The sequence below is a fragment of the Anomalospiza imberbis genome, chromosome 9 (assembly GCF_031753505.1).
Source record: "Anomalospiza imberbis isolate Cuckoo-Finch-1a 21T00152 chromosome 9, ASM3175350v1, whole genome shotgun sequence".
Classification (NCBI taxonomy): Eukaryota; Metazoa; Chordata; class Aves; order Passeriformes; family Viduidae; genus Anomalospiza; species Anomalospiza imberbis.
Genome location: NC_089689.1, coordinates 17,108,150 through 17,224,838, shown reverse-complemented (window position 1 = coordinate 17,224,838; position 116,689 = coordinate 17,108,150). Strand labels below are relative to the sequence as shown.

At 41.3% G+C, this 116,689-nt stretch overlaps 4 protein-coding genes and 3 long non-coding RNA genes across 10 annotated transcripts in view; 2 read left to right on the top strand and 5 right to left on the bottom strand.

Moving 5' to 3' along the window:
* Window positions 1-8,208: 8,208 nt before the first annotated feature.
* On the bottom strand, window positions 8,209-29,052 carry MCOLN2 (mucolipin TRP cation channel 2). 2 transcript variants are annotated; one of them, XM_068199908.1, is made up of 14 exons: window positions 28,919-29,052; window positions 25,381-25,540; window positions 23,563-23,736; window positions 19,900-20,044; window positions 19,264-19,351; window positions 19,038-19,134; window positions 18,491-18,590; window positions 16,875-16,990; window positions 15,585-15,734; window positions 14,169-14,270; window positions 13,910-14,032; window positions 11,231-11,437; window positions 9,957-10,072; window positions 8,209-8,695 (listed from the first exon to the last, which is right to left on the bottom strand). In XM_068199908.1, the coding sequence occupies exons 1-14, from the start codon at window positions 28,966-28,968 to the stop codon at window positions 8,659-8,661; spliced, it is 1,665 nt and encodes a 554-aa protein (XP_068056009.1). In that variant the 5' UTR covers window positions 28,969-29,052; the 3' UTR covers window positions 8,209-8,658. The 2 variants fall into 2 exon arrangements, with proteins under 2 accessions (XP_068056009.1, XP_068056010.1); XM_068199909.1 differs by lacking the exons at window positions 25,381-25,540; window positions 28,919-29,052 and having other exon boundaries at window positions 19,900-20,039; window positions 23,563-23,703.
* Window positions 29,053-32,252: 3,200 nt separating this feature from the next.
* On the bottom strand, window positions 32,253-52,324 carry MCOLN3 (mucolipin TRP cation channel 3). 3 transcript variants are annotated; one of them, XM_068199904.1, is made up of 14 exons: window positions 52,257-52,324; window positions 44,395-44,624; window positions 42,494-42,661; window positions 41,823-41,976; window positions 41,279-41,363; window positions 41,102-41,198; window positions 40,385-40,484; window positions 38,415-38,527; window positions 38,188-38,337; window positions 36,139-36,240; window positions 35,905-36,027; window positions 35,184-35,390; window positions 34,692-34,821; window positions 32,253-33,511 (listed from the first exon to the last, which is right to left on the bottom strand). In XM_068199904.1, exons 2-14 carry the CDS (start codon window positions 44,620-44,622, stop codon window positions 33,492-33,494), a joined length of 1,677 nt encoding a protein of 558 aa, XP_068056005.1. In that variant the 5' UTR covers window positions 44,623-44,624; window positions 52,257-52,324; the 3' UTR covers window positions 32,253-33,491. The 3 variants fall into 3 exon arrangements, 2 of the variants coding, with proteins under 2 accessions (XP_068056005.1, XP_068056007.1); XM_068199906.1 differs by lacking the exon at window positions 52,257-52,324 and adding an exon at window positions 47,489-47,734; XR_011002265.1 differs by having other exon boundaries at window positions 33,479-33,511; window positions 36,108-36,240; window positions 52,257-52,308.
* Window positions 47,715-74,913, top strand: DNAI3 (dynein axonemal intermediate chain 3). Its single transcript, XM_068199907.1, has 22 exons — window positions 47,715-48,024; window positions 53,317-53,400; window positions 53,650-53,688; window positions 57,003-57,184; window positions 57,723-57,827; window positions 58,659-58,796; window positions 60,293-60,492; window positions 60,746-60,862; window positions 61,539-61,723; window positions 62,634-62,758; window positions 62,860-62,949; window positions 63,388-63,501; window positions 64,850-64,978; window positions 66,928-67,001; window positions 68,388-68,529; window positions 69,278-69,365; window positions 70,045-70,175; window positions 71,522-71,585; window positions 71,947-72,077; window positions 72,739-72,943; window positions 73,348-73,439; window positions 74,713-74,913. Exons 1-22 carry the CDS (start codon window positions 47,730-47,732, stop codon window positions 74,896-74,898), a joined length of 2,916 nt encoding a protein of 971 aa, XP_068056008.1. The 5' UTR covers window positions 47,715-47,729; the 3' UTR covers window positions 74,899-74,913.
* Window positions 48,273-49,258, top strand: LOC137479455 (uncharacterized). Its single transcript, XR_011002266.1, has 2 exons — window positions 48,273-48,618; window positions 49,004-49,258. It is a non-coding gene; the product is annotated as an uncharacterized lncRNA (long non-coding RNA).
* Window positions 67,032-78,667, bottom strand: LOC137479456 (uncharacterized). Its single transcript, XR_011002267.1, has 4 exons — window positions 78,261-78,667; window positions 77,274-77,382; window positions 75,981-76,854; window positions 67,032-67,851 (listed from the first exon to the last, which is right to left on the bottom strand). It is a non-coding gene; the product is annotated as an uncharacterized lncRNA (long non-coding RNA).
* Window positions 78,668-79,297: 630 nt separating this feature from the next.
* SYDE2 (synapse defective Rho GTPase homolog 2) lies at window positions 79,298-108,549 on the bottom strand. The gene is made up of 7 exons (XM_068199902.1): window positions 108,262-108,549; window positions 104,189-104,902; window positions 94,505-95,604; window positions 90,439-90,565; window positions 84,991-85,172; window positions 83,900-84,131; window positions 79,298-81,738 (listed from the first exon to the last, which is right to left on the bottom strand). The coding sequence occupies exons 1-7, from the start codon at window positions 108,368-108,370 to the stop codon at window positions 81,236-81,238; spliced, it is 2,967 nt and encodes a 988-aa protein (XP_068056003.1). The 5' UTR covers window positions 108,371-108,549; the 3' UTR covers window positions 79,298-81,235.
* Window positions 108,550-113,459: 4,910 nt separating this feature from the next.
* The window catches only part of LOC137479449 (uncharacterized), a 6,777-nt gene continuing 3,547 nt past the window's right edge, over window positions 113,460-116,689 (bottom strand). The window contains exons 1-2 of the long non-coding RNA XR_011002262.1: window positions 114,044-116,689; window positions 113,460-113,952 (exon numbers count right to left, since the gene is read on the bottom strand). The exon at window positions 114,044-116,689 is cut by the window's right edge and continues 3,547 nt beyond it. This is a non-coding gene — a long non-coding RNA (uncharacterized lncRNA). The remainder of the gene's footprint in view (window positions 113,953-114,043) is intronic.

Genomic DNA, 116,689 nt, shown 5'->3' with positions numbered 1-116,689 from the left:
GATTTAACAGTTGCTATTCAATTGGAATCTTGTTTGCTTCAATAAATTCACTGAAAATCCATATATTTATAATGATATTTAATATCAGTTATTTAAGTCAAGGATTTTGCTGATTGAAACTGCGATTAAAATTAGCTTTAAGTAATTTTGATTTAAAATTAAATCTTGCCTGTAAATCAGCTCTGAGTTACTCATTATTAATGCAAACATTTCTGAAGGAAAACACAAATAGTATTTTAATGATAAAGTCATCATAAAATTTACCCTGCAAGCCATAATGTGATTCAAGGCACACCCCCATGGTTTCCTGCCTCTTCCCTGTCCATTAAAAACCAAGATGCTTCAGTATGTTGGCTACAACTTTATTGAAGGGCTGGCATCAGTTTGGAGGACTTTGATGGCTTCTGCCCAGTTTCTGTATAAATGCAAGAGGGAGGGAGCAGACAGGCCTGGGGTGGCACAGAAAACTATAGTGAGAGGATTCAAGCCAGCTTTAGAGATGGACCAAAAGGCCCTGAGAGCAAAGCTGAGCCTACAAGGAGGACAATAGTTGTGAAGCCCTTCAGCAGGGCAGCAAGCCATCTTAGGGGAGAGGGAGGGGTGTGTGCCCAGGCAGAACACCAGCCCGGTTTACTGAGCTGGCACAGGAATTCCTGTGCAGAATTTCAGGGTAGTTCAACACCCAAAGTGATCCACAGTGAACAGGAGAGATCACAGAGCCAGTACAGTCCGGGCAGGTCTGCGAGATGGCGCAGAGGAGCAAGCTGTGCCCAGGCTCAGCCTGCAAGGCAGGCAGGCTGCCAGCCCTGCCTGAGCACTTTGCCTCCTGGCTCCCCTTCTCCATTAGCAAAGACCAGGTATTAAATACAGATCTCTAAGAGATTTTGAAATTTATTACAAAAGTTGCTCTGCAGAAAGCTGAGTTTATCACAATGACTGATCACAGGCACAGGTGGCACACTGTGAAATACTCTCTTCACATTCAGACTGTCACTGCAGAGAAATAGCAGCAGCAATTGCCTACTTGCACATATTCCTTTGGCTTTTTAAATCTACCCTGCAAGCAGCAGACAGCTCTTGTAGAGCACCACAAAAGGAGTGTCTGGAGGTTTGCAGCCTGTGCAGCCCCTGCCAGGGCTCCCCACAGCACGACATTTGCCTGCCCGCTCCCTGTGCCACAGGCAGACACAGACACCCTCTGTCCCGTTCTCTTCTTCAGGATAAACCACCACTGCTGCTTTTGTTTTTGTCATTATTGAAAAACTCTCTCTCACCTTATTTCCCAGAGGAAGGCACAGGCAGAAGGAAGCCAGGGTGCTGGGCAGCCAGAGTATACACAGCAGCAGTACCAGTGCAGAATGGGAATTGGTTCCTTGTTCCCCTCCACACCCTGCTACATGTATGGCCACGGAGGAAAACACAACCAAATGATTGCACAGTAACCCAAGAAACCCATCCAGGTTACCTCAGTTTAGAAAGAAATACCAGTGCAGAAAAGGGTGTGTAACACAGCAGAAGCCAAAAATGTTAATATATAACTGTAAGGAAGAGTTTTGTGAGGTAAGTGCTCTGGTTCACTTTCAATTGTCTTTAATAGGTTATTGATATTATATCCAAAATCAATTTAGATAAACAAACTGAAAGGAAGCACATAAAGAACACAAAATTATGCATACAAGTGTATCTAAACTAAAGGGGTTTTTTAATCTGGTACTACTAGAGGAATAATTGAAGCCAACATTCATTTAACAGGTTTTACAAATTATCTCAGAAATGCAACTGTTTCACATTTTGTTTATTACAGAAATTGTGCAGGCACTGCCTGTACTTGAAACAGCATGGTACATGGTACACTTCAAGGACCTGAGAATGTAATTTTTCAAAAACAATTTTTAAATGCAGCTTTACAAATTGAAAAAAAAAGTTATGACTAAAAAACGTGAAGCCACATGAATAAGTTTTTCAACAAGAGAACTTGCTTATTAGTAAGGGAATCTACTTGTGGTTTTGTTTGGTTCTATTTTTTTTTTAACTGTAGTAATCTACAAGTTCAGATAACTTGCTGAACTCAAATCAATCACCCCCAAGCAGCATTATCCCACTACCTTGGTCTTCAATATCTTTTAGACTTAGGAGAGCGAAGTGCCACATCCATTTTCTCTCCAAGCCTGTTTCACCTACATAATGTTAACTTAAAGAAAGTACAGCAGCACTCATACTTCCACCATGGTTCTGGATATTTCCAGTAACAGTCAATTTCTGTGGTGTCATCTTTTGGACTGGGAAGGGAGTGGAGCAAAAGGAATGAAGATGATTCTTTGGCAACTCTTAAGTATCTGTGGTGGAAACATTTAAGGTTTTTATTTATCATATATCCTGCATAAAAGACCAATGCCATATGGTACAAATAGAAAGCCTCAAGAAAAGTATTAAACCTACCAAAAATGTAGAACCTCAAGACCAAATATTTAAAGTTGCAGAGAGAGGAAGTAGTACCACCAGACACGAACCGCAGTGCTCTGTACACACAGTCTGATAAGAGGCTTAAAAATCACAGTCAGGGCACACAAGTGTCACCCTGTGCATGTAAGTGACAGTGCTGCTCCTCTGCAAACGGCTGCAGGCTGACACTGACAGCTGAACTGTGAAACAGAGATACAGGGGCACCTCTACCAAGGTATTACAAAGCTCAGGCTCCAGCTCCTGAAATCCCTTTTGTACAAAGCTGCTCTAATGCACTAAATTGTCTGAAAGCTCTGATACATTGCAGCAATTTGTTAGGGACAGATAGCAAGTAACTCACTAGTTACCACAAGTTTAGACTTCAGACTTTGGTAATTTAAGACTTTCTGAAATTATGGTTTACTAGATCTATATATGGAGTTCAAACTAAAATCTTTGCTGCAAAGCCTGCATTTAGTCTCCTTTAAGTGTGGTTCTGGAAGGAGCTGGCAGGTCATCCTATAATGCGGAAACAGACACAGCATTTAAAGTATTTAAAAGTCATTCAAACAGCCTATACATTGTGAAACATGCCTACAAGAAAATACCTGTTCTGCTTCTAAAGTAAGTTTCCCATTTCTGCGGAACTTCCAGGTCCTCTCACTAATCACTACCAGCTCCATTTTAGCAATCAACAAATCAGCTTTCTTTTGCAAAACCTACAGAATGTAGATACAGACTATTTTAGCACAGTCCCAAACAACGTCTACTGTTTATTTTCAGGACATACTAATGATGACCTAAATCACACCACTTCTGATTAAAACAAGTCACCTGACTGCATCTGATCTGTTTAGGGATTCAGAGCCTGGGTTCACAGGCAAATGTGTCAGTGGAACTGTTAGAAATAGCACACTCCAAGACATATTTGCTCAAGACATAGAAGTTGGTCTAATGGCATAATAGTAGAATTCAGATATGTCAGTCTTTAATACCCAAGATAAATATGTTCCCTACAGTGTCAAATCATATATTTCAGAAATTTTATTTCATTATCTGATAGCATAAAGCCTATGCTGGAAGACATTCCTAAAAGGAGGATAAGGACACAGCCAATCTAACTTATCTGAAACTTTCACCCAGCATTCTGAAAAAAAGCTAAATACATCTCTCAGCTTTGCATGGTGGTAAGAACTGCTGCTTATTTACTGATTATGCAGATTTGGTTTCTGGGGTTGTTTGATTTGTTTGCTCTTAGTTTAATTTTCAGTACAGAGATAAGCCTAGTGAAATCAGATTTTTCATCATATAACTGGATTTGAGTTGTGCTTTCTACTGCACCTTTTAGAAGACCATAAGAACATGCAAGAAATCACACGCTGCATAGCTTAAAGAACAAAGCTACCGCAATACAGCTTACCAGTCTACAACAAGAAATGCCTTTTTCTAGACTCATATCACAGATAGGAGAGCAGACCTAAGTACGTGGTCTCTGGAAACACAAGGGTACAAAACTGCTTCGTCTCCCTGTCCCCCGGCCCCGACTTTGTTTCCTTAAGGGAAAGAACGTATCATGCAAAATAATGCATCTTATTTTTTCGGTGCATTGCATAGATTAAGATAACACCGTATTAAAAATCCACTTAACACAAGACCCTTTGCCGGCGCCCGCAGTGCGTACCAGCTGCCCGCGCCTCAGCAGGGCAGGACCCCCGCGCACCCAGGGGTGTGCAAATGGAGTCTCAAATGCGTGGAAACTCACGTGTGTGTTTCTGAACGCGCGCGTCCGTGTCCGCACACACCGCGACGTCTCTCCGGGACAGAGCGGCAGCACCGACGCTGCCCCGCCGGGCTCGGGCTGCCTCCGGGCGCTGCCCCGCCGGGCTCGGGCTGCGCTCCGGGCGCTGCCCCGCCGGGCTCGGGCTGCGCTCCGGGCGCTGCCCCGCCGGGCTCGGGCTGCGCTCCGGGCGCTGCCCCGCCGGGCTCGGGCCGCGCTCCGGGCGCTGCCCGCTCCGCTCACCGGCACGGCCCGGAGTGCGCCCGGGGCTCCGCTACCATCGCAGAGAGTTTTACAGAACTGAAGAAGTTTTGCCAGCCCGACTCCCGGAGCTCGTCCAGCCCGCAGTAAGAGTGTTCCTTCCCACCGCTGCCCCCTTCACCGAGCCGCCGCCCCGGGACGCTCCCGCCCCGCCGTCGGTGGCAGGGGCTGAGCCTGCCCGCCCCGGCCCCACTCACCGGCAGCCCCGGCGCGGAGCGGAGCGGAGCAGCGCCAGCGCCGCCGCCAGAGCGGGCTCGCCCGCCCCGCTCCGCTCCGCGCCGCGCCCCGTCCCGCCCCGCCGGCCTTAACCCGTCCGGCCCCGCCCGCCCCGCACCTGCCCCCGGCCCGCGCCCAGCGAACGGGAGAGCTCGCCCAGGCCTTTGTTTCCTCCCCGGGGCGAAAGTTTGGTTCTCCCCCGGTACGGGCGGCTGTGGAGAACGCTAGCGAGACCCCCCGAGCCGCACAAGTCTAAAGGGCTGTTCGGCCCGAAAAGCCCGTCAGAAGGTCTATCATCACACATTAGGAAACAAATGCAAAACCCAGATCAAACTGCAATAACTTTTTGCGAATAGATCCGGACGGTAAGGACAGGTAGAGCACTACACGTAGCTGTTCTTTGAAACACAGTGTAAAAAGCAAACAGGAACCATTTCACACCTAACAGTGTGATAGAGAAACTTGGCGGCTCATGCCACCTCCAAGGGGCAGGACTGAGCACACACAGCTTTGCAATCAAAGTCAGACTCAAAAGTAGATGGTAGTACAAAATCAAATTTATCTGAAGCCTGCGATCAAAGGGATCTGACCCATTGCTACCTACCTCAATCACTTGCTGAGGCCAGGCATATGTCCACATAGTGCAGACCTAAGCACAGGTCTGCTCAGAGCTCAAGAACTGACGAAACCAAATCTCAGTGGAAGATCTCTGTCCCACTTCTTAGAAATCCTGGTAACAATTACAGCATGAAATTTAAGTGTTAAAGCCTAGGTACCGCCTTGCACGTAAACATTATATATGAAATTCAAACAGACTCCATTCCATTTTTTTTTGTTTTGTTTAAAAAAAAAAAAAAAAAAAAACAACAACAAAAAACACTCAGAATAAGAGCCCAAAATCTTATTGACCCTGTTGCCCTCACTTGAAAGCTCACCTTGAAGATGGCTCAGGAAATTTTCTTCTCTTCCTTTCTGTCCATGTCTAAAACAAGCATCTCATTGTCTCATCCATTTCTATCCTCCTTTTGTTAAGTCCTATAAGCAATTAGCAAAAGCTTCCTATTCCCAGAGAACAAGGCTATGAAAGGCAACATTGCTTTTTCAGAGCACTTTGCAGAAGTTTATGTTCCAGTTCTGCTTCCATTACTGTGCATCACCTCCTTAGCAGCTGGAGTGGGACCACCTATCAGGCAGCAACTGTTCAAATCTGTATTAATGTGCAGAATTCAGAGTCAACATATGCCAGATTTCCTGTTAAGTTTCACCTCTGTGGAACAGAGAGCCAGTAATAGCCTCCAGCAAGTGTGTCTTATCTTCTTTTTCAAGAGGAAAAAAAACCCAGAACACCAGATGGTGAAGATAAAAGTGGTTTCTACAGCACATTAGTGACTTGCTCTAATATGGTAGGGCTGAAGCAGCAGTCTACCTAGCAAGCATTTCATATGATTCAAACAATAAAAAAAATCAATACTGGACAAGAAAGCCTTATAATTCCATTACAGAAATTAAGTCTTGAAATCAGTTAAGAAATATTAAGTATTCTCTGCATTTCTTTTGTTGATAATGCTTTCCGTCATTCCCTGAGAAGTTCTCTTGTGGTAAGCACACCAGCATCTACAACATTCTCTCACAAACAAGTATTTATCTGAGCAATGGCTCGGGCAGGTCACATTAAGAAAGAGTTGGAGCTTGAGTGAGGAGCCACAGCTCCTGCACCATGGCTCCATGTCAGGGGTATGGGAGGCACCTCACCTGCTTTAGGGGAGAGAGGCACCAGGCCTCTGGAGGTGGTGAGCCTGTTACACTGCCCACACATTACACCACTAATTATCCACACACATGCTTTACTATCTGCTTTTGCTAGGTTCCAGTCTCTAACCCAAGATTTCTGTAAGTACTGGCAGACGGCAGAGCAGTAAGGGAACCTCAGTTCATTTTCAGACTTGATGGAACTGTTTGATTTAGAAAGAGGCACTCCAGAAAGCTAACCAATAAAATAGCAGCAAATTCAGAAAACATCAGCATCTTGTACGCAACCAAGTCGATTGCACATTTTAAGGGACAGGGAACCTTGGCAGTCAGTTAATGCCGATCCTTCTGCAGCCTGCAGAAGAGTTTTTGGGTTATGCAGGGCCCCAGAGCACACACCCAAAGACTAACATTGCCCCAAACAAGTTCTGCAAATAAACACAGGAGAAAAGTGGACTCTTCTGTCAAAAGTAGAAGACAGTAGTGTTCTGTGTGAGATCACACAATTGCAGAAAAGACAGTTTCAGAAAATCTTTGCTAAGAGCACAGTGTCTTGGTTAGTGGTAGCAATTTCAGTTAGATACAAGCTGCAGTGAGATTAGGCCACAGCAACACATTGCACAGACTAGGATGGGAAGAAAATTCACTGTCCCAAATACATTTCATCAATAGAAGCATTAAAATGTGCAGAACCTGGATGCATCAAAATCCTGACACCAAAAAATCTGTTCTAGACACCTAGCTGCAGCCAAAGCAAGGCAAAATGGCATTCACTTTCAACACCAACAACAAAAGTTTAATTGTTATGAAGGTAAACATTAGGCAGGAGATTAAAATAAACAAAAAAAGGGGGGGAAAAAAGCTGCCACTTATCTCATTCATATCAGGGCAGCATTTTGAATTGCCTTTGCCATTTGAAACACTAACAAGCCAGAACCTGCAGAGAACACCGTTAGTTAAGAACACACAGCAAGACCGAGTCCTAGCCAGCTCACTGACATCATCTACTAAAGAGTGTTTTTTTAAGACAGCAAATAGTGCAGGGACAAAAGTGGAACATCTAATATAATAGTACACTCACCCCAGGAACTGTCAGCACTCCTGGAAGTTTCCAGAAATACCTGGTTAACATTCATGCATTGCAATCCTGGAAGTGCTTTTAAGTTCCCCAAAGTCCTCTGTTCTCATTGAATAAAGTTTATAAAGAGGCAAGAGGAAAGTACAGTCTTTCTAGTTGACCATCCCAAAGACAGCTAGAAAGTCACCTGAAAAAACCAACTGCAAGGCTCAGTTGCTACATATTTTCTTCTAATTAACATATGCTTGAAATAGAAGTAAAATTCCATGGCATTGGTTATGCCTGAATTTGTCCTCTGAATTATAACAATACAACAATATTATACTACCCAAAAAAAAAAAAAAAATTAAAAAAAAAAATTCCAGGAGCCTTCAGACAGTGCTTACCATGAAAGTTTTCAACCCTGTAAAGAAGTATTTAACTACAGCTAAAGGAGTAAGTTTAATCTGGACACAGTATAAATCAATATTGTGGGTATAATAGAAAAGACAGCAAAAAAAGAGAAAAGGATAACAAAGTGCTTTTTAGTAAATCTGTTAAAGAAAAGACTGTGCCCTATAAGTGGTTTGTGTTAAAATGATATACAAGAGGGAAAACAACAAATACTTTTGTGCAGCTTTTTAGTTTACATAAATTTAATTCAACTAAATGTACCAAGTAGAAATGACAGGCTGAATGCATCAAGTTATGTGATAAACTCCTCCCTTCTTGACTTCTTTTTATTTAATACTTTTAAACACAGGATTATTTTTTTAAATTATTTTCATGTAATTCTTTTTCTTATTAACAACAACAGTTGATTCAAGGCCATTTTCCTTCCTCCTCAATGTCATTAGCAAACAGAGCTTCCACAGACAATGCTCAAGGATCAGTCTTCTCTAACATGACAGAACTTGAGGCCAGAATACAGAATTCTTCACAGCTCTTCTCCAGACACAGCTTCTGGGTCTCCTGTTGGTCAGCCAGCTGCTGTCACATGAATAGCTTTTTTCCCCCAAAACCTAAATTAGCTAAGACAAGTCTGTTCATGAGGCAGATCCAGATGGCAGGTTTCACTGCAATTTGGAGAATCATCCTTCTCCATACCACTATGCTTTCTTTGCATATATCAGTAGTGAATTTCAATGTGCAGCCATCAATTAATAAGTATCAAGTTGTCATCACTCTGTTGTCTGCAAAGAAAAAATTCACAATTCTCCAATCAGCAAGAAATGCAATAGGAAGCATCTACCCATATGAGCTCAGTTTTGATCCTCCTGTTCTCTGCTCTCTCATTTCCACATACAACTCTAACTCCTGCACTGGACAATGATGCAAAACCTGCTACAGTAGCAAAAGCTCTAGATTTGCACTCCAACCACCAGGCTTGTGCCCTCAGTACTGCATAGTACATTATGGTGCATATTCATTATGATCAGGCACACAATTCTCTTATTCTGCACAGTGACTTGCAGGTGAAACCTGAATCTGGGCCTGGCTAGAATTCTTGCTAACAGTTGGTTTTCATGTGCCCTCAGCAGCCACTGGGATACCTGCCCATGATCATCTCTCATGTTTCTTTTTTTGGCAGTGGGGTCCCCTTCTGCCAGGGTACACCAAAAGTATAAAAATGCATTTCACAAAAGCATCAGTATGTAAGTGGACAACTATCCTGCTGCTAAAAGGGGATTTGTTATGCCAGTTGTGATCAAGTGTTCACATTTTGGTCCTTCTCCCATAGCCTGGCTTCCTTGCACAGTGCCCACAACCATTCTGTGCACATGAATGGATTATCCTGGACTGTCTAGGGACAGTGACAAGGTCCCTCCTGTCTCTAGCAGGGCTCCAGAGGTGTGTTATGTTGCCTCAGAAACAGAATTCAAAGCATAAGCTTTCAGACCAGATGAGACATTCGTCTCTCACCACCTCCTAAAAAAAGACCACTGTCACAATGCCTACAAGAAGACATTTACCAGTCTGTTCCCAATATTCTGGCATTATTCTGGTACCAATATTCTGGTATTCAAACAGTTTGCCTCAAACACTGCAAAGTTTTGGGATTAAGCACCAGCCTCTGGCTGAAACACCCTCTCACTTTCTGCTACTACTCCAAGCTTAGTAGCAAAGCTTTTTAGAAACAGACAACTTGAAGCAAAGATTTGTTTTGCTCCAGAACCCTTGGTAGTTTCATGCTGTACTTCACAGTCCTCTCATGAGCTTCTGCATAGCAGTTTTCATAAGAGTATAACAGCTAAAACATGTTTAAGCTCAGAACTGCTGCGTTTGCATCATCAGCTGACTAAAGATTTAACATGAAGTAAAAGAGGAGCAACAGCATCCAAATATTAACAGGCTGAATTCTGGATACTCCAGCATTCATGAAACAGCATTTTGCAGTGAGAAGCCAACTGTTGTACTTCTCAGGAAAACACTCATTAAAAACACCCTACTGACCTCCTGCAGCAGCAGATGAATGGAAAAGAAGTTCCGTCTTTTCTGTAGTCAGCACTGCTATGGTCTTTTAGAAATTCATGTAAATCTGTTGCTGGAAAACCACTTTGTTGGTATTTCTGAAAGAAAAAGCATTTCATTTACAACACATGAGAAGTTACTGGGCATGAAACATTCTAAAATTTCCTCTAGAGTGTGACAGTTAAACCAGATTATTCGGTTCAATAATTCAATATTGCTGTAGGAAGGAAAGAACTCATTCCCATCCTAGAAACACTACATAGCTTGCTTTGCTCCTCCAACAATGTACGTCACAGAAAATCCACACTGTTCACAGATTCTCTCATGTTTTGTTTGCTGCCCACAAGACTAAGCAAGTGATCTCAGGCCATAATGGTATTGATTCTCCCTTGTTCAGAGTGAGCTGCTGTGGTCACTGCAAGTGTCCTGGGCTCCTTTTGCCTAAAACCTCTAGTTCTGGACTTGAAGGCTTCCAATGTGTCTATTCAATATTGCCATGCTGAAGAAATGCTATTAAAAAAAAAAAAAAAAAAAAAAAAAAAAACCACCAAGTTCAGCGTACTGAAACAGCTCCCCATTGATCTGTGTAAAATGCTCAGAGGGAAGAGTCAGTAAAACACCATTTTGCAGATCAGACCATCCAGTAAACTAAGAAACACAGACAAGTTATGTTTTGAGGTGCTTCAAAAGTGAAGCTCTTGCTTGGTCTGGAAGTTGTAGTTCATGTCAGACCAGCCTTATTTTGCTGGCCTGTATCTGACACCAAGACAAGAAAGAGATGTGAGCTGAAGGGTGTGATCCACATTGCCTTCCCACTGGCCACTGAGGCTACCAGGAGCACAAAGGGCAGAGAGCACTTGAGGTCAAGAACAGAAGGCAATTACTGAAAACTGAGGTTCACTTTCAGACAGTCCATACTGGAAATGGATGGCACAATTTTAACTTAAATGAGAAGCAGTGCACCTCTCAGAAGACATTTACTTTTAACCACACGTTTCTAAGCAGCACATTAAGGAGGTCTGGACACACAAATGATTTTAGAGTTATCTGCTTGAACCTTTCCAAACTCCTGCCAAAGGCACATCTCTGAGTTGTCAGCAAACCCAGCCACCCTTCCAATTTTGCCACAGACTAAATGAAAATATTTTAATAATCTCATCACACATCAGAAGCAATAGTAGATGGTATGGTGTTGAGCAATTGACAAGAATGAATGCAAAACTGAATAGAAGTGTAACAGAAAACAAATGCTTTACCTTTATGGTGTCATAGGAGTCAGTAATGAGTGCAATAAAAAGGCTGAGGATCATGTATATAAACAGACTAATGAAGGAGTACAGATATAATCGGCTGAACATCCACACCAGGGAACTCTTCTGTTGGATTTGAGCAAATGTTGCAAACATATCATCACCATTGACCAAAGAAAAAAGACATTCAGCCACTGTGTTCAGATCTTCAAACTAGAAAATGAGTACAAATTATTAGCAGAATGTGAAGATCAATCAAGACTCAAAGATTGAGTTTTACTCAAAGCAGACAAAAAAGCCAGCTCAGGCAATTAAATGCTACCACACTTTCCCGTACATTCAGGCCAAAATATACATCAGTAATACAAACATGTAGAAATATCATCTTGACTAAGCATGATGTATTGAGATCAGTCATAAGAATATTTATTATCAAGAAATAAAACTTGTGATGTTCAACAGGCAGAACAGTCAATAACTGACCACCACAGAAAGCTACTGAATTTTAAGCAATTGTGGACCTGCAGAAAAGTATCATTCCGTTTCCCAAAGCACAGCTGAAGTGATTTCACAGAATCTATACAGTAAATTAGTGGTAGTATGCTGGAAGCACAATCCAAATTCTCTGGCTTCCCCACTCTGCTGCATTACTGGAGTATGGGTCAAAAATCAATACTGTGTTAAGGGGCTAGAGTCAGCACATAGCCTTCAGAACTCAAATGCTCTAAACTGAATTAACAGTCTGTCACTCAGAAAGCCCTCTATGAGCTGTAAGTATAAGCTACAGCTTTATTATGAAGCTACTGGAGCACACCCTGTACAAAAATCATGGTTTAATTTCAAGGATAGTCTCTTAAATGCCAAACTCCATTTCCCCAAACTGGAATGTGTGCTGAGGCTAAAACTTTTTTTTTATCTAAGCCCACTTCCCATTTTGCTCTGCCCTTCCAAATAACTGGATTTCTTAAATATAATTTATTGGACAATGGGAATTAATAGCCACATTAAAACATTGTGCATTATCAATGAACTAACACAATTGTGGGCCCATAATGAAAACAAGATATTAAGAGGTATATGCTTGTAAGGAGAATATATTAGTGCACAGAAACAGCAGGTCTGGTTTACATCTATGGCTTATTTTACTATTATTTTTTGAATTGAATTTTAAAGCCATTGTGAAACTCAGCAGTACATTATCCCAAGAAGAAAGGAGGCATGGCACAGGTAGTTTTTGAGCAACTCAAGTTTTGATACACTGACACAGAGAGAGATCTGCTAAGGACTGCTCACCTGGAAGCCCCTGGACTGACATAGCACAAAATTCAGGATACCCACTCCCTCTCTCTGCCTATAGAGGAGGGTGTATTTCTGTATTTTTGAGCATAAGGAGCTCTCCAGTGTTTGTGCACATCGGGGAGGACTCGTCCCGTCTCTGTCTCTTACCAGCATGGCTCGGTGGCTGGAGAGCCCCGGGAAGCCAGCCCTGGGCTGGCCTGCCTTGCACAGTGCCACATTGCCTTCCTGTGGGACACTGGGGAACTGGCAGAAACAGGGATCCTCCACAGCTCCAGCTGCTTTCCTTGACATTGATACATGATATTTAGGCAAGAGGTAACATTTTCATAGATAAGCATGTTGTTGACTGTCCTTCCTTTGGGTCAGATAATGTAATTGTTGCAGGGAAGTTACAACAGTAATTATGCTGTGCCTTATAATGTTATAAACAACTGAGCCTCTAATGTGGCAAAAGATCTCACTGCATCCAGCGTCCCCAGAGAAATGGATTGTCATCAACTGGGAACGTGCAGACTGAAGACCTGCATTGCTCAAAGGAGAGAATTACTGTGAGTTAGAGCAATGCAGGCTCTGGGGGCAGAGGAAGCTGAATCAAGCTCTGCAGCCTGTCTCTGTTACAGACACACTGTGTGCACCCAGAGATGAAGAATGAGAACTCAGACATTTGTTAGTCATTACGGACATTTAGAATTTGCCACGACAGGAGTCTGCCTCTGTTCAAACTGTCACATAGAGCCAAGAGGAAAAGCAAGCAAGCTTTAGGGTTGTTTTGGCTTGTGTTCTAGAATACACAAAGCACCTAGAATTACTCCTGCACCCAGGTTTCAGGCAAGACATACCAGGCACACACTGATACTAACCTTAAGAAATCAAACAAACCCACAACACACCCCCACACAGGAAGCAACAAATAAGACAAGCATTCATCCATCCCTTTATGAGTCACAATTTAGGAGCTGAAGTTACATGGCACGGGAAAGATGTGGGAAAACAAGGCCAGAGCCAAAGAATTAAAAAAAAAAAAAAAAAGTTACAGGGAACTATTCAGTGCCTCTTTAACCCAGCTGAAGTGAGATTGCCAGAAGAGGGCAGAAGAGGCAGACCAATGCACGTGGCCTGGGCAAACCATCCCCTAAGCACAAACAGCCTGGTGCTGGAGATCACGCTGACTTCGAGCACATAGTAAAAGCAAGAATAGTTCTTTTGTTTAAAGGAGCAGGTAGAAGGAGGTACAAACGGAATGAGAAACACTCCCATGTTCACATTACAGCTTTTAAACAGACATTTTAATTTAAGACACATTTCTGTTGGTTGGCTAGGAGCTATACACACACACACAGATATTCCCATCATTACACCACAAAAGGAGGGATACTGCTGATGTACCTTCTCATGATAAGGTCCCAGGACAATCCAACCACAGAAAGTATAGCCAAGATAGATCATCCCAGCACAACAACAAAACCTTAGCACTTTCGGCAACGATGCCTGCATAGTTAAGATGAGCACCTACAAGTCAAAGTGCAGCAAAGAAGAAAGGGGGAAAAGCAACAAAATTAGAGTGAGACCTGGAAAAAAAAGTGACGTGTATATATATATATTTATATATATGCTTTAATTGTTAGACATGTGATTCTCTCCTTACATTGTAGGTTTGAAAATATCCCAGGTATCGGATGACTCCAACCCAGACAAACAAAGTTGATGTTCCAAGTAAAATGCTGCAGACATCATAACTTGTGAGGTTCTGAGGGATCCAAACAGAGCAGGTGGTCAAGTTACAAAGCAGTAGCTATGTCAGCTTGACAGCTATTCAAGTTCCAGCAGTTCAAACAAACAAAGCAGGGCAGTCTAATACTGAAAGCCTATTGCTACATCACAAAAATCAGATCAATGTGAACTGCAGTTATTTACTGAGATCATTCAAACACAACAGTGCTGCAAATGGAAGTACACCTATGCTGATATTCTTGAAATTTTGCATGAAGTGCAAAGTCTGGAAGAAAAAAAGCCCTTTGTTTGGCTGCAACACAGTTTCAAAATTAGATTGAATAATTCAAAATTTTTGTTTAAAAAGGTTACTAATTGCTATTAGGCAAAGAAGCTCTTGTTCACTATTTAAAAAACATGAGCCATCATTTGCATGAAAAGTGACCCTTGGGACTTCAGCCCTTTCTGTGCATTTACATCTCTGAACAGGTTCTCTGCCAGCAGTTCAGAACCTGAGCATTGTTTTTACTACAACAAAATCTACTTGCACTTTACTTTAGAAGGCTAGAACTGGCTGCAGTAAGCACAAGAGAACCATCTAGCTCAAGTTTTCCTACCCTCAACCCCCACCTCAACCTACAGCCAGCGATTCCCAAGTGCTTCCTCTGAAGGCCACTCTGGGATCTGCCCTTTGAGCCTCAGTACACATGAAGCAGGAGCAGCACACTACCTACTCTGTTTTTCCCAGAATACAAAGTTTTGTGAACACATGAATTGTTGACACACATCTATTGAAGATAAAATAAAAAAAAAAAGAAAAAACTAACCCCAAAAGCCTCCTGAAGGGCTGCCAGCTGGACAAAGCACATTGATTTCAGCAAGCCCAGGCAGAGAGGTCAGGGATGAGCGGGTCACACTGTCTGTGCCTATGCTTGCCAGGAAAGCAAGCTGTGACAGCTGTGTTTCCAGTCCCACAAGCCACTGAGACCCCTGTTTCATTCAAGGGGAGGATTTGTGGTTTCCCAGTCCTGTACGTGCTACTTCTTACAGAAGGAACCACTCAAATTGTTGGGTCTTTCTGTTAGGAACTGTCTGCCCACAGGTCCCATACCAGGGATTAGGGGTCTTAATACTCTGGGAATAAGATGTTTATATAGCTTACATGGTCTTACTGAAAGACTCTGGGGAAGAGTGACAGAAAGTAGTTATTAGATAAACTAGGAAATGGACTAAAACAAGCAAACAGATGACTATTGACTATTATAGCTCACTTCCACCTGTCCCCAAAATAAAGCACATTACACATGGTTGTAGCAAGATTAGTATTTTAGCTGAAGTAGGAAATTCTTACCTTGGCTTTTATTTCCATTTTTAGGATTGACCCAATGATTGTCATCACATCACTGATAATTACCAGGACATACCACCCATTCAGGAACTCCAGGCGATCAGCATAACAGACACAGCGCTCGTATTTCTCCAAGAAGAAATTCACAAATCTCTATTGACAAACATTTAGATGTTTAGTTACAGGTCCCCTCGGATGAAAAACGTGGCAATGTTCAAGTTTAACACAACCCCTTTTCCTATAGTATTCACTGGAATAATAGTTTAAAGCTAATTCTCAATAGCAACAGAAATAAATAGGAAAAACATTAAGATGGCTTTAGGCCAGTGAAAATGAACTTTCCACAGAAAATTTGGTTTCATAACCTAACCATAGCCTGTTATCCCCTTTACCATAGGTTCTATCCACCTCTAACAGAGCAAGGCCACCCAACTAAAGAAGTGAAAAAGAACTCAAATGCAACTACAGGGCAAGAGCTCTCATTTCCAATAGAGCAAACAATATCACCTCTACGCCCAGCACAGCTCATCTGCTTTCACTTGCTTTTTTTGCTCAGGAGTAAATGTGAAGTGCCTATTCCTGAGAGCAGTTTGACAATGCCTCTGTTGAATCATGTACTCTTGACTCTTGGTCTTGTTTCCAAGCTACAAAAAAGATATATTGAACTAGATAAACAAGTGACAAGTGTTTGTGTTTTCATGTCCTACCTACTCTGGACTCTTCTTCTAACTCTCATGAGCCACATGTTTACAAAATAAAACTAAACAAAACAAAACAAACAAAAAAAACCAAAACAAAACAAAAAAAAAAACCAGCCAGAATTAGGCTATGTGATGTGCTTTACATTTTCTCCAGTTAGAGATGGGTTTCAGGAATGTTCATTAAGGCATTAATTTATGACTAGACCTCTATGGGAATTCTATTCTGAAGCCAGGGAAGAAAGATTTGTGATTTGGAGGTGCAGGACCCCTGCTTGCAGCACAAACACTCAGAAGTCATTTTGCCTAAAATCCTGGGGGGGTGGGGGGCAGAAGTCTCCTTCTTTTGCCCATTGAGAGATACAACAAAATATTTCAAATTACAGCAGTACCCAAACAGAAATAAAATCCATTCACAGTTAGCAATTGTCCACCAAGATACCTACACATCCTTTCTAGATAACAGTAAGAGAGACATCTTGCAACAGATTTACTCACTTTAACACTCCACGTTTCAAAAGGTAACCCTTCACAAGACCAGCAGCAAGGACAGCAGACACCAAATAAGCATTAAGGTCATGAGCACTGTTCTTACCTTTTGTAGTCTCCAGGCAAGAACAATGGATCGTGTGCAGAGGATGAGAGAAGCCAAGCAACTTAATATGACAAATCCATCAAAGACTAGAATATACTGAGTGTTTTTCTGGAGAACTGTAAAGAGCCAAGGAAATATAATTAGGTTAGTTTTTCCACATCTCTTTTAATGCAAGTTATGTGACATTTTGTAACAATTCATGCTCAAATACTCTCAACCCATAAGCAGATGGGTTACAAGCTGTATTCTTTCGGCAAGCATATCTCGAACACAGCTCAGCAGAGAATTACATCAAGACAGTCATGGGGACTGGGCCACAAGAATGAAAAAAAATGTTCAAGTTCTTCAAAATAAACCCAAAAATGGGTACGTTAATATGGGTATTCTCTTTTTTACCTGTCCATCTGTGCTTCCACAGTGTTACAACTACATGAGGCAAAAGAAATGGAGATTTGGTCTGTATCAACACCATGAAATTAAAAAAAAAATCCTATCTTAGTCTGCAGTAAGTAACTTGTTGGACTTTCTGTACTGTTTTCTTTTCATCCACAAATTTAAAAGCCATCATGTGAACACAAATTAGGTGTCTTCCTTTGCTTCCTCTTATCAATAGTCCCGATCTTTTCCATAGCATACATTTTTAACTATATGAAAGAGGCCAACACTCATTTTTAATTGTTGCAATAGCCCTTCAGCTCACCTTTATTACTGAATTATGCATGCTCCCTCAGCTGGTAATTAGACGCAAAATAAACTACTCAGGAACAGGTAGTTGAAAGACAACCACAAGAAATTACTGGACAGAGATGCAAGCCAAGGCACTTTGAGGTTATTCAGAATATTCTATAAATTACCACTTTAATATCGGTACAACACAGCATTATCACAGAAAACCTGGCTTTGTGAGGCAAAAGGCAGGCCACTCGACATATTTATTAATCAAGATACTATATAGCACACCAAAAAATATTGTTCCATCACAGTCCTTTACAACAAGTCAACACATGGGAGGAGCAGTTGCATAGTCTGTCACAGCTGCTGTTTCTTTAAGGGCCCTTTAGTGCACATTCCTGAGCTGTCAGACCAAGCCTTAACACTAAAAATACATGGTAGATGCCAGCCTTTGTTCATACACATAATTTCATCTACCAGCAGTGGCAAAAAAAAAAAAAATAAAGTCAATACAAAAAACAAGCTTACAGAAATAGTATGCTTCAATCAGTTAGAAGGAAACAAAATTGAAAGCTGTAGGAGGCTTCAGTTGGAAATTTATTCAGTGTTAGTGGATTAAATTGAGTTATCTCAGAGCAGCACAACAATTAAGCATCTATGGAAGAAACATTCATTCTCCTTGCTCACTTGAGGTAGAGCTCACTGCTACCACACACTGGTATGCAGAGATGACCATGTCATCTCACAACACCCTCACAAAAGGAATTATTTCCCAGCTCTTGATTAGCAAGAGGCAACGAATTGCATTAGGCAAGTTGCATTGTTTTACAGGCAGGGCGATGAACAGGCTGGGGAATGTCTTGCTGGACTGACTGCTACAGACCAGGGAAAGCAAAGGCAGACCCACAACTGCTGTTCTGCAGACACACATGCACCATACTTACCTGAGTTAAATATGTGCCAGTCTTTGCATTCCTGAATGTCAGTGTCACTATCAAAATAGACTTTGATTTTTCCACTGTGGGCTCTATTATTGAAAGTTATCTGGAAATACAGAGCTACATCAGAAACAGGAGTAGCAAGTTCGCATTCCAGAAAAATAAATCCTGCTAAGAGCCTTGGACACAACATGTATTAATACTGTTGATCAGATAGGTTTTAAGAAAGTTGTCACCATAAATGATGGTGTAGATGACATGTATTGCCTTATGAGCGGTATTCCAAGAGGCCAAACTTCACACTTAGTCTTTAGATGAAGAACAATTCCTTATCCCTTTCTCAGGTTACAAAGTTACCAACTGGAATACCTTACAAAGCAACACTGTCCCATGGCAACACCATTTCAGCAGCCTTTGGGAAGGAGGGGTGAGGGCCAGGACATGCCCAGCTGTGCTTCTCCTGCAGGCCAGATATGAGGATGACACCTACACCTTAACCTAAGCTCTCATTGCATAGACAGGGTTGGAAGTGCCACAGCCCATTTTCACTTACAGTATTTTGAAATGCATAGCAGTCAGGTAATTCACGGGCATGGATGGTCTGAAGAGCAATGCCTTTCAGCTTGAAGGAGATTTCAACCTGTATAAGCCTGGATATTTGAAAAAATGTACAAATATATTTAAATATCACAGAAATATACACAAACCGCACAAATCAGAATCCACCATATTAATATGAAAGAACAATTGGAATAATTTTTAAAAACCCATCATTTTACCTGTAAAATTCAAGATTGAAAAAAGAAGAATTCAGCTTCAGTTCTGCCTTCTTACCAGTCAGTTCCTTTGGCTTTAAAAGGATACATTCTGGAAAGACAAGAGGAAAATATGTTATCATAAAAACTTCACATTGAAAGTACCATTAAACTGAGATGATCAGTGTGTATAGCAAGTCCTAATCAGGCAAAACATTAATTTTGAGCAAACCTATTCATCAGCCCAGCTAGTGGGGTGGCAAGCAGGTTTGTGTACCAACTCATGAGCAGCTAGCAGCCAGGGCTCGGCTCAGAGGCAGTAAGGACACCCACCTATGGAAGGCACAGACTGACCAGCATCCAGAATTCCCTATATGAACCTCCTGCACAGAGCGGGAAGAGATGTGGTTAAGAAAAAGAACAACAAAACACCACCTCACCATCCAGTACAAAGATTTGTAGGTGTTGAAGAGAACCTCTTATAATCACAGCTGTCTTACCTAGACAGGTGCTAAAAACCAAGAGGGAAATAGGCAAGAAGCATGGTAATGTTCCTGTGATTGTTCCTGTGATTGCCACACAAAAAGCTATTGGTTTTAAGCTTTAGAACTAGAATTCAAGTACTCCACACAAGACATTTTACGTACAACAGTACTGTACCTGTTTCAATAGAAACATCTATGTTCAGTGTATCATTGGAAGGAAGCATTGTGCCTCTCTTGTACTGTTGTTTACAGATTTTTAAGCCTGATTCTTCATGTTCATAACCAAGTGTTCCCAGGGATATGTTCTTTAAGTGCCTGTACTAGTTTAAAAACAAACACAGAAGTTAGAGAAAGCAATCTTTTTTTGCATTAGATAGCAAACTGAAACCTCAAAGTTATATGTATCAATACAGTTTTTTTTAAATTAAATTTAAAAAAATCTTTACTTTCACATAAAAGTTTCCCAGTCAATTTAGAGGCAAGAGGGCTGCTGGCCACTAATTAGTAGTGATCAGCATCCTGGTGACACAGTGACCGGGAGCCCTGTGCCTACTGGGCTGCCTGCAGATGATCGCCCACGTGTCAGACAGTTGTTCATTAGATGCCTGGCAGAGACTTCAGGGCAGCATTGCTGCTAACCACACACCCCCCAGGGATACCTTCACCCCATGAAAGTGACAGTTTTCACACCACCTGAAACTCCATCGTTGGACACATGATCCAAGTCACAGTTCTTATCAAATCCACACCAAGGTCAAGCCCAAAGCAGCTCCCCGTGTGACTACAGAAGAGGGAAGCCATGCCTTCACTGTAAAACCAGCAGCCAGGGAACACACAGAGCTCAGAGCAGCCTCCAAAAGTAACTTAACCTGCCTGCTTTACACAAGCACAGAAGCAGCTGAAAACATGCCTGTGAGAGGGCACTTTCCTTTTCCACTTACTCCAAAATACAGCACAAGGCACCTTCTTCATTTGCAAGATACACTTGAAAACAAGGACTAAAAGTGGGAGCAAATAAAGCTGTGCTAAACCAAGCATTGTCCAAACATTGTCCCTGAGCAACACCAAGAACTACATTCCAGCCCAGTCCCCTCCAGATTTGCTTTCCAGCCTTGGTGTCTACTGGAAGCAAGAAACACCCTCTGATCCCTGGAGTCACACCTTCCATTCCTGCACAAGTGAGGCAAGCCCCCAAGGCACAGCTCTTCTGGTGGTCCTTGGCTCCCCAACAGCTGATCAGTGGACTAAGCATGAAGGACAGGAGATCAATGACTAACCATGAAGGCTGCTGCCTGCCAGCTCAGTTTCCCAAGAGCTAACACTGTCCAAGAGAAGCCAGACAGACCCACGGCCTTTTGGGGAAGAAGGCACGAAGACATAGCAATTCCTTCGTTTTTGTCATTACCTGACCTAGCAAAAGAGCTCAGGGCAGCGTACCGCAGTGGTCTGCTCTCAAGAAAGCATTTAGCTTTCTTGGAGCCCTGAAGTAAATAAACATGGAAAATCAGGCAAGGTTTCCTAATTACTTAAAAATTTGTTCAACTGGCTTTGATAAAGATTAGTCCCTTTTCCTGTTTAACCTGGATTTCTTTATTATGCATCATTCATTGTCATCCCATTTCCCCCTTCCTATGGGCATTGTGCCCACTAGCCCATCTTGTGAGGTACAACATCCCACCAGTCATTGACAACCACACTCTCCATGTCCAGAACTGGAACTGCACCAGAAACTACCACACTTCTACACAAAGCTCTGCCTTGCAGTGCCACTTTGAGTACACAGTTCTGACAGCCCAGGAGTAAAGCATGGCCTCCTCACCCTGCCAGTCTGTGAGCTCAGAGCAAGCCACACCTGACTAAGGCAGGCCAAGTGAGTGGAAACAGCAGTTAGTCACGGCTCCTCATCCCACCGAGGACATCTCCAGATCCGTGTGTGCAGCAGCTGCTGCCCCAGCCACGTGTGCTCTCAGGCTCTGCCCTCCTGACAGCACAGCACGAGGTGCTGGGCTACCCACATGCCACTTGCAAACAACACTATGAAACAACAAAAGCAAAATTCCTGCTTATAAATTTCCAAACAGCCTCAGAGCCGGCAGCAGAATATCCTGGTCTTACAGCCTCTGCCACAGGGCAGAGCACAAGAGTAACAACTTCACACAGCTGCTTCATAATAGCAACTTCAGCTTGAAGCCAGCAGAGAAGCAAGGGAAGCCTGTGCACTCTTCCAAGTGTAAATGTATGTTTGGGCTTTTATGTTGGTGGTCTGTTTGGGATTTTTTTCCCCCAAAGTGCTAAAAATATCCCCAGTGGTATATTACACAGAGGCTAAAATTTGGTTTTTACAACTCCAGCTTTGCTGTGCACAATTACTGTTTTCTGTAGTGTCATATCCTTCTGCTTCACCCACCCAACCATGCATTTCAAAAACACAAGAACACAACCAGAACACCAAAGCCCGTGTCTTCTAGTTGCCCATCTCAAAATTTAAAAAAAAATGCTTTGCTTTTAGCTTGGGAGTCATCTAGATTGGCTCTTCCCACAAGGCACTCTCTAAAGTCAGACAAAAAAAAGGCAACAGTAGTCAGTGTTCACCTGAAAGCATGCTTTTTGAATTCTTACATGTGATACAAAAGTCTCAGAAATGCCACAGGACAATAAAGAAGCCAGATTTCACAGTTTAACTCTCCTTAAAGGATATGAGTACATTTATACCGCACAAACATTTTATGAAGAGACCTTTTTCTGATGCCTGGCTCATTCTTGAGGATATAAAGCTATTATTTCTCTACTGTCTTGTATCTGGAATTCACCTCAGCCTTAGTGCCTACAAAAGAAGGAAAGTGAAACAAAGCAAGCAAGGAAGAAAAAAAAATAAATAAAGTGTGGCTTATTGCAGAAACAGTGGTAATATGGAGAGTTCAAAGAAAGACTGAGAAAACTACTTCACCATTCATTTCAAATGCCAGGAATGAGCGTCTTAGGTCTTGTCCAGCACATTTGATCTGCTGGTGGCTCTGCTGTAGCTTACAGGAGAGGCCAGGAGAGCAGCAAGCCCCACGAGTGGATGGATGAGTGAGAGAGGTTTGGCCCATCACAGCCCCGCAGCTCTCAGATGCTGCTGGGCACAGCTGAAGTGGCAACACTGCTTTAATCCAGGGGCCAGAGCTCATGTGCCAAGGCCAGTGAAAATGGAAGGTGATTTAAAGCCACTTTTTATTCATCCAGTGTTAGTAATTTCTGGGTTTATCATCATTCCCAACACAAGAGACATTTCATATTCCAGAGACTTTCAACTTCTGACTTCCAAATGTATTACTGTTAAATACAAAAACATTTACAGAATTTTCATCCTAGATTTCTTCACTTTTCTCTGACAATTGTAAAGGGGGTCTTCTTTAAAATAGCATCCCTTACCAGGGTGAATGCCTCTATGCTCCTAAGTACCATAATCCCCATTTTGAGGCCTCAAGCCCTCACTACAAAGCTACAATTCAGGACAGTTGTTAAGGACATACTTTTTAAAAGCAGCATAGGTATATTGAGGCCCGTAGGCCTCCAACATAAGACCTAAACCAAGGTTCCAGTTCATGAAGATGACCAATTTTCAAATTTTCTGGATTTTGGTATTAAGAACAACCTGAGTAAAATTCTGATTTGAATTCATCTCCAGGAGACAAAAACTCAGCTACAACACAAACTTGAAGACACTCCATTTACACTGATTAAGTGAAATACCAAAATTAAATCCAAGAATGGAAATAGAAAATCAGAAACTTAGCAGAAGTTTATAGCTGTAGCTTCAGCTTTACCACAGTTATAAACACACACTCACACCTACCTGATTAATAACATAAAAAATGCTATCATAAGCATCCTGCTGTGTATATATACTGCAGCTGTAGTCATCTTCATCAGTTCCAGAATAGCCTTTCAGGAACAGGTGTTTAAAAGCAACAGTGTTTTCCTCCTTGAATGAGACCACCAGCTGATTACTCAAACCAAAAAAAACAAGCTGACAAGAGGGAAAAAAAAAAGAAATTTATTTGAATTTTGAACAGTGTTCAAGCAGCAGCATTTTGGAGACAGCTTTAAATTACAATAAATACAAACCAGACAGGTGCCTGTTGCTGTAACTTTGGCGGGAGCAGAGAACCCATTAACCAATGGCATAAGATTCCCAAAGCCAAGGTTATCACATGCAGGGGAAGTGAAAACAGAATCTAACTGCAGCAACTGAGCAGACAGCTACATCACTTGCAGCTTTTACATATGATGGACCAACAACTCCAACTGGGATTTGCAAAAACTTCCTTGGAGGATGCAAATGGCAGACAAGCTAGCTTAACAGCACACCCTGCTACCCCTGAAATGTTCTGCTTTGCTATGGACAAATTCCTGCACCTTTCCTACCTCTGGCATGGCACAGGATTAGAGCAATAAAAAGCCTCACCTGCCCAACCCAGGTGCTGCTTAAGGAGGCTATAACAAGCAGGAACAGCAAACAGCAGAGTTACTACTGAAGACTTGTGTTCCCTGCCATTTGGATGGTCTCATTTCCACCACCATCACCAAGAAAAACATAAACAGAGCCTAGAAACTGCTTGGTTTTCCACAAGAGCTTCTTCATAGGCACAGTAGCAGGAGGATATCCCCAAGCCCTGGCCATGTGCCTGACATCTGAGCAAAACCAAGGGGTGAAAATAAAAGTCTCAAGGAGCAGTCCAGAAAATCTTGTGGCCTTTGAAGACCAAGCAGCAGAGCCCACCTTCTGCCCACAAAGGACAGTGGGAGACTGGGGCAGCAGACAGAAAAATTACATGTTCAATGATACCCCCAGAAATGGAAGTCAGTAGGTTAGGACAGATGGCAGTACTGAACCTATGTAGGGACATGTGAAGTTGTACTTTGTGTCATCATTCACATGCAAAGTCTACTGTCCTGTCTTTAAAGGAAGAGGAACAACCCAGCACGTTATTTAGCTGTTCTTGCAAACTGTCAGATGTCTGTCTTGCACTTCAAAGGTAATTTCTACCTGTGTGTGCGTCCCATTTCGCTTCCCTCTACATGCAGTCACTGTTAGAGGACTGTAAAATAACCAACTGCACTGTGATACCAGTACAGTTTACAAACACCCTTTTCTTTGCCTCCACGTAGTATCTCAAACAGTACACGACTTTTCAAATGCATTATTTGATGATAGAAGAAAGAGGCACATCCAATTCCTGCAGCCCAGCCATCCCATCATCATCAGACACCACTGCATCTTCACAATGAACTTTAATTTTCTGATTAGATATCAGGAAATATCACTTTTGAAATAGTCTGGTGAAACTGTAATCTAAAAATTTACCAAAAAGCAGTACTGTGACAACAAGCCTGAAGACAGTGCTGAATTTAGTGGGAAGAGTAATTTGTTTTAAAGTATGACAAAAATGGCAACATGTCTGGTCAAATACTGCTCTAAAAATCTCCAGGAGGCTTTTATAATTTATGTTATTCTTCCCCCTTGAAACACTTTTCAGAGTATTTTTCCTTTATGGACTGAAGTGGGAGGTTCAAGCCAGTTACAAGTACCCAGGGGTGGTAGAGGCCCAGAAGCACAGACCTGCTTCTCTTGCACATCATTGCTACTCTAAGAGCAAAACCAGACGATTACCTGTGTCGTAACCATAAGTATCTTCAATATCTGCAAAGCCAATTTCCATGGTATCTGACGTCTTGCTTTGTATTTTTCACATGGGTTCATGAAGTAAAAGTTCAAATCCTCTTTCAAAGCAGTCTCTTTTAGATCTAAATCTGACTGAGTCATCATATTTCTGCTTCAGAAAACATATTAATTAGAAAACAACAGAATATTTTGGCAGATAATTTCCTCATTGCAGTATCACCTCAGATTACCACATGACATAAACGGTCCGAAATAGTTTTTGGGTTATCTTATTGAAATGCAAAAATAGTTTCCTGTGATCACATCATTAAAATAATTCAAACGCATCTGGTCATTAAAACACACCATTTAGACAAATAATTAATAGGCATTAAATAAGGGGGTCTGTAATAGAAAGAAAAGTAGACTTGCTATTACTCTCTTAAAAATCCACTTGAAATAAAGAGGTACCACTGTTAACATATTTGTCTGAATAACCCAAATTCTAGCTGAAGAAAAAGGTGTCTTAAAGATTAAACCAGAGCAGGTTTTGCACACACTGCTGTTACGAATGTGCAGCTTCAAGGGCTAAATGTATAGGCATTTATTTATTTAAATACCTGGGCAGGTAAAAATCAGAGGACTGGTACAGAGGACAGTTGTGTTTTAAATCACCTTAAGTTTCTCCTCTTCAACTGAATGGGACACTGAAAAAACTTTCCCCATCTCCCAATCATTTTAACCCCGGGCTATGTTCAGTGTATCATTGGAAGGAAGCATTGTGCCTCTCTTGTGCTGTTTTCCAGTGTCAAATTTTCTGAACTTTCCCACTTCACACACAGATCAGAACACAACGTGTAATTTTTTTCCCCCTTTACATGTTAAGAGTATCATATCTGACACCAGCTGATTATCAGTCCCATTTACCACTGAGAATGTTGTTTCCAATATTCTGAATTTTATAAAGGATAACATTTTGTCTGAGGCTCAAAACCGAAAGCATCGATTCCAAGTTTTCAGATACTTGGAATACTTTTTCATTTTTACTTTTTGTGTCCTCACCTGTCTGAAGTGCACAGATATTTAAGCTCAAACTGTAGATCACAAAGCACATTTGATTTCCTAGAACCAGCTGTCCCACAAGAAGAGAAATTTCAGTTAAAAAAGGACAGTAAGCCAACACTGTGGTGTTTCCTCAGAAGAGGAAGTGAAAACAAGAATTCTATTTTAATATTAAAAGCTCAAAAGTTATCTTTCCTACACAGCCTTAAATCAATCTTTCATGAAGATGATGAGAGGCAGGATGATTTTGGTTTTTGAAGCAGGAAAAACATGGGAAGTTTCCAAGAAAGAGAAACTGTGGGCAGCATCCCTATTTAAACTTATAATAAAAACATACTGGACTAGCTTCAGCAACATCTAAGATACAAAAACTTTCAAAGACACAAACACACCTGACAGAAGAGCTGTGATAATTACAGCTGTGAGCATTGATTAAGCAAACAGGCACATTCATGCTTGAGTCCTGCACTGACACCCAAAGACACCACTGTCCCTGTACCAGCCTCTCTCCAACAGGCAGAAGATGTGTGGGTACACAGTGAACAAGAGCTAACCCAGAGTGAAAGTGACAGGAGGAGGTGGGAAAGAAAGAGGAAACAGAACAGGGTTAAGCCAAATCTAGTCACAATCTAAACCTTGAAGGTATGACACAAGAACCACTCTTAAGACTTCAGCAAAATCCTTCCCTAAGCTTCCAGTAAAGGCATATCAGAAGTGACAAATCTTTAAAAATAAAAAAACAACCAAACAAAAACAGGCCAAAACTCCCACAAATCAAACAGCAAACATTATAATAAACTTTTTTTAATATTCAAATACATAGCATGAAAAACATAATTGTTTACTCCAAAGATGTGTGTCAAGACCTTACAGCTATTCCAAAAACTTTATATTGATTACTAACAGCACTTTCCCCTTTACACAACTATCATTTGTGGCTAGAGATTATTTTCATTGATGTCTTTAGCTCCTTTTATTAATTAACTGTAGAAATTTTGAGCAGGAAATTTATCAAAGAAAGCAGCACATTTTTTTGGCTTAAGAGAGAGATCAAAAATTCAAGCCTGTATCACTGTTGGACTGTGTCTTCCAATTAAAAAAACAGGAATTCTTTGGTGCAGTATTTAAGAAAGAATTCATTTTTAAACAGGTGAAACAGGTAACAGGGCAGCAGTTGAAATAGATCAACTGGTTTTGAATTAATTCATTTCTAGGATAGATTAAAAATTACATCCAAATAGACCACATCAAAACAGCAGAACTAGAACCTTCAACCAAAGCACTGAAGAAGTTCAAAAGCTCCAAGAGATTACCAGTGACTTACCATATTTAAAACAAACCATCTAATTCTACCACATGGTCATTAGCCTAATAATCTAAACCTAATTGAAACAAAGTACACAGCTCAAGACAGAGTAATGAAGCAATTAAATTCTGACACATTAATGTAATTAACACCACTCAATGGGTTTCCATAGTGTGTTTTGGGAAGCACTGACACAATTAAATTTTTTGTTAATGAAGACTAACTGTATAATGCATGCTTAGGTGCACATCCAGGTGTCATGTGTCTCATATATTATATATCCTAACTGTTACTCAATTCTAACAGCTGCATTGCTGTAACCAACACTTCTTTGCTGTAGCTGGTAGGACAGTCTTGTTCAGCTGTTTTGTAGTGAGGCATTTTAGAGCTCAACATTCCACTCAAGAAAGAGGTTTCAATAGTAAGGACTACAATTTACAGCTACTGACTCATGAAATACACTTGTCGTAAGTAGTTAGGTCTTCACCCAGCAGAAAAAGCACCATTGACTCAAGTGTCTAAAGTGCGCTTAGTAAATGAGCACAGTCACTTTCTTTAATGAGTAACTCACTAGTACAGCGACACTAACAGTGTCCAGCAGAGCTCCGGATCAGCAACATTTATCTACTTGAGCTCTGTATCTTGGACAGGTATTAACGAGAGCCCTGGGGTCCTAAGGGGGCAAGAAGGAATAAAAAAAAAAACGAAAAAAAAAAAAGCCATCATTGAGTTGAGATCTACACGTCAGTCTGGGGAACCCCAGCTTCACCGTCCCGATCTCTGCTAAGCTCAGCACTCTGCCAGAGGACGGCGCCGCTTCCCTCTCAGAAACGGGGGTGAAAGCGCTCCCGCAGGGCTCACACCGTCCCCAGCCGCCCGGCTGCCGCGGGAGGAGCGGCCGCCGCCGGGCGCGCACGGAGCGCTCCGGGGCCGGCCAGCCTCCCGGCGCGGGCAGCACCTACCTTGTGCGGCAGCCCGAGACACGAGCGCTCCGCCACACCTGCGCCCTCCCACGGCTCCCCCGTGCCCGCGGCGCTGTCGCGGCCCCGGCCGGCGGGACGGCCCGGCCCGCGCCCCGCTCCCGCAGCCGCTGGCGAAGGAGCGCCCTGGCCCCGCTGCCCGCCGGGCGGGCTGAGCCGAGGGCTCGGCACCGCGCCCACCCCGGCCCGCTTCCCTCACCCGCTGGCGGCGGCCCGCCCGCCGGGGAGGGACTTGAGGGGGATCTCCATGGGCCGCGGGGTTCGGCCGCCGCCGGGCAGGACAGGACTCCGGCGGAGCAGCCCGGGCCCCGCAGCCTGCCCCGCCGCCTTTATGGGCCCGGCGGAGGAGGGCGCCCGCCGCCCACGTGCCCTGCAGCTCCCGCTGCCCCTGCCCCTGCCCCGAGCGGGCTCTGCCCACGAGAGTAAGGCTCGCCGCTCTCCGGCACACGGTGCGGCTCTTGGGGATGTCCTGTGCAGGGCTGAGGGTTGGACTGGATCATCCTGGTGGGTCCCTTCCAACTCAGGATCATCGCTGATTCTGTCATAACAGTGGTTGCCGTACTGCCAGCTAGTAGTTGTAGATACGGCGACAACATGCAGGGAAGACTGCAGGTGAGATTAGCTACTACAGAGTTGGTTTTCTTGCAGGTCAAGAGGTATTTAGCTCCTCAGAGGATGTGGTTTAATGCAGTTACTCCAAACTAGGACGTTCAAAACAGAATGTAGACTCATAAGAGGCATCATTGCAGCAACTGAGCTTCTCTACCTGCCCACACAGTGGGCATGGGCAGCACAGGATTCTTACATAATGCTCTCAGATGATGCTGTATTTGGTTGTGTCACACTGTAAGGGAGAAGAAGGAACAAAAGCCCAGAAAAACATCCATATGCAGTTTCTCAACATTAGCTGCAAGGGCATTGTGTCAGCTCATGCATGAAAGTTTTCTCAAGGCTTCCTCTGGCATTAGTTACTGCTTGAGGCAGGAAGATGCTCCTCACAGGTGCAGCCACAGGTTTTGTTTTTTACAGCAGTGTCTGTGTGTTTTCCAACTTTTGTTTCCGTTCCTGTCCCCCCATCTGCCAGATAAATTATGCCTTTACACATTTTAATACTGGATAGGTATGAGCACATCTGAATTTAATTTCTTACTCTTTTGCATACACACTGTTTACCTTCTCTTGAGAGTGTGCTTCAATCCAACATGGAAACTGGTACTTAGAAACAAGTAAGCCTGCCACCTCTTCCTCTCAGTGTAACTTCATTATGTTAAAAGATCTGGGCTCTGCTGAAAACAAGAAGTTCTCCCTAACTGTATATGCAAAACATTGGCTTTGAAATAAGCCTTGATAGGAAAACAGCTGCTGCCCAATACAGCACTCTGTGACTTATTTTCATGAGGAAGTACTGACTATTGGTATTTTCAGGTGACTTTCCAGAGCCCAGTGAGAATCAGAACAAAGAAAATCTCTTACCCTCCACATCATCTCAGTCAGGGCTGAAAGCTCTGTTTCCCTTAGGAGGGGATATTTAAGCATGAGTTTATCAGATTCTTTATCTGCTTTCTTGTTCTCCCCAGCTGCATTTTACTGTTCTATCTGTGCCTGCTTGATTGTATCAGCATGAAGATACCGATGTCTCCAGGATGCAGCTTTGCTTGTGCTACCAGCATTGCTAATGCTGAGATCACTGATACTCTGAAGTCACAAGGGTTTTTTTTAGAATAAGATCATTGTCACATATCTTGGCTCTGCAAGGCCATAACCAGCACATCATATGTTGATAAGATTTAAGAGCCTCACCACACACACAACAGCAGCAGCCACAGATCTGACAGAGCTGTACCTCATCTCAAATGCAGCCAGCAGGCTCGAAAATACAGCATTGACTGGCTTCTTAGGTAAGCAAAATAGGCAGATGAAGATCTTAAACACCAAGGATCACACAGGTCAGAAACCTGGACAACCAAGCACTTAGACTGCCAGCAGTAGCACAAAGGTGAATAATACGAGTTTGAGTGTCAGCTTTTTTCTTAAAAAAAAAAAAACCAGAACGCAAGTATGAGATATATAATACAAACAGCATTTATTTTCCCAGTCAGAACTGGACATTTTGAGCAGTTGTAAGCCAGTAACCTTTCAGGGTACTGTTCTTCCCCAGTGTAACAGCCTGCACCCATAGCCAGAAATACATGATTGCTGCCCTGCTAAATTTATAAGCAGTCCCTTTTTTTCCCCTCACCCCATCCTACCCTTTGCTTTAAACATCCTTCTCCTTCTTTTAGATAGCCCTCCCCTCTGGCTTCACAGTCTGCCCCTGCCCATTACTGTCTGAAGGCAACTTGTAATTCTTCAACTCTTTCCTCCCCAAACCCACATAACTCCCAGCGATGCTAAATTAAAAGTTGTGGAATCCAGCAGAAGTAACAAGGATCATGGTTTTCCAAATAATTTCTGCATCTCAACTGATTGACTTTTTAGCTGTAGCACAAGCACATGTCATCACTTAAAGACTCTACCAGGGATTTCACTGCTTCACTTCAGGCAGTAGAAACCAATCTTCAGTGGAAGACTTCGCCACTTGTATTAGGAATAGAAAGACTCCGTATACTCTATATATTTTCCTGCTTTTGGTTATCTGTTGTAGATTTCCATGCCTTATGCTCATAGTGCAGGCTTCTATTAACCGGCTTTCTCGCTGCTATTCTAAAACTCTGTAAGAATTTGATATTTTGGAGCTCTGTCAAATTTTGTTGAAACTTGCTGCCAATTTCATAAGTTAATGGTGACAAAGCACATGTTCTACCCCATTTCTAAATTAAATCAGACCATTTATTGCCTTATAACTGGATTGGCAAACAAAGTATTCTGTAGCTCTTTACAAAATATACCTGTATTTTAAGTGAATTATTAGCTTTCTCTTAACTCTGTAAGAAAAAGCCATGTAAGTCTGCCTTCTGCATTTCATTGATCTTAAAGTGCTTGCCACCCTTGCCAGAGTTTCTTACATAAATTACTGTACACAATAGTGATGTGCACATTATATCTTGTGTGTTGTCAAAGATCCATAAGGAGTTAATTGTGTCAAGAGAAAACATGATCACTTAATATTTGCTTTTTGAGGCAAGACTGCCTTGTGTCTTCTTGAAAAGTTTCAAAAGTCTTCAGTCTTAGGTGAGTGTTGAAAGAGAAGGACCTCAGTACACAAAACTTTCAGATACTGTGAATAATCTGTTCTGCCTATGCCTTGTATTTGGTTTGCCTTTGCTGAATTTGAGGAGTGTTTTTAGTGTAAGGTTAAACACTTGAATATTTGTTTCTATGGCAAAATCTGAAATGCTGTTAAACATCAGCTGGAAGCAGGTCCTCAGCAGGGTCCACAGGAACTAGCATGACTACAGGAAATCCAATTCACACACTCCACACTGTTTCATGCCAGAAATTGCATAGCATTATTAAAAAACAAAGCTCCTATATTAACCTGGCAACATATTTACTCTAAAGATGAATACTGACACACCCAATACTTACTGCAGCTGTAAGTGTTTATTGTAGCACATTTACAGTGTGTAAGCATTCAGACAGAACATGTTTCGTGTCCTCTACAGCATTATACATTGTCACACACAGCTACAGCAATGTTGCTCACAAATGCAAGTTCTCTAAAATATGCTTCCCTTTAGCTTTCTATTCTGCTCCCAGAGTGAATAGACTATAGAAAATAAGGCATCCATTAAATAGTATCACAATCAACAAAGAATATAAACTAAGTTGTCAAAACTGAACTTTTATAAGAGCTAATGTTTCATCCAGCCACTGATAGTAGCAGGTCATTAGGTTGCTAGGAAACCTTCAGTTTCTAAAGAGTGGAGATTAGACTCTCAGAGACGTATCTCCTGTGTCTTTAACTCAGTTTAGACTTCAGGTTTACAGACTTATATACCAGAGGAAGATTTCAGATTTTTAAAAAATAGGTATTTTGAAAGGGTTTTTTTCTGGCTTTTCCTTTAAAAATGTAAGATCCAAACACTGTTAAGCTGAAGACTGTAACTGACTCTGCCCAGTGCTTGATACATGAGAACATTTCTCCACTCAGCTCATCCCTGAAACTTCAGTTCAGCCTGGCATATCCCAGCTTCTCTGAGAATAGATTGCCACTTACATCCAGTGGTACTTGTGTTTAAAGAAATATTTATTTTATGCTTTCAGCTATATTTGAGTGGTTTGTGTATCAACTCAGTGTAATGACTCCAGAAACAAATTATACCAAATTTCATAGTATTTTTTTTTTAATTTGAGTGCAAATAAACAAAAATTGCTGAGGGCTTTAGTGAGCTTTCATTCCTTCAGTAACAGGTCAGCCACAGACAGATAATGCCTACAGTACTGAGGGCTAGGTTGGTGTTCAAAGCTGAAGTTGTCCAGCACTAGTTCTACTTATAGTTGAAAGTTACTACATTTACATTCTACTCTTATGATCTAGCCAAGTCTCTGAACACAGAGACAGGTTCTTATGCCCTTTGCATTCTAGCACAATTTGACTAAGGAATCAAATAGAATAAAACTATTAAAAACCATCCCCAACCCCCCTGAACAAGCAGGTAATGTCTAAACAAAAGGTCTGTAAGTTTAGCATAAACTTCTGCCATAGGCTTACACTCGTTTTTGAGAAAAGCAAATTAAGTCTTCAGAGATAAGGTTTTCCACCAGCTCCACTGTCAAGTTCTTGCAATGTGTGCTGCTTTAAAGCCTCCATGATACACTCCCACAATCCATTAAATATATTCACTACAACCTGTACAAGAGAGGAGAGGGAAGTTGTCGAGTACATGCATCAAAATAATAGTTTCACTGTACAAGGAGCCTTAAAAATGCAACTGAACTTCTAATAATTTAACATCCATTGACAAGCAACTGCTATGAACCACCAAAAAATATTCTGAATATGAGACTGCTCTCCCAGATGCCTGATCCCACTGCACAGCAGGGAAATTATTAAATCCCCACCCTGACCCATCTTATGCTGGCTTTCTTGTCTGGTTGAACGGAGAGGTGTGTGCAGGAAAGGAAATATTAATGTGTCCATGCCCTTTATCCAGAGCAAGATGCCCTGCTCTGCTTTGTCCCAAACTTTTATCTCCACTAAGACACTTGGTCAGAACAGGGGCTGGCTCATAGCAGGCTCTGTCATCGCCCTGCTCCAAAATACATCCCCATCTCCTCCCTCTCATAGATATGTTCTATCAGGCATATAACAACACAGCTCACCAGAGAAGCCCAATACCAAAGAATTGCACATTTGATCTTTTTAATCAAGCGGCAAAATTTTTCAGCTCCCCCACCAAAAGGCTCTTTAGCAAGGAAGAATCAGACTTGCTGCCAGCCAGGTTAAATATAAACCACGTATCCTGCAATCAGTATTCCTGAAGAAACACAACTTCAAATAACAAGCATTTTCCCTCCATAATGAAAGTTAGGCAATGTTTTCCAAGCGCTGTGGTAGTATCTTAAACTGTATACTGTCTTAAAACCTTGACAAGCTGATTTTCTCCCCGAGATTCAGGCCTGTTACCTGCACAAGGTGTGATCAAAAAGTGGATAAGAGAACACTGAAGGAGTTCTCTAAGTCCTGCCTGTTGTAGTGAGTACAGGAAATGTTAATGCTTACACATTACACATATGGGATTCCCAAGTTACTGTATATATAATCTTACTTTCTGTATAATTTTTCACATGTTAAGTAATTCTTAATCTTTGGAAGTTCCCTCACATCTTCTAAGAAAATTGTTGGCTGTAGATATTTTGCTGAAGTGCTCTGTCCATTAGAAATAGTTTAGAATTTTTGTGTGGGTTTCCCCCATACACACAACTTCCCTAAAATTTAAGTACTTTTCATAACATTGTACCAGGGACATTTTTTAGCATTTTTTTGGGCATTTTTTACCTTAATAGATAATTTTAATATAGATACATACCATTACAACAACAGAAGAGAGATGCAGATCTTTCTTCCTCTAACCTGTACCTCCCAGAGTTTGGTGAGTCTTTGCACTGTGATATAAATCTCTTAAGCTCTGTCTCTGGAAAGCCATCTTGCTGGTAGTGCTAAAAAATGATACTTAATTAAACCTTTAAAAAGGCTAAAACCTACAATAACCCAAATTCTCCCCAGACCACTTTTCAGACACTGCTCAAGTCTGAAATTAGAAGATTCCTAGGACCTAATGTGAAAATACTGCTTTTTAATAGATATTTAGCTTCCACTGGAGCAGAAAAACAGACGGACTTTTTAAGAAAAATAAAGTAGAGAGGGATTAAAAACCCTCCTGTCATCAATTTGCACCATCAAAAGTAGTAATTATATTTATTCTTTAGATTGGCATGCACGGTAAGTTAAAATATTGAGGGAGATGACAGTTTTGATAGCATCAATCTCGCACTGTTATTCCAATTAAGTCTGCACTTACCTTGACTGTTTCATAAGTATCTGTAATGAGTGCAATGAAGAGACTCAGCACCATATAGATGAACAGACTGATGAAGGAGTAGAGGTAGATCCTACTGAATAACCAAACCAAGTAGCTTTTCTGCTGCATTTTTGCAAAGGTGGCAAACATGTCATCTCCATTGATCAATGAAAAAAGGCATTCAGAAACCATGTTCAGAGTGCGAAACTAGAGAGGAGGGAAGACATGTCACTGCTTTATTTGGACACAAAGACTGTACATAACATGAAGAACATACATTGAGATGGCTGGCTGTCTCAGATCTCTTCCTACACCCAGGGGATGAGAAGGTGCAAACAGGAAAATATCTGAGGAACAATTTGTCACCTCCTATACACATGCACATTCAATTCAGATAAGCAAATTTCTCTTTTAAGAGGGATAAGCATAATGTCTCCAAAGTTTTAGTCTGATACCAGTGTCTGCAAAATGGAAATTATTTCTTAAAATATCAGCATGTGATTGGGAGTCACAACAGCTTCCACTTCTGACTTGGAGCTTTCATAACTTGAGGAAAGTCTGATTGAGTCATGGAAGTCAGACTCCTCAAACAGAGCAGCATCACGTTGAAGATGCACTATTTTTACATGAAGAGAAGCCTTGACATGCAGAACTAGAAAGCAACAGTAGTAATCTCTCATTCTGTTATTGAAGCTGTCTTTTTCCATGGTCAGAACATTACCTTTACGTGGTATGGTCCCAGTACAATCCATCCACAGAAACAATAGCCCAGGTAGATCATAGCAGCACAACAGCAGAACCTCATTACATTGGGTAAAGCTGCTCGCAGTGTTAGGATGAGAAGCTGCACAAAGCAATGCAAACAGTTAGAATTCAACCAGATACTTCTTCCAGTCCTCTTATAGCAACAAACAGAATAAATACCAACAATATGAAGATCCCAGGAGATCCTTACATTATACTTCTGAAAGAAACCTAGGTAGCGAATGACTCCAAGCCACACAAGCATAGTAGATATTCCTAAGAGTATGCTGCAGACATCATAACTTGTCAGACTCTGAAAAAAAGCAAGAGAAGAAGCAAAAAAATAATAAAGGAAAAAATGAATTATTGTAACAACTTCCAGATTCTAAATTGGGACTCTCATTATTACAAAGATTTGTTTAGAAATATTTTTCCTTCGCTAAACTCTCCCAATTAGAAATTAGTTTGAGGCAATATACATTAGAGAGAGGTCCCACAAAAGAGCAGGGGCACTTTGAAGTGGAACTAATTTCATAAGTTGCTCATGCCTTTACACATGGCTGTTTGTAAAACAGATTCTAACAAGATGAGCTTTATTTGCAAGGCCAAGAGTGCAGGTGCACTGCAGAAGCAGAGGCACCTCCTCTGTACCCAGCTCACCAAGATCTGCAGTGGCACTACAAACATTTTTATGCTGCTTCCAGACTTGCAGCAACTGCTTCTGGAACCTGCACTGACAGATTTCTCAGAGCATCTTAGGAATCTCTGCATTGCATCCCAATGGACAGTGTAAACATGACACAGAACAAATAAAGTTCTTCCAGTAGTTAGGAAAAGGTCTTTGTAAAAATTAGCATGACTTATCAGCATTGCTCAGATAAATACTTAGGAGGATCTTGTTATGTAGTTGGGAACTATGAGCTATATAAAGCTATCAAGGAGAAGACTAATTAGCTTCTAATGAATTCTCTCTGGAACTTATATCTATTGGCACTTTGCTGTTTTTTCCACCTATAGATACTAGCTCATTTTCATCCAAATTAGCATGTACTCTGTTCCTGAACTGCAGCTCTACTCTGACATAGATTGTGACAGCTTATTTGAAAAGAAGTTTTCATTCATTTTTGTTTCTATTCTCCTAAGAATAAAACATAAATAATAGATATTGGCAATGGATACTGGCTTATCTTTACGATCTGCATAATTCATTTAGAGCTTGACAAGAAACAAATTTAGGCTACTTTAATGTGAACTTGTTATTCAACCACTTTCATACAGTAACATGGAACAGGATCTTGTTATTATGGTCCACAAGGTTGCAAAATGGACCAAAATGTACCTGTAGAGAGGAGTTTTAGTAAAATACTCTTACTTATATAAATAGATGTATGTATAATATAAGATACAGGAATCCCAAATGTAAGGTCTTATTCCAATCTTGTTCTCTTCTTTGCTTTTCCCAAAGCAGGATGGAGCTATCTCTTGTCTTAGCCAGCTTCCTCACAGCTTCTTTCTACTTTCAGTGAGTTTATAGGTCCTATGGTGAGACAGGGCAATTTGTACAGGGTGTTTGTGATATTCAAGCTGTCAGCAGATGGATTTCAGACCCATCCTCTCATCACTAGTGTCCAAAGTTCACTATGTTGCAATGTCACACTTCAAAGTCTGCTACAGATTTTTTGAACAATATTATCTGAATATCAGAGTGCTTCAGGATAGCATATTATAATAATTTTTTCCCTAATTCTGTAAAACATAATGTTTTACATATTTTGAGTTTTGTTCATATCAATTTTATGTTAGAAAGTGAAAGCCCAGAACCTGCTGTGGCTGGCTGTTAGGTACATGCTGGAAAACAGAAGCTGGGAAAGCAGCAAAGTGATATTTAAGGAGAGAGACTCTGTTAAACACTTGTAAACAGAGTTCCAAAAGTTAAATTCTAGATTTGAAGAAATTCATCAAATGAACAAATATAAGTGTGGAAGGCAGGAAGTCAACAGTCAAACTTTCAGAGATGAACTACATTTTATTCCTCAGAGTCACAGGGAGCAAAGATAATTCAGCACTATGATATAAAGTGATATTTAGAGTTTTTAAATCTTGCTACTAGAAACAACATGCAATTCTAGAGGAGAAGATAGAGTTTTAAAATGTCGTGCCACTCAGAAGCAAGTACAGCCAGCCTAAAGTCCTCTGAGAGATTTAAACCTATGTTGGACAGAAACAGTTTTGCTTCCATCTGACAGTGTGAAAAGCCTACCTTAGCTTGTATCTCCATCTTTAGAGTTGATCCAACAATAGTTAGGACATCACTAACTATAATCAGGATGTACCATCCATTGACAAATTCCATTTGATCGCTGAAAGATACTTCTTTCTTATAATAATATAGGAAAAAGCTTACAAATTCCTAGGGGAAAGGAGGAAAGAAAACAGTTAGTCAGTCTTACACAAGACAAGGCTTTCCAAAGAAGGAGCTATACCCACCCTTTGGAGCCAAATTCCTTTAATCACTGATCGTGTGCAAAGGATCAATGAAGCCAGACAAGTCAATATGACAAAAGCATCAAAGATCATCATGTAATGAGTGTTCTTCTGTACTGCAAGAACAAAAATGTACATGTTTATAGTGCCTTTATTCTTGTTGATCATCATTGAAGTAAAAATCAAGTTTTGAGATAGATGTTGACTATATTTATACAACCGAATTAAGAAAAAATAGAGTATTTTTTTCCCACAAAACCTGATCTGACATATTTTATGAGAGACACAAGTGCATCTGCACTACAGATACCACTTCAATAAATTTAGGAGGGTTGATACCACATCAAAAATATACCAAAGTGTGAGTGCTTCTTACAGCCCTGCAGGATTATAGGTGAGAGTTAATCATTTTACAGGGACTGGAATGGCCTTTGGAATCATAGAGATGTTCAGAAATACATTTTTTTTAAATCCTAGGAACATTATTATATGTATCTTCTCCTTCAGGTCAGTATTTGATAATCAGATTTTCTGTCCTAGGGCAGTGCAGATAACTTGTACTGTTGGTCAGCTAGTCAAGATCAGCATTGAGTTAGACATGAGTTCTCCATCTCTTATGTTACTAAAATTCACATTCTTGCTCATCTTATGTTAAACAAATATTTGTTTGCTTGTTTTTATACCTACCATACAGCTGAAAATAGGTGACACAGTAGAAAGACTAGATTTTTAATGCTAAAAGGATGGTGGTTTGAGGAAAAAAAAAAAAAAGAATCAAACAAGGAAATGCTAAATTTGCAAGAACATGCACCAATTCTACAAAATGGGCTCCTGAAATTCTAGCTGACTCACAAACTGCACTGCTCAGATAAAGCCCACCCAGTACTTCCCTGTTACACTGCTGCCATTTCAGTTGGTTCTGCCTCGTAGTGCAGAACAGCAGTAAGTTGTGATTGTGCAGCTGCAGCCATCAGTGTCCACCTTCCCTGGGTTTCGGAAGGTCCCAGAGGGGCTCCGGGAGCCGGCTTCGCGTTTGAGGCGCCGGCGGGCACCCAGCGCGGACCGCGGGGCTCGGCCCCGGCAGCCGCCCGCTGGGCGCCGCTGGCACGGCAGCCGCGAACCCGGGCCAGCGGGGCCGAGCTCCGCGGTGCGCTTCCTCCGGCCCCCAGAAATTTATTTCAGCCTGGATCTTTACAAAAACACCGTTTATCCTTTTCCGCTACCAGTCCTTCATTCCCCAACACAGGCATAGCAACAGAGAAAGTGGCAAAGTAGAAAGAAGGACCTGGTTCATCCTGTAGCATAGTGGAATCTAAAAGTCCTGGAAAGCCTCTGACTATCAAAGAGATTATTTTTGCTAATGAAAAAAGATTATGTTTTGACCAGGACAAATATCTGCCAACTAAGGTGGCTCACTCTTGTGAGTGACTTATAAGAAATTTAACTATCCTGTGCACTTCCATTATAGCCAAATACACAGGAAATAGCATTTAAGCAACAATAAGTGTTTCTAGCCATTCCACTCCAGCAAGCTTTACCAACAATGCTTCCTTATCTTTCCTGGGGCTAAGTCCTGAAATAAGAGTAAATCAGCTTCAACTTTCCACCACTATCATGTGTCCTGTTGCCTGGTGCTAGAACGTTTCACAGCTCTGCTTTAAGAAATGAGCAGCATAAGTTCAGTAGTGAAAGAGAGAAGGATGTACAGTGAGACATGGAAAAATTTTTGTTTGACATTATCAATGGCACAAGCCTTGAGAACTGCTACAGAAAGTAATGGTGTGGTTGGAGTCCCAGGTTTTCAGATTAGAGGTTGAAGAACAACAATTTCTGTGAAAATCAGATTTAGAGTGCACATACTAGAGATTGTATGTCAATGGTGCCTCACCTTTTCATAAAGAAAAAGGTTAACAAACATTTTGCTAGTGGACAAAATTTCAGCATGAAAATTTGAACACATTTATGTCACTTACTTGATCCGGAAACATGCCAGTCTTTACATTCCCTGATCGCTATATCATTGTCTAGACTTATTTTAATTCTTCCACTGTGTGCTTTATTATCAAACACAATCTGTATTAAAAACAACAACAAATGAAAAAAAGATGCATGTCTTTATAAAGTTATGCAGTTGCATGTGTAGCCCACTATATTGTTAAGCCTGCATAATGATGCAGAATAATTCTCCTAGGGAAGAAGTTACAAAACTTTTCTAAGCTTAAACTAATTCAAGTATCTTCAAATAAATGCTGTCAAAATGAAAGACAAATCTGCTGAACCATGGATTTGCCACAAATTGTTTGATCAACTAGTTACTAGGTGATTTTTTTTAAACTACATTCTCATTCCTCTATGATCTGAAAACAACCTTTCCTAGTAGTATCTCTAAAGAGAAGAGATTTACTCTTCCATTATACTTCATATGGATTAGAGCACAAGTGGCTGTAAGCCAAGCAAGTACTTCAGGACCACATCAGGAGCACTCAAAGCTTAACCCCCCACAGTGACAACTGCTGGTTATTCACAGGGTATACTACAGGGTACACTAAGCCATAACAGAGTAATCCAGGCACCACTGACCCAGTGGTACTCAACACTCTTCAGAAAATGGCTGTGCTGACCATGTGCAGTAAACCAGCAAGTCATTTTCTGGTTTTGAACAGAAAGATACTTGGCAGGCTTCCACATACCCGCAGAGTGAAATCGTAACAGTCGGGGAGCTCGTGGTGACGAACGGTCTGGAGGTTGATTGCCTTCAGATTGAACATGAGCTGCACTGCCACCAGCCTGCAACAGAGCTTCAGGTCAGCCCTGCACAGGGAGAATGCACCAATACCCCAACACAGGAGGTGCTCATTCCTCCTCACCTGGGGAAATCCAGAGTGAAATTCAAATTGTGCTTTCCCATTGTTGTGTTGTCTAGTGAAGTCGTTGGCTCAATGTACAAGCAGTCTGGAATGGATAAGGACTCACAACAATATGTCATGGGTTATCAGGTTCTTTAACCATAATCTGCCTGTCCCACTCCCGAGGCTGTTATGAGTGGTTGGCTACACCAGACAAGATAGCACACTTGAGTGAGGAGTCATCTGAGAAGCCAACTGACAAATACACTGGCTTCCTTAAACACCAGCCAAGTTACTCATCATGAATTCACAGGGATCGCTCCTGAAAATTAGCCCCAAACACTTGTATTAGATGGTCACTGGTGCTTCTTTGTGGCATTAGACATTGGAGGTGAGGGCTAGAGGTTAGTTACACAGAACTTTTCTAACCAGTTTTGGCTGGTAGTAAGTTCAATACAGATTATGTGATAAGACTATACAGTACTGTAAAGCTTTTTTTAAGACTGTATCAAAAATGTAGGTCTCATCCTCCCAAAGAACTGATAAAATAGATTAGGTTCATCACCAGTCACAATCTCTGGGTCTATATCAAAGGTGTCATTTCCAGGACAGATGATTCCTCGCTTGTAGAACTGCTGACAAACAGCCAGAGGTGTCTCTTCTGCTCCCCTCTTCTCATAAGCATGATTTCCAACAGAGATGTTGGGTAGCTGGAGGTACTAAAGTTCAAAACAAACAAGAAACTTAAATAGCAATAAAACTGTTAGTCTCTGAGAAAAAACCAAACCAAAACAACAAAACAAAGCAAGCCAGAAGTGTTTGGATTGGTTATAATGCATCTCTTTTATGTAGAACTCACCTAAAGAACTGTGAAACCTAAACCACACAACAGATGGGTCCTCAAATATCTTAAGGTACTTGACAAAAACACTAAGTACAGGATTTGGATCTAAATACCTTTTTGCTTATTATGTTTCTCTCCTTACAATCCTTACTGGAAAGCCTAATTTGTTATTTGCAAAGAATTCTGGCTCAGATCCAAGGAGTGCTTTTAGTGTAGAACCAGTACACTCATTAGCTTCAAGGATGTTACCACACTGCAGTGCTCTAGCAATGACAGAAAACCTAAATGAGCTGATGTTTTAGTCTTAAGCAATTGACACACATGTTCAATTCAAAAAAAGACACCCAGGCAAAGATCATATATATTGTACATATTGCAGCAACAATTCCTACCTGGTTTATTGCAAAGAATATCTGGTCATAGACATCTGTTTGTGTGTATACAGCATAGGTATCATCCATTCTGTCCATATATCCTTTCAAGAACAGATGTTTGAATGCAATAGTGTTCTCTTCTTTGAAGGCAACCACCATTTGATTGCTCAGTCCAAAAACCACCAGCTGAAAAAGACATTTATATTTCCTGTTCAAAGACAAAGTTGGCTTCTGGATTAAGATATGAGCCCTGTTCTACGAACAGTCAGTCTTCTGCCTCACTGGCAGACATGGCAATTACATGCAGGCTGCTCCATTCCACAGCTGGTCAAATGAAAGTTTGACTTTAAGGAAACAGTGGGTTTCACAATGTGCCTTTAACATGTTTACAGCATCTTGGCCAAGGACTTGAATTTTTACAAAGAAAATGATACCATCTCAGGTTCGAGCTCCCTATATACTGTTACACATGCTTTGTTAGTTCGGCCTGGCGTCAATTGACTTGCCCTGGGGGAATATCATTGTTCCTCAGCCAAAAAGGTAGGACTAGAACTAACAAGACCCCACTTTGAAGTCCTAACTCCAGTGCACAAAAGGGGAATTGAGGACAACTCAGGAAAACAAACATCTCCCAATCAAGTTTCAGTGGAAAAAAAGCTGCGCTTGTAACAGGATAACACCTGAAGCTAGTAAAAAAAAAATATATTGCAAGCGTTCATGAAAAGTGAGCATAAAACTCTGTTAGCTATTATCCAGACTGGAAAAGGTTTTTAGAAGTACATGATGTATTGTTACTGGGAGCTCACAATTCTCTTGACTATTGTTTCAAATATGGTGTCAAGTGTATTGTGAAGAAACTCATCAGAGATAAGTCTGAATCAGTAGTCTACAGATTTATGGCCATGGTGCAAACTGGATATGCAGGTTTTGATAAGGGTAACTCAGTTACAGAGATACTGAAATGCTCTGAAGGCAAGCTCAGCAGGCTCAGCACACAGAAATACACCAGCAAACCAACACTGCACAGACTGAATTACCTACAGGCAGATTTTCTCTGAAAATACTAAATCAGCAGTAGTTTCTTTCTTATTTGGGTTCTTCCATCATCAAATTTTACTTTTAGTTGCAAAATGTGAGAGATGACAATCAGAGAACGATGACATATTTAAAAACAAAACCGTAAGGGACACAAACATGCTGCCAGATGCACAGCAGAACTTTTACTGCAGTTTGTGCCATCATTCATGCAAAGGGAAAGAAAACATTCTTTTCTATACATGTATTGCCATAGCACTGGCATGACCATAAAGGGAAATCACATGTGGGCAACTCTAAAGGATCATCTGAGGCCTTAGAAAGGTTTTGTGAAAAGTTTCTTCTGCCTTAACCACAGAACATTGAGGCAAACAACTGTGTTTTGAGCAGTATATAAATGTGCTATATGAAATCTGTGGTGCAAGGCTGGGTGAGAGGAAGAGTGAGGAAAATTTCTGAGGTTTTTTTCAATGCAAGAATTTGTATGCCATATTCAAGTTATAAGCAAACCAAAAAAAGTAAAAAAGCCACCAATTTCAGTTCTTATCACTGTGATATCAAAACAGAAATGACTTCTCTCAAACACAACAGTGAAGCAGGTATTGGGGTAACAGATGTGTAGGGATGCCATCCTTTGGGGGAAAAAAAATGGCAGAGGAAAAAAAAAAGTAAAGTAACAGGTCAAGTTGAGCCCTTAAACATAGCTCCTTTCATCTGTACTGGAAGGCTATTTTTTTCAGTCCAGAGATCTTTGCTACATATATGCAAATAAGATAATTTTGCAATCTATCCTTTCCCTGTCTCTGCACCACACCATGAATAGCATGTCTCCTGCATTCATTTGACTTCCCATAAGCTGAATCCCTGCTTCCATAGGTACTCACCTGAACTGTAACCATTACTATTTTGAGTAACTGAATCCCAAGTTTCCAAGGCTTTCTGCCCCGGGCCCAAAATTTCTCACATGGGTTCATGAAGAAAAATTTTAGCTTCCTTCTAAGCTGGTCTTCCAAAAGCCCCTCCTGTGATACTGATGAGTGTCGTTTGTAGCTGCAAAGGTTTTCATCATCATGTGCACTGCAGCTGCTCACAGCCACTTCAGGATTTTCCATTTCTGAAAAGAAAAGCAGTCCTTGTCCGTTGAAAAACCTGCAAGCATCAATATAGTAGCAGCAGATCCATCTGCACTAACAACCGGGACTCCAGAGGTGTTTATCTTCTGTGAAAGGCACTTACACTTTACACTGAATTTCAGACCTTTCACATATTATTGCACACATTCTGCAGAACTCCAAGAAAAATATGGCCAAGTTCTTAAATTTGCAGCTAGGCTGCTAGGACACTTATTTAATAGTGGAATTTCTGTCTATTTGGACTTACAGGATCACTTCCTGAAAACTTCTTCCTCTCTCACTTGACAACAACAGCATACGTGCACGACATCCTGACTCAAGAGGAGCACCAAAAGCCTCTCATGACCATTCACTCTTCTGGAAAAATTATCTACTGCTGTAGCTAGTATTTTCCCCCACACCTAAACCTATGTCCAGTCCCTGAAAGAAATGGAATTTTCAAGAGAGGCAGTGATTTTCTTATACATTACTATTAGCATGGTTTACTCTTGGAAATGGAGCATGACAAATTGCAATTCAGATAAATTACCTGAGAGCATTAACTTGTCATTTGGCAGGATTATGTCTTTCTCTTTTGCCATAAAAGACCCAATGCAAACCACCAGCGATGATGAACCAAACAAAAAGACCAAGAGGTAATTGCATCATGACTAGCCAGAGGCTCACATTTGAGCTCAGTATGAGGGGAAAAGATTAGATGAGAACCTAATAAACATGTTTTGAGACATTACTTTGCATAGTATTCAGCATGTTTACATTTTGATGTGTTACTTAATTCAACATTTTGTAAATGCTTTATAAAGTCTCCCGAACATTTTGTAAATGCTTTATAAAATACTAAAGAACTAGCCAGGAATTTTTTTCAGATGACATTAAGAACAGAGAAGACAGCCTAGGCTGTGAATAAAGGTGTGCCTTATTAGATAGTTTATTTTTGATTCCAGTAAGTATAGTTTTGTATATAACTCAAACAAAAAAATCATCATCAAGATTGATTTTTACAAATGTCCAGACACATCCAGTCTCCTCCAGCAGCCCCTGCACACAGAAGAATAGCATTCTGTTTCAGACATGATTCGAGACCTTCAATTTCCCCAGTTGTCAGGGAATGCAAGAAATGTTTTGAGTCAGCAGTGTAACACTAAGAACAGGCCCATACAGAGGCCGAAAAAGTTCAGCTCCTGTTTTATCAAACTTCCATTGTCCTGCAGGATAGAGTAAAGTCTGCTGTGGTTTCCACTCACCTTTCTCACAGCTGATCCAGCATTTCTAAAATTAAGCCCTACTCTGCCACTGCAATAGTCAGTATCAGTGCATAGTCAATATCAGCAGATTAAAAACAAAACCAAAAATAGTCAATATGAGTGGATTAAAAAACAAAAACAGCAACAGCAAAAAAAAAGAAACCAAACAAAAAACCAAACATCAACAAACGCACTTCTGGCCCCCACGGTGGGCTCGAGGCGCCGTTCCCACAGGCGCAGCCCCGTGCTCCCGCACATCCCGGCCCGGGGTCTCGGCAGCCGGGGCGGTCACAGCCGGGGCGGTCACAGCCGGAGCGATCACTGCGGGCCGGGCCGGGCCCTTCCCTTCCCTCAGCCGCCCTCCCCTTGCCAGCCGCTGCAGGCGGCTCCCAGCACCGCGGGCTGCCGCAGCCTTGCGATGGCACAGGGGCCGACGCGGGAGCCGCCCGCATCCGCATCGCCACCCGCGGCCAGGCCGGGGCTCGGCGTCCCTTCACCGTGGCACCCCAAAGGCGAAGCCTGGGGCCCGAGGGTGCACCCCCGCCCCTCTCCCCGCTGCTAAAGGCTCCCGCGTACCTGCCACCCGGGACGGCTCCTGCCGCTCCCCTGCCTCCGGGGGCTGCCGCCGCCGCGGGGGCGGCCGTGGGAGCGCCGTGCCCGCAGCCGCCCCCGCTCCGCGCCCTCCCGGCTCCGCTCGGCTGGGCAGGAGAGCGCGGCCTCCGCCAGCCCGCCCCGGCCCCTGGGCTGGGCTGTGCCGTGCCGGGCCAGGCTCGGCTGTGCGGGGCTGTGCCGTGCCGTGCCGGGCTCGGCTGTGCGGGGCTGTGCCGTGCCGTGCCGGGCCAGGCTCTGCTGTGCGGGGCTGTGCCGTGCCGTGCCGGGCCAGGCTCGGCTGTGCGGGGCTGTGCCGTGCCGGGCTAGGCTCGGCTGTGCGGGGCTGTGCCGTGCCGTGCCGGGCCAGGCTGTGCGGGGCTGTGCCGTGCCGTGCACACCGGCACACGCGGCCTCTGACACCTTGTGCCGCACATCTCCCTCCTGCCGCACGTGACGGGCGGCTCTCCACACTGTAATACACTTCCTATAGGATGGTAACGCCGGCTCCAGATTTACTGACCTAGGCTTCTCCACCAGGGGAAGTAATGTTGTTATAAATAGCTGTGTCGCACCCGACATAAAAAAACCCCAGACAAACAAAAAAAGCCCCAAAAATCCCTTTCAGGTCACAGAACTGTAGGTGTGAAGGGTAGCTAGTGGTACGGTGAATATGCTGAAGTAATTCCACTTATACACAATTAAGCTATTAAAGTTATTAACTGAACTTCAAAGAGAACAGACTCCTGCCTCCGGTCTGTGCCAGTCCCACTGCACCACGGAAATGATCCCTTGGCACTGCTGCCTGACAAAGAGGATAAACCTCGGGTTATAACTGTGCACAGTCTTCAGCTGCCTAATATGTGCTGCAAGTACCACTCAGAAAACTGGTATAAAAGGAGAAGGGAAAATAAGGCCAAGACCAAAACAAGGAGAGTAGCAGGCATTTTGAGAAAGGGAACTGCCTTGCTGTACAGATTGACAAGGAAGACAGAAGGGACCCTCCTGCTTACCATAAGAAGGAGTGGACGGACCTCGGAGTGGCACCAAGGACCAGCACCGGGTGCTCCGCACAGGGAGAAAGATACTCGGGGGCTCCTTGTGTTTTACATTGCAGCAAGGCAAACTAAATTATTTTTATGCATCCAAAATACAAAATATATAGATTACAAATCGTCATATTAACAAACCGCATCGAATCGCCTCAGTCCCAGCGGGACACGGCCTCAGCACTGCCCGGCAAACACCGAGGCGATGCCTGGGCTGGGGAGTGCGGGTGGCCTGGCCGCAGAGGGGACTGCCGCCGCCTGTCGCCTACACACCCCATCATGCCCCGCGTCGCAGAGTCCCGTCGCCGGGGGCGTCTCCCGCGCACGGCATGCTGGGACGAGTAGTTCTTGTCTGGCGCATCCCTGCACGCTGCCGCCGCGGGGGCGGGTTTGCAGAGCAGGGCGCCGATTGCCTGTCCGAACCGTCAGTCACCGCTGGCCCCTTCGCCATGACTACCGCGCCGCCGGGGCCGCGCCGGGCCGGGGCCGGGGCCGCGCAGGTAGGGGACAAAGGGCACGGAGGGGACCGGCAGCGCTGTGGGAGCGGTGAAAGGTGCCCGACCCCAGAGCACACGGGCAGCAGCCGCAGGGCACAGCCGCTGGCGCGGAGCCCGCCACTGCCCCGTGCCGCCTCCGCCGCCCCTGCCCGCGGCACTGGCAGCGGGCCCGAGGCGGCGCTTCCTCGCTGCCCCTGGGGGCTGTGCCGAAGGCCGGAGCGGAGCTGGGGCTGCAAGCGCTGCCCCGGGCCGCCGCAGGCCCCGGGCCGCCGCAGGCCCCGCCAGTGCACACCCATCCCCGCTCTCCGCACGGGTCTTGGACCAGAGACCCAGCTCCACAGCTTAAAGACGAGACGAGACGGCTGTTTTTCTTACCTCTGCTTAAAGAAGTCCTATCTAATGCAAATTTTTACAATATAGCATTTATGTTTCAAAAGTCGCGACAGTGCAACATATGTTACTGTTTGGTTCCTGGCAGGACCATGTTATGACAACTTCTATGTCACACTTAGTAACTATTAAAGTACCAACCAAATTGTTGCAATATTTTCATAATCTAGACCAGCGGTACTGGCTCATACCAGAAGTTCTGTCTGGGTAAGATAATAGTAAAGCCATATTTCCACTCTTTGCACCCTTTTTTTTTTCCTTTGGATTTGTGGTTTAATTTCTACAGCCAGATGTATTATCATTATTTTTAGTAATCCTCAATTTTTCATCTGTCAGTTTGCCCCGTTAGGTTCTGACACTGCGTGCTTCTGGCAGCTGTCCTGTCCACAGGCAGTATATTTTCAAATTCACGCACTTTATTGTGCAATGAAACACTTCTGCAGTCCTGTTGTTTGTTCCCAGTTGTTTGTTCCACATCCGTAAGCTCATGTGATGCCAGCTCAGTCTCGTGTTAGGACCATGAATCAGCATCCCCTGGTCACTTTCTCTGTGTCCCTTGTGATTTCACTGACTTCTATCATAACATTTTCAGGCTAAAAATAATCCTAGTTCATTCCCAGTACAAAATATGTTCTATGTCTTCAATCATCCTTGTTATACCTTTTCTAATTTTAATCTATTTCTCTTTGAGTAAAAGAGAGAATCAGAACCCAGTATTAGCCAACATTCTAATGAAGCTTTCCATTTTGTTCTCTTATGGCTTTCTTATTAATTCTTAACCTAACTTTACACATATTGTACTTACCATCCCAGATACTCTAACTACACCTACTAGTTTCTATCCAATTACAAAATCAACACTAGGTTCAAGTAAGCCTGATTTAATGAAAAGTTGTAAATATGAAACCAGGTACATCCAAATGTAACTATTTATATGCTGAAATGATTTGGCAGTTGCCAAATCTTCAGCTTTACTCCCTAAAACTTATAAAGTGAAGTTGTGTCCAAATATGCACAAGGATTATTAATAATTTTTAATAATTTTGTATTATTTGCTCTTTGTGTAGAGTAAAATAGAAAAATTTAATTAAAGGCAACATTGGATGTGAAATTCTGGAGAGACAAAGTAATTTTCAATATGGTATTTTTAACAAGTTCCTAAATGTTTACCAACAGAGATGTGTGTTTTAGCCTGCTAGTGATACAACAAAAAGAGCAATTAGCACATGGTTTTGATCCCTTCCTTGTAGTGCTTTTGTAAAATAGACATGCATCCAATTCTTCTGTCATTCCAAATTATATTAAATTACAGTCCTAAAATAGTAATGCACACAAAATTGACCTTAAACCATTCAATTAGGCAACTAATGAATCATTCTGTGTCCTAAAATCAGATGGCATCTTATGCAGAACTGATAGCTAATTAGTTTTTGCCTTTTGCAGTACCTAGCAACTTCATGGATTTGTTTTCAGCTGTAAATGTTTCAGTACATTAAATGAAGGAGAACACTCTGATCTTATTTTTTCTCTTAAGCCTAATGTTCAAAATATTAGAGCCATCTGTAAACAAACTAGGCCATAAAATGTCAAACAAAGTTGTCAAATATTTACCCAGATTTTAGCAATTACATAATGTAACACTGTGTTCCACTGAAAAACTGCTGAAAAACTAGACTGAACATAATTAATGAAACCTAAATATTACTTACTTTCTAAAAATAAAATACATGACAATATTTATGACAGCTGATTTTCAAAAGCTATAATTTTATATAGATTTCACATTCTTATTATATTAATTTAAATGTTGTTTCCAACCTCTTCTCAATAATAGAATCATAAATTTTTATAAATATAATAGAAAGGCATAATACATTTGTGTGTGCCTTGACAAATCCTTTTTAAATAAGCAGTATAGAAATACCCCTAAGAGAATAGGAACTAATCGCAGATTTAAAAATCAATCATTTTCGTCACATTTTCAGACAGTCCACTAATATAGAATGATTTTTTCATGGCTTTCTTGATAGCATTTAGTATTTTGTATAAAAACTTAGGGGGAAAAAGGCAAACCCCCAAACTAAGAAGTAACTACTGAAAATAGTAGCTTTTAATTTACAAATTGTTCAGTTTACACATTGGGACTTTTGTTCTATTATACTTTTCTGGAAGAGGTGAGGTACAAAAGGCTGCTCCTCAAAATATATTTGAAAGTTTGGTGTGTGTGTTTCCTAAGGGAGCACCTGGAGGTTACCATACTCCTATGTAAAAAACAACTTTGCAACTAGGCTTTGTAAATGGCTGTGGGTATGGTCATGCCTCCAGAGAAGCTTCTGGAAGCTCTGCCTGCACTTTCTCTGCAGGCCTTCCCTGTCTGCTGGCCACTGACAACCACATGGCCACAGGATGGCGGAGGCGCAGGGCGATACCGAGCTGGGGATATTGTAAAAGGGGATAAGTAGTGTGTCAGGTTCTGTCTGCTTTCTGGCTGGGAGGTCCTGTGCACCCCAGAGGGGAGCACCACCAGTCCCACCGACTGCTCTGCTCACCTGCAGCCCTTAAACAGGGGCGCTTTTCTCTTAACAAATGCAAATACACGCACCGGGCGCTGACACCAGCTTCACCACCACAGCCCTTCTCTCTGTAGTGCTGCATCTGCCTCCATAACTCTTCCTTTCAGTGAAGGAGAGGAACTGATTACTGGGACACCGTTTTAAAGAGCTTTAACTGTTTTTATAGGTAAAATATACTTGAAATCCTTTGAAAGGAAAAGGATGTTTTTATTTGCAAGTTATTTTTCTAAACATAGGATGTGACTTATGTCAGCCTTCTCAGTGTTTCCTCCATTCATGTGACTTAGAGATTAGGATACTCAGAGGAACTCACTCAAAATTTCCAAACTAGCTTTGTTGCGGTGCATAATTATGAAATGGTGAAGTAAGACATTGTGACTGGAATATATATGAGATGGTTCATATTGTCCTTCAACTAATTTCCACAAGAGCTGCCCTCATCTCCTGTCCTGGAGGGCTGTCTCTCTTACACAGGGGCATAAATGTTGGTTTCAAGTTAGAATAGTCACAGAACCCATTTACAAAATATGTTGCAATTTTTATATGTAAATTATACAAGAAGATAGGTAAGAAACAGCTTTGCACAGCTTTCCTTTTTAAATAAGGAAAAATTAATTTCTTTTGACCATCTGAGTTGATGTGCACTCTCAGTGAGGTAGGCCTAAGAGTTTCAGAACTATAAGCTAAGCATATTGTATAAGTTCCGTTGAAAGATTATACATATATATGAATATATTAAAAAATATATATATGAAAATATGAAAATATATTGGCTTACACAGAACTATGGTAACAGTGTTTCTACTCCTGTATTAGACAAAAAGACTGTGAGAATGAAGGCAAAAAAATTTGCAACTTTCTCCTTAGATTCATTATATATGATTGGGGGGGGTTGGGGGGGTTTAAAACATCATCCCATGCTCACAGACTGCTCACTATTAAAGTCAACACTGAAATTTACCTTGAGCTCATGGGAGGCCAACATGTATCCCAAACCTCAGCTATTCCATCAGGTGATAATTCATGACCTATATCTTGCCATCAGTGGCCATCTCCATACTAAAATTTAGATCAGAAGCTAAGATTATATTGCTTGTTTCTGGAGTATTTGAGAACTGTGTTACAAAACAGTAAACCACTGTTTCTCAGTCTGGGTATGCCACTGAAATTGCAAATGTACAGGCCACGGCATGTTTGTTTTAGCATTAATTATTTTTAGGCTGTTCATAAGGAAACCCTCGCGACAGAACATTTATTTTATAAATAAATCACCTTTTTACCTTAAGCGTCTTGACAGTAAATGTACTGTTGATGTGCACAGGCAGACAGGCTGTAGCTCCTATAAGAGATAATCAGAAGTAGTTATGTCATGCCTGCGTTCCTGAAGGTGCCATCTCTTTCTGTCCTATCTGCATCTACTTTCCTCTTGTTATTGGTAAAATTGTAATAGCACCCCAACACTGTACGTGCTCTGTAGACATTTTTAAAAATGCTTCCTCTCCCAGTCAGTTTACAGTGTTAAAAAGTGTGAACATGGAGGAAAGGATGAAAACAAAGTGAGAACCCCATTGTCCTTATCCCATCTGAACACCTCTGGCTCTTCAATATTAACATCAAACATTTTTATCACTGCCAAGAGAATTTGGGCCATCCTGATGTAGTTGTTCCATCGGCTGCTATGTGAGCACCTCCCACATGATGGTGCTGTCCAGCCTGAGCAGAGGGCAGGCTGATCTGCATTTCTTCTTGCCATGGAACTGAGTGTTTCCTGCACTTCTGTTCTAATCCTTTCTCCAGATATTGAGATGAAGGAGAGCAAATGAAACAGGAGTAGCCTTCTGTACAATATCATCTCCTGCTGTGTGGTTGCTACATTTAATCAGGCACACATCTTCTTCCTGAGCTTGTCATCCACAGAGCTACACAGAAAAATAAACGACAAACAGAAATGCTTTGTGCAGCTGAGTAATGATTTACACTTACAAACATTGGGACAAACATTTATAACTGGTGAATTTTCACCCATGCTCTTCCCACTTCATCTCAGGTCCCTAGCTTTCAGTAAGGGAAACCTCTATCCTAATTTAACCTGCCACTATTTTGGACAATCAGTGTTCATTTTTAAACACTCTGGGCAAAAGAAAATTTTCCATCTATTACACATGGTATGAAAATACAGCTTATGACTTAAAACTATGAAACATACCTTTATCTGCATATGAAAATATTACTATAATTATAAGCTACATAAAGTCTTGGACCAAATTTTCACTTACACATGGTGCATTCTGTTATCTATTTAAAATTATTAATTATACTTATCTTTCTCTAGAGAAATCTGAAAAAATGTCAAAAAAAGTCAAATCCAGCAAGACCACCTTGAAAGGTTCAAAAACACCGGCAAAGAAACAAAAAGGTAAAACAAAGCTAAGGAATCGTGAAAAGGAAAAAGAAACACATCTTGGTATGTAAGGTTCAGCAACAATGAAACAAGCAGCAACCTGGGCTCACATGAGATCTACCTTAATTATTTTGGCCCCATGCATTAAAAAAACATGAGATCAATTAGAATATGCTATTTTATATAAATAACTGAGAGAGGTAAAATGACTCATTATAATTCTGTAACCAACAATGCTGATAACATCATGTCATTATATTTCAGGTAAAAAGGATGAAGTTGATCTTTCTATGGCCAGTATAGGTAAGTGCTATGATGACTGAGCTTTAAAGTAGTAGTCATGGAATACTCAAAGCATTTTGAAGCTTCAGTGTTACTAATGCAGGAAATAAAAATATTTTTTAATGAATGTGAAAACATAGAAACTATTAAGAAACGCAGCTATCACAGTAATTACAGTGGCTCTCTGAGTGGTAGGCAGTGCAGCAGGAAGCAGGTATGGGTTTTAGAAGAGGTTCTTTTCTTAGTTTGAGAGGAGTTGGGATGGGGGAAAATAAGCATCATAACAGAATTATAGGGTGCAAAATCTTTGCATCTAGAAATAGTTTAGCAATTGAAAGAAAACCATGATTTTTTAATAATTCATTAATTTTTGATCGTTTTCAAACCATTATTAAATTTAATGAGAAGATTATTTTAGGAAACCACTTGTGGTTCTCAATCATAGATACCAACAGACATCAATTAGCATATTTTTTCTTTGTAGCGGAAAAAAATTAACCATTTAAAAGTCACAATTTGACTTATGTTCAAGTAAAGTTCAGTTTGTGCAATTATCCCTCAGACATAACTTAAATTGATATCGAAGTAAAATTTATCTAGTTTACAGGAACAGTCCAAAGGGTTATCTTATTAATTGGCTTGTAACAATACAGCTTTTACCGTTAAAAGCTAAAACAAGAAATACACAAACTAGGTAATTCTAAAAGAAACTGTAAATCATTTGTTTTCCTCCATAATCCTCTGAGCACTGGATGAAAATTGTTCTCTGGTTAGCATGACCAAAATGGCTAAGCTGCAGTTAATGAAAATGCACAAAAAGTAATCCCTCTGATGATTAAAGTGGTACTTTAAAAATTGTGTTTTCAGTGTTCCAGGAGATAGTTAGTCAGAGAGGATTGTACCTCCACCTACTGGCAAATGGGGTTAGAGCTCTAACAGCTAAAGTACTGCTAGGAGCGTGTTGCTGAAAGCAGGAAAACAACACTGGTGTAAGGAAACACTGCCTGAGCAAGATTTAAACACCGTGCACGCGATCCTTAGGCCTGCAAGTGTTCTTTACTTCTTCCTTAGAGTTTCTTGGTCTTTTGTGAAGTTCTCCTAGCACTAAGAGCTGCTGCCTGTTACAAATGATACAGGAACAATTTACAAATAGAAAAACAATGTGAAGCCTATGATCAGATGTTGCACACTTTTTACTGGAAAAGAACATTCAATAAAAATATTCATAATGTAAGAACTCCAGTATCTGCTCCTTATATTATAGATTCTGTTAAAAATAATATTCTGCAATATGAAATTTTAATTCTTTAGACTGAAAGGTGTAATTTTGTTTCTGATCATTACCTTGTTTTTAGCTTGGGCTTATAGCAATAGAGTGATGGAAAAAATGCACTTAGAGTATCTGTCATACTCTGTTTCCTCTTGAAGTGATGTCCATAGTATTCTTGCTTAACTTTAATGCATGTTTGTATTGTTTCATTTGGCAATGAAAACTACATCTCTTTAAAAGGATTTTTTTTAGCATTAGCATTTGTGCACGAGGCTGTATACATAATTCAGAATTTAAAAAACAGCACCATAAAAGCTTATTGTTACAAACAATAATGTCTGAAACAACCATTACTCCTAGCTTGGATTTTTGAGGTCTGGTGTTAGCAGCAGTGAGTTTGGACCAGATGACTTGTAGGTCTTTTGCAATCAACATCCCTATGATTCTGTATTTTTTTGAAGCATCCACACAAGCCTGTGCATGCTACTAACAGATGGTATGTGCAATGAAATAAGTAGTGGACACTAAGTAATCCATGCTTGGAACAGCGTAGCATGCACCAGAAACATCAGGCATGCCATTAACTTTAGTGATGACTATGGCAGAGCAGATGCAGTGGATGCAGTGGAGTAGCAGCACTGTAAGATTTTAAAGGATAAATGTCAGATTCATCAAACATAATATGTTATGTGCTAGGATTATGCAGAGATTAAGGAGGATTTATCGTTTTGTTAGTCCTTGTTGGCTTAGAGATGACTTCTCAAAACGTGCTGACACAGCTGGTCACAATCATAATTTGAGGTATGTCAACTTCTCTTCAAGGCATGCACAAAGAGGAAAAACCCCACAGGTGCTGGGAATTAAGATAAAAGACTAAGTAATTTAAACTAAGAAAAGAGACTGAAACAAAGATAGAAAGTATCAGCTATTATCACAACAGCCAGCACATTTCAATAGAGAAAAACAGTACGCAGTATACATGTCCCTAAGTCTTTTTGTTTCCAGTTCACCAAAAAGATGAACATCTGCTAACCTTCTCAGGCAAAAATGTAGTGGCCTTCACGAGGAATGCTCTTACTAGAGCAGCTGAGACAGAGCATGAGTCTGCTAGCAGGGCAGTATAGCAAAGGAGGAGTCTCAGGGGCAGGATTCAACTAGCTGGGCCTAGAGTGATCTTAGCCCCTTAGAGCAGTAATGCAAGCTGGAGACAGAATATGTATCGTGAGAAAAACCAGCATTACCCACACTGCCTAACTTACATACAGCTGGCATACACGATAAGAAGAACTGCATATTATCCTCAGATTGAGTGTTTAGAGAGCATAGCTGACAGGTCACCTAACTGCATCCAGCCTCCTCCAAACCAATGAAGATGTCCATGCTAGCACAAGGATAAGAAATATCTTGTTCTGAGTTAATATGAATGAACCTAACAGACATCACGTGTGTAGAATACAACAGCTGTATATTCTCCAGTAGAACTGAAAATAAATATCTGACTTTAATCTCAGTGAGCTTGCCTTAGTCTAATTTGATTAGTGAGAAATAGCGTCTCCTGCACTCTGAACTCAATGGGAGCAAGATGAAAGTCCAAAATCAGAAAAGCATCCTTACTTGGGAGAAGCCTCACCTAGATTAAACTTAATTAAGCTTAATATGGTGCTGCCCTACAAGGAAGGACCACAGGGTATTTATTCAAAGGCTTTCTTAAGTCAGAACCATGTGGTTTTGCCCTTAATATATTAAAATATATATTATATTAAAACCAACCCATTAAAGATTTTTCACTAAAGTTGCTAATAACCTGTTCCTGCAAATAAATCAAGAAGGAAAAAAGCCCCCCATACCAGGGAAATCATATTCATTATGTGCAAAATGTTGGGTAGAGTATTTTCAAAGATTAATAAAGTATATACAATTTGTATTGTGTTTCAATAGCAAAAGCAAAGCTGAGAGATTCAAAGGCAATATGCTAGAGACAATAAAGACATAGAGTTATCAAAGTATACATGCATGTTTAAACAACACTCTGAAGTTATCGTGCAATTTTGCTTTTTTTTCAAAGGCCACCCAGAAATCTTTCCTTTGCTTTTGAATGTAAAGACCCAAGAGATTTTTAATTGCCGACCTGATGACGATGTCACAGAAGAAAATTATTTCAAGTATATTAAAAAAGAGGACATAATTCAAGACCTGAAAACAAGAGCTAAATCTTCTGATTTCCACCCTCTCAAAAAAGTTATCCTAGTATGTAGCAGATTTCATTCTCACTTTAAGACTTATGCTCTCAGTGTCCATTCTTTTGAAGAATGGGTCTGTTCTTGTTTGACTCTGTGTAAACACACTGATGCTGTAATATCTGAGTGCTAGAGGTCATGGACCATTGTTGACTCAAAGTTTCTCATGGCTTGCCATGTATTTTTTCTACTAACTTCAGACTGAAGATATGCTAAAAATAACATAAATACTATTGGTTTTGATTCTGTGAACTGACAGAGCTTCACATATTTGGCTTCCCCTAATTCATGGCCTATTTATTGAGAATCATTAAAACTGTTTATTTCCTGTTTAATTGTCTGTATAAAAGATTATTTTTTCCCCAGACTTATTTTTATTACAAAATAAACCCCATCTATTCCTATCAATTGCCACATGAAATTCTCTGCTAAGAATACAAAGTTAACTTAAGATACTAAATTGGTGGTAGCTTTTCCAGTCACAGCCTCCTGTTTATTTTGAATATTACTTGTTTTCAGACTTCCACTATTTTTTTTCATTAAAATAGGAATATCCAGGGGAAGAACTCTTGGTAGTTTTTGATCCCAGCTTCCAGTATGGAGAGAACTTTTATCTTGTTGCTTCTGAAGAAGCCAAGGAAAACTTTCTACAGGTAAAATCCAAGTATACCAGAGCATTGTTCTATCTATGAATATTTCAGAATCTAGTCTCAAACAAAGATGTCAGGAATGGTATTGTTAAGAACCCAGTATTTCTCTAATGGTTAAGCTGATCATGGAAACATATGTGTATCACTGTAAAAACATATTTTATTCTGAGAAGGGCTAAATTAATTTTTGCATTTTACTTCAGAGGGCCTGTATAACCACCACTGCTGCATTTTTATCATAAGCATTCATTTTCTCTGCCAATAATCAGTTTTCTCAGGCATAAAAATAACAGAAAATAAATAATATAGTGTGTTTTCAAAGAAGTATTATACTTCATTTTCATAATATCTATGAATATATTCTTCAAATCATGAACATGTTCCTGAGTTGCAAATAGCCCTAGATAAATAGAGCTTGTACACTGCACTGTAGGAGAATATTTATAGAAAGATTATATAACTTTTCAATATGAGTTTGCCATCCAGCATCAGGGAATCAGGAGAAGTAAAATTAAGAAAAGTAAAATGCTGTTCCAGGCCAGAGAGCGTAATGGAAAAAAGCCCTATAAATTCTTTTTATATAAAATTATTTGTTTTCAAGACAACAGTCTCTCTTTAGTAGTTAAATATTAAATATTATTGGAAAATTCGAATGCACAAATGAACAGGACCTAAGCCAGCCCTGCCCAGGGGCACAGTATACCCAGACTCACTGCACTGAGACAAAAATAAAGAATGTGTGAGTGAAGACTGAAACCTGGGTTTCTAGTTAATACTTACATTTTAGTAACAAAATTTTGAAAAAGTACCATTTCTCACTGTTTGATATCACAGTCTTTAGCAGCTGCAGAAGAAAGAGAAGAAACAGAAGAAGAAAACAGAGAGGAAACTCTGGAAGTCCACAAACCTTGGGTTTCCCTTGGCAGTGAAAAGGAGGTTGAAGAAGAATCTGTTAAAGAAAGGGGTACAAAGGTCAGAATAAACAGATGTTAGTCAATGAAATAAATATAAACCCCCTATGTTTATTTTAAGTTCCTTAAAAAAAGTCAGGAAATTAGAAGCTGTAATCCTAGTTTTTCTTGAGGTCTTTCAATAAAACTAACAGAGGGAACTAGAGAAATAGCTAAACTTTTAACAAAAGCTGAATGTGCTGCAGAAACTTTTATTTTGAACTCTGTTCTCTCTAAGTCTTGCAAATAAGGCATGTATCACTGCATTGGACATAACTAATTTTTAAGGTGTAAGGTCAAAAGTCCTGATCACATTTGGTGATTGGCACCTCTGCCACTTTTTGCTCAATTTACCAAATGGCCAGATGACAATGGGAGTCATTGCTCTGTTTCCATGAAGCTCAGTGAACAGTTCTAGTATATGAATGGCATTTAAGTAGCATGCAACAATCTTTAAGCATCCTCAGGTATTACAAGCTGACTTTACAGAAGAACATATTTAATTACATCTACAGATTATATATATATTTATATATAGAGAGAGAAAATTACATGTCCAAAAACTAGATCCACTCACAGCTGTCACCTAAGTGGTGATGTGTGGGGCATCTCCAAGTATCTAACTGTCCATGAGTGATTTTTACTCAGTACCTAAGTCCCTCTTCAGGGAAGACTGGCAAAGTTTTGATAGTTCTCAGCAACTGAACATCTTGCTTACACCTAAAAAGATGTCTGATTGTTCTAAAGCTATCTCACAGTCATTCAATTTAACACATTCACAGTCTAAGAATTCTGTATTCTCCATTCTGCATTGTTGGCAAGATCCACTCAAAAGCATTTTTAGCTTAATTTCCTTTCCAATTCTGTGGGAGATGCTAGGAAAAAGTACCTGGATATGAAACCAAGACAAAGCAATACCTCTCTACTGCCTGAAATCAAGTGTCTACTTCTCTTTGTGGGCAGAAGTCAAGACATGTCCCTCCATCCTTCCTAGTTCTCAACATAAGGAAATTCCTCTGAACTTTTCTGTATCTTCTTCAGAGTACTTTTCTCACCCTAGGCACTGCAAAGGAAGTTGAAATACCTCTCCCAAAGTTGAGAATTCCACCAAGAGGGAAGAGCTGAAAATTAGGTCTTGGAAGCCTACTTCAGTATTACATAAGTCTTCCTGCAAATAAATCTTTAATTAAATATGCAGTTTTGATACTGGATGAATTAGAAAATGTAATTCCCTTGTCCCACTAGCAGTAATCCAAAAATGCAAAATCCAAATTTTGTAATCCAGTAGTGTTTGCAGTAATCCAAAAACTTCCAGTTTTACAAATACAAACCTGTCTATTACTTATGTAGTTTATTTATAAGAGCACTTCAGAATTTCAAAATGCAGAAATATGAGTAAGCTCAATGCAGAAATCATTAATGGAACTAATTCTACAATTATATGAATGCAGCCATTTTAAAGAATGAACTTCCCAAAAGCTTTCTTTTCTGCTAGCCATGGAAATGTATCTTTTCCAGATTAAGTACAAGATCTCTCGAGTTCGCAGGAAGTTTGGTGCACCCATTACATTTACTGACAAGAATGCTTCAGATGAAAAAGACAGCTATGCTGAATGCACGGCCTATGAAGATGATACTTTTAGTATTAAAATTCTTGAAAGGGATGTGGGGGTGCAAATGGTTCCAAAACTAAGAGAAACTAGTACTCAGACAAAATGGTAAGTATGAGAAAACATTTATAAGCTTATTTATTAAGCTATGTACTGTTTCTTATCTCAATTAAAATTCTGGAGTTATTCAGTTGCAAACTGATTAATAGAACAAAATTGGATGCTCTGTTTGCATTTTTTTTCTTAAATATTTTCTAAAAAGCATCTAGAAAAACTATATATTTAAATTTTACACATTACATAGGTTTCAGTCTTTGAAATGTTTTCTATACTTACTTTCAAATTTATTCCAATCGGGTAGGACCTATCCAAAAAATGCATCCACGCAGTATTATCCAAGGCAGTTGTCAAATGAAGCAAAAGCAGAGAGTCTGTCATCTGAGACACTGAAAAAATTTCTTACAGCAGCACATTTAAGGTAAAATTATTGCAGCAGAACATTTGAAGACTACCTGAAATAATACAGAATACACGCAAGTACTCTTGTCTGAATGGATCATTGGTCTAGTCAAATACCAATTTTATTTTTTGTTTCTATATACTTTTTTCCTTTTTTATGATTATAATATTAACAAACAATAACTTAATACTTGTTTATATGACAATAACCATGAAGTCTATGCTATATGGATATGAATGTTGCCTTAAATAGATTTCAGAACTGCTAAAGTTGATAGCGATACATCTTTTCAAACAAACTGCAAAGCTGATCTTTCAAACACTGCCCACTCAAGCAGATGGTTGTGCAGTGAGCAAAGGTGTTGTTCTACCCATGATTATGCCCTTAGCCACGTCCCATTAAGTAGGACAAGTCCTACTTAATGACATTTTTTGCACAAAGAATTGTACAATGGTTCTGTATTTGGTCCACAAAGAAACAGAGTTAAATTCTTGATACAGTAGCTATTTCTGTTCAAACAGAAGATTGTTTCCTTGCAGTGATACATCACTGAGGAATTGATACTTGATTTAACTAATGTGATCATAATTTTGTGAAAAACAGAAGCTACCTCTTTACAGAAATATTTGTAATTCTACTGTTGAGTAGTCACATCTGGATTATTGAAGTGTTAACTGTTCTTTTCACAAAACAGAGTGGAAATTGCACTGCAGCAAAATGAAATTATGAACGTTTTTTTTGATGACTGGAAGGCCCTAGCAGAAGACCAAGAAGAAGGCAAGCCAGATGTTTATCTTAAAGAATACCAGTCATTTACAGATGTGCAGCATCTCAAGAACAGAAGCATTAGCTGCGTTCGCTGGCATCCAACCATTTATGGTAATGCAGTTACAGTCCTGATTTGAGTCAATTACAGGTCTTAAATGACAGCTATAAAATATGCATCTTTCATAAAATCATCAGCTTTCAAATTTAAAAAGAAATCAAAACTGATTTAGTATGTCTGTTTGAATTGCCAGTTTGAGGCAAAAAGGAAAATGAGACAAATTCTTTGTAGAAGTCATATGGGCCATGCCAAGTCTTTACCCTAATGTATAAGTGGAGAGTATAGGTAAGAGAAATTTCCCCCATGAGGCTCATTTAAGCAGGGCTGTGGTGCCAGACTCTTCAAATGGCCTTGCATACTGTTGTGCTTGTGCCCATGCTTGGCTCTCATAGCACGCCCAATACTGGTGTGGAATGTCACCATGGGCACAGCTCTGCCAAGTGCCAGAGAGCATCACAAGACACACGAAATGTCAACTCCTGCTCCCTGCTGTGCATTATTACTCTGCATGGCCAGACCTAAAGGCACAATTAAGTTCTATAAGAATGCCCCAGCTCCCAGCATACTACTAGCCAACACTGCAGTCTGGGTGAGAAAATGAATTGGGTTACAAAGATTTGTTTTCATGGTGGGTGGCCAGGACTACATGCCTGTCCCATCATTTCAGGTGCAGTATTACACCATTGAGGAGCATGAGCAAAAAAAAGAGGAGTTTTATCCTGATGCATAAGTTCTATGACTCATTTTAAAATAACCTAGTGTTAAGTAACAAAAATAGTCTCCTTAAAGTAGATCTGAAAAAAAGGTAGCATACATGGTTGGTTTATTTGGAGTTTCTTTCCTGCTAAGTGGGTTTTCTTCACTGTATTCAGAAGGTATAAATATAAGTTATTTAGGATAATTATCAATGTGTTGAAACATGAATTGTCTCTTCTGAGAAAATTTATTTTCTCTTTTGATTAGGGATTATAGCACTGTCAGCAAGACAGCAGTCTTCATATGAAGAACAAGTTAACCTTTCTAATAAATCATTGCTACACCAGCCAGTTATACTTCTCTGGACTTTGTTTGACCCTCTCTGCCTCCAGGTATTTAATTATGACTTTTAAATATGCCAAGTATTTAAATAACATGAGAACAAATAAATAGTGTGACTATTTCTCAACTATTTTGTTTTTCTTCTCTCTAGTTGGTGTTGACGGCTCCTGAAGACATTTGCTGCTTTCAGTTCAGTCCAAGTGATCCAAATATCATTGCCGGTGGCTGTGTCAATGGACAGGTTTCGCTCTTGAAAAATAAAATTGCATATTTCTGTATTTTCTTCCAGTATAAAAATAAGGGTGAAGAGATGTATTCAACATCTAAAGTAACACATAGAGAGACAGAAGACAGATGTCACAGAATCTTGAAACTCTCTTATCCTGGACTGAAGCTATGTCTGGTTATTCCATAGCTGAGCCATTACTGTACAATGCTTCTTTGTAGTACTGATAAATAGGTCAAGTCATAAAGACTTGTTTTTAGAGACAAATGTAACCTTTTTTCTCATTCCATCAAGCTGAAAATACTTCAAAGACTTCCTAAATTCTAGTGCAGAAAGTAAATTTCTTCTGCTTCCCCAAACCTCCATGATTTGGAAAAAAAAAGTGTATTAATGCACAGGGTATTAATACACATAGACAAATATAATTTGTAATATAGTAATTTATCATTGTAGGTTGTATTGTGGGATATTTCTAAACATGAAGAAAAGCTGGAAAGTACAAAGCCTGTTGCTAATGAAATAATTGACTCGTCCGAGGATGAGCCAAGAGCAGCAGCAGCGACTGAGGTAATTCCAGAGCTGATGGTTGGATATGGTGTACAGGGGTTCCCCAGCAGTGAGCACTGGCAGCACAGAACACCGGCCGAATCCTGGGCTGCAACCAAAGCAGTGTGGCCAGCAGGGCAAGGGAGGGATTCTGCCCCTAGTCTGCTATGGTGAGATCCCACACAGAGCACTGCATCCAGCTCCGGTGCCCCCAACATAAGAAGGACATGGAACTGTTGGAGCAAGTCCAGGGAAGGACCACACAGTTGATAAGAGCACTGGAGCACCTCCTCTACAAAGGCAAGCTGAAAAAGTTGGGGCTGTTTAGCCTGGAGAAGAGAAGGTTGCATGAAGACCTCATAGCAACCTTCCAGTATCTGAAGGGAATCTAGAGGGGAAGCCAGAGAAGGACTCTTGGTTTGCAACTGTAGTGACAGGACAATGAGTAATGGGTAAAAATTAAGAGAGGAAATTTAGGTTAGATATCAGGAAGAAATTGTTTCCTTTGTGAGGGTGGTGAGACACTGGCACAGGTTGCCCAGGGAGGCTGTGGTTGCCCCAACCCTGACAGTGTTCAAAGCCAGGTTGGATAAGGCCTTGAGCAACCTGGTCTAGTGGGACGTGTCCCTGTCCATGGCTGAGGGGTTGGGACTAGAGGATCTTAATGTCCACTCCAACCTCTTAACATTCTATGATTCTATGAAATCAAGGTAACAGCGGTTAAAATGGTAAAAGCTTCTATTGTAAGTATATTGCAGTGTATCTGTATGTCTGTGGAGGAAAAACAGATGAGGGTATCCTGACTCAAAAGAGAGGAGTAGATATCCTTTGCAATGAGACACTAGAAAGGATAAGAAACCTGATGAGTTCATGAAATCATACAATTATCACAATTATCAGGTATAATTTCTACCTGATTATTATAGCTAAAAAGGTTTACTGCATTTTGTGCAACTTATGTTTCAGTGAGTCTGTTCTTTAATGGGCACCAATAGACCCTCCACTCTTAGCTTACAAAGCCTGTCAAATACAGATATTGTTCGTTATTGAAAGCAATACTGAAAATATTCTAGGTGTTTATGAACAGAGAAGCAGAAGAAAGCCCTAAGAGAGGAGACATTAATGATGTCTGCATGTCTGGGGAGGTGTGTTGGAAATCTATTTAGAGCTTTATATCCAAAGGCCTGTTTTGATGCTTTGCTTTTTTTTTTTCCCTCAAATGGAATGTATTAGACCCCTAAAAATTTCTATAAACTGATCTGGAATACGTGAAAAATTGTTAACAGTATGCACAGTAACCTTTTATTCTTTGATAGATCTATTTTATTTTGAAAACATACTAAGATATCTTTTCTTCAAACATTTCTAGCCATCACCTAAGCAAGTCCAGCAGAGTAGCACAGAGCCACCTCTAGTGAGACACTGTGCAGCCTCTTCCACACCGTATTGTCATACAAAGCCAGCAACAGATGTACAATGGCTACCATGTAACTTTGAGGTGAGTTCAAAAATTCACTTCTTTTTATTGCTTTTCTAATCTCCTACCTCAGAAATCCTAATGTAAACTCAAGAGAAAATACTAAAGAGTTAATATTTGTATTCATAATTTTTCACTGCATTTAGTAAATACTAATAATCTGGTGCCTCTTGTCATGTTCTTTGTGCATTACAGCTGTGCTGTGCTCTTAGTCTGATATGAATCTAATACTGGAAAAAATTTCCTTAACTTTACAGAAAAGTATAATGCTAAATTATAGTAAGCCTTCCATATTTAAAATGTATTGAATTTCTACTATGAGCAATCTAGCCTGTCACTAAGAATTCCAAGAAATAACTTCAATTACCTAAATATCTGGATACACAAGAATGGCGTTATTGTAGTCACTTTAATTTTTCTAGATGCTGCCTGTCTACTCAAAACTTACTTTTTCCATTATGGCTTTAAAGCTTCAAAGTACTTACAGTCTATAGGAACACCGGGTGCTGATTTACTATCAAAGTATTGCAAATGGTGCTAAATTAATTTGAAATGCAAATGTAATCAAATGCAAAATAATGACAGTGGAAAAGCAGGCCAAGAAGAAGAAAACTGAAATCTTTAAAAGGTTTATGGAAATTATGTAGGAATAAATTTTTGAAGAAAAATTTAGGACTTCACAGATACTACAGTCCTTAGTGGCTTTTCCAGAAAAGTGAGAAAAGGGGCACACATATATCATCAAATGTCAGCTGATCCCACTGTTCATTATTATTTTATACAGCAATAGTCATGGATACTAACTGGTACCAGATGTAAAGCATGAAGAAAGTGGTTGGATAGCAGAACATTGTTGTGGTTTCTGTTGTTTGGGTGGGGTTTTTTTTTTAGTCAAAGTTTAGGCTCAGAAGGCTGTTTTTGTGTTCATCTGGCATAACAGATACAGAAGACCCATGCTTAATAAATAACACTGACAAAGGAGTCACTTTGCCAGTATTTAACAACATGTACTGGGACATACTTTTTGTTATATAAACATGGAATATGTGTCAGCCTTTGCACGACATAGCAGGTTTTATGGCACAGTTCCTAAAATCAGCAGTTTTATAATTACATATTAATGAAAAATTATTCAAAGTTATACCCAGAACCTAATTCAGCTTTGCCTGGCTGCATTACTACCATTGTGATTCCAGGTAGACAAACTCATGAATGAAAATCAGAGTAGGCCTAATTTGGTTTAAAAAAAAAAATTTAGCTGAAATTTTGCCACATACTTCATAAGTACAGTTTTTGCCAAAATATGTTTGTTTTTTATATACTGGTAGTTAGATTTGATTAGCCTATAATCCCTTGTTACCCCTGACACCTTTCCTTTATTTTCCTGAGTAATTATAATTAATTTGCTATAAACCAATAACTACTTGGTAAATGATAAATGGTATCAAACCTGCATGACCCCACATACACAAACTAAACTATTAATAATTAACATTTGAAGGCACCGTTACAATCCCGTAGTGAGGTCTAGCCAACTGATAATTTAAGATAGATGACCCATGGTGTAAACTTGGCAAAGACACATCACTCCCACTACACTGAACAGCTGGAGATAAATTTCTCAATTACTGGCTTTTTGTTAAGCTGCATCAAAGAAGTTACAAACGTGGCAAATTAAAGAGGGTCTGATTTGCGATGATACCAGTTACTATTTATCCTGCTAAGTTAATTTAGAATTTTAGGTGTGTAGCAGGCAAAGCTGGTATCAGTTCACTTGATGCACATTTGTAAAATACCTTGACTTTATAACTGGAAATTAATGAGTCCTGTTTTTCAAACCTTAGCCAAGCAAAAACAGCGACTAAATTTCTAGTAGCCTGTTTTAGGTGTTGAAGTACTTACATCTCAGAGTGTGATTTTTGTCTTTCATAATTTTCTTCCCTTGTAATAATTATTACTGTTATTTTCAGGAAAACCAAAAGGGTGGTACTTCTAAAAACAGAGATGAAAAAAACCTGCAGCTTGTAACCTGCTCCCCTGATTGGTATGTACAATACATACTCTACAAGACATCTTCCACTTTCCTTTGAAAAGCTTTTTGAGGCATAATCCATTATTTTACTGGCACATTTCTGGGTTCCTATCAGCATATCCTGAGTAGTTGAAATTCTGTATGCAGAAGACAAGAACTTTGTATTCTTACCCAGTTAAACCCTTTACATTAAAGGCATTGAGAGTTTGTTAACTGAAACCCCTTGCATATATATATTTATATTCTGTGTATGCCCCCTACAGAAGAGTGTTGATCACACATGCATTAGCCTGGAAAGCTACATCCCCACACTTACATTTGTCTGTGTGACCTGCACAAAAAGCTGTTAGAAGATTCTAAGGCTTATTTCTACAGAAATACTGTAAATTATATATAAATTTGGAGACTTAGCTGGCAGAATTACTCTTTGTGAATCTCCTCTTTTGTGGACAGTTATATTATTAATCTGTATGAAAGACTGAATTCTGGGGGCAGAATGAAAAAAGTGGAAATAAATGTTTACCTTTCATGATGTCAGAAGCCTTAAGGCTTCAAGGCTGCATGGCTGGGCTCAATCATATATTTGTTAGTTACATCAAAGGGAGTGTCAGAGCAAAATTTTATAATGATGCTAAGTTATTTTTCCTAATCTAGTAACAGAGAAGAATTTGAAGAATTAAATGAGAAGTAAGATTGCAAATGCAGTTCTTAATAAGTTTGCAGTGTAATGCAAGTAATACACGTAGAAGAAATTATTTTAACTACTCACACACCAGGGATCCAAACTGAAAGTATTTTGAAGTTAAGAACAGGGAAGTCACTGTAATGTCATACTTGAAGAGCACAGGTCCCTGAGCAACTCCTGCTAGAAAAGGGAAAGAGATATCAGCAATGAGGACAGTTTCATTGGCTGTATCAAACCTGTGAGCGAATGTTCAGAGTAGAAGAAAAGGAACAGTCAGAGGGCTGAAGATTCCAATGAGATGACAAATATGAGTGGGACCATTTGCCTTGATCATCAGCAAATTAATTGGTACACACAAAAATTGGGACTGATCTTCAATGTGGGTTACTAAATTACCTGCTACAGCCTTCAGGAATTTCATCCAGGCAGTGCCAGTAGGTTCACCCAATAACTGTCCATAAGCAAACTGTATGACTAGTATCTAGCTGCTTTGGTATAATAAACTGATGAAAGGGTAAATTAAGAAATGTATTTCATCATTTGTAAAAGAAGCAATTAATTATCTAGCCTTTGTCTGATTTTCTGAGTCTCTACTGTAATTTAAGGCTTGAAGATAAAAGGTTAAAAAACCTCAAGCTTTAAAATTGAAGGAAAATTGCGTGTCACTGCAAACCAAAACGCTATAAATCATATCTTATACAATTATTTTGCAGCTCAATATTATTTTGGGATATTCCATCCATTGAACGTCGTGAACAATTTTTATCTGAGAAAATAAAAGAGGAGAAAAGATCTCACAGGCCCCCTGGTGATCCAGATACTGATGAGGATCTCTCCTGGAAACCTCTCATAAAGGTAGTGTCCACAAATACCGAACACAGGGATCGAGCCAAACTGTAAATATGGCCAGAACTCCAAAGGAACGTATTCTGCTTCCCAACTCTATTTGTTCCAGCAAATTGTGACTTCCTTGTGATTTTCTTTCTGATTATGAAATTAAATACTTCAACATTCCTTTGAAACTTCAATAAAATGCATTTTGAAAAGCTAATTCATGAGAAACAGCATAACTGCTTCTAAAAAACTGCAGTAGGTGCAAAAGTAGTTGTGTAAATAGTGTAAGTTCCTGTCAACCTTTTCAGATGCTCTGCTATCTCAGTGGGTCCCAAATCGTGCAACATGGTCATGGTCAGCAGAACCATAATTGCTAGCAAACCAACATTCGGTCTCATGAAAACAGTCATAGCAGTTTGTGAAAAAAAGTGAGGATGAAAAGAATGTTAGGTAAGAAAAAGAAGTTAATAATTTTAAGAATGCTGATCTGTGGTGCTCAGAATACCTGCAGCTGACAGTTTTTGAACAAGCATGACCACTGGAGCTGGGTTGTTTGGGCTTTTTTTGCTAGAAACAAAGCAAAACTCTTACAGGAAGAAAGTAACACAAAGAGCATTTTTTCCATGCTTGTATGTAAGGCAGCAAATACTGTTTGTGGAGTATTACAAACACACTGCAAAGATCTGTTCCATTACAGCAGAAAGTCATTTAGACTTGTACCTCAAAGATCTGACAAAATGGTTTAGCAAATGCACTTCTTTCTGAACAGATAAATCTGCGTGAAAGGGATAACAACACAGAGTATGGTCCCACGAGAATCAGTTTAAGGAAACTGCAGTATCGTTACAAACCCCCAGGTAATATTTTTACTACACCTCACAGAGGAAAATGTTTTTAATAAGCTTGTATTTCAGTATATACATAATAAAAGCTGAGCAACAAAACGCTGTATAGCTAAACACATCTGGAGAAAAAGATTTCTTAAGTATAGTGGTATTCAGTGTGTGTCCTACATGTACTGACTACGAAGAGATGTACATGTAAAAGTCCAAACTGAGCAATTCCATATACACAGTGACTCTATCCAGTTTCACTTAAAAGCCTATGTAAATCCCTCGCCCAATCTCTTTATCCCTGAAACAATATGTCCTTTTCAGCCATTACAGAAAACTATTTTTAGAAACATAATCCATTCGCTGGAGCAGAGATGTTGGCTCCTGGCTGTGGCAGCTATGGGTGATGGGTAAGGGCAGCTCCCACGGAGACACTGGTGCTGTGTAAAACTGGCACAGAACAGGACGGTGCTGCCCTAAGCATTGTCTGGACATAGGAAGAACTGACTTCAGAATTGCAGCAATGAGGAGACTCCACCAGGAAACAGTAAACCTACAGAACTGCTGCTTTACTTAGTGGTCTTTCTTCATATCTCTTCTTGACATTCCCCTTATCCACAAACTACCTTTTATAAGACCAAAGGATTTGCTTGGTCTAATAAATTCCAGCGTGTAACAAAAAGATGTCACTGTTGTTCCCCAGGGAAGGTGAGATCTCGGAGTGCACTAAGGGCACCCATCAAAGAGAGCCCATATACAGAGATGAGTGCTTCTTCAAGCAAAAACCTGGAACTGCTAGAGAATATATCCACAAACTTTTTTGTTGGGAATGAAGTAAGTGAAAATAATGTATTACCAATGAAAATGTTAATCCAAGATATCTGAAAGACTTAACAGTTAAATAACAGAGTTTTTACAAATGTATGGACTTGCATGTTTTCTTCAGGTATAACTAAAATGATGTCTCTGAACATGCCACCTTTTACTTCCACTTTAATACATTATTAATATTAATTAATTATATTATTAATACATTAATAATACTTTTAGCTACGTGCTTACAAATAATAAACCTCCAGTAGACTATGAACCCTTACTTCAAGAGCAGAATTAAAAGACATTTCCAAAATATAGTTGAGCTTAACTACTTATTAGGAACTAAAGAGTATTTCCTTATTCCAGAACACATAAGATTAGTAATTTTTTTAGTGTCTTCCCACATGTCATGTGAAAACATTTATTCTACAGTTTTCCCCCCCAATTTAATTTCCTCTTTGGAAATTCCAACTATTCATAGCCTGCTACCTACCCTATGCTACTAAAATTCATGGGTCTTTCCCAGTTCTGAGTTCATATGGAAATGAAAATCAGGCTCCTAGCTACCTTTTTGCTTCCAGTCAGCTTTTCCCCAAATACTGGAGCAAAGCATGAACTATCAAAACCAAACACCTAATTCTGCAGGAAGAGCTGCCTACATACATCATGGCAAGTAAAGCAGTTTTGGCAATACATAACTGAAAAATGGTGATGCAGAACCATACTGTGTTTTCAGTCATTGGCTGTAAATTCAGGTTTTAATTAACTCAGATCATATTTAATGATGGTGATGCCTTTCCATGGTCTTAAAAATCGAGAGCCAGACAGGGTTAAAGAATAAGGGGTTTTTACCTCAGTATTTAATAAGGATCCTCACTGGTGTGCCCCTTGCCCAGGGTGGGATGCACCGCAATGCACACACACACCAGATCTCATATACAATTTATAGACCTTCCAAATTGGCTTATCCCCAATGGGAGGCCTGGATGAATGGCATGATATTCCCCCATCTGAGGCCAAATCTCCAGTTTACAGGATATGTTCTAGAGAGGACCTCTGTTTCCCAAGATAATGTAGGGTTTTCTAGCCTCCTACTATGAGGCCTTTAGGATATTTGCTCTCCTGGCCTAACAGAAGACTAGGACTATGCTAAGTTATTACACTTAAAGAATTACAAGTATGCATGCTAAGAATACTGAGGATACATCAAAGTTACATAAAAAGTATATAAAAGAAAAGGCAAAAAATCATCTTGGCATCAATGATTATAATTAAGAAAAGTCCCAGCTTAAAAGCAAGCCACTTTGAAATAAGCCACCATGCTCTAACATTAGCATTTGCTTGATTTTTTTTTGGCATTACAGGATGGAGAAGTTGTTTATTCTGACTGGAAAAAGAAAATTGATACTAATACAGCAAAACCAGTTAGTAAGTTCAAGTTTCTCAAGACCTGTTTAAGCCTTAATATATTGCTAACTTTAAAATATTTGTGTCTATACGTTGTCTTTTTAAGGTTCTTTCTCATAGCTCTAATAGTCTCTCTCACTGACAACACCTGGATTTAACAGTACACCCTCAAAAGTGCAAGCACTTTAGCTGGCATGAGAAAATAGCATAAAGATATTGGCACAAATCATGAAAGTAACTAGATTTGTGGCAAATCCAATTCCTGTACCTTGTGAGTAAAAAAAAAGAGGCTGATATCTTCCAGGCCTGTGGTAGGTCCTGCACTCTTGTTTCTTGATCCCTAAGGCACTAGGAACAAGCAACTGCCTTTTTCCTCCATTAGGTCAGAAGCACTCCCAGAAATATGCTCTCCACACCGAATCTATCAATACCCTTCAGAAATCTCCATTTTTTAAAGACATCTTTCTAAGCATTGGAGGCCAGAAGTTTGCCATTTGGAAAGAAGGAGTTACAGTAAGTTACTTTAACACAGCTGTAACATTTGTGATAGGTATACAAGACAGGACTATAACAGGCTCAGAGACTGCATTTTCAGAAACATGTAAGTCATGAAGCTTCATATCTTAGAAACAAAACAGATAACAAAAGAAGCTTTCCATCTTCTTCACATCAGAAAACTATTTTAGATAAACCTTAGTAAACTTGCCTTTTACAGAAAAAGTGAAGTGACTTTCCTAAATTCCAACCTTGTAAAAAGCATAGCTTCCCAACTATTCATTTCTCCTGCTAGAGAAATGCCTGCTGAACAAATCTAAGGAACTTGTATTTTAGGACAAGGTTTCTTCATCACATGAAAACAAAGAAACATGGGGGGTTTTTAAATGTCTCATGCAGGAACCCAGGTTAGTGGCACCTGACAAAATCTCCAAACCACAGGTTTTAACAGCAGACAGGCAGATTATGTGAAGAGACTGGAAGTGAGATACCAGGTTTTTAACTTCCCTACAATCCTTTTTATCTGCAGCAGATAGCTGGAATTTTGCCATTGATACAATTTTTGTAATGGGACAATTCAAATTGTGAGCATTTTCCATGGATAGAAAATCTAAAGTATTGAGTTGATAGTGCTGTTTGATTGTCTGGTCTATCTTTTGTTTTCAAAAAAAAAATTAAGAATGGACCAATCCTTCAGTCAAGCTGCTCTGCAGGAAGATACACTGCGGGACAATGGTCCTTAACAAGACCAGGAGTTTTCTTCATTGGCAGAGACAATGGAAATATAGATATTTGGGACTTACTGAAGAAAACTCATGAGCCATCTCATTTCCAGAACATCTCCAAATCAATCATCACTTTCATCAGCCCCTCCAGTGCCTCAGGTATGTAGATGGTGATTGCACTTTATTGTGCTACCCTATTTGCAAAATAGCCCATGACTCCAAGGTACACAAATCTCATTACAAATGATCTTACATAAGATCCTATATACTTCCACAGATTTAACAATATACATACAAAAATAGATACATCATTTCTAAGTGCACTACCACGGCATAAAAGCAACTGAAAAGACTTCATTTTAAAAAAGTCTGTTAAAATAAAAACTTTAAAGGGATTAATAAAATAACAGAGCAAAAAGGTTGGGGTTTTTTTCTGCAGTGAACAACAAACTAAAAAGACAAGGAAAAAAAAAAACAAATCCTCTGTAGCTTGTCTTTGGGTGGAGGTTCACATTGCTGTTGGAATTTGAATTGTTTATACTTTTTTGTCAAATATCTTTCAGCAAAGCAGCATTTTCTGGCTGTTTCTGACAATCTTGGAGTTCTGCATATTTTGGAAATCTGTCAAACATTATGTCACCCTTCAAGTAATGAGGTTAGTAAGAATTTTTATTAAATCTCTTTGACACTTTATCCTGAAAACTCCAACACAGAAACAAGTCTGCCTAGAGAAAAATGCCTTCAAATAATGGCAATTAATTTGAGGTCAGTCTAGCCATATTCTCCAAAGATCACCTGTAGCCAAGCTAGCTTTGTACAGAGCTTAGATGAGAGTCAACTAAAGGAAATCTCAGTGACAGGTGGCAGAATTCCACTGTTCCAACCTGGCTACATGAAAACACAATTAAGAGGTAGCATTTTTTGCCACATCCATAAAATGACACCTTTCATGCAGTAAAACGATGTTTTAGAGTGCACAGTAATGTGTATATACTGAATTGCTTTTTCTTTACACCTTCTTGTCCACATTTGTGTTATTTTTTTTTCCTTTTAAATTTGGTAATTCAATTTACATGTCTTCATACCAGGTTCTAGGTCAGTGAAAGCATTTTTTGAAAAATGTCACTAACATTCCCACTCCTTCATACTCTTGAAATAAGGACTATGTGTACCAAAAGGCCATGGGAACAATGCAAGCAGTTTTAATTTCCTTTTTTTTCTACATAGTTTTCAGTTTTTCTTATCCTTCACCTCCCAGCCAAATATCAAGCTAGTGTGCCAGTCTAGCAGTCTTGCCTGCTGCCTAGTCTGTTACTCCTGCCTCACAAAACTATCTTCCCATTCTGTTGCAGTTTTATGTTTATGTAGGCACTTAAATAGTTCATAAACATCCCATAAAGGTTTGCCATGCACAGAGATGCGGTAGGTAGCAATAAAACATCATGTCAGCAGCTTCATTTTAGTAAAAATAACTTCTCCAAAGCAAGGCAGGAGCTAACTGAGTGATCTGAGGAAACACATTGCTTCTGCACAGATTACCTGGGCTTTGGAAGTAAACTCTTTAGGGTGCAGAATTGTCAACCAAAGAACAGTCACTAATGTTTAGATTAATGTTAATTTAGATTAATGTTAATGTTGTAACAGAAGTATTCACTGAAAAATACTAGGCTGATGAAGAGACTAATAAAAACTAAAACACGGAAACCCAGATAAAATAAATGCATAATGTACTACCAAAGTATGGTAGTTTATGGTTTCTTTGTGCCTGAAGTTGGTCACATCTTTGTATTGTTTTGCTGCAAACTACTGGGATAAATAGAGATATTTATATTTCCAATTTAGATAAAACATTAATACCATTCAGATCATCAGCAAGAGATCTGTGTCTCTGAGCATGTAATGACCCTTGTTTGTCACTGTGTTTACAGCATACCAACGTACTTGATTACTTTGAAAGAGAAGTCAAATATCTGAAGTACTGTGAAGAGGAGTTTAAAGAGTATCAAAAGTTTCAAGCCAAAACAGAATTGAAATTAGGCTGGAGACAGAGAGACAAAAAACAGTATGTTATACTTGCAATTAAGAACATTTTCTATGTTTCTTTTTATCTTTAAAATGCACCTGTATTGCTAGACAGGATTTTCCACAAAAAATCAGGATGGGCATAATCAGAATTGTTTAGCAGCTCTTTATTTCATATCTATGGTTCTTAAAAATAGAAAAGATGGTCCCAGTTCATATAGTGTATTTCTTGATAAAATGAACCCCCTGCAAGAGCATTAGAGCCTATGGACATTTAACAACTATAAATTTGCTTTTCATTTTACACTTGTTGCTTGTTCAAAGAGTTACGTTTTGTCCATTCTTTACATACGAATCTTGCCTATCCATTCTTTGGTAAATGGTTTAATAATACTAAATAACTAAACTGTCATAATAACTAAACTGCCATTTCTTTGGTTGATGTAGCCCATGGTGATGCCTATTTTCATTAATTTGTGACAGCACTGGCACAATGCACTGCAAAGCAATGGGGTCACATACAGGTTTCCAAGCTTAACAGTGCATTATTGCCTGGTTTTCTTTCCTTCAGCATATGACTACAGAAAACAAAAGAAGAGATGGAGGATCAAGAAAATGCACATTATACCGTGCAGAGCTGGAGAAGCAGATAGTAATGGATTTAGAAACAAGAAACACTTTTCTCATGGGATGCTTAGAGCCCATTATCACCTTTAGAACCAGCAAACTTCTTATTGAAAGACCTCTATTTCAGCAGAACATGTTTAGCTTTGGAAATAAAGAATCTTACAGTAAAGATTATTATTTCATTAACCTTATCAATTTGTTTCCTCACAGTGTGGTTAAAGAACAATTGATTTGGACCCAGGTTCCCTGCTATTTTTCCGTAATACAGGAAAATAATAAATCTCCTTAAATAATAATTTTCAAAGCTCTGTCAGGACTCTGAACCACTTTTACTTGCTATCATCAGTTTACAAACATTGTTACTTAATCCTGGCAAGTGCTTATGAACAGAAAACCAAGTCCATTAAAATATATTGTTCTCTCAAATAAATCAGTATTATTTAGAGCAAACAGCTTTTATAAGCTGACTGTAGCTGTGCATTTCTGGCAAAAGATAATTATCCCTCAGAGAGATCAAATGGTGTTATACAGAAGTTTTAATATTTACCAGTGTAAATAAGTAACAGCTCATGAATATTAATGCCCACTCTCCATCCAGAGAGGACTCTCTGGTTCTGCTGCTCCTGGGTTTCAATAGCCAGGTCAGACACTGTGTAACTGAGCAGAGCCTGTCAGGCAGAAATTAAATCTATCAGAGGAGGACAGATTAAACTCTATACGGGTGAGTTCACTCTTTCCATGACTCACCAAACTGTTTGAGGGTCACAGACTCCTGTCAAACAAATGTCCATGTGGTCACAGTAGACACTAAAGCACAAAAGACAACTGACACACAGGGGATTTGCAGAAAGGATCTTCAGCTGACAAGCAATAGCCAGCCCCAGTGCTCTGCTTCGTCAGAGTAAAGCACAGCCAAGGAGAAAACAGGTTTAGTGTAAGGCTCCTGCATCCCAAAATAAACACTGCAAATTGGGGTTAGGCAGTGTCAAAGACATGGCCCTTCAATTTTCTACAGCCAGGATCTCTCTATCATGCACTTTCAGCACTTTGATTGAACTTTGGTCAGATTTAAGAGAGGTTTGGAGCCACTAGATAGGACGTGGTTTGAAAAATGATCTCCTCGTTGTTACTTTGAAGTTTAAATATTATAGCAATATTCCTTGTCCTTCACATTGAACTAATTCTAAATTAAAACCAAGGAAAATTCAACAAGCATGTCCCTAGCATCTGCAGCAGTGTTTGCAGTCAGAGTGCGAACAGGAAGAAAACACTGCTCCTCTGTTAAATCAATATTTAAATAACAGCCTGCTCTACACAGATATGTAAACATCTGACTAATACAACTGACTAATTAAAAAGCTCACCTATTATCAGGCTTGGACTTCATTAGTACACCACCTCAGAGCATCCTCCACAGATTTCTTTTGATTAACAGGGCTGCAAGCTACAGTCAATCAGATGGCCATGGCTTATCTGGAAAGCTCACTCAACATCCTCCACTGCAGCTCTGCCACTACTCCCCAGAAGAGGCAGCAGCCTCAATGGGAGCCTTGTTCCCCACCACAGAGGCACTCTTAAGAGTTTTAAGAAAATATCCCAAAAGAAAGAGGGATTTCAGATGGGTTTTCCTAACAGCAAGGCCAAAGAGGCAGCAGATCAGGATTCAGCTTATCAGCTCCCCTCCCTCCCTAGAGTAAAGTAGTTTGGGAAACTGCAGGAATGCCCCAATGGAAAGGGAGTAATCCTCCTGAGAGCCATTTTCCTCCTCATCTCTGTTCCCAAGTAACACAGGAGACATGAGATTATACATCCCATCAGGATCCTTTAATCTGTCTAATACAATTCTAGATGCTCAAAGCTGTAGGGTCAGCTTTGCATCATCTCATGTCAGGCTGTTCCAGTTTTGCCCTGAAGATGTTAAGACACATTACAGGTTTTCCTGCTTGGTTCTAAGGGACAAGCAGAATGAAAACAGAAATTCACTATGTAGGATGACATTTTAAAGCAAATGTATCATAGTTACATGACAGTGCAACATCATTTCCCCCCACACCCCAAATAAGCATCTTTCAGATGCAGAATGTGAGACAACAGCTTCCTATATCAAAAGACACATACTGTCAAGAGTCCCCATCCTATTCCTTGGGATGGGGAAGAAGGGGAAGGGGTTAAGATCTGACAGTGGAAATACCACGTGTGTCTCTGGTTTATCAGATTTATAGATTTATTCTGCAAAATCCCTGCATATCTGTTGGGGATGTTGCCCTCTATTTTTAGAACATGCCTGAATAGTTGCAGATCCATTTCTTGTCTGGTGCATTAACAAACATACATACAGGTTACACATTTGGGAAAGACAGATGAAAAAACCTGAAGTTTCTGAGCATGTAGGTCCCCAGTGGCTTAAGCCACCCCACTATTCCACACTCCATACCATCCCCACCCACCTCTTGCATGCTCCTGTAATGAGCACTTTGGGAAGCTAAAAGGGGGAGAAGCAAAAAGGTGAATCAGCCACACAGCAGCAGCAGTGTTTGGAATGTGGAAAATCCTATTTAAACAAACAGGAAAGGATTAAAACTCTACAAATGCCCCTAGTCCACTCCTAAATCCACCTACGTGTATCATATCCCTAACACTTGGCAGCAAAAAAAGCACAGACCTACCTTTGCATTTCTGCTTTTCCTTGGGGACTACAAACTACAGTTCTTGGTTGTGACCCAGCCCTGCACATGGTCATCAGTGCTTGGGTAAAACCATTTGTATGTGATTTTGGTGCAAGCCTTGGAGCTGCCTCTGTAAAAGCACCCACACCCATTTTCTTTACCTGGAAGCAGAGGTCACAACTGAAGGAAGTCCAAGGACAATTTGCTCTCTGAAATCCACTGCAGGCTCTGCCCTCTGCTGTTAACCTCTTCCAGTCCCTGGTGAACAAGAGCTGCTCCTGATGCCAAAGGAGTCTCACCCAGCAGACAACAGCACAGGCCAGCAGAGCAAAGGAGGCTCCTGGCTGTGGCCAGAGCGTCTGGAGGAGCTCTGCCCTGCATCCACACACAGCCAGAGGCTGCTCTTTTGTGTAAAAAACTTAATTACTGCTTTGGTGGAAGCAGGTTGTTTTAATCTCCCAATTTAGTGTTTCTAGATTAAGATAATTCCCACAGTAATCCTGTTCCTTAAGAATCTGTAACAATCACAAAAAGAATGCAGCTTCACCAGATTATATAACTAACTATATGAAATATATATATGAAATATAAGAGTCTCTGTAAGTATATATATATATATATATATATATATATATATATATATAGGGGATAACATAACAAAAATACCACTTGGGAAATGTCTCATTAAAGAATTTCTAAGATACAAAATGTGTTTTACAAATTGTTATAACTAAATCACCAGGAAATGTTTGAGTAATAGAATATATTAATATATTTTAATTACCTCATGATATTAACATGAGTACAAATTATGGCGTCACTAATTTGCACTGTTTTAATATTGAAATATTAAAGTTGGCAGAGCAGTGCACTTCTGCCCCAAGTTACAGAGCCCTCCTGGAGGAAAACCTTACATGCATTCAAGAGGTGACCACTTACATCATCTGGATTATTACAGGTAATGAAAGATTAATAAATAAATAAATTTAAATGCAAACATCTTTCAAAGAGTGCTAATGGAGTAGTGGTTTGTTCTTAATCATCTAACTCAAACATTGGGTCAATCCAGAAATGACAACAGAACAAAACATCTGAAAAGCTAAATATCTTTATACAATTAATTCATGTGTGCAGCCAGTGCAAATGGACGACATCAGCTTAAACAGGTTTAAAAAATCACGAGCTAGGCACAGACAGATTTTGTTCTTAATTCAAATTTTATTTAGAATTTAACTTTATAGTTTAAAAAGTATGCACATTCTGTAGGTATAAAAGTTTAAAAAAATACATCGATTTATTGATAAATGCTTCAGGTTAAATTTACATTTTCATTCATATCATTATATTGCAATAATTGTTTTGCATCTTTTAACACTTATAAAAATAAATTAGTGAGATTGAATAACCATTGGAACCATGCTAAAATAATTCCTTAGAAAAGAGGGGTGAAGTTTGCCATAGCAATTCTTAATTCCTTGCTACTGTAAATAAATAACTCTTCAATTAAGCAGTATAAGGAAGTACAGGTTAGCAGAAAAGCACTTATCCACAAGGTGAATGGAAAGCCATGGTGGGATGTCAAAAATCGTACCAAAAAGATGTAGAATTAATTTCTACCCTGCCAGCTGACAGCAACTGACCTCTGAAAACACCAAAACCTTCTCAGCCCCACCTGCCCAAATCCCCCCTTCCTTGGAGGTGTGTATGTGACCTGTAGAGGACAAGGAGTGACTCTGTATGTCCTTTTGGTTAGAAGGACTACCAAAACATCTGTTTACAATTTGGTGACTATTTTTACCTGAATCAAGAGTGTGTTTTCTTAACATGAAATATTTAATGGCTCACCACAAATGACTAGAGATAAAAGAGGCTCTGAGCAGATGGTGATAGCTGAATCTAATAAGGTCACAGTGAACTGCAATCCCACCCAAACTCCCCAGGAGTAATATCACTCCACCCATTCAACCTCATGGGACAACTCTGGTTTCCATTTTTGGGAGAGTAATTAAAAAAAAAAAAAAAGAAAAGTAACTGGCTTTGTGCTGAACTTGCATCTTGCATCTCCAGAGCCACAACCCTTTAGAGAGGGCTCAAATGCATCTAATTACCAGCAGCAGCCAAGAGTACCACAAAAAGAATAAATGAAGCTCTGGAAAGAAAAAACGTACCAAAACATGAACAAAGCAAGAGGCTATAAAGGAAAAACAAAAAATGTTTTTTGAAAAGTAAATACCTTCCAGACCTTCTTTATATGTGGAAAAAAACCATGGAGGAAGAAACAAATGAAGAAAAAAAAACTAAACAAACAGAGAAAGGGTGGTGTGTGTGTGAGAGAGTTAATAGCCAACACCTGCAAACCGCTGTTCCTGCAATACACAAGGTCATTTACATTAATCATTCACCCTTCCTTCTCTCTGGCCATGTTTCTCTGCATAAATCAAATGCTTTGTTACCCAAAGGGTAACCTTGTCCTGGCATCACTGAACATGTCTTCCTGGAAATCGGAACATTTCCTAATTCTGAGACCTTTCCTTTTCAAAGATGGCTACAGACACATGCACATTTATACATAGATATATACAAACAAGGTTAGAAAAATATTTATTTTTGCTTGTTTAAATAATTATTGAAAAGTGTTAATACAGTAATACGTTAATATTTGTACAATTAAAACTTTATATATAAATATCATATAAAGCATTTTTCATAGCAGCCATTGCATATATAGTAAAACAAGTCTATCTGAAGTCCCTGCTGCAAAACTCAGGCCAAGCAGCATTCATCCTCTTCTTAGAGGAACATCTGTACTGGAGCCAAGAGTTCAGGAATGAGGAATTCTGCTGCCACTGACAGCAGAGATGTTGCTTTATCTTCTATCAGACACTGCCCAGGCCACCTAAGTGCATAGTGTTTTTAGGGAGAAATGCCACTATGTGGAACCACATCACAGTCTAAGCTTGTCTCCAACACAAATCAGGACAGAAAGGCAGAAACATTATGGAATGGCTTCAAATGTGCTAAGACAAGGTGGGCCGTGGCCTTACCACAAGTGTTCAGGGCACCATCACTCCTCACACAGCTAGGGAAGCCCAACAAGGGGCATGGAGGCACAAGGACATGTCATGCAGGACAGGATTTAATAGCTCATATTTAGTTTGTTTTTATTGAGTTCCCTTTCCAGGTTTCCTATGAGAGTATCAATACTTTCCTGCAGGTCCTTGAGGTGTGCTCTGTGATCCACTGCAGAGTCCATAGCTTGCACTGTCAGGTAATCCCCAAAGGGGTGCTCTTCGGGGCCGGGCTGCGGGCGTCTCGTGGGGGTGTCCAACTCCTCGGCTTTGCTGCTGTCGTCCCCGCTCTCCGTGTCTTCCGAAGGGACGTCATCGTAGTCTGCCTCACCCAGGCAGTCTCTGGGGGTCAAGAAGTAGTTCTCTCCACAGCTGCTCCAGTCCCCAGCATAGCGGTTGCTCGACGGGCTGTCTAGACCTGCTGGCCTTGGTCTGAGCACCCCCGACATCTCGGTACCGCTCAGATTCAGCACCTGAGGTCTCTGCCTCTTGGGCCTCAGGTAATTCAGGGAGGATGAGTGCTCAGGAAATGCATTCAGATGTGCTGGCTCTTTGGCAGGCAAGTGATGAACTAGAAGAGAGAAGTTAAACCAGTCAGAACTGAATCCATGCTGCAACAAAAAAGTCCATGGCAGATGCCCACTGTCATCCCTCAATGTCCCACTAAGAGCATGCACGAATACATGCAATCTTACAGCCAACACACTGCACGCTTTTTTCCACTGTTTGATATAAAATAATTAGGAAAAACTACTGCAAAATATCAATTTTGAAGATTCATGCCAGATTCAAATTGCAGCAGAGAAGCCTTTCTAAAAGCAGAAACTCCCAGAACACCAATTAAATTCATTGTAGAAGTTAATCACCATCCAGCTCTGGGTCAAAAAAAAGCAAACAGCTCAGTTCACACACTTCATTCAGGCTAAGGAGTAACAGAAAGCAGGCACAGCCAAAGAGGTTAAAACACGACAAAAATACCACCACTGAGAAACACGTAGAGAAGCTGACAACACAGCGAGCTGAGCTCTCGTGTTTCTCTTCTGCCCTAATGTTCTGTGCTGTTGAAGAAGCTCCCTTGCAGTAACTTTTGTGCGCAGCCACAAGCAGACATACACTCACACGGGTTTGCTGGCAGTGGTACCCGTGCTCACGACTGCACAGCACAAGTTACTAACAGGCTCCTCCACTGTGACCCACTGCCTAAGGCAAACAGCACAGCTCTGTTCACTGACCTGGGCCTATTAAGTATCTGAAATGCAAAACTTCTGGTTTTATACACACCACTGCTTCTTGTAATGAGCAGCAGAGACTTCCTATTCCCATTCACCACTGAAAAGGCAGTGCACACAAACCCATGCAGTTCTCCAGTTCACCAGGGGTTCATGTGAGCCCCTCCTTGTTGGACTCCCCACATGCAAGCACAAAGATTCCGTCCTGAAATGTGCCCAATCCTTCACCTTCTGGATCCACAGTAGAGGTCTCTCCAGGGGATTTTACTTCATGTCTTGCACAGTAACATGCAATAACTCTCACTGCTTTCTCCCCCCTTTACTATAACAAAACCCCTTCTGTTTAGACTGTGCTCCATTAAGATGAAGGGCCATGGGTTAACAATAACTTTCCAGTGTTACACGGTCTAACCAAACAAGGCCTATTTGTTTTTGGTTGGAAATACACAGAAATTGAAGTATTACACAACATGTTGGTTATCAAGCTGTCTCCAACTACAGAAGATTAAATATAAGGGACCAGACTGTGATCCTTCCATTCAGTCCAAGTGTGCTGTTTACACTGTGTGGTGTTCACCTAACTCAAGTCTGCATTTGTGTTTTACCTCCCTTTTAACACAAGGGAGGTAAAACACAAATGACTCCCTTTGAATCCTACACAGTTCTTGCAAGCCAAGGGACAGTAATCAGATTTTTCTTCTAAGTGAAGGAAAACTCTACTACTTACCCTATTCCTACCCTCTTAGAGCAATACACACCCTGATGGGCAGAGCTGCAGTCCACAGCAGCCGTGCCACAACCCATCCCCAGGGTTTCAAGTTTGGTTTCTGTGCAGTATTTCCTGCCCAAACAGCTCTTGGTCTCCCTCTTCCTCCACCTACATGTGCCATTTCTCCTGCACAGACTCACTCATCTGACTGAAAGCTTCTTTTCATTTTTGGTGATCAGCAGCTTTGGAGCTGCCCACCTGCAGCTGACAAGCAAGCAGCAGCATCTTCAGTCACCTCAAACCCATAATGGAGCAGCAGCATTTTTCTTTATGCAAAGCTCTGCAAAAACAAGTAGAAGTTGCAGACCTCTTACTCTAAGGATGCCTTCAATTCTGCCAAATTACAAGGGTGGAAATAAATGAATCCCATCAAGTCAAAGCTGGATTGCAGGGAAAAGAAAATCCCCAACTTCTCTAATTCAGATGTGGAAACTTTAATGTCACTGGATTTGTGATTTCTAGTGTGTTTACTCACATAAAGTCTTCACTATTTCTTTCATTATACTCAAAATCTGCCATCTGGTAAGAAAGCAATTAAACCAACAAACTTCCCATTTAGTGAAGTGCCCAAATACAAACTCGGATAATTTCTTTAGATCAATAGGTGATGCCATAGTACCTCACATTTTAAGAATTCTGATGCTCCTCAATCATCCTGTGAATTAATGTACAGTGTCACACAATGCAAACAAACAGCAATGGTTTGACTTTTTTCCTTGATCAGATGAAAGTACCTGGCCACAACTGAAGTAAGTAGTGAAGAACCTCTATATGCTTTTTGAAGTCCAGGGCACTAGCAAGCTCTTCTGAGTCTGTGAAGACTCTGTTGTTATGGTTGGTGGTCTCCTGCCTCTGGCTCAGCAACACAGGGCCAAAACACACAGCTAAATTCTGGCACGTCATCTTATTTACTTCATGGTAAGAAGCCACCAGTTTCAGGTGATCCAACAGCATCTTCAGAGTAGCCTAGAGAAACAAAATACTGCTCAGGAAACCAAACACTAGACAACTGTGGTGCTGGTCACAGCTCTAGAGGGAAAAGATCAAGGATGATAGCTCTGGTTTTACTAACAACACCCATCAACAAAACATCCAAGCGCTGAATTAGAAAAGCTGCATTTGACTGTGACAGAGCAGACCAATTAAGACAGACTTTCTGGTAAAACTCTGTTTCTTATCTGAACTCAGTTTCATATGGATGAGTTTTCTCACAGTACATCAGAAAGGGAGGAGAGGCTGCAGAAGCAGTACAGATGATCCAGGTACATTAGAAAATAAAGAAACCCTTGATATGATGTCAGCATCTGAACAAGCTTCCAGGTAATTCCAGATACCATGCAGGCTCCTCACTCCCTCCCTCCCCCCAGAAGGGGCTGTGGTTTGTGGTGCTACACAGGAATTTGGCAGGTAACAGTGCACAGCTCTCTTACACTGCACAGCATGGGATGCAAAGGCTTTATTGCACATACTTAAGAAAGAGGAATGGATTTGCCCAGGTAATTACAACACACAGATCAGAGAGCTCCGCAGAAGTGGAGCAAGACAACACACAGGAATTATCATTTATTTGATCTTGTAAAAGTAGAGATCACAGCCTTTCACTCAGTTTAAAGAAACAATATAAAATGAAAACTAGAGCAAATCTAGCAATGCAGACCCTCCGATTCATTGCAGCATGGAATTATTTTCAAATATCTGGAGCATCACAAGTCCAAGTGAACCACTTGATCTGATAAACAGTTCTGAGACATTTTAAATGCAGTGTGAAAATGTTCCTTTAGTTTCTGAAGCTTGTGATTTACTTGAACGTGCTAACGCTACTCACCTTCTCAACATCTGGCAGGCAATCCAGAAGGGTTGCTGTGTGCTCAGAGTCACTTGGGTCATTCTCACAACCGTTTGCTGTCATTTTCAAGGGATTTTTCACCATTGCATCCAACACTGCTTCATAGAGCTGCTTGGTTATCAGGGGAGAGGGAAGCTCTCGCAGATAATCCTTTAGAACACCTAGTGAGACACAACAGCTGCCTTTAACAAGCTGCAGATGCACTTTGCAGCAATTTTTGTGAGCATTGAAGCACATCAACAGCACCCACTCCACAAGAAAATCCTCTGAGCCAGTGCAAAACCCGGCACTCAGGAGCGAGAGATGGGAGGACAACACCAGAAGGGCACAGCAAAGAGGGGCTGGAGCACAGGGCTGCTGCATGTGCAGGAGTGAGGACACTGGGCACCAGCTGAACATCTCTCCAAGCTTCCCTCGTTCAGGGTGAGGGGAGGCAAGGAAAGGACTCGGAGCAGTCTACCTTCCGTCCAAGGAAAGGAGCTCCTACAAACACCAAAGTCCAGCTCGATGATCCCTCCTCTTTATATAAGCCTATCAGTTAGTTTTTCTGTTCTGTTTATTTTCAGCTATAAAATGATGAACAAACATCCCAGTGCCAGGCACACGTACAGCAAAGCACATGGTGTCTTCTCACCCAGGCAAGCACAAGCAAACACGTCCTCATGAGAGAGAGCCACCTGCAGCCCCAGCACACCAGGCACTCCAGCTGTGACAGATGTGATTCACAGCCACGGGAGGCACTGCCTGAAGAGCCCAGGCACCGAGCCCTCCCTGTTGCAGAGAAATACTGCAGCATTTCTGCAGCTGGGGATGCGCTGGGGCAGAGGCTGTTTCCAGGGCCTGCAACAATCAGGCAAGCACCTCATGAACACCTTTCCAAAGAGGAATTGAGGTTTGCATTCTCGTAAGCTGGCTTTGGAACCTGGCTAATACTTCGTTTTGAGAGGGGTTTCAGTGACTGGAAGAATAGTAATTTAAAAAACCAAAATATTAACAGCAGTCTCTGGAAAGAACATAGCAGGATGTTATCCAGGAGCATCCTGGATAGCATCCAGGATGCTAACAAAACCTGCCAACCAACAAAAGATTGCAGGAAACAAGCCTACTTCCCAGCAGTTTTCATTTAAAAAATTTGATTTCTGTGCCACAAATATCTACTAATTGTAGCTAGATCGCAACTGCATTTAAATACTTTGTTAGGAAGAAATGCTGGACTAAAAGAAACTGTTCAAAAGCAGGTACTGCGGTTAACAAAGCAGCCTGTCCTCCAAACAGGTAAAGTTGGAAAGGCAGATTTTTTTAGCAGGCCCTCCTCACAACCTTGTAAAATCTCACATCACAGCAATTACCATCACACTGTGCTATTTAACAAAGCAACGGTTTTCATCAACTCAAGTCTGTGTAACGGAGCTGTAAAATGAACTGTACAGTGTGGGCTTTGTTACAAGGTAGTTTCTAAAAAAGTACAGGGAACAGAAGTTAACATCTTGCCCTTCACATGCAGAATGCATGTAAGAGTTGCCTTCTACCTGTATAAATACTTTCATTTAAAAAAGAATCCTGCCCTTGCAGCAGCGCAGCTACTGAAGCTGTGCTGCAGGAGCAGCACTACCTGAAGCAGCAGTGCCCTGATCCTGAGCTGCCAAATCACCTCCTGCTGCAGCCTGGGCATGGGGCAGCCAGGCAAAACCATCTCTGCAGACACCACACGGCCTCCAGGAGTTCACTCTGTGCTTAAAGTGGGAACATCCCCTCAGGATCACAAAATATGAGAACAACCACTTTTTCATGAAAAAATATTTCCCCTGGTGTTTTGGTGGGATTTCTGTTTGCTTTAAAAAGAATATGCACTTTTGGTACTTTGCCACTAAAGTGGCTAATTTTTGTTTAGTAACTGACTCATATTTCTCCCTTCCCACCAAATATTTTTTCTTCCCGAATTTAGAGGCTCATGTTCCCTATGTGGATTAGCTGGTTAAAATATTTATGAAACAAACGTGGCAGATGCTGGTGCTGTACAACATGGTCTGGGATATTTTCCTTTTTTCATAAGCAAAACATTAGCAAGAGATGCTGACTTCTATCAAGATCTCTGTTTCAGTTGTGCTTTTTTTGGAGGCAGAGACTGAAATCAAAACCAGCTTACAGTAGGAAATTATATGTTCTAATCAAATTAGCTTATACTAAACAATCACAACTGTCTATTAATAATTATTTAGCAGGAATTCCTGCAATAGCATCCACAATCATAGGACTACCACCTGCCAAAGGACTTTCTCCTGTTCAGCTCTGGATAGCAGGATGGTTTGGGAGCCATGAATGCCCCTTGACCTTTCTAAATCCTTTTGCTATTCACTCAGCTAAATTAGCCCTCTAAGAGGCTGCTGTTATTTTTTTTTTCCATGAATCTATGCTTCCTGCTGCTGCCAGCCCACTACCACATTCCTCTTGACACAACCACACACAACAAATTTAGACAGAGAGCAGAAATTGCCATCCACTTCATTAATTCCTCATTTTTCTGACCCACTGAACTGTTAAGAGCATTGCAAGCTTTATACAGAGATATGAATTCACGTGGATGCCAACAGACACGAAGCAACAACACGGCTACAGGTCAGCTCCATGAACTGCCTGCACGCCTCAGTTTGATCCATGAGCCCACTTCATTGTGTGTCAGCCTGTGCCAATCCCAGGAGTATTTCTCAGTCAAGATTTAATCATTAAATGTTCATTCTTTAGTCTTTGAAGAGCTGTCAAAAAAATATTATTCATCCTTTTGGAAAGGACTGCTACTCAAATTTCAAAAAGGACATAAGGCAGCACTTCTTTTCAAATCAGCCAAGATTTATGCTGAGGATTCATATTCTGTGGAACACATGTTTTGGCTGATAGAAGTATGAATCATGTGCATCAGCCTCAGCATTAAGTAATCAGGGGAAACATTCCCTCTCAACCCAACTCCCTAAGCACATGCAGTAAGTTTTGTGGGCTCTTTTATTCCTAGCACTAGGCACAGTGGCTAACTCAGCTGTCCACAAAAACTGTAGTTTCCCCTGTCAATCCACAGCAGGCAGCTTCCAGTAATTGGAGTGGCTGAATTTGGTCAGTGGAAGCTACAGATGCCAACAGCCCTTCCCTCCCTGCTCCCCAGCCCACAGAGCCCCCACAGTCAGTCCCTGCAGCACAGTGCTGACACAGGCACTGCAGGCATTGCACAGCACAGCTGCAGGGCTGCTAGGGAAAAGAATCTGCTTTTCAGTGTAATCCCTTTAAACTCTTTTTCCCTTGTAAGGAAAGCAGCATGTAAGTAAACTCTTGCAATAGAATGCAAACCAAAGGACACCCAATAGACTTTCTGTAAGGCAGAAAACAAAGCTGTAGTCTTTTCACTCTTGCAATGCAAACTCTGGATGCAAAATAGTATCCTCCAGTAGTACCACCACCAAGGCATACCTGCATGGTCACCAAAACATCACCACCAGCAGCGAGGCTTGCAGGAATGTATATGGAGAAGTGTACTTCAATTTGACAATTTTACCACCACAGCACAAACTCAGGAGGGAAAGATCAGCCAGACTGAGTTGCTGCCCTTTCAGAGCTTTGCAGTAGCACTGAGCTCCCCTGCAGTTCAGACTTTGGCTTTAGTCAGTTCTGGTTGGTTCTGAGTGCATAACATACTCAGGAAAATCAAAATGCTTAGGAAATGTTTCAGGTTCTGTAGTATACAGGTAAGTATTAAATTCTTACACCCTTTCCCCATGATACTCCTGAACAATTTCTACAAATACTGTTTTATTTTAATGATTACTTGTAGCATGGAAGTGCAATGCCATTTTCAGTATCTAAAATTTAAAAAAAAGCAACAACAAAGTTTTTCAGTACCCCAAAGTGTACATTAACCAAATTGCAGTTTGCCGTTTATCTGCTTACAAGTCAATATCAGAGAACTTTTGCTGCTGGCAGAAAGCAACAGAGGGGTTTTACTCCACCATTTGAGTTGATGACAAAAAAAATTGAGAATATAAGACTTCAATAATTTTATGGAACAATCTGATCTTAGAAGTTCTCACCACTTTTTCTCATGAATTTATTTGTAAAGAGAAGAAAATGACCCAGTTTAAAAGATCACTTATACTTTTTACCTTTCCCGTACACCTTATTTATAAAAGCTGTATAACAGAAGAGTGAAACACTGGTGAGTTAATGGCTGGACTTGATGATCTTAAAGGTCTTTTCAACCTAAATAATTCTATGATTCTATAAATATGAGTTTCTGATGCTGAGAATGCTGGTACTTGTGAACAACATTGAGCACCACAGCAAAATCAGCCAAGGCAAGTAAGGCGAACTGACTGGCTGCATGCTCTGAACCAAGAGGTTTATGTAACTCAGTAAATGTCACTGGGTATTATCTTCTGATAACAGATCGTATCATCATAAAATGTAATGAATAAAATTAATTTCCAGTACATTGAAATGAAATAAACCGCCAAACAGGGTATAACTCTTCTATACAGCTGGATGTTGGATATTGCAGAAAGGGTTTTGGCACAGAAAATTTATACCCCAACTACTGTTACATTTTCCATCCCTCAATATACAGGAAGTGAATGCTTCTGACCAATTTCTCAGAGCAACTGGCTTACTCAGTGATGCCTGAAATTAGATCAACTTTAGCTTATATCAAGTATCAATAGTTATAAAACTGTTCCAGTTTTTAGCAAACCAGAGAAACCTCAACAACTTACTTCAGTTCTGCAGTGCAACTCCTGCAAAGAGAGCCATGTAAGATGCTGATGCAGACAGGCTTCCCAGGACCTTCTTACCTGTGCCTGGAGCTTGCTGAGTGACACCATGTGAAAGGCCACTCCAGGGAGTGGGAGAAAGCTTAGCAAGGTTTTGAAAACAGTAGTTATCAAATCAAGACACTTTCCTGCACCTCTGTTGTCTGTCCTGCACTAGCCTGAACAATATAATGAGACATCTGCTTCCATAACTCCTGCAATCTCCAACATAAACAGTCGATCCAAGGTAACCCTGGGTCACATGGTGAGGATCCACCAGCACAGCAGAGGAGCCTGATCACAACCAAGCTTTTCCAGATCTGCTCCAATACAAACCAGTGGCAGAGGTTTAACCAGCTCCAAGACCCCAGCTCCTTTCAGACCCACTTTCCTCTGTACCTGGTGGAGCAGTTACTGAAAACAGGTCCTTCCATGTCCTCCCCTCCCTAAAAATCACTGCCACTTCATCCATACTTACATATCCACACAGTAACTGCACTCATTCCCACCCAACTTTCAGCAGAAGTTAAAAGCTCGTTAAAATGACAACAGAAAGAGTTTAAAGCACAATTTCGCCCTTTTAAAGGTACATGGGAACATGGCACAACTCTGTTGGAAGAAAAACAAGTAAATGTGTTACCTGTTATGACATTAATATCTGGGTACTGGCTCTCACAAAGAGTAACAGCCTTGCTGTCCCTCTCAAACGCCTCTCGAAGCTCTTTCTTCACTGCTGCCGAGCCACAGAGCCGGTACAGCCCCACCACCTGCAAGCACAAACAGCAGCCCACATCAGCACTGCCTGCCAAGGGACCAGTGATTGCACCGTGCGCTGTGCCATCCAGACAGCCCGACAGCAGCAGCTGGTACTGCAGCGTGTGCTGTGCCATCCAGACAGCCCGACAGCAGCAGCTGGTACTGCAGCGTGTGCTGTGCCATCCAGAGAGCCTGACAGCAGCAGCTGGTACTGCAGCGTGTGCTGTGCCATCCAGAGAGTGCAACAGCAGCAGCTGGTACTGCAGCGTGCGCTGTGCCATCCAGAGAGTGCAACAGCAGCAGCTGGTACTGCAGCGTGTGCTGTGCCATCCAGAGAGTGCAACAGCAGCAGCTGGTGCTGCAGCGTGTGCTGTGCCATCCAGAGAGCCTGACAGCAGCAGCTGGTACTGCAGCGTGTGCTGTGCCATCCAGAGAGTGCAACAGCAGCAGCTGGTACTGCAGCGTGTGCTGTGCCATCCAGAGAGTGCAACAGCAGCAGCTGGTACTGCAGCGTGTGCTGTGCCATCCAGACAGCCTGACAGCAGCAGCTGGTACTGCAGCGTGTGCTGTGCCATCCAGACAGCCCGACAGCAGCAGCTGGTACTGCAGCGTGTGCTGTGCCATCCAGAGAGCCTGACAGCAGCAGCTGGTACTGCAGCGTGCGCTGTGCCATCCAGACAGCCCGACAGCAGCAGCTGGTACTGCAGCGTGTGCTGTGCCATCCAGACAGCCCGACAGCAGCAGCTGGTACTGCAGCGTGTGCTGTGCCATCCAGAGAGTGCAACAGCAGCAGCTGGTACTGCAGCGTGTGCTGTGCCATCCAGAGAGTGCAACAGCAGCAGCTGGTACTGCAGCGTGTGCTGTGCCATCCAGACAGCCTGACAGCAGCAGCTGGTACTGCAGCGTGTGCTGTGCCATCCAGACAGCCCGACAGCAGCAGCTGGTACTGCAGCGTGTGCTGTGCCATCCAGAGAGCCTGACAGCAGCAGCTGGTACTGCAGCGTGCGCTGTGCCATCCAGAGAGCGCAACAGCAGCAGCTGGTACTGCAGCGTGTGCTGTGCCATCCAGAGAGCCTGACAGCAGCAGCTGGTGCTGCAGCGTGTGCTGTGCCATCCAGAGAGCCCGACAGCAGCAGCTGGTACTGCAGCGTGTGCTGTGCCATCCAGAGAGCCTGACAGCAGCAGATGGTACTGCAGCGTGTGCTGTGCCATCCAGACAGCCCGACAGCAGCAGCTGGTACTGCAGCGTGTGCTGTGCCATCCAGACAGCCCGACAGCAGCAGCTGGTACTGCAGCGTGTGCTGTGCCATCCAGAGAGTGCAACAGCAGCAGCTGGTACTGCAGCGTGTGCTGTGCCATCCAGAGAGCCCGACAGCAGCAGCTGTTTGGGAATGCAGCTTGGGACAGCCGAATGGTGGAAACCATCACCCCACACAGGATCAGACACCTCCTGGGACACAGGGGCTGGGAGCAGGCAGAGAAGGATGCCCCTGTTTTCTCAACAGTCAACGTGCTGAGTAGTGTTTTATTGACATAACACAGGTTCTAAATTGGAACTGCTTAATGTTTTGCTTTTATGCAGAATCAAGAAAGAAATAACAGATTAAACAAGTATTTGCTTCTCCCCCTACTTACTCAGATCATCATTATTTTTCCTGGCATAATTGTTTAATTATACAAAATAGAATTCAAACTTCAGCAGAAAAAGTGAGAAGTGTTTACAGCTTTATGTAAGCGAAATTGCAGTACAAATAGAGTCATTAATCATTAGCAGAAGAAGTCATACAACTGACTCCATACTAAAAATGAGGAAAGTTACAAATTAATTAATAAATCAACACAAACCCAAAGTAAGTGAAAGCATGTTCATACAGTATTACATTATATAGTAAAAAAATAAGAATCTATTTTTATATCCTTAACTAAAGTTTCGAGACAATTATGACTACTCCATTATTATACCTATAATGTGTTGTTCTAAAGTTGACAACATGCTGGCTTCCACGTGTTTCAAATTATATTGAAAGTTTTCTGCAAAACAGCTATTATTTAGCATGCCTAAGGTGATAGGTGTGAAACCCACACCAGTCTTCAACTAAATTGCCACTTAAATCATGTGCTTTCATGTACTGAAATTTTCCATTTTATCATTATTTTTCATTTTCATCAGCACCATTTATGCAAAGTACTATTATGATCTTACAAAACTAATTCTTAGAAATATTTTTTTTTTAATTAGCATTATCAGCAGCTGTACTGAGCAGTAAAAGATTAATTGAAAACTACCATGGACTCAAGACAAAAAATTATCCAAAACAAAAGAACTCCACCTGTACTGTCTTAAGACCATGAGAATGAAGGTATGCAAGCAAAAGTATTTTTCTGGTCATATATTAATTCCTGTATAAATAAATGGAAAGTTACCCAATGGAATTTGTACTCCCCCCTTCTCAAGACTGAATATGATCTAGTATATGCCTAACTTCTTTTAAACTTTTAAGGTTTCCTAATGCTACATCTGAAATTCAGGTGGAGATTATGCACCATGACAGTATTTGCAGTCTATAGGAAAGTCAAAAACATCAGACAAGCACATGGTTAAAAGAAGTTAACAGTATATTTTGCAGTTTTGGTTCTCTCTGTGCAAATACAAAAATAGATTTCATGCTCAAAAGCATCAGGTACATTCAGATAATTCAATTCAGATAACCAAATTGCTTCATTACCAGTGTTGCCTTGATTACCCAATATCATTTGCATGACTAGGTGCTAATAAGCCCATATTAAAGTGCTGAAACCATAGGACACGTATACTAGAAAGAATAGAACTTCTCTTTTCCAATGATTTGGATGTTAGGAGAAGTATCCACAAGAAAAATCAGACAGCCAATACCAGCCGTGACTTTTGGCAAAAGAACCACATAGAAGTTCCATTTCCCTCTGTAGTTCATGACCTGGGTTATAAACAGCAGAGCTAATCTCATCACACCTGCAAGCATATCCAACCTGTCAGCAATTTAAAATAGCAACACTGGTAGGTGTGACTACTTCTCAATTTCACCTGAGTGAGAACAGGTGCAAAAGACAAGGAGGGCTCACGTCTGCTGTGGAACAGCAGGCAAGAGTCCTCCCACCAGTTTCAAATTAATTGCCAAGGGGAACATCTGAACTTAGGACTGTGCATAGTCCTTCTTAACAGACCTCTCGTCTAGCACCCATAACCAGTGATTTATTTCCGTACCTCATTTCTCATACATATTTTTGTTCATTAGATTATAGCAACCAATAATGGGATGAAAAAAAAGTCACTGGGCACTTCTGCTTTGCAGCACTCCAAATTTTGAGAACAACCTGAAGAAAGAGAAGGAGTGGTGGTGTGGGGAAAGAACTAATTCAGCCCCTCAGGGACTCATCCTAATGCTGTGTACAAGTGATGGCAGAGAGGGGTCTCAGGCACACTGGCTTTAGACTGCACCAAAAGATGGGCTCACTGTGTCACTGCACAGAGTGTCTCAGCTTTGGGTTTGAGCAAGCAGCGAACCATACCATTTTTGCATTTAGATGTGTGTCCCTACAGACTGACCCATGTCTCAGGGGTCAAACATTCTCAAGTTCTCAACTGATCTCTGCTTTCTGAGGATGACTCTACACACTGGGAGCTGCAGCTTTGTTTCACCATCCCCACTCCTGAAGCTCTGCTGGGAGCAGCTCCTGTGAACAAGTGTACTTCTCCTCTACAAAGGCCAAGCTGGAAGCAACGATTGCACACAGCCCTGTTATTCTCCCCACATTACAATAGCCAGTGTTCACCACACACAAGCAGCAAAGGAAAAAAAATTGACTTGAAAAGATATTTTTAATTTCCCCCACTTCCACTCACTATTTACTCTGCAACAACAGTTATCTCAACACAGAAATATTGACAAAAGAGATTAAAATATGCACAGTACCTGACAGCCTCTCTTTTCAATCTCCAGAATGCATTTCTGCAACAAAAGCGGCACCATCAAGCCTGCATTTTCCTTCTCTACAACTTTCCGAGCATCCACCCCAAACATCACAGGCTCACGGTCTGTGTCAAGGCCATCGAGAGAGTTCTCCCACTGCTCCATGAGTGACAACTTGACATAAATAAGCCCCCTGGGCTCCAGTTTGACGGCCAGTTGATGTGTTTTGGTGACCCGAAAGAGAGTGGGAAGAGCCACAGTTCCATGACAACACACTCTGTTTTTCCGTGGGGTGGGTTCCCAGCTGAACACCACCAGCTTTAAGTGCTGAGCATTTTCGATTTCTATGTTGAATGTGTGGTCCATGTCAAGAAATGTTGTCCTACATGTGAGCAGGGCAGTCCTTGCTTTGTTTACTGAGTCAACCTGTATTGCACAAAAGACATCTTTTGAGTCTATTCGTGGTGGCTTTAAGTCTTCAGCACCATAAAAGTGAATGCTCATGAGTCCAGAGATGTACTGAGAGCACTTGGGTTGATCAGAAAAATTGTAGTGTCTGAAAGCATCAATATCTATTTCGGGTTTACCACTGTTACTTGGAAGGCTCTCCTTTCCTTTCCCACACTTGGTTTCATCTCTGTGTTTACCTGATTTTGTTAAAAGCTCAGGAGAGTCACCATCACTCAGGTAACCACCTTTATTGAAGGATTTGGAGCTCCTTGAGCTCTTCTTTTTGTAGGTGTGTTGTGAGGACACACTACTGTCAAGATGGTAACGGCTTATCACATTCCTGCTGGCAGCTGTGGTTGAGTTTCCAGAAGAAGGCAAAGACACTGTATGGCTTGTATCCTGGCAGCTACTTTTCAGCAGGGAAGGAGGATTATCTGAACCACTATGGCTTGAACTTCCCTTCACACTCAGCTTTCTGCTCAGCTCTGGCAGCTTTTTCATTCTCATGGAAAGCTTCCTCACAGTCTTGGGAGATTTAATTCTATCAGGGAAAGGCCAGTTGATTGATCCGCTTTTTTTCAGGGGACTGGGACTTGGAGGAGAAACCTCTGTGGAGGGTATATCAGGCTTGCGTGCAAGAGCAGCTCCAAACCCTTTAGAAGAAAAGAGAAGGAATAATAATTTTCAAACTGCAATTCTCAGCAATGAAAAAATAAATCTTGAACTTGGGGAAAGCATGTACGATTTTTCATAACCTGATAAGTACAATTCATTCAGACAACCATCACTCATTCAGTCAGATGTTCACAAGTGTTCGGAAAGCTGTGCTCTGCTGACTCGTTCAGCCAAACTTGGCAATTCATTATCAAAAGCCAGATTTGTTCTGCTTTATGGAGATGAAAGGGCCAGAAACTACACATAAACAAATGAGCAATTGCACCCGCTGCATTCAGCTCGACCCATTTGTGCTGCACCCCCCATACAAGCACACATGGCTGCATTCCTGGGGCACAAGTGCAAGGAAACCAGACTTACCGAAAAAATCCTGGAAATATGGCAAAGGCACCCATGTCTACAGAGCAGTTAGCTACACAGCCAACACATCGGCACTGCCACTGCTCTTATGTCTAGAGGAAAGACACTTGTCTCTAGTAAAGAATATGGCTCTTTGTGTCCCTCTATCACCTCAAAGAGCCCTAAATCACTCCTGTGTAGATGCAGGCAGTCTCACACCTTTTCTTTCATTTCTCTTAGCTTCTCCTTTCTACAGCATGATGTAGGATTTATTCCTTCCAAAAGCTGCATCCTGCACTGCCTCATTTCACTGCCTGCCAGTAACCTTCCATGTTTCCTGGCACAACCATCCCACAAGAGAGTTTAAAATTAGACAGCTCCCAAGTGACATCCTCACAGGAAATCACCCCCCTTTCAAGGTACCAAAAAGAAAAAAAAAATAGAACAGCAAGCACTGACACTAAAAAGAGCAGAAGAAAAAACCAAACCAACAACACTTCCTTAATTCAGCAGTAAAGAACAGCTAATTAAGGAACACAATTAGACATAAGCCAGTACTGCAAACAGACAGGAACCTGTGGCTCACCTCATGCTCTAATACTCAAGGAAATGCAAATACCAAGTTTTGCTCAAGTCATTCTCACTTTTACCAGCATGAGGCAGTAATAACTGTAAGAAAATCGATCAATTTACCTGAGTTAAGAAATCATGCAGGAGGGAAGCTGAGGCCAGAACGATAGATAGATATTAATAAAATTATATGATTACTTTCACTTAGAGTCACTTTTCCTCCCCTTAAGAAACAAAGAGTGCCTCTTGCTAGCAACAGCCATCCCCATCACCATTTTCAAATGTTAGCAGCTCCCAAGAGGACTGGGTGGCCTTGCCTGTGCAGGTTGGGGTTCTACAGAGCCCCTAAACACACCAACCCGCTGTGAAGCAATTAGCCCAGGCAGCTCACAGAAACTCAAACACCTTTATCCATCCATCATTCCCCTTTGCTAGCCATGGAAAAGGAGGCTGTATACAGCATATAAAAAAATAGAAGTGTTGTTTTCCCAAGATGCTCAGTAAACCATACTTTAAAGGAGTTTCTACTTCGGATTTGCCAAGGACTTAGTACTTTAATTCTAAACTAATCTCTTCAAGTCCACAGCATATTATTCTCACAAGTGCTTTATGCATTCAAATTAATTTTCACCACTGGACTGTAATGTACTTTTTATACTTCACCAAGCCTTAACAGCTAAATCAGGCAATCTGGTCTTTGACCAAAGTCATCTGCTGTGGTTTTGGTTCCCTCGCCCCCTTCCAAGAAAAATCCTACAAAGGCTAGTTCTAGTCTCAATAGAAGTTTGGATTAAGTAGCTTTTGAAGACAGTTGCTTAAAAGAGTATCTTTATAAAAGCAAGTTTCAGTTACGAAGAATAATGCATAGAATCTGTTTTCCACAGAAAAAGAAGAAAATTCATTTAATCCTGCATCTCATGGAAGTAGCTCCCTTGCAGGGGAAGGGCTATTTCTAGCATGCCTGCTGTGCTTTTTTGGCAGGCAGCTAGTTAGAAATGTGGTGTTAGATAAAGGCAGACAAAGCCTTCCCTTGTACTGCAAATCACCGCACGGTCCCACTGGTGGGCTGGCGTGGAGCACGCTACAGCAATCACTGCCACACGGCAGCCTCTAACATTAATCTCCCCTTTCTGTCAAAACTCTCTGGCACAGGCTTGGAAAAGCAGGCCAGCAAATTAAACTTCCCCCCCAACTCATTAAAACCAAAGAGTCAATCTAACACTATGACTTTTATGTGCCCAACTTCTGCTGCGTTCAGCACCAAACAGTTAAAGTGAAATATGTGGCTGGAGGAAACTTAACAGTCGAGTATTATGCAGAATGGTATTCCCATCAGCACTGAGCCACATGTTGTTCCACTAAAGCCAGCAATGTGCTGAGGTATGCACGCAGTTTTAAAAGAGTGTACATGACAACTCTGAACAAGCTGCAGGAGTCACAGCACAGTCCAGTAACAGTTCACTTCCCAGCCTACCCATCTGACGCACCTTTCTCACAAGGGTGACAGCAAAACTGACTTGCACCTCTTTTCTCAAGTAAATTACAAGATTGTGCTGCAAACAGCAGTTAGACATTAAAAATATCCTTACAGAAGGGTGATAGGAGAAGACAAAACGTAAGAGGCACCTGTTGCACCAGGACAGCATGGGGATGGTCAGTTTTACATATGCAGCTGACCATTTGTATGTGTATGTAACATTTCTATTTTACAGTGAGAACACTCAATCCATGGAAACAACCAGGGACATGGTAGAGTCTTCACCACTGCAGGTTTCCAAACTGCAAGTGCAGTGGTAGGGGGTGTGGGGGTAGGTGGTCTCATTTAGGCTCCTTGTTCCCCTGAAGGGTGAGCCAGATGATCACTCTCCAGCCTGGGCTGTTCTATTATACTGGCTTTAATACAGTTACCTTCTGCCTTCTGACACTTCAGCAGTATGAATACAGGAAAAAAAAAAAAGCTTTTGGAGGACAGTGCAATTCAAGTCAAAATGAATTGACACCCCAAGTAAATGTGTGTAACATCAGCTGTGGGTTCAGCTTGAGTATAAAGCCACCTTTACTTTGCTCAGCAGTGTGGCTGTGTGAAAGCATAAAGACTTTCCATGGCCACAGAAACATGAAGAGCCCACAGTGGTTCACAAGACAGGTCCCTCTGCCAGCCCATCCATCCAGGTGTCAACAGAACAGTCACTGGTGCCCCCTCAGTTGAGCAGACCTAGCCCTACACAACACTGCCCCAAGGGAAGAGAGGGCTCAGACTCAAGCACTTACAACACAGCCCCTGCCAGACATATGCAGTGATTTAGCACAGTAAACATGCTTGTCTGACCCTGTCTAATGCTGTTTATATGTGCTTGGGCACATTTACTACTGTCCTACCCACTGCCAGCAACACATGCTGTTTTACAGGCACATTTGATTACCCCGTTATATGTGTCGCATCCCCCATTGCTTAAGACAGGGTTTCTGAGTTATTTTAAAGTTACTCAGAAAACCTGCAATTTATTCTTGGGCAACAAGTTGAGGTGAATAAGTTGGTCAGAAAGCTATCAGTTGCTTAGTACACCAAGCTATTGAAGTATCAAACAGCCACTCTCACACCTATTGGAAATACTGAGTTAATGTATTAAAAGGGAAAAAGTAGCAAATCAAAATAGAAGAGCCCAAATATCTCAAAACCGTTCTTGTAGCAAACAATAGGTGAAAGAAGGCTACTGTTTTTCTGTGGTAGAATCCACAAGAGATACTGATCTGGATCCTCAGCTGACAAACTGCACATCCGCTCCACTGATGTCAAAGGCTGTTAAGTTTCTCAGGTGCAGGCACAGTTCTAGACCTGTTCTGATATAAAACCTCAGAGCAGAACTGTCATTGAGAGAATGTCATTGTGAGAACAACTTGTGATATATCAAATTGAAGCAACTTCAATTAAGACGTAAGGTAAGCATCACCTCTATCGACATCAGCAACTGGGCAAAAGAAAATTAAAAAACTAAAAATCACTTTAAAAAACTGTGTAAAAAGCAATTATTTCTATGTAAAATCTTAATTACTTATCTAACTGAATGGAAGAATCTCTGCATTTAACATGTAAAGAAGTCTTTTTTACCTCTATAAATTACTACTTTGACCAATGCAGTCCCTATCTCACATTCTGCTTCAGAGTCAAGGAATGCAGAAATTATTAAAATGGTAAAAAAAAAACCCTCGGAATTTTGTAAAGATAGTTTGTTTCCTTTGATTACTATACACACTGATACTGATAAAATTGTGATGAACTAATCAACCCAGGGATCACGTTTACAGGAGTAAAAGACAGAAAATACATTGCTTAAAATAGTGCACTAATTGAAATGGGAGGTAGTTACAGCACACGCCCCCAAGGCTCAGGCACGAGAGGTGAAGGGGCTGACCAGTGCCTGCTTCTCATCCTGGTGGTGATCCTTGGAGCATCCACCATGAGCTATCTCATTGCAGAGAGGAGCAAGCACGTGTAACAGCACTTTACTGACAGATTCAAAGAGTTCAGTATCTCCAAACCAGCATGAGTTTGCTGCAGATATTTTAAACATTAATGACCCTGCACATGAACCACAGGCGGCTCTGCTCAGACGCTGGAGCTGCACCAAGGCACTCGCGGAGCTTCGCGGCGATGCCAAGCACTGTCTGCTCAGGCTCCTCTCACAAACATTTCCTCTCTGGGTCTTCCACTGCATGAAAAGCAGCTCTGCCCCTGTTTTCCCCATCAGAGGATATAAACAGTTACTCAGGACAAATCAGAAACTGAAAAAGGCAATAATTATTTTGACGTAACTGCTCCCACTCCACAGTGCTACATCCTGTTGTTTCTCTCACCAGCAGGTCTTCATGGCATTGTCACCCCATGAATCCAAGACAAATTCATGAATAAGTCCTTTACCTCCAAAAGCATGTGCACAAACTCCCTGAAAACCCACCTAAAAACTGGCTTCACCTCTGCAGGAAAAAGAAGGAGCAGAGGGACCTTTCTGCCAAATCCTGAACCATTTGGTATCTCACACTTTCTGCAAGTATTTCACATCAATGCACTTGTGTCTTGTGAAATCAAAGCTCCTTACACTTGAAAAAACCGCAAAGCATCTTCCATCTGGGAAAAAAATAAATTTCAAAAATAATACTTGTAACATGTGGAAGAAAAGGTGTAGATAGCATTTGCTGCCCAGTATGCTCTATGTATATTGCTGGAAGCTTGCCTGCAACATGTAAGCATGCAAAATATTTGCATACACTGGCCCCAAAATGTACTTTGGAAACTAGGATAATGGTCATAGCCTAAGTGGAGAAAGAGCCCTGTAGTTTTAATAGGAATTAAGCCAAGTTCCAGTTGGCACATATCAGGGTTAAGTGGGAATATGGGATCCATCTTCACTTGCCATAACATTGGAAAGAAATTGTTTACAGTGATTCTTACCAGGATTTTCCACCCAGACAGCTAACTCAAGTACATTTTTAGTAGCAAAAGCACAATCCAGATCCTGGCAACGTTCAATGCACTGGTCCTACCAGGATGTCTCTCAGATACAGATACATGAGATGATTCCACTTATTAGGTAGGCACTAATACCAACAGCTATCTTCCCCAAAAGCAAAAATATTGCAAATTCTTCAGAAGGCACTATTCAGAGCTCCATGGTGTAAATCTGTCTCAGGAGCCCACATTGCAAAGGGATGCTTTTCTTCAACAATTTGCAGGTGATACGCACATCTATAAAACATACAGTTAAGAGCTCAGTCCTAAAGAGTTATAAAGAAAATTTACTTCAACATTTTACAGTGAAAAGAATTTCTCATATTGCATTTATAACAAAAAAACAAATATATTTTTCAATCATAACCATTTTGTCTGTGCAAGGAGACACATAATTAAAAACAGCCTCCAGGGTTCTTTTCACTTAAATTCTTCTCCCACAGACCTAAGAGCCTAAGCTGGGCTGTTTTTACATTATTAACTTGGAACCAAGTTACCTTCTTACTCCTACCTTTTGAATACGTGTTATAAAGAAAATACATGTTGTTTTTTCCCCAAGCTCTGCTATAAGGGTGCCTTATTTCTAATCAGTTTTGTTTTTAAAACCAGCAAGGACAGAATTATCCACTAAGGAATTACCTGACAAATCCTATTAACATAAATGGCATTTACTGTAGAAAGTAACCAGATTAATTCCAGGAGGTAGCAGTGTAAATTAAGACTATGGAACAAATTAGCACCTCTACAACTGTGATCCATTGTACTGGTAACAGTTACAGGAAATATCTATTTGGTGCTCTGTTTGGAAAGACCCAAAATAACAGAATTCTATCATTTATTCTTTTCAATTAAAAATCTCCTCTCGAATAAAGACTCAAAAAAGTAAGCAAAAAGAAAAAAAAGGCATTACTGTTTTATCTCGACAAAGTTGGAAATCCAAGTAAGGCAAAAATGTCTAAAATTTTAAAGGTAAAATTGTTTCCATTGTCCAAAGAAGAAAACAGCAAATGACAAAATAAACAAATATATATTTTGTTGGATTTTGTACTGCCCCACTTTTTTCTGTCTGTGCTTCTCAAAATGTAACATTTAGGCTCCAATGCTAACTAATATTGACATGTTATATATGACATCAATAAGAAAGGTAAGGAGACTTTTCCCCAAAGCTTTAATTTCTTATTTTTCAAGAGTTACTGCTTAATGTACCCAGCTCTCTACAAACAGAGACATCCATTTCATACCAGCTGTATAATTCAAACAAGGTCCTAACACAAATAAAGTGAAATTGGCCATGGTGCCTTTCATGTAGTAATTTTATATGGATGAGCTGTCATTTTAAATTTGACTGAAAATAACTGCAGATACTTTAACTGGATTAAAAAGAACTAAGCCACTTCTCCATAATAAAGCCAATTACTAAGCAGCAGGGATCCACTTCATCATCAATTAATCTATTCAATGTGATCACCACCCAACACATGTAAGAGAGCTGCATTTGAAGTACATTAATTAACTAAATACATAACAAACAATCAGGTGAAATTCATAACTTCTCTCCCAGTTTCAGGAAACTCTTGAAATGGACAACTTTGCTTTCAGAAATAAATGCATCTTCAGTATGAAAACAAGTTTGACATTTTTCTTCTTACAGAAACGGACTAACTTCTTTAAAAAAAAAGAAACAGTCACCCACGTATAGAGAGATTAACTAACTAAATGGAGGTCAAGCAGTTCACAGGACACACGTGGCCTTCCTAAATAACCACACTTAGTGACCTCTACAAAGCATCTAGAGCCCCCACAACGACAAAAATCTACCAAAGAACATATTATCTCATCTGTCTTGCAAGCAAATAAAACTGTTCTAAGTATTTAAAACAGCTATAAAGTGAGCTATTTGTAATAAATGCCCAAAAACTTTAACATACTTTGCAACTACAAATATGCTTGTATCTGCAGCATTTCCATGAAAAGAACAAAATGTGAGCCCCCAGAAGACCAAGAGTTTTTTCTTCTGCTGTTTACAGCAGTTGCTCTGGTGCCTTTGAAAACAAACCCTATTCCCAGAAGAAGTATCTCTACACCAGGAATCCAGGCACAGCAGCTCCCAGCACACAGGGACATGAGGCCAGAGACTGCCAGGATGGTGAGGCTGGATGGGGACAACACAAAAAGAAGCCCCTCCAGAAGGTGATGCACACCTGGGCTCCCACACCAGTGTTTCAGGTCCTTTCTGATGAACCAGGCAGAAATACAAGCTCTTACATATCAGTGTGAAGTGTAACCTTTCTCCAAAGAAAGGAACCTGGAATTCCCTCTCTCCTGAACTTTATGCTGTTTCTAACTTTGAACAGGACACTAGAGTTAAGGTCGAGATAATACAAGGCATGTAGGTAATTAAAAGTAATACCTTTTTGGAAAGGGTTGGGAGAGTTTTTCTACTTACTTTTGTTTGGTGTGGTTTTATATTTGTTTGGGGTTTTTTAACAGACTGGGAAAAATCCTTAATATGCTACTGAATCCACACACTAATGGAATTATGGAAACGAGACTATCAAACACTCAGCCAAAGATAACAAGGAACAAAGAGGCTGGCTTCTGAAAGTGAAAACCATTCTTCTCCAGTCTATTAGATTAGCCTGAGACAGTCAACAAGACAGTAATTACAGAAAGCGACGTGATGAATAGCATTTATATGGTCTACCAAAAAGTCTTTATTAAAAAGTCCCAGACAGCAAGTTAAAGAAACTTCTGCAGACATTAAGTAGCTTTGAGGCAGCAATCCAAGGCCAGGGCTAGACACCAGCTGACAAGGAAAACCCAGTGTGTCCTCACATTACCAGGCTTCGGCAAGCTCGTTTTATAAAACCTTTGTCTTCAGTGAGCTGGGGGCACACGAGAACACAGGCTAACCACACCAGGACATGCCATGAACAAATTGACTGAGAAAAAACTGTGCACCTCTGCACTTAGCAGGCATCAGTCTCACAACCTGAGTCATTTTCAATGCACTTGACATGCATTTCCACCAAAAGTTTACTTGATAACATAAGAGGTGGAAAAAGAGAAAAGAGACATAAGAAAGGTTTATTATTCCTCTAAAATACAAGAGAGGTCCAAATAGTTATGCTCCTGAACACTCTTACCTGTGGAAGGACACTTGAAGGCAGGATTGTCCTCTGCTGTAGGCACACCGGGAGCCTTGCAGGCAAACTTCTGCAGGGGCTGCTGCGGGTGTTCCCCGGGCTGCGCGGCATCCGCCTGGCTCCCCTCGCCGGGCTGTGCCGTCCAGCTGCTCCCCGTGCTCTCCACGGAGCGTGTGGGTCCCTCTTGGGGACTCGTGGCCATCCCAGAGTCACCCCCGGGGTGGGCTTTGTACCAAGCTGATGGGGAGCCCACAACAGCAAAGCTATTCACAGCAGAAGGGTGGACCCCGGGCAAGTTGGGCTCATCATCTTCAGGAATGGGGTTGTACCATATTTCCCCTTCATCGTCCGCATCGCCGTCCTCGCCGCAGTCCGAGGCAGCGCTCCTCAGCGCGGCCGGGCTCGGCAGGGCACAGCTCCGCGCCGGGCGCTCCTGCCCCGTGGTCGACGTGGAGGGTGCCCACGGCACTGCGGGCTCAGGCAGCGGGACGGGCGATCTGGGTACCGGGATAACGGCCCCGTGCACTTCCTTACAGACATTTTCTTCTTCCAGAGGAGGAGGGGGCCGTCGGTGGGTGCTCTGCTGCAGCCAGCTGCGTTTCTTGGAAACGGTGATGCTGTTCACCTGCAGCCTGTGCTCGGGCACCTCGCTGGCCTGGGGGCACTCGGGCTCCTTCCTGCTTCTCGAAGCTATGTAAACATTTTCTATGAAATCTGTACCCAGAAAGGAAGGCAAAAAGAGAGGGAAAGACAAATGTTTAGAATATCATTTTGCTTTTGACAGATGAATACATTTGCTGTCGTATAACACTTGCATCAGACCTCATCCAAAAGGACAAAAGATAAGGTGATATGAGCACAAAATTAGATTTCAGCCTGTCAAAGCAGAATGTGCACATAGCTAATAAAGAGCCAGGCTTGTTTGGCTGTATTTTTAACACCACGCAATTTAGATAAATGGCAGTGAGATAACTCTGCTGAAAGGTCATGCATACTTCCACAGAAATGGCTGCTTTTTTCTGCCAAGTTCAGGTGCAATTGGTTCGAAAAGTTACTACACAGTACTTCTCCAGTTTAGTTATGCCAATGAAGAAACAGTCCCAATGTCCTGCTTAAATAGCTACAAAAACCCCACATATATTCATTTCTATATTTCTATATAAATAAAGGTGACAAGAACCTCCAGAAAGGACTGTCCTAACCAGCTTTATCCTGCAATTAAGACAGAAGCATCCCCTGATTTGAGGGGTATAAAACAAAGCACACCATCATGAAAGAAATGAAGGAGAAAGAAGAAATGTAGAGAAGTTTTTAAACAACAAAAATTTCATGCGAGAAGTAAACAAATTCCACTGACTGTTCCCAAAACTCCAGAGTTTCATTGAAGCAACAGACAAACATTAAATTGTCCATGGAAAGTGCCACTCACACTTGAGCCCCCTGTCAGAACACAGCCAAGCTCCACAGCAGCAGTGCCATGCCCCCCCTGGCTGCAGCACATTGGGGAGCTGCGACCCCTGCACTAGGACTGGAAGAAAAGCTGCACATACATCCAAATTAAAATCAGGGAGCAGGTCAGGCAACCCTCATGCTGCTCTGCACAGCAAGGACAACCCACATTGGGCTCGCTCAGCCATTGAGGCTGAACGGGGATAACTGGGGTCACATCAACCAGACAACCTCTTTTCACATGAAGCCCTCTGCAACAGGAAATTCCAGATGGAAGTAGCCATTCATTACTGCTTGAACATTATCTTTAGCAAAGAATTATTTTCACACCAATAATGGATGCTAAAATATGGACACCTCTCTGAAGAACTCAGGAGCAGCTCCATAAATCCAGCCAAGTTTGCTGTAGAAAGGGAGACATGAAAAAGACTCATTTGAACATCTTCCCTTTGACCCTCTTTTTAGGTTTGTACTTTAATGACAGAAGAGATCCTTGATAAGATCTGAAACACCACCATTTTATTTGATGAAAGATTCATCATTTGGTGATTTTTCAAAGGCATAGTTTGCTTGTTCAGCTAAACTGCAGTATTATCACTGTTTGTGATTTGAAGAATTAACTTGTTTCAAAGAATTAACAAAATTAATCATGCTCCTTTTGAAGCCTTTGCACACCTCCACTGAAGTGCTTTGCTACACTGGGGCCTAAGTCAGTCAGGTAACAGAATCTGAGGAAAATATGAATGCAGATCTCTTGTCAAAATTTCAGTGATTTGGCAGCAATCATATTCCTTCCCCTACCCACAGCCTGGAAATGGAAGCATGCCATTGTAATTGTTCCTCCTTACACACTGTCACACTACAGTTTCAAGTAAGAACTAAACAAAAGGAAACTAATCTGCAATGGGCACAGGGCTACGCCTATGTTTCCAAGAAGCCTATTTGGGTCAGGGACTTCTTGGGTAGGCATCCTCCTGCCAGTGACAGCTATCCCAACGTCCTTGCTTGGAATGGTCCCTGCTCCGGTGACATAAATAAATGGAGCATCCGAGAGCTGTATTTCCACAAACAAAAATATCTGCTACTTCCTGCAGAAACACGGGTCCTTCCACGCTGGTTAGGACAGTCTGCAATTCCCAAAACAATGGCTCCTAAGCAGTACAGTGTGCTAAGCATACACCCAGCGACACATCTGGTGTGAGCCTAAAGCTGCCCTTCAGTCCTAGCAGCAGAAAACTTTGTTTTCAACATCCACCCAGGTATCTCCATAACGAGCCATCTGCAAAAGCTTAGTGCAGAACCATCAATAAGCAGGAGCCTGCAGCCTCCTCCACCAAGACTGTTCGAAGGGACACGCCACCTTCCACCTTCCGCAGGACTCAGGATGATCCCAACTCTCATCAGCCACATGCTGCCAGAGGTCATCGACTGGAAATGCTCTCTGAAACTCGTCCAAATTATACACTTCCACATACATCTCCCAACTGCAGTTTCTGCAATTGCTAGCACTATTTGCAAGCATTGCTTCCCCTTTATTCGAACTTGGCCCTGATCCTGAAAGCCCTTATGCCTGTGTTTATTTTAGTAACAAACTGGTTCACATGCAAGTATCTGCACAACCAGTGGCTCAATATCACAGAGCTAGTTCCCAATGTTGTTAGCTGTTTCAGGAGTGAGTCAATTTTAAATAAATACAAAGCTCTGAGAGACATACAGGTCAGGAACATACTTTTTGTTCTAGAGTAATGCTTCATTCAGAAGAATGTTGCCTACTATTAGCATTTTCACATATATATTTAATATAGTTAAGACCTTGTCTCCACACATGACAACAGTTCCTTTTCAAAAGGCTTCACTATGGTGTTCAAGGAAAAAAAAAAAGTCAGGTATTTCCTTCACCCTTCACTCCATTGACAAAAAAATAAATCAGTATTTCAAGTTAAGCCATAATAGTAACAACACGTGTATGCTGAGAAATCAAAGCTTCAATGTTTCAACTCAACTGCAAAACTGACCTCCTGCCAACTCCGTGGGCACAGAAAATACTTCAGCACGATACCATGCCTTGCTTTGCAGATTGCATGGAAGCAGGGAACAGCTTTATCCAGCCTCTCCATATATGGATCAAACAACTCTCAGTTCTTCTGGCTGATACTTAAACACGTTCTCTTTCACGAAGTTTCCTAATAAAATTATAAGATGTAACTACCTATATATTCAAATGGAACAACGACGGAACTGGAAATTGATCTGTAAGATTTCGAGTGCATCTTTAAAAAGCGACCAAACCAACCAACCCCAGCGGGCAAAGAGCAGCCGAGAAGTGACAAACAGATGTGGGAGACAAGACAACGAGCAGGGACGCGCACAGAGCGCGGGTCTAAGCCCCAGAAGCTCTCGCTTGCACGAGGAACTCCCGTTCCCAGAACAAGCGCAGGTACCGATGGCACGCTGCCGCCGCTGAGGACTGATCCGAGACCCGAGCTCCCGCCCGGCCCCGGCGCGGCGCTCCGGGCAGCGGGCGCGGAGCATCCCGGCGCCGCGGGAGCCCCCGTCCGGCGCTGGCCGGCAGGTGGAGGAGCGGCCGCGGCCGGGCAGCCGGAGCCTCGCGGCCGAGCACTTACCCTGCGGGGCGCAGACCCCGCCGTGGCGGTGCCCGGCGCCCGCCGCCGCGCCTCGCTGGGACCTTCTGCCCCGCAGCTTGGAGAGCGTCCTGCGGAGCGGGTCGGCCATGCCTGGCGCTGCCTCCGCGCCGCGCTCAGCGGGCGCTGCCCCCCGGCCCGCGGGAGCGCGCAGCCCCCGAGCGCCGCGGCGGCCCCGCCGGCAGCCCCGGCCCCGACCGACCCATGGCGCCGCCGCCGCGCGCGCCCGGCCCCGGCTCCGCCGCGCACATACTTGGCATAGCTGAGCGGGGTGAGAGGGCGCCCGCGCCGCGCATGCGCCACCGCCCCGCCCCGCCCGCCTCGCGCGGGGTCGCCCCGGGGGAACCGGGCTGCGTGAGGGGCGGGCCGTGCCCGTGCCCGCCGGAGCGGCCCGGGACCGCCGTTCCCCCGGAGCCGAGCCGGGGCCCGGGCCGTGCCCGCCGGAGCGGCCCGGGACCGCGGTTCCCCCGGAGCCGAGCCGGGGCCCGGGCCGTGCCCGCCGCAGCGGCCCGGGACCGCCGTTCCCCCGGAGCCGAGCCGGGGCCCGGGCCGTGCCCGCCGGAGCGGCCCGGGACCGCCGTTGCCCCGGAGCCGAGCCGGGGCCCGGGCCGTGCCCGCCGGAGCGGCCCGGGAATGCCGTACCACCGGCCCCGGGCGCTGTGCGGGCACAGACTCCCCATCGGTGCCCCTTTCCCCACGGCGGCTCCCCGTGTCATCATCTCTTTCGGCCGCCATGTGCGTAGCGTTTCTTGAGAAAGACCAAAGGAATCGCAGCATATTTTAATCACTTACTTTCACTTGATGTCGGCTCCCCCTGTCCCCAAAGAAACAAATCTGTGGGCTGAAAAGCCATTTCTGCCCCTGGGCTCCGGCTGTGCGTGCGGCAGCTCGCACTTCCCGGCAGGCTCTCGGCAGCTGCTGCGGGCCTGGCTCTTAGCAGCTGGTGCTATCCCAGCCCAAATGCCATGCCGGGAGAAGACAAACAGCATTAGGACAGGGCAGCTGAGGCTGCTCGAGTGGGCAAAATCCAGTTTTGATGTACGTGCTGCTCAACTACATCCTGCGCTGGTTCCATTAGCAAATGCACAGTCCGTCAAAACCGATCTTAGGAGGTGATACAGCATTGATTTTTTACCAAGATAAAGTACTGAGATGGATTCGTTGGTTTATTTGTACCTGAGTCTACATCTCCTACATTTAATTTCATTATAAATAGCTTCAGGACTATATTTTGCAGCTTTTTATGTGGCATAGCTTACAAACAATCTGCAGTATATGTGCCTTGTGGTGGGTGAGAGCAGAGGACCCACGGCCATCTCCTACCCGTTGGCTGTTGGCTGTAGCTTGGCCGTCACCTCGCTGTGGAAGGCAGCCAGGAGGAGACAGGCATTCCATGCATTCTGCATGCCCAGCACAGCACTCAAATCCTGGACCAAAGGAAGTGCTTGTTTGGTTCTAGAGACAGCAACGTGCCACATATTCAGAGATTTCTTCTCTTACCAAAATTTGAGGAAGGTGTAACAGTTTCTTCACCTGAAACTAAATCTTCCTGAAGAATAAAATTAGATTAATTTTTTGAATCTTTATATGTGAAACACCAACAGTAGTAACCCAGTAATACCTGTATTTCTACAAAGTAAAAACAACTCATTACAGAGTAGTTGATTTTTCTTCATCTAAAATAAATCTCAAAATAGTTATATGTCACAGTGCAATGACTTGAAATGCTATTTTGCCATCCTGTCTTTTGAAACCGTTTGCATTCCTTTAAATACACATATTGTGAAATATCTGTGTATGGGTTTCAGAGCAAGATGTAAAACCATTCCAGAATGCCTTTGGTTGAGAAAAATCCCAGAAGTGATGGTGGTGGTGGGATGATCCCAATACTCACTGCTGTGCAGATGAGAAACTGTGAGTCCCAATGGATGTGCCCCCACAGCCTCAGATCCTGCTCATTCTGGCAGCTGCATTGCAGCACTCATGGGCTGGGTCTGGAACAGTATCTCAGGCAAATTAGTGTGCAAGAAATTCATCAACCCAAAACTGTCAATGCTTTTCTGACAGCACACTTGCTGTGTACAATCCATGTCTATCTCCAGCATGCATCTGTCTCCAGCAAATTCATCCACAATTACATTTTCTTCATTACCCAAGGGCCCAGGTAAAGCCCAGCACTACTTCCCCTGAATTGATCTTACCTGGTTAGGTGCTTTTCTTTCCCAACAAAAATGTTTGATTTCTAGCTGGAATCAGTATGTAAAGCTAAGCCTTTTACTATACCTCCCAGAACTGATCTGTAAGGTTACAGTTGAAGAAGACAAGTATAAACAAATTTGATGTTGTTGTTGTACGTATCATAATTAGTTGCCAAAACAGGTTGCCCAGAAAAGCTGTGAGAATTCTATCCTGGAGACACTGGAAACTTGTCTGGCCCTGGCCAAAGTCACCTGCATGGCTCCTGCTCTGGGTTGGGGCTGACCAGACAACCTCCAGAGGTTCCATCCAATCTAAATGACTCTCCTAACCACAAAGCTTTCCTCTACTGGAGCTGCCATGCTCTCTAGCTGAGACATAGCTTGGATAGAAGGGATGAAGTCCAGCCAAGCAGAACATCAGCGACAAAAACCCCATTGGAATTGTGCATGGGCACCACAGCGTGACTGCCCTGACCTTACTGACGCCATCAGGAGGTGTGATGCGCCACCAGCACATGCATGCCTGAAGCGAACGGCATGCATCTGAAGTCTGGGAGAGGAAACCTGCCCCACTGAAAAACACCAAGAAATTCCGAACAGCTAGCAGCTGAATTCTGGGCTTTTTCTGCAAGAAACATTTGTTGCAACCATTTCAAACTGAGCAAACCAGTTTACATCTACCTTGACTCTTATCTTCAGACTTTCAGACTTCCCACCTGTTCTAATGGGAAATCAGATTCCTTCTGTTCATGTGTACATTTGATTGTCTGAATTCTTTTACTACAGAATAGTAACCTGCTGCACTTGCTGCACTTAAAGTAACTATATAACATTTAGCAAGTTTGTCTGCTTTAGGAGGCATTTTTGAAAATGTTTGTTATTTGGATATTTCAGCAATTAAAACAGTATTAGTAGAAAGTAAGTACTGGCCAGAGTAAGGACCAAATCCTGCAAAGAACTGGAGTACTGGCATTTGATGTGCTGTACTTACTGCCTTCTTCCATGAATATTAGCTGTGGAAACAAAAGAAAATTCAACACCATTGTGTTTTCCATGTTGCTTCACACAGTATTTCCTTCATGTTCTGTATGGTTTTAAATGTTAGTTTAAGCACTTAGATTATTCTTCTATGCAATAGGCACACAGGAAATAGCTTGGTGAAAAGCTGCCAATAGTTGAGTCTATAAACACAGTTTGATCTGTATCTCAGAAAATTGTTTCCATTCCAAACTGTGGTTACAAAGCACTTTTTCTTGTTGGCAGCTGGGTTTTTTTAAAATCCCTATGCATCCTGTATTTGCCCAACAGTGTTGGCATTGATCGTACAAAAAAAAACCAAACCTGGAGATAAAGTAACATTAAGGATCTGGCTGGAACTAACTTGAGCCAGTGGAGTAAGAGTCAAAGCTGAGCTTTTGTTTTCAGCTCAGCCTGTTTTGTTCAGGAGCTGCAAAGCACACAGTGCTGAATGTGAGTCCTTTTACTTGGCCTTCTACGAAAAGTAAAAGCTACTTTAAGAGAATGGGACTAGAGCTTGGATAGACTTGAAGAGGCTTCTTGTCAGGAGACAGGCAAATATTTAGGACCAGTTAAACGGTGTAACTTTTAGCAAAGAGAAAACAGTATTCTTCTGATGGTACAAAGAGAAATGTTTTAAAAGTTTTTTTCATTAATAGATTGAGATTTCGCAAAATACTTATTTTTTTCCAAGCTGATAATGTAACAACTGTAAATAACAGGCAAAAAGTCCAACTTAAGTTGGAAAGAAAATGCATTTATCAGAAAGATATCCCTGTTGAAGATGCTGGTGCATAGGTAGCAATGTTTGGGCACTGATATAGTTGAATAATGAAATTATGCAGCTAAATATTTCCTCATGGAAGACTGAAAAATAACCTTTTCCAGCTTTGCTGACAGCATCAGATATAAGCTCTGCCTCAGCAGATAGGTTGAAGAAGTTGTGCTGTCCTAAGTACACAGGCTTTCATTTCTGTACACACCTGGGGACTGGTTTTGAACTGCTCTGGTCTGACTTCAGAAAATTCCATCCCTCACAGCTTATAATATCTCCTCAGATGTATCTGAAATAATAGTTTCTTATTAATTTTGGATGTACCTGTGGAAAGATGTACTTTATTTTCCTTCAGTGGGATTCATTTGTGTGAGTGAAGCTAAAAGTGTCTGGAAACATGAATGAGTCTCCTTTTCATTAAAGCTTAACAAATCAGTATCTTTCTTCTCTCAAGACCTGTTGCAGACAGAGGGATAAAGTGACAACTATATGACTAAAGTGGAGCTGATGACAGCTGGGAACTGGAAGCATTTGAATGCCCCAATAAAATCTATGAGCACTCTTTTTGTTGAAAGCGTCTGCCTTCCTGACATCAAAATGGACTGAAACAAGAGTCCCATGAAACTCTATCAGGCAGCTAATAGCTGTGTGTCTTATCTCCAGCCTGCCAAATGACTGATCTCTCTCAGATGTAGACACCACTACAGTCATCCAGACCTTTGTTACCCCCTACCCTATTTTGAACTGGGCAGCCAAGGCACCCCAGAGTCCCAGAATACAGCTGCTTATCTTAGGAAGACAAACCAATGGGAGAAAAAAACATTTATATTCTAAACTTGAGGAGGTCGATAGACAACAGGCTGGACAAAGCTGAAGGTGTTCATTGCCAAAATGGGTCCACCATCTGGTCACTGGAAATATTTGCAGTTGGAGTTGCCTTTTTGAAAAGCAGATTAGAGAGATTCCCAAGAGCACTGAAGTGTTTGGCTCAAACCACTGCCTCCTTCTAGAGAGCATCTTTGCCAGACACCTTCCTCAACCAAAACGGCTTTGAGGCACTGCTGTCAAGATCTTACACCTGGTGTGCTTACACCTGCATTGCTGTTGCTTGGCCATGTCCAACAGAACGTGGGTGCCTTGTCACCAGGAGGTAACACACCTCTGAGAAGCCACTGCCACCACCAGTCCTTCTCTGACTCCAGTGGCATGGGCCACCTGGGCTCTGGCAATGTGACCTGCAGCATCAGGATGGTTACCCTGCCTTTATATGAAGTGCTGAGCCCATTGCTTCCAGGGGCATGGTCTACCTGTCCTATTAAACTGTAATTACAATTAAACAGGAAAGGATTTGAAGAGCCATATAAGGTAAACCTAGAGTCAGATGAGCAATGTGATGAAAATTCTTCTGTTCATAGTTATCAGCTAACTTAAGCAGCTGGAATGTTTACAAGTCTGCCTTCTGTGCTTTGCTTAAGCAGAAATAAGACAGTAGTTTATGCTCTTTTTAGCATCTTACATGTATTTTTTAAAGTTAGTATTTGACTTTTTAGAAAATGCAAGTTAACATCTCTTATGACTTTTTCAAAATACGTCATTGAACTTCAGGGCTGTCATTACCACCTCTGCCTGCAGTCTTACAACATGCCAGTGCTATGGTAGGATGTCAGTCTCACTGAAGATATGCTAAAAATACCAAAGTATTTTGGGTATAAAGAAGCCAAAGCATGACCCATACAGTAAAAATAGCCTGTATCACAAGAATCACCACAATTACCTTCTCCTAACATGGAGACAAAAACCAGCAGATTGGTGGCACTCAACCTTGCTTGAAGTGAAAGCAAATGCCAGAAAATAGTGTAATATATTTGGTCAAAAGAAAAACAGCTTCAAACTTTTGCTCAAAATGTCAGGAGGTTCTCTGAGGAGGAAATGTAATCAGTAAATATGCATTTCTCTGTCTATTTTGTTCTATCTGTCTTTAGGCCAGGACCATATTCATGGTCCTGCCATTTCTGCCCCATGAGGACAGAGAAGAAGCAGAGCTCTCATCCATGTCCCCCTGTGGTCCATCATTCTACTTGGCCTTGTGCCTTCATGAAGTCTCCACCACTATTCAGGCTCTCTCAGAATTTGGTTGTTAATGCAAATTTAGATTAAATGTAACATTTGTCACTCTCATCCCCCACCTACAAGGAACTACAAGGTTTTCAAGCTGTGTCCTTTAGCAGCCCCTGTTAATATTGAACATGAGCTTGTAACACCTGCAGATCCTTAAGCACAGCTGGCTCTGCCAGGGCACCCAACACAGCCCAGGAGATGTTGCAAGGTACATCTGTCGTAAATCACATTATGCACAGGGCCTTAAAACATGCAGCATATGCAAAATTGTTTTATTAAAAAGCCTGCAAAATGTACAAATTGAATGACTTCCAGTTATCTACTATCAGCCAACAAAATGCCGGACTGGGGGAGCACAGTTAATGAGTCTCCTCTTAGGAACTTTCAGAAAGTAGATTCCCCTTTCTTCCACTTCTACCTTTAGAAATAGCGATTTTTCAAATCATCAACTTCCAAACTCTGAGCTTCACATAGTATAAGAGACAAAGTTTCACAAAGTATAAGAGACTTCTGAATGTGGCATCAGGAAAAGCAATATATATAAAAAAAAAAGGAAACATCCTTAAATTGTAAGACTGATCCTTTTAAGAATTGTATATGGTGTGCTGTGCTCAAAGTACTTAAGATAATCACAAGGATGCCTTAAAGATGTGTTTTCATAATCTTAAATTTTAAGTAACAGATTGGCAAAATCTGGCAATGACTTTCGCAAGCTGAAAGGATCTAGACTATTTTTCTCTTTTATATAAGCTAAATAATTTTATTACTCAACAAATTTTACAAGTGTGCATAAAGATAATTTTGTTATAGTTATCCTGTATGGTACAAAGCCAAAATAAATGGGGGGGGCGGGGAAGCCAGAGAAACACAGCATATCACCTCAGGCTGCTGAGAGATCTGTGGTATTTCATACGTGAAATATTCTCTTCATTCTCTCTATTGTGTGTTTGTCAAATGGAGCAATCAGAGACATTAATGGTGAGGAACCATGGAGGGTTTGTTTTGTTTTTTTTTTTTTTTTTTTTTGCATGTCCTGGAGTGCACCTATCAAGTAAAACTGTGTTTCATCAGAGAAAAAGGTTTTCCTGCTTTGGACGGCCAGTATAGGATACATGTTTTGACCTGATGAGCTTTTTTGACTTGTAAAGAGCTGTGCAGCAAGGAGATTAATACTTGAGCCAGCTGGCTGCAGTGGGGAAAGTCCCTTATTTGCAAACTTGCCAGAGTTGCTGCCTACTGTCTGCTGACAGCTTGCTCCCAGCACTCACTCACTGCTGTGATAACAAGGAATGGTAAAAGCACAGCAGCACATGGGAAGCTGCTATGGTCAAGCTTCTCTTAATTATTGATGTCCATCATAACATTCAGTCACTCCTGGATGACAAAAAAGAATCCATGAAAATGGAGGTGAAAAATAGATTTAGAATCTTATTTATGCTCCCTTAATCACACATGTCTTATATTTGCTCATATTCGGATCCATCTGGGTTCAAATATCTCAAGTTATATGGTCCTATTATCATCCCAACGACCTCACCTCGTCCTGTGGTCGTGTAGTTAGGAAGCATTTCCAAGTATTTAACCCAAATGTTAGTCAGCTGTTCTGTCTCATCATGTCTCATGATGTACTGGTGTAATTACCTGCTGGTCCTTTGTGGCTGCTCATGGCACATGGTCCTGGGTGGCACCTTTCCCTGCCCAGCCTAGCAAACCACACTGCTGGGGGCAGAGGGGACACCAGGCACTGGCACAGGGACCACTAGCCAGCCCTGCATGGGTTCCTCTAAGCTTCCAGGAATATTACCTGGACAATAATATATATATTCAAATGCAATTCACTCTTTTAAATAATTGAAAATCAGTTTACTTTTCACTTTGAAATATTGTCTTCATGGGAGTGGAAAGTCAATGTGTCTCAGCTGATTTTTGGAAAAGGCTACAAAGTCTTCTGCCCTTTCTCTAGTGGGCACTCACAGTAAGGACACTCTTCAGGTGAGACCTCTTAGAGAAGTGTGAGCTATTGAAAATATTCAAAATATTTACATTCTTTAGTGGATAGAAGCACTACTTTATCCTAATCTCTTCTCTAATTACTTGAGTTTCCAGCTATGCCACAGCATAATCTGTGTAACATTCACAACAGAGACCCACAGCATTTTAATACAACTAATTTCACATGGATATCACAATACTGGGGATTTTGAAAGACCATGTTTATCTAATAGATTACATCAACTTTTCAATGTATATTTCTCCTTATTTAACTCCTCAACTTTGCTTCTTAGAGCTAAAATTTGTTTCC

Bases quoted from the DNA above. Each gene is read 5' to 3' on its own strand.
- DNAI3 (XM_068199907.1), top strand. From the start codon at position 47,730: ATGCCTGGGCTGGGGAGTGCGGGTGGCCTGGCCGCAGAGGGGACTGCC. The intron at 57,185-57,722 runs GTATGTAGCAGA...TCATTAAAATAG, and splicing joins CTCTCAAAAAAGTTATCCTA to GAATATCCAGGGGAAGAACT. The intron at 73,440-74,712 runs GTTAGTAAGAAT...CTGTGTTTACAG, and splicing joins GTCACCCTTCAAGTAATGAG to CATACCAACGTACTTGATTA.
- SYDE2 (XM_068199902.1), bottom strand. From the start codon at position 108,370: ATGGCCGACCCGCTCCGCAGGACGCTCTCCAAGCTGCGGGGCAGAAGG. The intron at 104,903-108,261 runs GTAAGTGCTCGG...TTCTGGGTACAG, and splicing joins CGGGGTCTGCGCCCCGCAGG to ATTTCATAGAAAATGTTTAC. The intron at 81,739-83,899 runs GTACTTTCATCT...TCTCTCTTCTAG, and splicing joins CTTACTTCAGTTGTGGCCAG to TTCATCACTTGCCTGCCAAA.
- MCOLN2 (XM_068199908.1), bottom strand. From the start codon at position 28,968: ATGGAGATCCCCCTCAAGTCCCTCCCCGGCGGGCGGGCCGCCGCCAGC. The intron at 20,045-23,562 runs GTAGGTGTGAGT...TTTTTAAACTAG, and splicing joins TTTTTTATGTTATTAATCAG to TACAGGCACTTAAAGAACAT. The intron at 16,991-18,490 runs GTAAGTATGGTG...GGCTCTTTACAG, and splicing joins CTGGCACATATTTAACTCAG to TTCTCCAGAAAAACACTCAG.
- MCOLN3 (XM_068199904.1), bottom strand. From the start codon at position 44,622: ATGGAAAATCCTGAAGTGGCTGTGAGCAGCTGCAGTGCACATGATGAT. The intron at 38,528-40,384 runs GTAAGTGACATA...TTGTTCTTGCAG, and splicing joins CTGGCATGTTTCCGGATCAA to TACAGAAGAACACTCATTAC. The intron at 34,822-35,183 runs GTAAGTGCAGAC...ATCATTTTTTAG, and splicing joins ATACTTATGAAACAGTCAAG to CACTACCAGCAAGATGGCTT.